This window comes from Schistocerca nitens, chromosome 6, assembly GCF_023898315.1.
Source record: "Schistocerca nitens isolate TAMUIC-IGC-003100 chromosome 6, iqSchNite1.1, whole genome shotgun sequence".
In the NCBI taxonomy this organism is placed as follows: domain Eukaryota; kingdom Metazoa; phylum Arthropoda; class Insecta; order Orthoptera; family Acrididae; genus Schistocerca; species Schistocerca nitens.
In genome coordinates, this window is record NC_064619.1 from 462367790 (window position 1) to 462511968 (window position 144179).

Genomic DNA, 144179 nt, shown 5'->3' on the forward strand with positions numbered 1-144179 from the left:
TGAAATTTATTGTCCCCAACTGAGACGTCTTGAGACTCAATCCAAGAACAACGACCAGGAAGACTACATGAAGTGATGCTAATCCACGATAACGTTCGTCCGCATTCTAATATACTGATGGAAAACGCCTTACAGTAGTCTGGGAAGTCATTCCGCGCCCACCTTATTTAACTGAACTTGCGCCCTCAGATTTTTACCTCTTCCTCTCTCTATCGAATAATGGTGCTACTTACCGGATGGAAACACGCTCCCAACATAGGTCGACGAGTGCCTCGGCTCAGAACAACGTGGTGTCTATAATTGCAGAAACATTAAGTTACCCCAGCGTTAGCAGACTGTTGTAAATAGTGAAGGATAATGTAATATATTTATGGCCGTCTATTTGCTTCTTTCTGCACAAGCCCTAAATGATCAGATGTTAAAATTATGATGCCCACAAGGCATATACGATGGCGGCAGCATAATTGTCCCCACACTCTTCTTAGAACATAGAGTTTCTGCCAGGACTACGGCCACTGTAATTCAATTATCCCCATTTAAATTTAAGTTATTTGTTCGGTAGCTGGTGGAGTACAGAGGTAAATGTACATACATTCATTTAATTATCATCCTATCAGAAAAATTTCCTATTTGTTAGAGCGTGTATATAATTCTTTACATAATTTTGAGAGATACCCCAATTTCTGGAATCCAGGACCACTCTGAAAGATAGACAGGTTAGAAAAGTTCCCATGGAAACTAAATTTTGCTATGATTAGTACACTGCATGACACTACAGCCAAGCTGACGGCACGTTGGTTGAAAGCACAAGGCATTCTGGTCAAATATTTCTTAGTTTCTTATGTATTATGAAGAATATCTTATTACTGTGTTGTGTTTTACTATTTGAGCTATTTCAAAAACGAACCAGTCGAGACGTCGAAGTTCTGTTATTTGTTTTGTATCTGTTATCACTGTAGTATGCTTCAGTTGATTTCTATTACTTGCTGCAGTGTGTTGCAACGATGAAAGTATATGGTATTATTTGATTCAACCATGATGTTCGGCCTACTTAATCTGCTGGAAATAAGTAAAGAAAAAGGGGCCCGAAACCAGTAGATCGTGAGTAAGTATCTAGAAATATGTAGGAGATACGAAATTACTAAGTCAGTTTCAGGTAGCTGCAAAAACAAAGGGGGAGGGAGGGGATGATAGTCGGAATCAATAACTACCACACGTGCTCGATCGTTATGGCATGTAATGAAATTTGGTTATTACAAACTTTCCACTTGTACGTCGTAAGGACGACGTAAGAAGTGAAGAATGGGAATTAGAGTAAAATGGAAATACTGGAGCAGGTCCAGATGCTACAAATCATAAACTGCATTGACCTGCTGTTTGAGGAGAAGGACGTGTACAGGTGTGTCGGTTAGCAAAGAATTTTGGAAAGTCAGCTGAAAGAGACGAAGAATATGAGAAAAATTAGCAGTAACTGGTAACATTGACCAACACAGATGAAGTAAGGAGGAGTGTGCGGTTATCTTGATACATGCAAACGAAGCAAATACTATAAGACTGAAATTTACGAATGTGAAAGAATAATACACAAGTCAATAAGTTTAGAAAACTGCTCATCTTGTTTACTTTACTATACGTCACTGAAATATAGACAGTGATTATCTCGAAGGGACGGAGCCGGCCGGAGTGGCCGAGCGGTTCTAGGCGCTACAGTCTGGAGCCGCGCGACCCCTGCGGTCACAGGTTCGAATCCTGCCTCGGGCATGGATGTGTGTGATGTCCTTAGGTTAGTTAGGTTTAAGTAGTTCTAAGTTCCAGGGTACTGATGACCTCAGAAGTCCCATAGTGCGCAGAGTAATTTGATACATTTTTTCAAGGAACGGAGAAAAGAACCAAATGGAAAAGTTTAACGTCACTATGATGATGTCCGCAGATGGTATTTGTGACTAACGATTTCACCGACAGTAAAAGATGAGACTAAAGAGTAATAATTAACTGTTTTGGCTTTCTAAATGGAACCTACCTTCCATCTTTGGAAAGTTTTACCATCCCCGTGTGCTTATGGTGGAAACAAATTATGTCATTGTGAAGTCACCTATGAATGGGAAAGTGAAGAAATTTTGTGTTCGGCTCTGGTTTCTTCATTTCCTTGATTATACCAATTGCGCATCTCCAGAAGAGTTATGAGATTTTGATGTATCATCTTGATATTAAAGAACGATTCAGCAGGAAGAATGAGAATGACTAAAACATATTCAGATCCATCGCTGAGGAAACATCGGGATAAAATCGTTACTACGCGCATGTGCTTGAAATCAGAGGTAGAGGCAGAACACTGGGTAGTACACAACATAGAACGATTATTATAGTGGATGTGTAATGCAGTAGTGATTTTATCAAAACCAGTCGAAAGACTGATCACATTCAATAAAATATCCAGCGAGAAATTTGTACAACTGTAGAAACGAATGGTGTGTTCGAGTTAAAACTGTACTCGAAGTAAAATGCAGCTGATACATTTTAGCTTCAAACGTTAATCGTGGTCCTCAGAAAAGAGAAAATTTCAGAAGGTGTGATATGTTTCGCAAACGCCCAGTTATTTAAGAGAAAGTTAGATGTATCGACATAAGAGATCAGTGCGGACCGCATTATTATTTGTACTGAAGTGGGATTAAGTTGGTAGCAGGTATGTTCCTTCCCCGCCGATCTCATTTCAGTCGCCGTGCACTCGAACAGCACAACACGCGTCTCGCCTTGGGCGGAGCTGATAGCTCGTGCTTGAATGCGCTGCCTTATAATGCAGCCACGCTGACAAAAAGAGACATTCGGCCTTGCAATTGACGTAAAACCTTAAAACGCTCTTCGTAATCAAACGGTGGTGCGTAACTCATCCACCGGCCGCGGAGCAAGGATTAGCCCACTTATCACAAAAACCTTAATGTAAAACATGTAATCTCACTTTTCGGTGAACATAGATTATCTCGGCTAAGTGGCAGCGCAATTTTCCCCGTGCGCTCGCCAGGGCGCTTCCGCCTAATGGACTCAATTTCGTCAAAAAGATTGAATTAAGAGATAAGCGTGCGCCATGGTGGGTGCTTCCGTTAAGTGCACCTCTGCCGTGCCGCCTCCTCCGCTGCACGCGCCGCGCAATTCCTGAGCTATGTCTCGCGAATGCTGTGTGCTCGCCGCCAAGGTCTCCAACACCACTGCAGGCAGAGTGGAGGTTGAAAATACCGCTTCACTTGTAAGGTTCTTTTTATTTTTCGATACTTAAACCACTCTCTACTGTAGTTGGTGGTACATTGCATCCTATACTCGTCCTTGACGGCGGTCGGGGTCCCAGCACTAAGTTATCACAGCTGATGATCGGCATGTAAGAGCCAGAAACCGGTCGTGGTTTACCAGGTGTACCGGTATGAAATGAGCGTTTTTTTGTGAAAATGAAACACTAATTTTGAATTTAAAAGTAAAAACATTTTATTGCTTTCTATACATTTTGACCACCTTTCTGGCAATTTGTTGACACCACGCCAATAGAAATGTTTGTCTTTTGAAGCAAACCATTCAGAGACCCAGTTTTCGACTTCTTCGTAGGAATCGAAGTGTTCCTCAGCCAATGCTTGTCCCATTGATGAAAACAAATGGTAGCCGGAGGGGGCCAAGTCTGGTGAATACGGCGGGTGGGGTAGCAGCTACCAGGTAAGTGTTTTGATTGTATCCTGAACCAGTATTGCTTTGTGGGCAGGTGTATTTCGTGTAAAAAATCTACTTTGCCATGTCTTCTGGCCCATTCTGGTCTTTTTTCGATCAATGCATAGTTCAAATTGATAATTTGTTGTCTGTAGCGATTAGTATTCACAGTTTCACCGGGTTTTAGAAGCTCACGATACACCACACCTTTCTGATTCCACCAAACACAGAGCATTGTCTTCTTGCTGAATAGATCTGGTTTTGCAGTCGATGTTGATGGTGGTCCCGGATTATCCCATGATTTTTCCCGTTTAGGATTCTTAAAATAAATGCATTTTTCATCGCTCGTAGCAATTCCATGCCAAATTGATTTTCCTTCATGTCTTTGAAGCAAAATTTGGCAAATGGTTTTTCGGTTTTCCATCTGACTTTCATTCAATTCATGTGGCACCCATTTTCCACACTTTTGCATCTTTCCCATAGCTTTCAAACGGTCAGAAATTGTTGGTTGTGCAACACTTAGCATTGCTGCCATTTGCTTCTGACTCAAGGTATCATCTTCATCCAATATTGCTTGCAATTCGGCGTCTTCGAAACTTTTTGGTGGTCTTCCACGTTCTTCATTTCTTACATCAAAAACATTATTTCTGAACCGTTGAAACCATCTTTTGCATGTTGCTTCTGATAGAGTATGATCACCATATGCCTCGACAAGCATTCGATGCGACTCTGCAGCACTCTTTTTCAAATGAAAACAAAAAATCTGCCAGGAAGTTTCAAAAAATTAATGCTTTCCGCAAATCATCACTTTCTGGTACAAAATTCTACATTGTTAACACGATGGAAACATATGATGTTGTTTGTTCCATGACTTGATGTATACTAAATATCTTTGAAAGATGTCATACCAACCAAACAAACAAAAATTAAGGCTCGTTCACAACAAATGTTCTCTATCCACATTTTGTATCTTAACGGTCATTCCATACCGGTACACTTGGTAAGTATTGAAAACTTAAAAAAAAATACCTTACAACTGAATCGGTATTTTCAGCCTCTACTATAATCTACAGTTGCGGATTTTCCTCCTGCAGGACTGTTTGCAGCTAGAGGCACAGTTCAAACATAATAGGACAGGTCAGTGGCATAAAAAACACCCTAATACTTTATGACTTCAGGAAAAAATTGTCACTTAAACGAAGAATGATACCCTGAACATAAGGAACCTACAAATGGTACACCTTAGAGCTCTATATCAGGCCTTTTATTCCTTTGTAGTTATAATTTGCCAGCGGACGCTGTGTTTTTTTTGTTTTTTTTTAAGATAGTATCAAGTTCTTTAAGGATCTCAGTGCACACACTTTTATAACTTGAACGAATACAGCACGCAGTTGCTTTCTACATAACTTTATTTTTACCAAGGCGTTATGGTCCACCCAAAGGCTCTGAATGAGGCCGCCTTGTTCTTCATTTTTACACAGTCTGCCAGACAGATGAGAGCTTTCGCTAAAAGACTCAGTTAACGTACTTTTATTAGTTGAACACATACGGCAACAAATGTGGCCACTGCAAAGCTAAACAGCCAAAGGCCACACCCGTGCCCTGCAATTCGCTGGCTTAAGTGCTTTGTTTCGCCCGTCTCACAGCTATGTTGTTAATTACACTGTTAGCATTGCAGTAATTCAGCGCCCGCTACACTTCCTCTTTCCATGCGTTACCACATCTTCAGTTATGATTTCAGTCTTCCATGGAACGGTTCATTGACTTGTATTTGGTAGTAGCGAAACACAGCAGCAATGGCCCACGTGAAGCGCTACTCCATTCAGTGTCTATAGAGGGCGAAAAGACATTCGAAAACAACCTGAAATTATTGAATCGAATCCAAAGCAGTTTTTTTTATTGATTTGGACAACCGTGGAAAAGCATCAATAACATAAATATTTAAACAAGTTCATTAAGTGAGAACTCACGGAATTTGACGATTGGTACAGATTATATACACCAACCACATTCATAGTAGTTGACGCATATCGTGTTGTTTGACGATTGGTACAGATTATATACACCAACCACGTTCATAGTAGTTGACACACATCGTTTTGTTTCACACTATGCAACATTAGCCCCTGAGAATTGACATATTCGCAGACATGAAATAATATGACTGCGAGAATAATAAACTCTGCCAAAGCGATGCTGCTCTTTGCCCATATAAAATCCTTGACACTGGATTAATAATACTTGTTTCGACGACCTGAGATATTGTTGTCGGAGTGTGTCTAATTGTATTGTTGTTGGGTACCCATTACGGAAATAGTTACAGAATTAGGTCTAATTAAACGCTCAGGCGTAATATGTTGTGAACAGAAATACGCAAGTGGTAGTTTTGTTAAAGAGAACTATCTTATAAACAAATATTTATTCAAAGGTGGGCCACATCTTCATCTGAACAACTTTCGAAACTTGTGCCTCACGTTAACATGTATCACAATTAGACATTCATTTCCTGCGCTTTATGAGTGTTAGTTCGAGCGAGCATGGGGGCCGGTTCCGCCTCAGTAGGCCATCTTTGTAATTTAAACGGTAATTTATTAATATTTTCTCCCCCAAAAGCTGAGGCGACGACACTCATACATCCCATATTGTGCTCAGAGTGTAAGTGACTACTTATGTCTACCGCGAGAACTAAATTTAAGTAAGCTTTTCTGGAGAGTGATGTGCAAAAGCAGCCGTACGGAGGGCAGAGGCTACAGCTTCGAATGGCTATCATTTGAGCCTTACGGCGACTGTACGGACCTACAGTACACAAGTAAACTTATTAAAATTGGTATAGGTGAGCAGTCCTGAAACCTTTTATGAATTTAAAATCACCCTGAATGAAGGGGAAGTTTTTTGTCATGTACATTAACATTTAATTTAACATTCAAGCAACATTCATTCCCAATCTAACATTTCAAGTTTAATATTCACTAAAGTTCTCTCCTTTTACTTTCCTGTCGCTGTATAAAAAGTAGCGGCATGGTACAAGAGTGTCACTAGAGATTTAAGCGAAAGATTGTGCGCTCCACAACTTCTACAGTTTGTAACTTTGTTTCGTGCGCACTCTAGAGCTTGGTCTAATCGCGGTAGCTGAGTAGCGTGGTCCATCACAGACGAACTTCTAGGCTCAGCCGCGACCCATGCATATGCCAATGTAAACGCCGCGACATCGGCAACTACGAGTGGAATGGGCACGTGACCTTCGACGCCGAACGTTGGCGCAGCAGCAGAGCGTTGCATGCTCTGTTGAATCCCGATACCATCTTCATCATGCCGATGGGCGGGCGCGAATCCGTCGTCCTCGATAACAGCTCCTTGACACAAGTACTGCAGCACGATGACAAGCTGGCGGCGGCTCCATTATGCTCTAGGGAACATTCACATGGGCGGGCATCCATGGATCCCGGAATTTGCGGGAATTAGGTGACGTATGTCTGGAGATGTGGTATCAACTCTCTCCGGCGACCTACTAGGCCTCATTGCTTCCATCCCACGAAGTGTTGCTGCAGTTAGTTGTGCCAAACGTGGACGTGCCGGCTGTTAGGCAGGTGGTCACAATTTCTGGCTAATTAGTGTACGTCTATCATATTTGAGTTTTGTGTGCTGTAAATTCAGTGTGAGGACAGATCAGTTGCTAGATTTGTTTATTGTTACTGGGTTATGATATGGTATCGTCCACAGTTTTACAAGATGCAGAGTGAACAACAGTCGAATGTTCAGCGAGCTACTGAGGCTCCTGCAGATCAGACAATAGCTGCGTCTAGGTCGAACATGGATATTTTAAAAGAAATATTGAGCAGATTAAGTCTTTTGGCCACTAAAGAAGTCAAAATAGATTAGAGGACTATTAAAGTAGGCAAAACAGATGGGATCAGTATGAAGCTAGATGAAATAGACGAACTAGTTTCAACAGTATCTACGTCAACGGTTCCTGTGAATGAAATAAGTACTACTAAGGCTGGCGTAAGTATTAAGGTAGAAAATAGCGCGACTAAGCAGGACATGAACAGCTTACGTCACTTGTGACAGAGATAGCCTCACAGTAGGCAAGTACGCCATCGAAATCGCATCTTTGCAGGAATATCAAGGTACAGTTCAGTCTACAGTAGAGCAACTGACTACACAGGTTAATACCATGTCGCCAGATTACGAAGAGTTAATTGTAGAGAAGTCTGATGTTAATCGAAAACTTTTTCTAGCAAACTTCTATAGTGGACTGGAATTAAAGACAAGCAAACGGAGACTAGTGTGCAACAAACCATACACGCAACGGTAGCTAATTTATCAACCGTTAGTTCACCCTAGAGTACCGAATACACAGTATTGTTAGAACTAGTAAAGGAACAAATAGGTCCTGACTTGGTCCAGTGGGGGGAACAGATTTACGAGTCAGTGAAGAAATTTTCACGAGATATAGAAGAGGTCCGAAGGGCGCTGCAACCACCAGTGGTATAGAAATGTGGTGCGCAAATTCCAGAGGCCTCGATCCCAGAATCATGTACAAATACGAGTAATAGGCGAGAGTATCAAGTATTGAAGAATTGCAATGCAGATAATCCTAGAGGTGTATTGTCACCAACAAACCAATATGCCACTATGTCCATGAGAATACAGGCAGTTCCAACCATTCACTGACAAGAAAAACATCTGTAAATCCGGTTGTTTTCATACGAGGATAAAGTGCATTTTTCCCAAGAGCATGGACTGAAGCTCAGAAAATTAGCTACGTGGCAGGCTATTTCCAAGGAGACCATGCATTGTGGACTACTGATATGGGTGAGCAGTGCAATACATAGTAAGAGTTTGAAAGAGTTTTTCTAGCGAAGTATCGGTCTAGCGAAGTATCGGTCATGTGGCAAACAAGATAGACTTAAAAAACAGGTGTCTAGCCCGGTAGTCTTTTTTACAAAAACAGAAATTTAAGACGGTATTTCAGAAGTATATGACTATAGCGAGCCATTGGGATGACGCAATTGCCCATACATATTTGCTGCCAATAGTAAAATCTAAATTACCAATCGAAATCTGGAACAAACTCGTCCATGTTAATGAGGACAGTGTCTAAGACTTCTTGTCAGTACCAGATCCAATTGATCTAATTCTAAAGGAAATTAAAGCTAAACAAGGACCAGTGGGTAATAATACGTCCGGTCCTAGCCAGAACAATGGCTGTCGATGTAATTATTACTAAATGAGTAGTGAAATGGTCTTGGTAGTAACAATTATTAGCCATAAAATCACCAGCACGTTAACCGAGCAAATGGAAATGGTTCTGGATTTAGACCGAATAAGTATAATCGGCGAGACGGTAGATTCAGTCCAATGTATGGGAACAACAATAATACGAACCTTAACCACCAGTGGAATTAGACAAACAATTAGATCCCACAACCACAAACAATGGTAGCAAACTGGCGGGAGCAGACGCCAATAATCACGGATGTGACTTGTGACTGAAGACAGTGCTCCACAACACACCTCTATTCTTTTAAACTAAACATGGTCGCATCGTGCCCTAGAAGAGCGGCGGTGAGGGCTATAGAGGCTGTCAGAAGAAGTTTAAATTCTTCCGATACAATGAAGGTGTTGGATTGAAAGAAGAGCTCTCTGCGGATATTAACCAATCTAGTGGAGGACATCCAACATCACGAATCTGCGGGGTGAAAGCGGCTGTGGAATGAATACGAGTTAACTGTTGTATTGTGTTGGGGGAGGGGAAGAGGGCGTCAGTTACTGCGATCTCTTGCAGTTTGTTCGATAAACTGTCGCTGAAGAAAAGATTGCCTACGCTTACAGTACGCAATTATAGGATAGTTGGTGCTGTTGGCAGCCACTCACAACTAATTATAGTACAACCATGTTGGTGGTTGAACTTGGAGATATAGCGATGAAATGTACATCCCTAGTGATAAATAAGTTATTAGTGGATTGCATCGTTGGCTGGGGAACCATTTGTGAGAAGAATGGGTGTATCGACTTCTCGGCAGCAAATTTGTGGTTAAAGAAGACGGCGCCGAAGTCCAATTAGACCTTCTCAGGCAGAAGAGCAGAAACGAGTGACACTGCAGAGGAGTACATATGAAACTGATTTTGGACAGCCACCGTAATTATTCTACATGTATTAACAAAGGTATGACGCATCTCAGTTTCGAGGAACATGTCTATAACAAGTTAGAAGAGCCAACACACATTTATGAAGGTCAGACGGTTCAGTTAGCCAGTTTAAATAACTATGAAGTCCATGAGGAAAGGCTTGGCCTGTAAAGGGATATACGTGCCACCTTGAAGTTTACCCACATAACACCTTCTGCCACAATTTCTATCCAATCACCTGGAAACTCAAATCTACGATAGAGTAAGAGGTCAACCGAATGGTTTCGTGCGACTTCACTAAGACTTCGTACAGCCCCTACTGAAGCCCGCTCCTCATTGTACTGAAAGTGACGGCATAGTTCGCCTAGTAGTCGATGCCAGTGTGATTAATATAATAACCGCTCCAGTATGTACACAGTCAGAGAATACTGATGAATTAATAAAATAATTTCATTGTATACAGTACTTGACTAGTATATATATGCGTACGTCGTACTGTCAGATTAATGTTAATCTTCTTTTACGAAGGTATACAGCATTCTAATATGCAAGAAGAAGCTGACATTGTAAGTTTCTTCAACACTGCATTAATCTAAGCACCGGAGTATTCATCCATGCTTTGGCTTGTGTACTGGAACCCTCACTGGGAAGTCGCTTGACACACTTTGTGGCCGATCTGTTAATAGCAACAGCCACCTGGGAGGAACGCCAAGAGCTATTAAACAGAATACTAGTGCGATTTAGAAAAGCTGGAGAGAAAGTAAATTAGCTATAGTCGTACTTTACCTCGGGAAAAACGAAGTTTCTTGGCCATCTTAATGAGGCTAAAGGAATTTTGCCCGCTTCCGAGAAGATTCGCGCTATTAGTAACGTCCCATCCCATAAATGAAAAAAAAAAAAAATAACTTCAGTGGTTTCAGGAACCCGTGGGGCTCTGTCGAAGATTTGTGTCAGATCAATCGCTTAACGCAGAAGCATTGTTGAATATGTTACGGAAGAATACGGCCTGGCACTGGAAGATGCATTTATTGCTATCAGAAAGACATTGGTAATATCCAAGCTGTTGTACCACCCAGACATGTCGCTATATTTTGGTCTGCTGGCAGGACTTAAGAGTCGGATAAGGAGCCACCCTTTCCAGACGAGGATGATAAACGGAAAACCAAGGTTTTGTCCAATAGTTGGCAGCAAAACATTGTCGCCTTGCGAAATGTCGTACACTACGAAACAACAGGAAGTGCTGCCAATTGTCCAGGCTTTGCCCAAGTTAAGTTACTGTCTGGAACCAACTTAACGGTGTATTGTCACCACCAAGTTCTAACGTTCTTGCAAACTTGCAAATTAATACTTTCCAGGCTGTCAAGATGAAATTTGGCACTGAAGAATACAATTTTAAAATCGTATATATAACAGTTAAGGAAAATATAGTAGCGGATGTCCTATCGAGACTTCCTGAAGGGTTAAATCCGGCAAGAGCTGTGAATGAACAAATTGGTGATACCAATATCTTGTTGATGCAGGATTACGTAAACAGGAGATACTACCTGGAACTTTTTCGGAATGTGGCTATACCGTGAGAATAAGACGCCGTTGGTCAGAGGTCAGGCAGTCGCTGCAACACCAACAAGAGCACAGACTGCACAAGTTTTATAAGATCGTAAATCAAGTATTATTCCATCTTAAGAGTGAGAATTTACAAGATTGGTGTGTATGTGTTCCTCAAGACTACACAAAACAACTCATTTGGTATACTCACCACGTTTGATTCCATTTCGGTGTACGCAAGAGTGCCGATAAATTATAACATATTGCTACTTTCCTGATACCAGATGGAAAGAGTTGAAAGAAATCAAATCTTGTCAAATATGTCAGGAAACGAAACCAAACAATCGACGAAGTAAAGGACCATTACATCCTACAATAACAGACAAGCCTCTGGCCACCGTATGTGTTGACGCCTGTGGGTCAGTACCCAGCCCAGAGGTGGATGTAGCTATATCGTAGCATTTTTTGATACATTTGCAAAGTATTTCTAGGTGCACCCGTTGAAAACTGCTACTTTTGGTTTTATTGTTGGACGCCTTCGTGCCGCACTTCTGTACTTTCGGGAAATGCAGCAATTTTCACGATTTGCTTGGAGGTATGCACTCGCAGGAGCAGATACCAAGCAGGTACTAACGTCCAGGTACCACACCGAAGGGAACCCTTTTGTGAGGGTCTTTCGGGAATTAAACAGATTTAAGAGTACATATTGCTACAATAGGCAGACAAAATGGATTGACTACTTTGCAAAACTCGAAGAAAATTCTTCTGAAAATAAAAAAGAACATTAAAATACACGATAAAAAAACAGGAGGTCTTAGGTCACAGCAGTAGAATGGAAATTTGAGTGATTTGTAACTAATTTCCAGGTAGAACTTTTTCTGTTTTACGATAGCTTTTGCAAAACACACAAGCAGGTAAGCCACCTGAAAAAGAAAAAGAGGTCTGGTTTGTTTCTACACTTCGTACATTAATCCGTAATTATAGTATGCAATAGAGAAATTTTTCTTCTAAAATAAAGAACATTTAAAGAGACTTACCAAAAAGAAAGAGGTAGTATGAAGTCGGAAGAATATGGAAATTTGAGACACTTGTAACTCCCTTCCAAGTAAAACGTTTTCTATGTTACAATAAATTTTAGCTAACACACATCGCTATAATCCGCTGAAAAAGAAGTGGAGGACATATCTGTTACTACACTTCGTACATTTATCTGTAACTAGTTTTGAAACAGAAAACATTTCTTCTGAAAAAGAAACCTAACATCACGTTTACCTAAAGAAAGAGGAGGCTTGAGGTTGCCACAGCACAATGGAAATTTGCGTGATTTGTAACTCCTTTGCAGGTAGAACTTTGTCGATTTTCCAGTAACTATTTTCAAACAGCCGTGCACGTTAAAATTCTGAAAAGGGAGAGGAGGTTAGTTACTTCACTTTTTACATTATATTGTAATATAATTTGAACTAGAAAAACTTTCCTTCTGAAAATAGAAAACTTTAAAAGAGGCTAACCTGGTCGCTGTAGTAGCAGGGAAATTTGAGTGAGTTAATCTCTATTTCCTGGATTAAATTAGTCTATTTTACGATGACTTTTAGCAAACAGAAATGCTCATCAACCTGCTGAAAATGAAGAGGGGACATGTTTGTTACTACACTTCGTGCATTAATCTGTAATGGAATTATAAAACAGAGAATATTCGCTTCTGGAAATAAAGAACTTTAAAAGAAACTTACAAAAAAAAAAAAAGAGGTTTGAAGTCGCCACAGTAATATGAAAATTAGAATGACTTGTAACTGCTTTCCAGGTTAAACGTCCATTTTACAATAACTTTTAGCTAACATGTATGCGCGTTTACCTGCAGAAAAAGAAGTGGAGGACATATCTGCTACTACACCTCGTACATTTATCAGTAACTATCATTTGAAATAGAAAACTCTTCATCAGAAAAAAATAAAGACGTAAAAAACCCTTACCTAAAGAAAGAGGAGGCTTGAGGTCGCCGAGGTAGTATGTATTTCCTTTAAAAGTAGAATTTTGTCTATTTTACGATAACTTTTAGCAAACGCAAATGCAGGTAAACCTGCTGAAAAAGAGGAGTATTAGTTTCTAACTACATTTCGTACATTTATCTTGTAACTACCATTTGAAACAGATCATTTTCATTGGAAAAAATAAACATTAAAAGATCCTTAACTAAAGAAGGGTAGGCATGATGTCGCTGCAGTAGTAAGCAAACTTGAGTCACTTGTAACTCCTTTTGAGGTAGAGCTTTGTCTATTTTACAATAACAATTTTCAAACACCCATGCACGTTAACATGCTGAAAAGGGAAAGGAGGTCATGTTAGTTACTACAATTTTTACATTCATTTGTAACTGTGATTTGAAATAGAAAAACTTTACTTCTTAAAATAAAAAAAATTTAACAGACACACACCAATAGAAAACAATAGTTACGAGGTCTGCAGTAGTACGTAAATTTGAGGGAGTTATCCTCTCATTCCAGAAACACTTCGTCTATTTTACAAGAACTTTTTTCAAACACAGATGCTTGGCAACCTGATGAAAACAGGAGTGGGATATGTGTGTTCCTACACCTCGTTCGATAATCCTTAATTATCATTTTAAATAAAAAATCTTTTTTCTGAAAGAAGAAGAGTAGATTAGTGGCCGCCGCAGTAGTAGGGAAATTTCAGTAACTTGTATTTTATTTCCAAGCAGAACAGTGTCCATTTTAAGATAACTTTTAGCAAACACAATTGCAGGTGAAACTGCTGAAATTGAAGAGGAGTACTATTTTTTTACTATCTTTCGTACATTAACTGTAACTAGCATTTGAAAAATAAAATTTTATTCTGAAAAAATAAACACTAAATATCCATACCTAAAGAAACAGGAGGCATGAGGACGCCGCAGTAGTATGGAAATTTGAGTGATTTGTAACGTCTTAGCAGTTAGAACTTTGTCTATTTTACATAACTATTTTCAAACAGTCGTGCCCGTTAAAATGCTGAAACGGGAGAGGAGTTTACGTTAGTTACTACACTTTTTACGTTAATTTGTAACTCCCATTTTAAACAAGAAAAGTTTCATTCTTAAAAAAAGTTTTAAAATGCACCCACAAAAAAAATACAGGATTTATGTGGTGGCTGTCTATTTTACAATACATTTTTTCAAACACGGATCCTTGTCAACCTGCAGAAAAAGAGGAGGCGGACATGTTTGTTACCAAACTCTGTACATTAATGTGTAATTACTATTTTAAATAGAAAAACAGTTTTGCTGAAATTAAAGAACTTTAAATGACAATAATCAAAAGAGGTGAGGAGATTAGTGCCTGACGCAAGAGTACGGATATTTGAGTGGCTTGAATTTCCTTTCCAAGTAGAACTTTGTCTATTTAATGGCGGCTGAAAAAGAAGAGGAGCACTAGTTGGTTATTACATTTTGTACATTTATCTGTAACTATCATTTGAAATAGAAAATTTTCTTCTGAAAAGATAAACATTAAAGACCCTTACCTAAAGAAAGAGGAGGCATGAGGTCGCTGCAGTAGTATGTAAATTTGAGTGACTTATATTTCCTTTCCAAACAGAACTTTCTCTATAACATGATAACTTCTAGCAAACACAAATGAACGTGAATTTGTTGAAAAAGAAGAAGAGTACTAGTTTGGTACTACATTTGGACATTAAGCTGTAACTATCATTTGAAATAGAAAATTTTCTTCTGAAAAAATTAACATAAATTGACACTTAGCTAAAGAAAGAGGTGGCATGGGGTCCCCGCAGTAGTATGGTAATTTGAGAGATGTGTAACGCCTTTTCCGGTAGAACTTCGTCTATTTTGCAATGACTGTTTTCAAACAGCCATGCTCTTTAAAATGATGAAATGGGAGAGGAGGTCATGCTACTTACTACACATTTTACATTAACTTGTAACTCTCATTCGAAATAGAAAAAAATTGTCTTCTGATAATAAAAAAAAATTAAAGGTCTATCATCAAATGAAAACAGGAGGTACGTGGTCGCTGCAGTAGTAGGTAAATTAAGTCACTTAACCTCTCTTTCACGAAACAGCTTTGTCTATTTTACAAAAATTTTTTCAAACACAGATGCTCGTCAACCAGCTGAAAAGAGGAGGGGGCAACTTTGTTATTACAATTCGTATATTAATCTCTAAAATAAAAGACATTAAACACACTAATCAAAAAAGAAGAGGAGATTCGTGGTCGCCAGACTAGTATGGAAATTTAAGAACTTTTATTTCCTTTCGAAATAGAACTTTGTCTACTTTACGATAACTTTTACCAAACACAAATGCAGGTGAACCTGCTGTAGAAGAAGAGAAGTACTAGTTTGTAACTACACTTCGTACATTTAGCTGCAATTGTAAGATGAAACAGAGTATTTTTCTTCTGCAAATAAAAAACAATAAAATACACTTACAAAAAGAAAATGATGGTTGAAGTCGTCACTGTAGTGTGGAAAATTGTGAGATTTGTAATTGCTTTCATTGTAGAACTTTGTCTATTTTTCGACAACTTTTACCAAACACATAAGCAGGATATACAGCTGAAAAAAAGGAACCCATGTTTTTTTACTACACTTCGTACATTTATCAGTAACTACCATATGAAATAGAAACTTTTCTTCTGAAAAAAAAAAGAAAATCTTAAATGACCCATACCTAAAGAAAGACTAGGCTTGAGGTAGACGCAATAGTATGGAAATTTGTGTGAGCTGTTACTCCTTGAACTATAATTATCATTTGAAATAGGAAATATTTATCCACATAAAAAAAAATTGAATTATCATAAAATTCCAGGAGATCCGTGGCCGCCGCAGTATAATGTTAATTTCAGTGTCTTGTATTTCCTTTCCCAGTAGAACTTTGTCTATTTTCTAATAACTTTTAGCGAACACAAAGGCAGGAACCTGCTGAGAAAGAAGAGCAATACTTTTTGTTACTACATTTCGTACGTATATCTGTAACTGTCATTTGAAACAGAAAATTTTCTTCTGAAAAAATAAACATTAAAAGACACTTACCTAAAGAATGAGAGTTCACGAGGTCCCCGTAGTAGTATGGAAATTTGAGTGAATTGTTACTCCTTTTGGAGTAGAACTTTATCTATTTTACAATGACTTTTAGCTAGGACACATGCCCGTTAACCTGCTGAAATAGAAGAGGGGGACATGTATGTTATTACACTTCGTACTTTTATCTGTACTTAGCATTTTATGTAGCAAAATTTTTTTCTGAAAACGAAAAACATTAAATACACTTACAAAAAGGAAAGAGGAGATCCGTCGTCGCCGCAATTGTATGGAAATTTGTGTGACTTCTATTTCATTTTCCAGCAGAACTTTGCTTTTTTACGATAACTTTTACGAAATACAAATCAAGGTGAACATGGTGAATAAGAAGACGAGGACTAGTTTGTTACTACGCTTCCTAAATTTCTCTGCAATTGTACTATGAAGGAAAGTATTCTTCTTTACAAATAAAAAAACATTAAAATACACTGAAAAAACAAAAGCATGTTTGCAGTCGCCGCTGTCGTGTGGAAAATTGTGCGACTTATAACTCCTTTCCAGGTAGAACTTCGTCTATTTTACAATAAGTTCTGGCTAAGACACATTACCGTTAACCTGTTGAAAAAGAAGAAATGACGTGTTTGTTAATACCCTTCGTACATTTATCTGTACTTATAATTTTAAACAGAATTTTTTTTCTGAAAATAAAGAACATTAAATACACTTAGCAAAGAAGGAGATTCTTGGTTAATGCAGTAGTGTGGAAATTTGAGGGACTTGTATTTCCTTTCCAAGTACAACTATGTCTAATAACCACAAATGTAGGTGAACCTGCTGAAGAAAAAGAGGAGGACAAGTTTGTTATTACACTTCGTACATTCAGCTGCAATTGTTCTATGAAACAGTATATTTTTCTCCTGCAAATAAAGAACAATAAATTGACTTACAAAAAGAAGGGGATGGTAAATGTCGCCTCTGTATTGTGTAACATTGTGCGACATGTGACTCTTTTCCAGGTAGAGCTTTGACTGTTTTACGACAACTTTTGGCAAACACACAAGCAGGTGAGCTAGCTGAAAAAAAAAGGATGAGGACTTGTTTGTTACTACACTTCGTACATTTATCCGCAAATATCATTTGAAATACGAAACTTTTCTTCTGAATAAAGGAATATCTTAAATGAAACTTACCTAAAGAAAGACTAGGCTTAAGGTCGACGCAGTATTATGGAAATTTGTGTGAGCTGTTTCTCCTTAACAGGTATAAATATGTCTTTATTACAATAATACATTTCAAATAACCGTGCACGTTAACCTGCTGAAAATGAAGAGCACGACATGTTTGTTAATACAGCTCATACATTAAATAGCAATTATCATTTGAAAGAGAAATTCAGGAAATGAAAAAAAATTAATGACAGTTATCAAAAATGTTGAGATTCGTGGCCGCCGCAGTAGAATGTTAATTTTAGTGACTTGTATTTCCTTTCCTAGTAGAAATTTGTCTATTTTATGATAATTTTTGGCGAACACAAATGCAGATGAATATGTTGAAAAAGAAAAGGAGGACTAGTTTGTTAGTTCCTGTCGTACATTTATCTGTAACTATCATTAGAAATAGAATATTTGCTTCTGAAACAATGAACATTAAGAGACACTTACTTCAAGAAAGAGGATTCATGTGGTCGCCTTCAGTAGTATGGAAAATTGTGAGATTTGTAACAAGTTCATGAGGTTGTCTTCAGTTCTATGGAAATTTGTGAGATTTGTAACAAGTTTTCAGGTATAACTTTTTCTATTTTATAACTTTTAGCAAAGAGACATTCCCGTTGACTTGCTGAAAAAGAATAGGGGTACATGTTTGTTACTACACTTCGTTCATTTATCTTTACTTATGATTTTAAATTAATTTTTTTTTTCAAAATAAAAAGCATTAAATACACATACCAAAAAAGAAGGGGAGATCCGTGGTCGCCGCAGTAGGATGGAACATTGAATGACTTTATTTTCCTTTCGAAGTCGAACTTTGTCTATTTTACGAAAATCATGACCAAACAAAATTGTAGGTAAACCTGCTGAAAAAGAAGAGAAGGACTAGATTCTTTCTACCGTTTGTACATGTCCCTGCAATTGTACTATGAAACAGAGTTTTTTCTTTCTACCCATTGAAAACATTAAAATACGCTTACAAAAAGAAGAGAATGGTTGAAGTCAGCCCTGTAGTGTGGAAAATTGTGCGTCTTGTAACTTGTTTCCAGGTAGAACTTTGTTTATATTACGACAACTTTTGGAAACACACAAGCAGGAGAGCTAGCTAAAAAAAAAGAGGAGGACCTGTTTGTTATTACACTTCATACATTTATCTGTAACTACCATTTCAAATAGAAATCTTTTCTTCTGAGAAAAAAGAGAAAACCTTAAATGCCCCTTACCTAAATAATGTCTAGGCTTGAGGTCGAAGCAGTAGTATGGAAATTTGGGTGACCTGTTACTCCTTTCAAGGTAGAACTTTGTCTAATTTACAATAATACATTTCAAAAAACAGTGTACGTTAACCTGCTGAAAATGAAGACCAGGATATGTTAGTTACTACACTTCGTACATTAAACTATAATTATCATTTGAAATAGAAACGTTTTTTCCGGAAAATAACAAACATAAACGACACTTATCTAAAGAGATGAGGAGATTCGTGGTCGCCGCAATAGAATGTTAATTTGAGTGATTTGTATTTCCTTTCCCAGTAGAACTTTTCTATTTTATAATAACTTTTAGCGAACATAAATGCAGGTGAACCTGCTGAAAAAGAAGAAGTATACTTGTTTGTTACTACATTACTACATTAATCTGTAACTATCATTTGAAACAGAAAATTTCCTTCTGAAAAACAACATTAAAAATCACTTACCTAAAGAAAGAGGAGGCATGAGGTCTCCAATGTAGTAAGGAAATTTGACTGCTTTGTAACTGCTTTTCGTGTAGAACTTCGTCTATTTTACAATAACTTTAAACTAACACACATTCCTGTTAACCTGCTGAAAAAGAAGAGGGGGACACGTTTGTTGCTACACTTCGTAAATTAATCTGTACTTATTATTTTAAATAGCAAACTTTTTTCTGAAAATAATAATCATTAAATAGACTTACTAAAAAAGAAGTGGGGATTCTTGGTCGCTTTAGTAGTATGGAAATTTGAGTGACTTGTATTCCCTTTCCAAGTAGATCTTTGTCTATTTTACGATAACTTTTACCAAACACAAATGCAGGTGAACCAGCTGAAAAAAAAGAGGAGGAGTTGTTTGTAACTACACTTCGTACATTTAGCTGCAATTGTACAGTGAAACGGAGTATCATGCTTCTGCAAATAAAAAACATTAAAATACACTTACAAAAAAGAGAATGGTTGAAGTTGCCGCAGCAGTGTGGAAAATTGTGCGACTTATATTTCTTTTCCAGCTAGAACTCTGTCTATTTGACAAAAATTTTTGGCAAACACACAAGCAGGTGAACCAGCTGAAAAGAAGAGGAGGACATATATGTTAATAGCCTTTGTACATTTATCTGTAACTACCATTTGAAACAGAAAATTTTCTTGTGAAAGAACAAGAAAACCTTAAATAACCCTTACCTAAAGAAAGGCTAGACTTAAGGTCGCCCCAGTAGTACGGAAATTTGTGTTACCTGTTTCTCCTTCCATGTAGAACATTCCCTATTTAACAATAATACATTTCAATCAACAGTGCACGTTAATCTGCTGAAAATGAAGATCGGGAATGTTTGTTACTACAATTCGTACACTAAACTGTAACCATCATTTGAAATAGCAAAATGTTTCCCGAAAATAAAAAAAATTAAACACACTTACCGAAAAAGAAAATGAGATTCGTGGTAGCAGCAGTAGTATGGAAAATACAGTGACTTGTAACTCTTTTCCAGATAGAACTTTGTCTATTTTACAATTACTTGCCCGTTAACCTGCTGAAAAAGAAGAGAGGGACATGTTTGTTACTACACTTCGTACATTTATCTGTACTTATTATTTTAAATAGAAAATAATTATTCAAAAAACATTAAATACACTTACCAAACAAGAGGAGGTGATTCGTGGTCGCCGCAGTAGTATGGAAAATTGAGTGATTTGTATTTCCTTTCCAAGTATATCTTTGTCTATTTTATTATAACTTTTAGCGAACAAAAATGCAGGTGAACCTGTTGAAAGAGAAGAGGAACTCTTGTTTCTTACTGCATTTCCTACATTTGTGTAAAACTACCATTTGAAAGAGAAAACTTTTCTTCTGAATAAAAAGGAAACCTTAAATGAACCTTAGCTAAAGAAAAAATGTTGAGGAGATTCGTGGTCGCCGTAATAGAATATTAATTTGAGTGACTTGTATATAAAAAAAATGGGTCAAATGGCTCTGAGCAGTATGGGACTTAACTTCTGAGGTCATTAGTCCCCTAGACCTTAGAACTACTTAAACCTAACTAACCTAAGGACATCACACATATCCATGCCCTAGGCAGGATTCGAACCTGCGACAGTAGCGGTCGCGCGGTTCCACACTCAAGCGCCTAGAACCGCTCGGCCACTCAGGCCGGCACTTGTATTTCCTTTCCCAGTAGATATTTGTCTATTTATGGTAGCTTTTACCAAACACAAATGTAGGTGAACGTGCGGAAGGAGAGGAGGAGGTCTAGCTTGTTACTACACTTCGTACATTTAGCTGCAATCTTCTGCAAATAAAAATCATTAAAATACTCTAAGAAAAAGAAGAGGGTCGCCAAAGTCGCCGCTGTAGTGTGTAAAATTGTGCGACTGGTAACTCCTTTCGAGGTAGAGCTTTGACTGTTTTACAACTTTTGGCAAACACACCAGCTGGTGAGCCAGCGGAAAAAAAAGGATGGGGACGTGTTTGTTACTTCACTTCGTACACTTATCCGTAACTACCATTTGAAATAGAAAACTTTTCTTCTGAATAAAGAGAACACCTTAAATGACACCTAAAGAAAGACTAGGCTTGAGGTCTACGCAGTAGTATGGAAATTTGTGTGGCGTATTACGCCTTTCCAGGTAGAACTTTGTCTATTTTATGAAAACTTTTAGCGAACACAAATGCAGGCGAACCTGCTGAAAGAAAAGAGGAATACTTGTTTGTTACTAAATTAATACATTTGTCTGGAACTATCATTTGAAACAGAAAAGTTTCTTCTGAAAAAATGAACATTAAAAAACCCTTATATAAATCAAATGGGAGGCATGAGGTCTAAAAAGTAGTATGGAAATTTGAGTGCTTTGTAACTCCTTTACATGTAGAACTTCGTCTATTTTACAATAACTTTTAGCTAACACACATGCCAGTTAACCTCATGAAAAAGTAGACCAGGACATGTTTGTTACTACACTTAGTACATTAAGACACTTGCCCAAATAAATGAAGAGTTAGGTGGTCGTCGCAGTAGTAGTGAAATTTTAATGACTTTTTATTCCTTTGCAGGTAGAATTCTGTCTGTTTTACAAGCAAACATATATGCACGTTGTCGTGCTGAAAAAGAATTGGAGAACACGTCTGTTACTAAGGTTCGTTAATGCTTCCGTAACTATCAGATGAAATAAGCGAACTTATGAAACAGAAAATCATAATTAAAAAACATTGTTAGCGACATACGAATTAAAAGCGTACCTGATGAGGTCGCCGCAAGGGTACGGGAATTACAGTGTGTTACCCTTCCCTCAGTCTCTTAACTTTGTCGTTTTGACAGCAATTCTTTTCAAACACCCATGCACGTTAATATGCTGAAAAAGATGTGGAGGACATGTTTATCACCACGCTTTTTACATTAATTTGTAATTAGCAATTGTTATAGAAATGTCTTTCTACTTAAAATAACAAACATAAAATGACGCTTACCAAAAGAAAGGAGTAGGTATGTGGTCCCCGCACTAGTAAGGAAATTTGAGGGAGCTCTCCTTTTTTACAGATTGTTGTTGTTTTAGTCTTCAGTTCAGAGAATCTTTGAAGCAGCTCTCCGTCCTACACTATCCTGTGCAAGGTTCTTCATTTCTGAGTACCTATTGCCACCTACATCCTTCTGAATTTGTTTAGTGTATTCATCCCTTGGTCTCCCCAAGCCATTTTTACTCTACACACTTCGCTCCAGTACTAAATTTTTGATCCCTTGATGCCTCAGAACGTGTCCTACTAACCGATCCCATCTTCTTGTCAAGTTGTGCCACAAATTATTGTTCTCCCCTATTCTTTTCACTACCTCGTCACTAATTACGTGTTCTACACATCTGATATTCATCATTCTTCTGTAGCACCACATTGCGAGAACTTTTATTCCCTTCTTTTCTAAACAATGTATCGTCCATGTTTCACTTCATAAATGGCGACACTCCATACAAATAATTTCAGAAAGGCCTTTCTGACACATTAATTTATGCTTTCTTCTTCAGAAACGCTTTCCTTGCCATTGCCAGGCCACATTTTATATCCTTCTACTTCGATCATCTTCAGTTATTTTGCTTCCTAAGTAGCAAAACTCGTCTAATACTTTAAGTGTCTCAGTTCTTAATCTAATTTTCTCAGCATCGCTTGATTTAATGCCAATAAATTCCATTATTCTCTTATTATTTTTGTTGATATTCACCACATCTCCTCCTTTCAAGACAGTGTACATTTCGTTCAGCTGCTCTTCCAGGTCCTTTGCTGTCTCTGACGGAAATACAATGTCATAGTGAAACCTCAAAGTTTTTATTTCTTCTCCATGAATTTTAATTCCTACTCCGAATTTTTCGTTTGTTTTCTTCACTGCTTGCTCAATATACCGATTTAACAACATCCGGGATAGGCTACAACCCTATGCCACTCCCTTCACAACCACTGGTTCCCTTTCACGCCGTTAGACTCTTATAATTGCCATCTGTTTTCTGTAAAAATTTTAAATAGCTTTTCGCTCCTTGTATTTGACCCCTGCACCTTGAGAATTTGAAACAGATTATTCCAGTCAACATTGTCAAAAGCTTTCAATAAGTCTACAAATGCTAGAAAAGTAGGTTTGACTTCCATTAATCCATCTTCTAAGATAAGTCATACGGGCAGTATTGCCTTGTGTGTTCCAACATTTCTACGGAATCCAAACTGATCTTCCCCAATGTCGGCTTCTACCAGTTTTTCCAGTAATCCGTACTGAATTCGTGTCAGTATTTTACAGCCGTGACTTATTAAACTGACAGTTCTGTAATTTTCACACCTGTCAACACCTGCTTTCTTTTGGGGTGGAATTATTATATTTTTCTTGAAGTGTGAGGGTATTTCGCCTGTCTCATACATCCTGCTCACTAAATGGTAGAGTTTTGTCATGGTTGTCTCTCCCAAGGCTATCAATAGTTATAATGGAATGTTGTCTACTCCCAGGGCCTTTTTTCGACTTCGATCTTTCAGTGCTCTGTAAAATGCTTCACGCAGTATCGTATCTCCATTTCATATTCATCAATGTCCTCATCCATTTCCATAATATTATCCTCAAGTATGAAACTCCCTGGCAGATTAAAACTGTGTGCCGCACCGAGACTCGAGTCTCGAGTTCGAGTCTCGGTCCGGCACACAGTTTTAATCTGCCAGGAAGTTTCATATCAGCGCACACTCCGCTGCAGAGTGAAAATCTCATCCTGGAAACATCCCCCAGGCTGTGGCTAAGCCATGTCTCCGCAATATCCTTTCTTTCAGGAGCGCTAGTTCTGCAAGGTTCCCAGGAGAGCTTCTGTAAAGTTTGGAAGTTAGGAGACGAGGTATTGGCAGAAGTAAAGCTGTGAGGACGGGGCGTGAGATGTGCTTGGGTAGCTCAGCTGGTAGAGCACTTGCCCGCGAAAGGCAAAGGTCGCGAGTTCGAGTCTCGGTCCGGCACACAGTTTTAATCTGCCAGGAAGTTTCATATCAGCGCACACTCCGCTGCAGAGTGAAAATCTCATTCTGGATCTATCCTCAAGTACATCGCCCTTGTATAGACCATCTATACACTCTTTCCATCTTTCTGTTTTCCCTTTTTTGCTTTGATCCGGTTTTCCGCAAGAGCCCATGATATTCACACATGTAGTTCTCTTTTCTCAAAATGTCTCTTTAATTTTCCCCTAGGCTGTATCTATCCTACCCCTCATGATATTTGCCTCTACATCCTTACATTCGTCCTCTAGCCAGCCCTGCTTCGCCATTTTGCACTTCCTGTCGATCTCATTTTTGAGACGTTTGTATTAATTCATGCCTGTGTCATTTACTGCATATTTAAATTTTCTCCTTTTATCGATTAAATTCAGTATCTCTTCCGTTACCCAAGGATTCATACTGGCAGTCGTCTTTTTACCTACTTAATCCTCTGCTGCTTTCACTGTTCCATTCTCAAAGCTACCCATTCTTCTTCTACTGTATTTCTTTCCTCCGTTCGTGTCAATCTTTCCCTAACGCTCTCACTTAAGTTCTCTGCAATCTCTGGTTCTATCAATTTATCCACGTCCCATCTCCTTAAAATGCCACCTTTTTGCAGTATCATAAGTTTTAATCTACAGTTCATAACCAATAAATTGTGGTCAGAGTCTACATATGTCCCTCGATATGTCTTACAATTTAAAACCTGGCTCCTAAATCTGTGTCTAACTATTATCTTCCATTGTCTCCAGGTCTCTTCCACATATACAAACTTCTGTCATGATTCTTAAACCAAGTGTTAGCTATGATTAAGTTATGATCATTGCAAAACTCTACTAGGTGACTCCCTCTTTCATTCCTTACCATCACTTCATATTCACCTGCTACTTTTCCTTCTCTTCCTTTTCTTACTATCGAATTTCAGTGGCCCATAACTATTTCTCCCTTACTATATGAATTTCTTTTGTCGCATCATAGATTTCTTCAATTCTTCATCAACTGCGAGGCCAGTGGCATAGAAATTGTTAGTACTGTGGTAGGCGTGGGCTTCGAATCTATCTTGGTTGCTATAATGCGTTCACTATACTGTTCGTAGTAGCTTTCCCGTACTCCTATGTTTTATTCATTATTGAACCTACTCCTGCATTACCCCTATTCGATTTTGTATTTATAACCTTGTATTCACCTGACCAGAAGTCTTGCTCCTCCTGCCACCGAAGTTCACTAATTCCCACTGTACGTAACTTTAACCTATCCATTTCCCTTTTTAGTTTTCTAACCTACCTGTCCGATTAAGGGATCTGACATTCCGCACTCCCATTCGTAGAACGCCAGCTTTCTTTCTCCTGATAATGACGTCCTCCTGAGTGGTCCCCACTTGGAGATCCGAATGGGCGACTATTTTACATCCGGAATATTTTGACCAAGAGGATGCCATCATCACTTAACCGTACAGTAAAGCGGCATGCCCTCGGGAACAATTACGTCTGTAGTTTCCCTTACTTTCAGCCGTTCTTTCTAGATGTAACGTTGTATATTTTACGATAACTTTTAGCAAACACACATGCACGTTAACCAGCTGAAATAGAAGAGGGGGACATGACTGTTACTGCAATTCGTACATGAATTTGCAATTATCACGTAAAATACCAAAATAAATTTCTGAAAATAAAAAAAGAACGTTAAGCAATCATTTACAAAAATAAAGTAAAATATGAGATTTCTGGATGAGTAGAGGAATTTCAGTGAGTTACCTTTCGATCGGAAACATAGCTTTCTCAATTTAACAGATTTTTTAGCAAAAAGGAAGATACTACACCTGCTATATGAATCTGTGATTATTATGTGAAATTTAAAAATTTCTCTTCTGGAAGGAAGAAACATAAATAGACGCTTACCATAAGAAAATATGACTTCCTTTAAAGATAAAACGCGGTTCATTGTAGATTAATTGGTTGAAACTACACCCTATTCACAACCCGCTGATTAGGAACAGAAAGAAATGTCTGTTACCGTACTTCGTACATTAATCTGTAATTATCATGACAAATACAAAAACTTTACACCTGAAAATAATAGAAACGTAAATAGTCACTTACCAAAAGAAACGAAGTATTGTGCTTGGCGTCGAATGTACAGGGCTTTTCCGTCAGTGACTACACAATGAAACGCGGTCCATTGGAGAGTAATTGGTTGCAAGCACTTACGATTTTTAGCCTGCATATAAAGAAGAGGAAGACGTCACTGTTACTACACGTCGTTCATAAATTTGTAATTCTCGTGCGAACTACCAAAATTTCAGCTTGCCAAAATAAAAAAATAAAAACATAAATGGTCACTTACTGAAGCAAAAGAAGACATATGAGATAGCCGCAGGTGTAGGGGAATTTCAGTGAGTTATCCAGCCTTTGAAGATAAAGCTTTGTCTGTTGGGCAGTAATTGGTTGCAAACTCACATGCAAGTTAGCCTAGTCATAAAGGAGGTAAAGACATGTCTGTTACTGCACTTCCAATATTATTGTGTAATCATCATTTCAGAAACCAGATCTTATCTTCTGAAAGTAAAAAACATATTTGACCTCTTACCAAAGAAGAGAAGATGTTTGCAGTTCGATGCAGATGTAGGCGAATGTCGGTGAGTCATCCTTCCTTTCCAGATACAACTTTGTCGATATAACGGTGATTTTTGGCAAACACCTCTGCAAGTTAACCCGCTGACTGAGGAGAGGAGGTCATATACGTTACTGTATTTCTTATAAGAATCTCTAAATCTCGTGTAAAACACGAATATGTAATTTCTAAAGGGCATAAACCATACGTATTCAATATACCAAAAGAAAGAAGACGGATATAACCCCTCTGTCCTCCCCCCCCCCCCCCCAAAGGTAAATGTTACCTGCAGATAAACCGCTGTCGACCGGAGATTAAGTGGTTTTAACCACAGATGGACTTTACCTACTAATGAAGAAGAGTATATTAGTTTGAATGTATGCTTTCCCGACGTTTACAGCTGACGAAGAGTTCTCGGGCTTCCAGCCGGGTGGCAGTGTCTTCAAACTGCGACTTTTCGACGAGTGACATACTCGTCATCTTCTGGCTAAGTGCCGAGACTTTGCGGCTGCTGCTTTCATCTATTACTTTCCCCTCTTTGGGGAAGTGTGAGGGGGAGTTTGTAGCCTTTCGGCTTTTACTCCCCTGTGTACGTGTGTGTGTGATTTTTCTATAGCTTTTGGTGTCTGTGATATGTGATGATTGTTGTGAATGTGTCTGGTACTTGCCTGAGGTAGGCGAGATTATTGGTGTTATATGGGAAGGAGCAGGATTGGGGATAGGGTATTGGGATTTTCTCTTCGACTTAATCGTCGAAGATCGTCATAGGGCGCTTGTGCTTATCGCGGGACATGTCATACCGACCTAGGGAGTGGATGAGTGTGGTTCCGGATCTGGAAAAACCCTCATAGAAGGCCCATGCCAGATCCCGGAAACGCTCTCTCAGAAGTGGGATTTCGGCTGCGGCGTCCATGTCGTCTGTGGGGAATCCAAGAGGTAGAGGCAGTGCCCTCCTGAGGGCGCGGTTCTGCAGCCTCTGGAGTTTGTCCAGGTACTGCTTTGCCGCGTATCCCCAGACAGGGCACGCATATTCCATTACTGGCCGGATCAGGGCAGGGAAGGGAGCTGGTTGTGTTCAGGATAGGGTATAGGATGGACATTCTGGCGCAGATCTTCCTGTGGACCTCGTCTGTGTGGGGTTTCCACGTAAGACGAGAGTCCAAAGTTACGCCAAGGTACTTGGCGGTTCTGCGCCAGGAGAGCTGAGTTGCATTTAGGTGAAGGTGTGAGGAGGTTCACGCCTTCCGAGCCTGCGGGTAATCAGCATTGCCTGCGTCTTCTCAGAGTTGATGGTGATGCGCCAGCGACGGGCCCAAGTTTCTGTGTCATCTAACACCTTTTGTAGCCTACGGATGACCAGGTCCTTGTTCGCATTTCTCGTGTAGGAGGCTGTATCGTCAGCGTACTGTGCAGTGTGCACCAGGGGGGCCGTTGGAGTATCCGCAGTGTACAGACTGTACAAAACGGGCCCCATGACCGATCCCTGTGGCACCCCGGCACGAATACGCCTTTTGGTGGAGGTGGCAGTTTCTACTTTGACAGAGAAAGTCATATTCGTGAGATAGCTTTTGATCAGCTTAACTATGCTCCCGGGGAACCCTTGCATGTACAACTTGCAGAGTAGCCCTCTATGCCATACTAACTCAAAGGCTTTGGCTACTTCTAGTAGCACTATCCCGCAGTAGCCTCTGTGGTTGAAGCTTTCTGTGGCCGCTTCAACCACTCTCATGACCTGTTGTGGGGCAGAGTGGTTCTACCGGAACCCAAATTGGAAATCCGGCAGGAGCTGCTCTCTGGTAACACGTTCCTGTATGGGTTTTAGCAGCAGGCGCTCATTGATCTTGCTGAGAGTTGGCAAGAGGCTAATCGGCTTGTAGTGCTGCGGTAATAGAGGGTCTTTCCCTGGTTTGTGTATCGCGACCACTTCCGCATGTTTCCAGCAAGCTGGGAACTCACGGGATCAAGTAATCTCGTTGAGGACGTTCGCGAGGTGTGTGATTGCTGAGGGTGGGAGATTTTTGACTAAGTGATTAGTGACACTGTCGTGCCCTGGTGCCTTTTTTGTAGGGAGGGACCTAATTACTCTTGCCACGTCCTCGGGGGCAAAAAGTATGGGCTCGTGCTCTGGGTCCTCCTCGGCATTGAGGGAGACAGTCAGTTGACGACTGACTACCTCTTCATGCTCTTCATCCTGGGGTTCTGCCACTTGGAACTGCTTCTCGAAGGAGTCGGCGAGGGCGTTGGCCTTTCCAGCTTGGCTGTAGACCAGTCCCCGCTCGCCATGCAGTGGCGGCATCCTAGCGCGTCTTTTTGTAAACTGTTTGGTTGCTTGCCATAGTGTATGATCGTCAACTTTGAGAGCTGTGAGGCGGTTTTGCCATTGCTGGTTTCTGTGCTCATTGAGCGCTACCTTCAGATCTCTCTGTAGACGATTGAGCAGCCTCCTGGTGGCCTGATTTCTGGTGATCTTCCACTCTTTTGCCACTCTGTTCTTATTACGAATTTGAGATAGCAAGTGGTCCGGGAGCTGTATTTGCGGCAGTGGGCCATCTCTTTGTGGACGGGTGGCTTCTTCCGCTGCCTGCAAGATGGTGCCTGTTAGGTCTTGTAGCTCTTGTTCTTCTGTTTCGGCAGTAGGTGGCGGAGCGCGAGCGATATCAGAGGCGACAGTTTCTTGGTATCGCTCACAGTCTGTACGTTTGTACGACGTCTGGTACCGTCGGAGTGCTACCCATTCTCCCACATCGACCTCCAGAATCACTGGGTTGTGGTCGGAGGACATTCTGTTAATTGTCCTTGCGGCCACAAACACTGCGATCCTCCTAGTGAGAGCTATGTCTAACACGTCTGGCCTGCCTCCATTTTTTGGAAAATGTGTGGGCTCGACTGGACCCCATGTTTCAAAGTGGTGGGTGCGCGCTAGTTGTTGCAGTTTGGCGCCTGCTCTGGAGGGTACTCAAGAATTCCAATCAGGGTGTTTGGCATTGAAGTCTCCCCCTATTATGAGTTTGCCTTCAATTTGCCCTAGAGCAGCTATGTCTCCCTCATCTATATGGTCACGTGGGGGTCGGTAGACTGCAACAATTGTTAGGGGTCCAGTGGCAGTGGTTACTTCCACTGCTAATGCTTCGATTTTGTTGGTAGCTGGTAAGAATACCTGGTGGTGGGGGATCCCTCTTTTTACATATAAGGCCACTCCTCCGCCTTGGGTTGGCGTGTCTTTACGGTAGCTAGACTTTGCGGATGCCGGTCCCTTTTATACCTGCGGCGTGCCCCCCACCACCTGCCCGCGGGAGGCTGGATCCAGAGGAGTCGGCGGGCGGGGTGGAGGGGGAAGCGGGTGCGCCGTTCGTGTCTCCGTCAGAGCATTCCGGTCGCGTCTCGTGAGCTGGACGGTTCTTGGTGCGTTCCTGGCGTATTGCGGCTAATGCTGGATTCCAGGCCGCGCTCAGTTGTTAACCTTCGTCCCTGTTCACAAGATTCTCGTGGACCCGTATTTCTATTGATTCTTTAATAACGCTGTCCCAATAGCTCCCGGCTCGGCACAGCACCCTGGTGTTCTCGAAATCAAAGGTGTGGTTTTCTTTGATGCTATGTTTAGCTATAGCGGATTTCTCTATCTGTCCAAGTCGGACATGCCTGGTGTGTTCCTCGCACCTTTTCGAGATGCAGCGCTGCGTTTGTCCAACGTACTGTACACCACATTCGCAGGCAATGCTGTATATACCAGGTGTGTTGAGTTTGAGTGGGTCTTTACCTTAGCCTAGCAACTCTTTCGTCTTCGGCGGTGGTCGGAAGACGGTATTTATGTTTGAGTTTCTCAGTAGCCTCCAGATTTTGGCTGATATGGGCCCCAAATATGGAAGAAAGGCGAGTCTATTGTTAACTTCCTCTTCCTCTTCTTTCTCTTCCTGAAATTTGTCAGCCTGTCTCCTCTTGAAGGCTCTACCAATCTGTGTTCCACTGTACCCGTTTTTCCGAAATACCTCTCTTAGGTGGTGTAATTCGTCTGAGAGGCTTTCTTTGTCACAAATGAAGCGCGCCCTATGTACCAAGGTGGTCAGTACTGACTGACGTTGCGCCGGATGGTGGCAGCTGGTTGCATGGAGGTACAGGTCTGTGTGCGTCTTCTTTCTATATACTGCATGGCCCAGCGTGCCATTCGCTTTCTACCTGATCAGTATATCCAGGAGTGGAATACAGCCATTCTCTTCTACTTCCATCGTGAAAGTGATATTCTCATGTATGCCGTTTAGGTGCTCCATATACTCCTCCAGTGCCTGCCTGCCATGCTGCCAAATCACGAAAGTGTCGTCCACAATAGCGGAAGAAGTATATTAGTTACTACATTTGTATGTGAACCAGTAATTACCATTCGGAATACAAAATTTATCTTTAAAACAATAAAAGTTGTGTAACTTCTTATCAAAAGAGAGGAAAATGTACGAAGTTCTCCGCAGGTGAACGTCAACTTCGGTGGAGTCTCCTGGTTTCCAGATGAAATGACTAAGATACGATAGTAAGTGGTTGCAACCACAGAGGGACGTTGACCTGCTGATAAAGAAGAGGAGGACATATCTGGCACTAAAGCTCTATATAAATCTATATTTGCCATTCGAAATGCCAAAATATACCTTTAAAATTATTTTTCTTCAGCGTAAATCGGTTCCGCATTCATTTATCTACCCGTTTCGCTGCTATTCGATAACTACAGCATACACTGAATGTGTATGAGTAGCTGCACTGTAATTATAAGCAACTGCTCCAAATCATTATACACTGAAGAGCTAAAGGAACTCGTACACCTGCTTAATATTGTGTAGGGCCCCAGTGAGCACGCGAATTTCCGCAACACGACGTGGTGTGGGCTCGACTAGTGTCTGACGTAGTGCTGGAGGGAACTGTCGCTAAGAATCCTGCCTGTCCATAAATTCGCAAGAGCACGAGGGAGTGAAGATCTCATCTGAACAGCATGTTTCAAGGCATCCAGATATGCTCAATAATGTTCATGTCTGGTGAGTTCGGTAGCTAGGGGCAGTGTTTAAACTCAGACGAGTGTTCCTAGAGGCTCTCAGTAGCAATTCTGGATGTGTGGGGTGTCGTACTGTCCTGCTGGAAGTACCCAAATCCGTCGGAATGCATAATGGACATGACTGGATGCAGGTGATCAGACAGGATGCTTACGAACACGACATCTATCAGAGTCATATCTAGACGTATCAGGTGTCCCATATCACTCCAACTGCACACTCCCAAAACCATTACAGAGCCACCACCAGCTTGAATAGTCCACTGTTGACATGCAGGACCCATACTCCAACTTCAAACTCCCCACAACGTTGCAGAGCTACCACCAGGGAAACTAGTCCACTGTTCACATGCAGGATCCCTAGGTTCATGATGTTTTCTCCATACCGTACAAGTCCACGACCAGGCAACATGTTCCAGTCATCAACAGTCCAATATTGTTGTTGACGGGCCCAGGAGAGGAGTAAAGTTTTGTGTCATGCAGTCATGAAGCGTACACGAATGGGCCTTCGGTCCCGAAAGCCCATATTGATGATGTTTCGTTGAATGGTTCACTCGTTGACACTTGTTGATAGCCCAGCATTGAAATATGCAGCAATTTACGGAAGGGTTGCACTTCTGTGACGTTAAACGACTCTCTTCCATCGTCATTGGTATCGCTCTCGCAGGATCTTTTCCCGGTCGCAGCGATGTCGAGATTTTATGTTTTACTGTATTCCTGATATTCACTGTACACTCGTGAAATGGTCGTACGGGAAAATCCTCACTTCATCGTTACCTCGGAGATGCTGTGTCTCATCGCTCGTTCGCCGACTATAACACCAGTTTCAAACTAAAATCTTGATAACCTGCCATTGTAGCAGCAGTACAGGATCTAAGAACTGCGCCAGGCACTTGTTGTCTTACATAGGTGTCGCCGACTGCAGCGCGTGGGGTGCCGTTGGTTACACGTCTCGGTCACCTCTTGTTCGCATTGACGGCACTTTGAACAGTGGAAGTTACATTTCAGATGTGTTACGACCCGTTGCTCTACACTTCATTCGATTGACAATTCTGAAGTCATTGGTCAAAGCCGACTTTTTGTATCCCCTACTTCACTAGACCCAATATTTATATTAGTACATCTATTAAATTTTATTTTTAACCAATGCTGCAGTGCAGCTAGAAACTAGATATTAAACAAAATGAGCAATCTTTCAACTAGAAAGACAATAGATGGAAAATGTTTCTCATCATTTCATTAGGCATTTTAGTAAATATCATAAATTAAGTCAACTATATTTTTCGTCTCTCGTATTCCTTTGGTTTTGAACATTCTTGTCAGCTCTTTCATCTGTGTAATATATGATCTCTGGCCAATTCTGGCGAGGGAACCAAGTGGCAGTCGTAAAAAAAAAATTGTTCTCATAGTTGATATATATCAAGGAGTCAAACAGAGCTTGGATGGCGTGTACAGGTACAGCTACCCAAGCAGCTTCAATACGATACCACAGTTCATCAAGAGTAGTCACTGGCGTATTGTCACGAGCCAGTTGCTCGGCCACCATTGACCAGACGTTTTCAATTGGGATCGAATTGGTGAGAGATCTGGAGATGTGCTGGCCAGGGCAGCAGTCAAACATATTCTGTATCCAGAAAGGCCCGTACATGACCTGCAACATGCTGTTGTGCATTATCCTGCTGAAATGTAAGGTTTCGCAGCGCTGTATTCTGCCACTTTCCTTATATCTGTATTTGAATGTGCGTGTCTGCACTAGTGTTTGGTGATTCGGTATATATCATTATGTACCACTGTAGTGGACGCTATTAGGGAAGTAGTATTTTCACGTTAAGGATATCGTGTGTTTGTACCGTATTATTTCTGTTGGAAAATGAAGGGGGAAAAATGGATGGAAATATTGGTAGCGTAGAATACTCAGGTCACATACGTCGTATACCGGTATATGGATTGTATCTCGAACCTCATTCGAACTGTATTGGTCAACTGCAGTACGGGATACAAGTTTAGCTTACGTGGATTTCTTCGTTTTCGTTAGCATTAATATCCTGCAGCACGGGATACAAATTTTACATGTGTTGTTTCTTTCCCCTCCGCTAACACTAATAGTCTCTTCTTATGTAAATAGTAGTACTACCGATGGCAGAAGGAGCTACGTACATAATATGTGTATCCCATACAGTAGAAACCCTCTAATCCGTCCTTGGAGCCCGCATCTCGTGGTCGTGCGGTAGCGTTCTCGCTTCCCACGCCCGGGTTCCCGGGTTCGATTCCCGGCGGGGTCAGGGATTTTCTCTGCCTCGTGATGGCTGGGTGTTGTGTGCTGTCCTTAGGTTAGTTAGGTTTAAGTAGTTCTAAGTTCTAGGGGACTTATGACCACAGCAGTTGAGTCCCATAGCGCTCAGAGCCATTTGAGCCGTCCTTGGAGGTCCGTCACTCCGGTTAGTCCGACCATGCTCAGCTCGCGAGCCTGTGCCGACTTGTCACTGACTGGACGCCTGTCGGGCCATTGTTGCGGTGTTCATAGCTGTGTATATTGTTATACTATACATTATTGTGCAGTTTTATCCTTTGTTGGGATTAAAAAACGTCGTTGCTGGCTTTATTCCGTATTCTCTACAGTACTTATTACTGTAGATTCATTGTGTTTACAGTTTGTTTTTCATCATGTCTGGATTCAAACGTAAACACGTAACACTTTCACAAAATGGAAAATCAGCAGTGCTACAAAGACTGGACGAAGGAGAATCGCTTCATAAAACTGCAAAGCCACTGAATGTAGTTGTTGCGACAATAAAGGTTTAGAGGAAGAATCGGAAAGACATTGAATCCTATACAGATACGATTGATGGTGAAAACACTGTGAAGAATCGCAAAACATTAAAAAAGCCTAAACTTGAACTGCTTGATAACGCGTTGTGGATGTGGTTTTGTCAAGAAAGAAGGAAAAGCACTCCAATATCCGGGCCAATTTCCAAAGAAAAAGCGATAGTTTAGCACAAAAAACTGGAAACAGAAAGTAAATTTGCTGTCAGTGAAGGCTGGATTGATCATTGGAAAATTCGTCATGGTGTCCGATTTGCTTCTATTTCCGGTGAAAAACTGTCTGCCGATGCCGCAGATGCTAAGGAGTTTTCTGTCAGGTTTCAAGAAATTGTAGAAGAAAATGAACTTTTACCCTGCCAAGTGTACAACATCGACGAGACAGGGCTGAACTTTAAAATGTTGCCTACAAAAACGAACGCAGCTTCAGATGAATCCATGGTGGAAACGAAACTTAAAAAAGAATGACAGCTATTCCTTGTAGCAACGCAGATGGTACCCACAAGCTCTCTTTGTTCGTCATTGGCAAATCTATGAAGCCAAGGGCATTCAAAAATAAAAACTTATCTTCCTTGCCGGTTTATTATCGCAATAAAAAATCTGCTTACATGGACTGCAACCTTTTTAAATCCTGGTTTTTCAACAAATTAGCGCCATTCGTTGAAGAAGACCTGAAGCAACAAAATCTGCCTGTTCGTGCTCTACTGCTGTTGGATAACGCACCATCATATCCATCTGAGGACGATTAGGTGAAAGGGGACATAAAAGGTCTCTTTCTGCCTCCAACGGTGACTTCACTCATCCAACCAATGGATCGGGGCGTCGTCCAATGGTTAAAAAGGCGATATCGCAGAAAGTACATCAGCTCAATCTTGGAAAAATCTGGAGGTCATAACTTATCTGAGGCAACGAAGTCCCTGAACATCAAATATCCTATCTACACAATCATGCAGCATGGGATGAATTGAAACCTGAAACACGGCGGAGATCGTGGCGTAAGCTTTGGCTACAAGTTATGACTGCAAATGAGCATACCGAAGATGAACAAAACAACGACGCACTGGAAATTGTTAAATATCTACAAACTCTGGAGCCGAACGTCCTTGCCAATTAAGTTGAAGACTTGATCAAAATGACAAAGACTGTGACACTTTTGAAGAGCTCAATGGCTACCAGATTGTTGCCGCTGTTATCCAGAAAACTGTGACTGAGGACTCAGACGGCGAAGACGAACCCCCCCTCCCCGGATTTCACACAACGACGCAAAAACCGCTTTTGACATCACCCTTCAATACACTACTGGCCATTAAAATTTCTACACCACGAAGATGACGTGCTACAGACGCGAAATATAACCGACAGGAAGAAGATGCTGTGATATGCAAAGGATTAGCTTTTCAGAGCATTGACACAAAGTTGGCGCCGGTGGCGACACCTTTAACGTGCTGACAAGAGGACTGTTTCCAACCGATTTCTCATACACAAACAGCAGTTGCCCGGCGTTGCCTGGTGAAACGTTGCTGTGATGCCTTGTGTAAGAAGGAGAAATGCGTACCATCACGTTTCCGACATTGATAAAGGTTGGCTGTAGCCTATCGCGATTGCGGTTTATCGTATCGCGACATTGCTGCTCGTGTTGGTCGAGATCCAATGACTGTTACCAGAATATGAAATCGGTGGGTTCAGGAGGGTAACGCCGTGCTGGATCCCAACGGCCTCGTATCACTAGCAGCCGAGATGACAGGCATCTTATCCGCATGGCAGCAACGGATCGTGTAGCCACGTCTCGATCCCTGAGTCAACAGATGGGGACGTTTGCAAGACAACAACCATCTGCACACACAGTTCCACGACGTTTGCAGCGTCATGGACTATCAGCTCGGAGACCGTGGCTGCGGTTACCCTTGACGCTGCATCACAGACAGGAACGCCTCCGATGGTGCACTCAACGACGAACCTGGGTGCACGAATGGCAAAACGTCATTTTTTCGGATGAATCCAAGTTCTGTTTACAGCATCATGATGGTCGCATCCATGTTTGGCGACATCGCGGTGAACGCACATTGGAAGCATGTATCCGTCATCGCTATATTGGCGTATCACCCGGCGTGATGGCGTGGGGTGCCGTTGGTTACACGTCTCGGTCACCTCTTGTTCGCATTGACGGCACTTTGAACAGTGGAAGTTACATTTCAGATGTGTTACGACCCGTTGCTCTACACTTCATTCGATCCCTGCGAAACCTTACATTTCAGCAGGATAATGCACAGCATGTTGCAGGTCCTGTACGGGCCTTTCTGGATACAGAATATGTTTGACTGCTGCCCTGGCCAGCACATATCCAGATCTCTCACCAATTGAAAACGTCTGGTCAATGGTGGCCGAGCAACTGGCTCGTGACAATACGCCAGTCACTACTCTTGATGAACTGTGGTATCGTGTTGAAGCTGCTTGGGCAGCTGTACCTGTACACGCCATCCAAGCTCTGTTTGACTCAATGCCCAGGCGTATCAAGGCCGTTATTACGGCCAGAGGTAGTTGTTATGGGTACTGATTTCGCAGGATCTATGCACCCAACTTGCGTGAAAATGTAATCACATGTCAGTTCTAGTATGATATATTTGTCCAGTGAATACCCGTTTATCATCTGCATTTCTTCTTGGTGTAGCAATTTTAATGTCCAGTAGTGTACATCGTGCAGAATCCAACTTCAACTCCAATGGACGTTTTGTGGATAAAAAATGGAGGACACTGCAGCTAAATCTAGAATAACATCTGCTATACAAAAATGTGTCACTGACTTTTTTCCCCTAGTAATTTGTTTTCGTTTTTACTGTAAAAACAATGCCTACTGTATAATCATTTCTTAGTTTATACATGCAGTAGCTTATTTCTTTGTAATTTTTTTATATACAGTGCTATAAACATTTTTTAGTTTACAGTATATATCGTTTATACGTTATTAAGTACAGTGCAATACTGTAATTTGTTTGTCTTGTTCGTTTTAAAGCCAATACGTATTACAGTGTGTGTAGACGTTTTTTAGTTAATATATTGTTTAACACTGTGTAAAAAAACATCTTTTTATATTACTGTAGACGTCTTTTAGTCCTTAAATCGTTTAATTTTTTGTACTAAATGTCTTTTTATATTTTTTGCAATAAATATTAGATTTTTCGGTTAGGCGACCCTTTTTTTTTCGTTCCGACCATGGTCCCGGTCCCGAAGATGACGGATTAGAGGGGTTCTACTGTACTTCAGTTGACCTATATACAAGTACACTGCTAACGAAAATGTGGAAATGGACGTACGTTACTTTTGCAACCTGTACCTCAGTTGAACTACGCGAAGAGGCAATAAGACGACACATATACAAATTGTATCCCGTACTTCACTATGGGGTACAGTTTTTTTTCGCCTTCGATGCTAACAGTAGCGACTGAAAGTTATCGTTTTTATCACAACAGTGAGAATAGTATCCCATTCTTTAGTTGAGCTGTATAGCTATACACAACATTTGTATACTGGTCTCAAGTTGACATATATAACTTGATGTTACATATGTCGTTCTTTTCGAATAGGTAGTGTCAGTTTAAAGGGCAACTGAAGGACGGGATGAAAAATTTTGTGGTGTCGGGCGTTTCGCCTTTAGTATGGTTAGTACAGATTCGAAAAATTCGTACTGGTGTTAGTTGTGCGAAACTAAAGAAGAACGACAGCTGCGAAATTTCTATTACGTACTGGAGTACACGAAAACGTACGTATTGGTGTAATACAACAATGAAATACGTCAAAATAGTCAAATGCAGTAAAAGAAAAAAAAATTGAAACCTGAACTTACAACGTGGGAACTTCTAAAAAGAACCAAAGCTCGCCTAGAAAGACATCAACAAAAATCAATACCCACATACACAACAAACAAAACATCACGACAACACACCCAAACACACACATTCATCACTTCACCCCCCCTCCCCCATCCTAATGTGAAATTAGCTAACATATTTCGGACGGTACATTTGCCCAACACGTTTAACAAAACATTTAACGGGCAATATGTTTGAGGAAGACTACGCCTCCATGAATATTCGTCTAAGTGACGTTGAAGTGTTGAAATCTGGCGTTTCCCCTTCCCTACAAGAGATTTCACAGCTGACCAATAACCCTCTATGCTATTTGTGCAAGCCCATGTGGATAATGATCTGAACTCAATATTGTGATTAACTACGAGATGCTGATAACCCCTTCCCCTAAATCCTCCCCGCTGTTGTACTTCCTTTGGCCAAAATGCGACTCTTCAATTTCGACCATAACACCCCCCCCCCCACCTCCAACGGCCCCCTATATTTCATGTATTTCCTACAAACGTCGCTACAAAGAGAGTACCAATCCACAACTGCACTCTTACTCACACGACATTCATTGACACGCAGCCACCCAGGATATCTCAAACACCAACATTACGAATAAGTCGTAGGTACGGTGACAAAATACACTTGTGAGGCGCATATGTTCACCGCACTCACGACATCGGACATACTCAGCAACGAGACCACACATTTGTAAAAAACAAATCGTTGTCAACATGTCTACGCCCATAGCCTCTCTCAAAGAATCCAGATTAATCGGAACAGATAAATCCACAACTACAACGAAAATAAGATACTAAAAATTGTCCAAATTACCCCAGTATCACTGAGAATGAAATCAAGTACCGAATGAATTGGAAACAATCAATTATTTAAATAAATGCATACGAAGAATATTTTGAGCAATATGTAGCGATCTCTTTTAAAATCACATTCAGTTATTATCTATGAGTAATGTATGACATCATTGGTCAAAGCCGACGGGTTGTATCCCTGCTTCCCTAGATCCCAGAAATTGAAACTGTGCTTAAGATTCCTATCTAACCACACCCTCTAAAATCGCGACACATTTGTAACAAATAACATAGTTTACGTAAGTTACTATGACAGCCACATATGACATTTAATAAAAAGCCCACTTACATCCTCGGAGAACGTGTGTTTCAAGACACCATAGTGATGTACTAACGTTGTCGAGAGTTACTTAATCAGCAAGCACTTGGCATGGCAGCTTTGTAAGAGCATTTATATTTAACAGTATTCCGATCATCCTGTAATTACAAGATTCATGAAATTAATGTTTCTGCAACACAAAACACCTTAGACAAACCGTAATAAACAGTCTGAACGACTGGTCTGTAAAATTAAATTGCCCTGTATACAACTTCTGTGGCGAAGATCTGCATATTCATTAAACATACATGAATGTGAGTGTTAATGTAATACATCTGCTGAAAGGTACAGACCATTCAACGCCTTTGTTTTGGCAGAAATCATTTGCAGGTTGATGGATTACCAGAGACTGCAATCATAACTCTTAGCGCATTTCACGGATTTGTAAGATATTGCTTCATGTCTGCGGAAACATTCGTGTTGCTCGCCATTCGATCGTTCCAGACTGTTGCTAAGCTACGGCATGAGGCGTTAAAGTTACCCCCTGTATTGTTGTCAACTGCATCATGTCGCGGTTCGTATTGTTTACTCCGAGAGGGTATGTGTACAATCATTACCGCACAATTAAAGAAAGTATCCACCTGTTATAACAGGACGTAAATAGGCTGTGGCATCCGGGTCAATGCTGCTGGGAATAAGGTGACTTGGTGCCCTAAGGAAAGAAATAAGGAAACATTAAAACAGGAAGAAAAATGGATAAAAACAGTAATATTCGTTCAGTAAAGGCAGATCTTCGGTCATGTGAAAGTAATCAGTGTTGTTTATTTTTATTTTTCTTTCACATCTACTTCTAAAGGATGAAACTGAGAAGCAAATATCCACGGTCATGAAAATAGTCGTCACATGAAATTAACATCAGAAATTCTAATAACAGATAAAATTTACGTCAGTCGTATGCAGATGACAAGCTGCTGAGTGAAAACCTTCATGTTAAACAATAAACCACATGAATTTTCTTAATTTTTTTCCATGAACTCCCTGACAAAATAGATGGAGTGAGCCATGAGGAAATTCTCAGTTTGGATAGGAAAGTGCCTGGATTACTGCTACGGTTTTTTTAAATTCTTGTGATAGTTTATTGAAAATGGAGAATACTGCACGCCGTTCTGCACAAGAGTCAAGAAGGTGCGATCCAAATGCAGACTGGATTTCTGCCTAGTGGTAACTGAATTATGGCTCTTAATGCTTGGGAATGTGCCATGTAGTTAACCACAAACGACATCAAGCAAAATACCTTGAGAGACAAATGCCAGAATTCCCAGGCTCCTGAACGGAGATCGATAAGAATTTCGCGAACGTAACACCACATTTTGCTAAATTGCCCTTCTCTTTTTATCCCACTAACCAAAGATTTTTTCTATGAACTAATGTAATTTTTAAGGGTTTTCGATAGCTGGTGAAACGTGAAATGCAATGGGTTTTGGAACAACAAAGTGAAGGCATTACAAAAATGGTTCAAATGTCTCGCGCGGTTCCAGACTGTAGCGCCTAGAACCCCTCGGCCACCCCGGCCGGCGAAGGCATTACACTTTAATTTTGTGCAGCGGATGTGCTTTTTCATAAAATACTGGCACTTTTCCACGGTTCCTCACTCAATAAACATGACACACCACTGTTTCAGTATTCTCTCGCAGTTACGTCTGCACATCATGTTAGTGAGGTGAGATTGTGTGAACTCCACAGTGTTTTGGCAAACGCATTAAATTTGAAAGTGGCAACAGGAGAAATGTGTAGGTTTCACTCAAAATTTGCCACTCGTGACACTTCTTTGAAATTAACAAATGGTTAAGAAAACAGGCGAGAATAAATCGCCTCATTTTCCGCAGAATTCTCTTTAGATCCTAACCAAAGCAAAGATGACAGACTTTCTGAATGGCCACCATGAAAATGTGGGTGTCGAGGGTCCTACGTAATATTTACAAAGAAATTGAGGATAGGCTTCAGTTTAGAATGGCACTTCTCATCCAGCACTCAGCATTTCCGCCACAGCGCCTGCCCGTGGCCCCACTGCTACCGCTCTCTCCACGTGCGCCCTGGCGTCTGCACATCTGCCGGCCACGGCATTCTGCACGGACTCTAGCTATGGATTTTACAACCCTAGAAACTGTCTTTGGAATACTGTGAAAGTTACATGATTTTTACAGCTCTATCCACACTATAATGTTCGATAAAGTTCGCATCACTGACCACAACACTCAATTCTGCACTTAGCAGGCTACTGGTTGGTATGTGGGGGTTGAAGGGACCGGACTACAAAGGCCATCGGTCAGCAGGCTACTACGAGACCCACTATTTGTCCATCTCCATACATATCTTACTCCAATGGTATGGACCACCAGCATAATGTGTCATCGGACAAAAGGAGAACGAGGTATCACATATTTAGGAATCTTAAATGGTTTCAGCGTACCTGACATTTCACGTTGTGATGCAACACCACCACGCTGTTGCAGAAAGAAGACACAAATATGATGATAGATCTCTGTTCTTCATAAAGATGTTACACCCGGGTATAAAACGCATCTTTCCATCTGGAGGCACTTCGTCCACTTGAGGCAGTGATCATCACTGGAAGGGAGTGACAGCGTGTCAAAATCGGTTAAGATTATTTTCTGTAGAAAATTACCTCTGTTTGGATTTATCCTTTACATTACAAGCTTCTAACAATTTCGAGCTTTTGTGATCAAAACTGTATTGTTTTATCTAAACTGCAAGACTCGCAATGACTAATACTGGTGAAGTAATAGCTTTCAGTTCTTCCTAAACAGCAATAACAGCCGCTTTTCGGTTCATGGGCAAACCGTTTCCTAAAATCAGTAGCTTGTGTTATCAGCTTTTAAATCATCTCTCCTAAAAATTTTCAATGGTTTATAAGGGCAAAAGAAAGAATTTTTACGAATATTGTCGGTTTTGCATTAATAATAGCGCACAGATTTTTTAACCACGCGATAATTACAGCGAAATTCGCTCTAGAGTAATGGTGTCAGCTACGAAATGTGGACAAAAATATGGAGACACAAAAATGAACAACACATTTCCATGTCTCATACGGCGTAGGAAAACAGTTAACATTCAAAACAGCTTTAACTCGTTCCGAAATGTATCATTTCCAAAGGAATCTGAAACAGTTGTTCTTGCAAAGTAGAGGCAACTGCAGGTAGCGATAATGGACAGCGATCACGCACCCTTCTATCCGTAGTAGACAAGAAAAAGGCTCAATAACGTTGAAATCTGGTTACTTCCTTGTCAGAGGGAGATTGGAAACTTCAGTCTTGTGCTCACAAAAGCAGTCCTGGACAATGCTAGGTGTATGAGCAGGGTCCCTGTGGTCTTGGTCTTGGAACACTACATCAGCACTGCGGAACTAACATAGGCCGAAATGATCACATAATCCTTGACAGTAGTGCGACCATGCAGAGTACCTATGGAGCCCATGCAACACCCCGATATGGCAACCCAAATCACCATCAAACCCCCGCTATGAATCACTCTTGGGACGTGACGTAAACTTGGCCAGAAGTTAGAAATTGTGTGAAAAATGACATAGCCGACCAGATGACTTTTTCCATTGCTCAACAGTCCTCATTTTTTGGCTTCGGAACCACGTTTTCCGGTTAAGGGTATCACTTGCGAGAGGTTTTGGAATTCCAGCTCGCTCTGTAATCCCCTTCCATTGGAGATCCCTTTGAGATTTTTTTTCTTGTTTCTGACGGAATATGCGAGTACGACATTCAGTTCCTCTGTGGCTTTTCTAGCTGTTGTCCTCTTATTCTTGTTTCAGTCCTCTTCAGTGAACGTTTGTCTCTTGAAACACCAAGAACCTCGGCTACGTTCATTGCGGAAGTGCCCACCGTACGAGTACCAAGAATTCTCCCTCGTTGGAATTCACTCAACTACGACATAATGCACCCACAACTACACAGAACATTGTTTTTACCTGTACTGAGAGTTGCAACGGATTGAGGACGTTGCACAGGTGCTGTTCGTGATCAAATACGAAAGTACAACGTGCCCTTACGTTCTACCATGCATTTCGCTCGGTGTTTACATATTTCTATCCAACCCCTCCATTAAGAGCTGTACTTTACGCTCATGGGACAAAGGCATGGAAGTTATCAAACCCAAATCGGCGTATTCTAATGGCTGACAGGAAACCCTCCTTTAGAAACACAGGTCACTTAGCTTCGGCCGAATAAGCATCGGTGGACCAACTGAGACAAAAAGGGAATCGGTGAGTGGCGTCTACTGCTAGAAAGGAACATTACGAAAAACAAAGGAACAGAACGATCGTCTGTAAGGCTTACAACCGTAACTCTAAGAAAGAACTGAAGAATCTGTCCACCAAAACATACTGTGAAATGGTGATAAGTACGGTGGAAACAGTTTCAAGAAGGACTACACAACGTGGTAACAGGAAACAGGAATGTATCGTCGCTTTACGAGGCGCGTACAAAATACGAAAGTACAACGTGCCCTTACGTTCTACCATGCATTTCGCTCGGTGTTTACATATTTCTATCCAACCCCTCCATTAAGAGCTGTACTTTACGCTCATGGGACAAAGGCATGGAAGTTATCAAACCCAAATCGGCGTATTCTAATGGCTGACAGGAAACCCTCCTTTAGAAACACAGGTCACTTAGCTTCGGCCGAATAAGCATCGGTGGACCAACTGAGACAAAAAGGGAATCGGTGAGTGGCGTCTACTGCTAGAAAGGAACATTACGAAAAACAAAGGAACAGAACGATCGTCTGTAAGGCTTACAACCGTAACTCTAAGAAAGAACTGAAGAATCTGTCCACCAAAACATACTGTGAAATGGTGATAAGTACGGTGGAAACAGTTTCAAGAAGGACTACACAACGTGGTAACAGGAAACAGGAATGTATCGTCGCTTTACGAGGCGCGTACAAAATTTCGGGTTATCAGGAACCTGCATAGAAATGTAAGACGAAGAGAGACCCATTTTGAAAATCATTCAACCAATAGAAATCGAGCTAACGAACTCTTCAGAGCAACCAGGGGTAATCTGCGAGCCACGAAGGATCACTATCATGGGGCAATCAATTTACGAACTCTACATCAAACTGGGAAAATAAAACGAACCTTAGCCGAGATGAAAACCGGAAAATTCTGGTACCTGCGTTTCAGGAGACAAGATTCTTAGATTCGAACATCTTTGATTCAGTGAATTGTAGAATATTCAACGGGAAACCTGAGCGTAAGATAAGTAGTAATGTATAGCAATTCAGCACAGAACTATGTACACACACACAAATGACTGATTCCATAGTAGATTTCAGCTCCTGCTCAGATAGGCTCTCGACTCACAGATAAAATGTGAAAATAAATATAGAGTAATTAAACTGTGGAATACACCAGTCTAGGTAACATGTTAAAGTGAATAACATTACAAGATAACAGTTTAAAGTAAGCGCGAGCTAAGCCATTGCCAATGTGAAATGCTGGTACGATAATAACCGGTGTCAACGTCTGAATGTTGCATGCAGTTATATAAACGTGCATGCATTGTGTTGAACAGGCGCCGGATATCAGTCTATGGGCTACAGTTCCATGCTTTTTACACTTGGTCGGCCAATAAAGGGACGGCTAAGGGTGATTTTTCATTACGCTGGAGTTGTCGTCAGATGACGTTCCGTATGTGCTCGATTGGAGACAGTTCTGGTGATCTAGCAAGCCAAGGCAGTATGTGGACACTCTGTAGCGCATGTCAGGTTACAACAGCAGTATGTGAACGAGTGTTGTCCTGTTGGAGAACACCCACTGGAGTTCTGTCCATGAAGGGCAGCACAACAGCTCGAATCACTAGACTGATGCACAAATTTTCAGTCAGGATGTGTGGAATAACCGCGAGATTGCTCCCACTGTCGAGTGAGCCGGTCACCTTGTAATCAACACACGGCCATCAATGGCACCGAGGCAGAACCACCTTTCATCACGAAACACAACAGACCTCAACCCTACCTCCTAATTAGCTCTTGCTTGGCACGGCTGAAGTCAGAAATAGCCGTGGTTTGGGATCAATGGAATGCACGCTACAGGGCTACTGGCTCTGAGCCAGTAACCGATTTGTAAGACTTCGTTGTGTCACTGTGTTGTCAATTGCCACTCAGAATGCTGCTGCAGGTTCCGTGCGATGCTTCAGAGCCATACACTGAACACGATGGTCTTGCCTCTCGGTAGTGCCAAATGGCAGCCCGGAACCCAGTCTACTGGCGACTACATTCCCGTGACACCGGTGCAAGCAGTCATGTACAGTGACTACATTCCTGCTAAGTCTTTCTGCAACAACACTGAAGGAACATTCAGCTTCTCGTAGCTCTAATATACGACCACGTTCTACGTCAGTGAAGTTCATTAAAGCGTGTTAGTTGTCTCAAAGGCATTCTTGGCAAACATCAACTCACCACGACCAATCTTAAAGGTAAGTAACGCTCGTGACCATTTCAGTGTATATTTAGAGCAAACCTGATTTGCATCTTCGTACTGACGTTACTAGGGCCATTCTTATGTGTCTGGAACGAAATATGAACAGACATCATATTTAAGACGTGGAAACACCCCTAACTTTCTTTTATGTCGCACTACTACCTCTTGGTGTTGCGATTTTTTTCCATCAGTGTAATTCTGTGCCCACTCACGCAGAAACGAAGACAGCAGAAGAACCCCCAAAAAGGTATACATGTTCTGGGACCAGATAGGGAGCTCTGTAATTTCAAAGAGCCTCGACGGCTAATGCCAAAATTCTAATGGTCGATTTCAACGCTCAAGATGGGAGGGTGCTAGAGTTTTGAAATATCGCTGGTAGCTATCCTTCCCATGGAAAAACAGAACTGGTTCAAGACTCACTGACGAGTGTGATGCCTTTGATCTTATACATATGTGTCTTATTTCAAAAGACATCCAAAGAGAGAAAGAAAACAAGACACTTCGTGATCTCCACTAGAAGAATTTGGTGAATTCCAGATGGAACACGTTGCATACGCAAGTGGAATACTTGGGAAGAGCAGCACGTTTCGGTACAAGTTCATATGCTGTACGTAAAAGGGTCACCGAGATGCTAAGTCAGATCCAGTGGGAGAAGCTGCAAGAGTCACTCTGCATCACGCTATAGTCTACTTTTAGAATTGTCAGATTTTAAGTTATTAGAAGAATCAACCACTATAATCACTCCTCCATCCTACATATATCTCGCAAAAAAGATAAAATTAGAGGGATTTAAACTTGTACGGAGGCTTATCAGCAATGGTTTTTGCCACGAACTGTGTACAATTAGAATAAGGAACGAGGGAAATACTACTGGAATACAAAATACTCTCCGTGGCGTACCGTAATGTGGCATCGGAGTGTAGATGTAAATGTAGTAGATTACGTATGTTGAAGTGTTACTGATTGGTTTGGGTTTGCTTGGTTGTTTGTTATACTTCACTTCATATACAAAACATTTCAATGAATTTGGCACCTGAATACTTGTTTTATATGCAATAAATTTTGCTCATTGAATATTCGGTAGCCTTTAAGATTTATTAATCGGGATCCAGCAAGTGTCTGCCCTGTATCTGTGTGCCTTCTTCCTCCAACTTGGGTCACACTTCGCCTCCTTGCAGGCTGCGGATAAAACTGCTGAAAATTAACTTCTAGTTATCATATACTCCACCACACAAATAACAAGTGAAGTTAATTCACCTTCTTATATTATCTTCAAAATTACAACTCAATACATGATAAATGAGGACAGTTACCAACTCGTATACTCCCTCTCTGTACTACGTACATGACAGATTTGATATCCAACTTCATAAGTTACAGTTACAACACATTTATAATCTTTGAAATTTCGCGTTCTTAGATTTCATAGAGCTCTTACTTCCGCACCATAAGCTCCGTGAAACTCCTATCTCCACCTTGGCAGGTAGGGTCGCCTACTCCCCGCCACGAACATCTTATCTGTGACATATGTATTTAAGGACGTATAATCTCTCCTTCAAGGAGTGGGACGTATCACTACAATGTAGAACTGAAGAAATGAGACAATCTTAACTTAGTTCACATTATGGCCCGCGTAAAGGGTAGAGCTTTCCCATTAAATAAAAAAAAGAAAAGCTGCATCACTGCAACAGTATAAGCTGTAAGAATCGACAAGCGCCAACAAAGCTAATTTTCAAGAGTTTTCCAACAAAGAAACGCGGAAACTAGCTGGATATGCGAAAAAAACGGCACGTCTTGTGTTACTACGAAGGTAATTCAATTATTATCCGCATAGTAGTTCCAAAATTTTATTGTAATCAAATAGGAAAGTTACAGGAACATTTTTCGACATAGTCTCCTTGCATTTCAACGCACTTGGTCCATCGTTGTACAAGCTTCCTGATGTCCTCATAAAAGAGGGTTCTCGGCTGAGCTGCGAGCGAGGAATACACCGCTTCTTTCACTGCTTTGTCCGAGGCAAATCGACGGCCCCTTAATGCCTGTTTGAGTAGACCAAACAAGTGATAGTCAGAAGGGGAAGATCGGAACTATATGGAGGAAGATTTGGATGTTTCCATTCCATACTCTCTGGCTCGTAATGATGGATCCATGTATCGTCACCAGTAATGATCCTGTCTAAGAACTTTTCCCCTTCGTTATCATAGTGATCGAAATGTTTTTTGCACCTGTCCAAGCGCGTTTGTTTATGCAACTGTGAGAGTTGTTTTGGGATCCAACTTGCACGAACTTTATGAATCCCAAGTCTGTTGTGGATGATTTCGTAGGCAGAACCGTAAGTAATTTGCAGACGATGTGCCACTTAATCAATAGTTAATCGTCTCTCTATTAGAATCATTTCACGTGAACGCTCAATGGTTTCTTCATTTGTGGCGGTAGACGGTCGTCAGGCTCCTTCATCGAGCGCAAACTTGTGCGACCATTTAGAAGTTTTTCATCCATTCGTAGACACTCCGTTGTGGCAAAACACTGTTTCCGTACTGCACCGAAAGTTTCCGATGAATGTTGGCCCCTGATACGCCTTCCGACCACAAAAAATGGATCACTGAACGTTGCTCTTCTTTGGTGCAAATAGACAGCGGAGCAGCCATGATTAACAGCACGGCAAGGATACCGAAACTAACCTAGCAGCTTGAAAATTGCAAAGATATAACAACAAGTAAACAAAGCATGCGTCATAAACGTAAAATGACAGTACTACCAAAATAAACAAAAATATAACTAAATTGTGGATAACAAATGACAAATGACCTACCCTCGTATTAACTCCTTTAGCAGGAGGCGTAAACAGTCATCGTGGACTAAATACTTTGAGAAGGCAATCGACTTAATAGCAGCGACATGTAAAATATGCCACACAGACAAAAGAGAAGATAAAATCTCAGAGTACTACAAAGAACGGAAACAATTCCAAAGGCGATCTGTGGATCTCCAAGAAGCAAATTCAGAAGGAACAACCGGAGGAACCTTTACAGCGCCTTCAAGGAGTTTGAGCTTCAAGAGAGACGATGGGAACTGTCAATGGAGAATAAAGAAAAGTGAGGTTGTAGCCAAGTACTCTGTGCAACTGCGTAAGTGCGAAGAATTGCCGAAAACAATCTCAGAGAAAATAGACAACGATTAATCTCTTACGACTGCTAATAAACCAAGGTGGATAGCAGGTAAAATTAAGAGCAACAAAGACACCGGGGGTGACTCAGTCACATCTTACAATCAATTCCACAATAAATAGCGATTTTAGGATTCTTTTGATAATATAGTGAACATACGTCGTTACTGCCTTGTACCTGAATGAAATGTAAATACTACACAAGCGAGTTCAGTATCTCTAGTTGTACTGTTCTTGTTATTTCATTAGTGTATAAAAATGATCTATGAAATACAATGTTTGTGTTAGTTATCATTACGTATTGCTGCAAGATGTTTCATATATCAATAATTTTTATAGGAACATATATCAACGCAGTGGTGTTTGGTGGTGGTTTTTTCAACTTCTGGAATGCGCTCACAGCAGCATTAAGAGACATGACATTCATTACAAGACTTGTGGCGCTAACTTACCAAATTCCTGATATGTTATTTGTCATACTCTGGCTTAAACATATTTGTGGTTCACTGGAACTATTGTTCCTGTAAACAGAACATCTGAGTCTAAATTTGTGTGGAACAGTGCAGCAATGTAGTGCGTCGGTACGTCGAGCAACTAAAAATATTTAACGAGTTGATGTTTGTTATATCATAATTCTCTAATCTCGATCATGTGTTCACTGAGTATCCGGATATTAAAAAAGCAGCACAGGAAAGAATATTATGGTTTGTGCGTTTTCAGGTGTACAAGGGGGTACCCAAAAGAAACCGTACTTTTTTCTACCTCATTTATTCATATTTTAAGCATAAATTATCAACCCCCTTCAAAGTACTCTTCACTTGCGCTAATACACTTGCTAATCTTTTATTTAATTTTTCAAAACACCATTTAAATTCATCTTTTGCGATGCCTGACAGCGCCTCCGTCGTGTTTTTTTTTTTCTTTAATCATTTCAGCGACATCGGCAAAACGATTTCCTTCCATATTTCTTGTCGTTCTACGAACCAAAAAAAAAAAGGTCGCATGGGGAAAGGCCGGGTAAGTGTGGTGGAGGAATAGGGGGGAGGGGTAGGAGCAGGGGTCATACCATTTTTGATCAAGAACTGTCGTACGGACAAGGCTGTGTGAGTAGGGGCACACTGCCATAAATCAGGCCGCTTCCGCTGCGCGCTGTTTAACCTGTTAATAGTCTGACCGTGTGGAACAAACTCTGAATGGTCGATCCTCCCCAAATGAAAAACCAAATCAACATTGTCTTGACGGGCGAAGTGGCCGTGCGGTTAAAGGCGCTGCAGTCTGGAACCGCAAGACCGCTGCGGTCGCAGGTTCGAATCCTGCCTTGGGCATGGATGTTTGTGCTGTCCTTAGGTTAGTTAGGTTTAACTAGTTCTGAGTTCTAGGGGACTAATGACCTCAGAAGTTGAGTCCCATAGTGCTCAGAGCAATTAAAAAAAAAAAAAAAACATTGTCTTAATGTTTGATTTCTCCTGACGAGGTTTCTTGGGGAGATGCGAACTTCGAGTTTTCCAGTAGCTTGATTGTTGCTTTGATTCAGTATCGTAAGCATAGCACCAAGTTTCGTCTCCTCTGGTAACCTCTGGAAGATAAAGTCTGGATCATTTCAGGGTTCTTCTTTCATAGCACAGCGTGCTTCCACGCGACCTTAATTTTGTTCAGCCTTCAGCAGTCGTGGCATGAATTTTTTTGCCACCCTTTTCATTCCCAAATCGGCAACCAAAATTCGCTGCACTGAACACCAAGTCGTTCCCGATGGCTTCACAATTTCTTCAGTGGCCCAGCGCCGAACTTCGTTGATGACTGGATGAATGTTTTCAACATTTCATATGTTCAGGCAGGGGAAGGACATCTAGAACGAGGTCTGTCATCATTTGACATTTCTCCACAGGAAAACTACGGGAAAACAACTCAAACAATTGAGTTTTCCCCATAGCATCGTCCTTGTGCACCGTTTTTAACATTTCAAGAGCTTCTGTTCCTCTTTTTTAGAGAAAATAGAAGCATGTAACCTCCGCAGGCTGTTCACAAAAACAGCCGTTGCAAAACCGATAATCAGACAAATCAGTACTCACCATAAACTCTGCCGAAACTAGTCCTGACATTGTTCAGCTATGACACTCGGCTTACTGACTCTGGGATGTTCACTATATGCGCTCGTAGAGGCAAAAAGTGGTTCTAAAAAAGCTCTGCACAGTAAAAAAAAAATCTGTTTCGTTTGTTTACTCCCTCAAGGAATGATGTTTCAGTATTATTAATGAATTCTAATTAATGGATAAATACGTCTCACTTTCGTCTGAAATTCTGTTGTCCCTGTCATAAATTTTCTCTTTATCAGTAGATCGATGACAGTTTTTAGTGCTCTCTGATGTCCCTCGTATTAAATGATCCTGACCGAATGACTAAATGTGTCTACACAATGCTATGGGTTCTGGTACTCAACCTTCTGTCTTGCCTTAATTGAGGAGATGACAAGTATAAAACATGTAGGTGTGAAGTCAGAGATATTGTGATTTGCCCCATGGCGAACGTTGTAACAGATATACACTATAGGTCGGGTATTTCATAACGACTTACACTGCAAAGGCGTTCGTTTAGGAAACGAAGTTCTGTCACCGAAGGCGTCGCAGCTCTTTTCTTCATAGCCAACAGAAGCGGCCTCCAGAAGCTGCCGATTCCTCAGCGTCTTCATCGCCAGCAGAGACGGACGAGACCAGCGTAACGCAGGTGGCGTCCGTTTCCTCAAAGGTGCTTACTCGCCCTTAGGACATTGACGCGTCGGTCTCCGGGACGGCTAACGCAGCCTTGCATCAAACAATTAACCCTAAACAGTAAGCTAGGTTTCACAATTGCATAGGGTTGTGTAGCGGAAGGTGTTTGATTTTAAGGTGTAATACCTACAATACACATCTGCTCCAAACGGAAGAGCAGCTGACGCCAACATATGTTTTGGCAATTTAACTGCTTTGTGTTATAACTTGCGGTATGCCGTTTCAAGGTAACGCCAAGTAGATGGCATACTCTTCAGCCGTATCATTAAATGTCAGTCGATGACGCATCAACGATATAAGTCTTCAAGCGACACTATGATACCCAAGATAAAAGAACGACGTCATATAGCTACGAAGTGGTGTAATGGACAATGTGGTGGATTACGGTGCCCAAGGAATTAGGTTCGTAGGCTAGCTTTCCGCTATGTGCTTATAAACGTGTGCGTTGTCAACACATTATGGGACCATCTTACAAATGTAATAGAGGTATATTCTGCGATACACAATGTTATTTACTGATGCACGTGATTAGAAAATAAAACATGAAACAGATATTTGGCTGTTTATTTCCGAATATGTAGCGATTTCTAAGAGTTTGTTCAGGTAAGAACCTAAGAGGACAGCTTAAATTGCTGCGAGTGATATGAGCACCAGGGACGCGTATATTCTTCATTGTCACAAATATTTAACTGTTTGAGAATAGGAGGAGAGAGCAATCTTTGCGCATGCGGAAGGTGTGGTACTTCTTACGTCACTTCCTTTTGAAGCAGATGAATCTTTTAGGGTTAACGATTTGCTTCTTGCCTAGTTATCACAGAACCTGCTGCATCTGCTGCAAAGACGGGAGTCACCATGTTTTCTGGTAACCTACAGAATAGAATTATAATGAAGAAGCTCTTCTACGTATAACGGATCACGTAACATGAGATTCGCTATGTTTGTAATCGACAAATAATACGAAGGAACATCTTGTAGTTTTTTGTAACAGTCACCTAACAGACGAGAGCTCTCCAAATTAAGAACTATTGAATTTTCTCAAAGCTGAGATTTTGACTCTTCTGTATCTGTATTAAAACGTTCCATTTGGCATTCAACAAAGGTCACATATTTTTTAATGTCTTCCAAGAATGTATGTTAGGAACGGTGGATAACTGCTACGGAAAAACGATAACGAAATCAGAATGACTGAACAGATCTGGCGCACTGGCAGTTTGCATTGAGATAAAGCAAAATTTGGGAACCAATGATTCTTACAATTCAGTCTACAAATCGAAGTAAAAATCACAACTGCAACCACTCATTAAACTCATTAACATATGCCGTCAAGAAATCTTCAACACATAGACACACAATACCGGCACACTTACAAACACACGCCGGGCACACTCATACACGCTGGAAATGATGCTCCCATGAAACTCTTATGCAAGCTACGAACAAATGTTTTAGGTGTGTTGCAGATAATGATACAGGTTGGAGGTTATTAATACCGGGAAAATATTTTCCAGTTTTCAGTGACATGCTAGTATTACCGACAACAGTTGAAAGGTGGCTACACTGAGCCACAGCGCCAGAGATCGCTAGAGAGCATTGTTCCGCCGCCTCCACTGGCACAGTGATTATTGAGATGTCGTAGTGGTCAGTGCTTGTCGAGGACTCGTGGTAGTCAGTTCGTGTTCAGATGTGCTAGTGGGGAGTGCTTGCTGAGATGTGATGCTGAAAGGTTCTTGTTGAGATGTGGTAATAGCGAGTCGGTGTGGAGATATATTGTAATTATGAGAGTGATTTTGGTCAATATATGAAGGTAACGAAACTTGATTTATTTTTCATTATTTCCATGTTTTAAATAATGTGTCATTACAGGTTCAGTCAACAAAGCATCTGGCTTGTGTTCTTGGATTAGAGTGTAATTGTGGTTCTCTTGAGTAATTATGGTATTTGTATTTTCTTTAATTAATTCAGTATAAATGGTATTTGAAATTCTTGTCTTTTGAAGAAGAACCGTGCCAGATGTGTATGTTGAGTCACACTCCCACACACAGAACAGTGATACTTGTGCTTTGGTTTCGTAGGTTTTATAGTTGCTGGGGACTTAATTAATTAATTAATTAATTGTGTTAATGAAAATTTCCATTTCATTCCTTGTTGTTGTTCTATGCAGTCAGATAGCGTAATAATACTAGTCAGGGCCAACCGTTACGAGACTTCGTAAACGGACAGACAGCTACTAAAGCAAAAAAAAAATTAAAAATTATTTGCATTGTATAATAATTAAGCCCCCATGCACGTGGCGACCCTACCAGGATCGTCCCTTGGAATTCTTCTGATTGTAGAAATAGTAGACAGTAGGATTGTTGTAGTAATTTGTAGTTTAGTAATTGTAGTCTATTTTGCATGTGTAGATTTGGTAATTGTCATTCTTCTAATGGTATTTTTTTTCAGAATTTGATTTGTTGTCTTGTATACGCGTTTGACGATTTAGTGCAATTATTTCAATTGTTCGTTAATCGTGTTTGAGGGAAACATTTCGAGTGAATGGTATTGTTGATGATAAAGAGTCATTGTGTGTAATTTTCGTAGAGTGACGAGTTTTGTTTGTTTTGTAAATGATTACGCGATCAATGAAAAAGGCAAAAATGATGAATAGTGAGAATGATGAAATTGTTGATATGGCGAACTCGCCAACACAAGAGAACAGTATGTTGAATAATGAAGTGGAAAACAATGTAATAAGTCGGGAAAATAGTCCGGAACCAATTCAAAACTTTTCACAATTAGAAAATTTTCAGAATTCGAGACTAACGACAGAAGATTCTGGAATAGTATCGAACACAGATGGCTATACAGCTATGACGAAGGAAACTGGTTTTGCGAGAAATGATAGGGGCGAAAAGAATTTCGAACCAGATCAAATGGAGCAGTTGATGGGTATAATATTAAATTTGGGATCTGAATTAAAAACACAGATGGGAACAATGGAAACACGAATGGAAACACGGATGGGAACTTTGGGATCTGAATTAAAAAATGATATGGGAACAATGGAAACACAGTTTAGATCTGAATTAAAAACACAGATGGAAACAATGGAAACACGGTTAGATTCACGAATAGGGACTTGTTTTAAAAATATGAAAGATGAATTAAAGAAAGAAATTAGAGAAGAAGTACAACCGATTTTGAATGCTCACAATAATAGATTAATTGCAGTAGAGATTAGACAAAGGGAACAGGATAGAGAACAGGAGGAAAGAGATCGCGTGATAGTGCAGAAATTTTCAGAGTTAAATTTACAACGTGCACACGATAAGGAAGAAATATTTGAGAGAATCGAGGAATCCGTTCCAAATGACAGAATAAATAACTTAACGCAACAGTGTGAACAGTTAACTACTAAATGTGACAATACTGAAACCCGAGTCGCGACACTTACGGAAGACGTAAATAAACAGAAAGAACAAATAGGTGATTTATCGGAAAGAGTTGAGGAGATTTCAGATAAATTGACAAGTCTTGGTTTAAATGGGGACAGAGATTCGGATGATACAGCTCCATTACCGTTTGCAGAAACCGGAGAGTACCAGAACATAAATAAGCATGTTGAAAAACAGGGAAAATTTAATGAACGCGTGAAAAGGGAATTTGAGGCATTACAAAAGCAAGACAAATATATTAAAAGCGAAATCGTAGGAAAAGACAGCAGACGAATTTTAGTATCACAGATAGCAGAAGGGTTTGAAGAAAGTAATTTGTTTCATTTACGGGATGCAACAAGAGAGCGCCAGGCGCGCGAACTTGACAATAATCGACATTGGGACTGGGACAGACGCGGTAGGTCTTTGTCGCCACGAGGCGGAAGCTTTGACTGTGAACACTTCTTGACTGTTCGGAAATTTAAGATCTTTTGCAATTCTAGGAATGACAGACGTCCATGTTCATGGTTGGATCGATTTACGTGCGCACTTCCGCCAGATTGGCCACTACGTCACAAACTGAAATTTATGAGCAGCTATTAATGTCCTCATGGGATTCACTACACTAAGTGAATATGTGCAGTAGCGATCACAGGGCCCCGAGCTGTAGTGGTGCTATTTCCCTTTTAGTTTTCTGCACCGCTGCCTACTCTTTCACTATTCTTTGCATCTATAAAAACAACTCTTTTACTATCCATCTATCTAGACAGTAGGTAAAGAATAAGCGGATTTGACTGTTTTACCCAAAAGTGACTTTGAAAATTACCGTTTGGACTTACAATATTTTCTGCAGCATTCATTCGTAGTTTAAACGAAATCTTACCTGTTTATCTTCGTGACAATATTACTTCATATGTTGACGACATTCTTATTGCTAAACGTTCTTGGAGTGAGCATAACAAAATTTTGGATTCATTATTACGTATTTTTACAAGAGTTGGCATTACAGTGAACTTGGAAAAATCTGAATTAGGTCGTTCTCAGGTGAAATTTCTCGGTCACATTATTTCTACAGAAGGTATTCTCCCTGATCCAGAGAAACTAGACGCTATTCGTAATTATGCTGTTCCTTCCACAAAACGTGATGTTCGTAGTTTCCTTGGTGTCTGTAATTTTCTTAGACGCTTTGTTAGATTGGATGATTTGGACACACCTCATTTACACATTTCAGTTATGCGCACTTTGGTCCCAGAAAATGCTTTCATAAATTACGAGAAAATTGCTACTTCAGTAATATGGAAAAACGTATTCGATCTGTTCTTGCCAAATGCAAATTATGTCAACAGGCTAAGCCGCCAACTGTTTCTCACAGAGCACCGTTGTTTCCTATCATTCCAGCGAAATTAAAGGACATGGCTGCAGTCGATTTGTTCGGTCCAGTGGTTCGTTCTACTAATGGTTTTGCGTACATTTTCGTAGCAGTGGAATTGACATCAAAATATGTGTGTTTTACACCTTTACGCAAAGCAACAGCTCGTTCAGTATCTAATGCTTTCATCAAATATTTTCTTAAAGAAGTTGGTCATGTTGATAAGGTCATATAAGATAATGGATCACAGTTTCGCTCTAAAATTTGGCTTCGTACTCTACGGCGTCGTAAGATTAAACCAATTTTTATTTCACTTTTTCACCCTCAATCTAATGCTTCAGAGAGATGGATGAAGGAAATCAATAAATTGTGCCGTCTTTATTGTCATCAGAATCACAGAACGTGGGATCAGTATCTTCATATTTTTCAAAATATTCTGAATGAACTCCCTAATGATTCAACTTCTTTACCGCCTCTATTGATATTAAAAAATAAAGTACCAACAAATCGCATTTCTGAAATCGTTCCTTTTCCGCCTTCACGGAAACTGCGGCATTCTGAAGTTGTCAACCTGCCTCTACAAAATATTGCATCTGCAGCTGCTAGAAGAGAGAAATCAGCTAAGCGTCCTGGTCGTTTAAAAACTTTGTCAGTTGGTCAAAAGGTGTTAATTAAATCTCATCGTTTGTCTCATAAAGGAAAAGGCTTATGTCGCAAATTTTTTCTGCTTTATAACGGTCCATATAGAGTTCGCAAAATTATTCATGATAACACTGTTGAAGTAGAAACTCTTAAAACTCGGCGCTCTAAGGGAATACATCACATATCTAACGTAAAAATTTTTGTGGATGACATACTTGTGAGAAACCAACAGTTTACGTAAACGTGGAGAGAGTACAAGGATACCGCGCTGTGTTTGGCGGCGGCACATACTCAAAGCAACAGTCAGTCTGCGCGCCGCACAAGGCAGTCGTTGACCGCAAACAATTACCTTCCTACGTCACGCGCCTACAGCTGATCGAGCGCTCAGTGCGAATGCACTGACAGACGTAAATAAATACACAGTTTAATTTCTCCGAATAAATTCTGTATAAAGCTATAATGACTTCAAAAATTATGTTATTAACGTTCAGTATTTTTCAGGATACGGTGTGTAAAATATTTAAGACCTTCAGGTAAATTCTGTGTGTGTCCGACGTTAAGAGGACTTACTATCGAGAAAATTTCAGGAAGAATGTCATTTCGAAGAAGAAAGTAATAAACAAAAAAAGGGTAACTATTAATTGAGTTTATTTTTCAGGTAACATATTTCCACTTGGTATGTACTTTAGACGTAATTTGCTGCTTGCGATTACGTGACTCATACTTTGTGCTAATTTCATGTTCTATGAATTTACTTGTGAAGCGACGTGCTTGCGCACATTAACTGATTTTGACAATGATTGACTAATGAACAGGGTTGTTATTTGTATATATTATGCATCGCTTGGCTGCTATGCTTTTTCACTGATGATATATTTTTTTATTATGTGCCTGCTGTGCTTATTTATTTAAATTATAATTGTCACCTGATTAATTGTGCTGATGTGGTTAGATATGTAAGTTATACTTTGTGATTTATCTGCTTGCGCCTTCATGTTTACTTATTAAGATTACATATAAACATTTATTTGCTTATGCTGATATGATGCTAATGACCTGTTTATTATGATAGATAACATATTTGCTGCCTTGCTTATGGATTGCATAATTACACATTTCTGTTTTGTTGTCATAACTACTCTTCAATTTAGTATACAGAAATGCTGATATACTGTGTACAAACATAGAGACTAGGTTACACTATGGTATTAATTGTAGATTGTTCGCTTGGCAGAGCCTTGTTATAGGGATTGTGCTGCATCCACTTGTTGACATTCTGTTCTCTACTGGTATATTTACTCGCTATTGCATGTTTTGCTTACGCTCAGTGCCTTATATTTTTAAGATACGAAAATGAACTGCTATAATTCGACGAACGACATTAGTACAAGAAAGTCATAGAAGTCACATGAGCTGAGGTTTTATGGAAGCTGTATAAATTTATGTTACTAGGAAGGAAGCTAACGACATGACATACCAAAACTAGGTTTAGACCATTGACAGTATTACACTGCATTTTCGTGAGCAATTGAAATAGGAAGTGACACTTGACACAAAAAATACTCCACATGCTTGTTTCTGCCATGATTCTTGAAGTGGTGTACACACTGTGAAATATTATGATCATTCACACTCCGTAATCGTACTTAATTACTGAGAGTTATTCGAACTAAAGTCTGTTAGAGGTCATGTATGCATTTCTTTTATTTAATGATGGACAAGGAACCAAAATGTATCTTACAATTTATAATGAGTAGAAAATTTGGGTCAGATGGATTACACAGAGGTTGTGTGTGGACACTGTGTCTTCGGATTACATGGGATGCTGAATTGAAGTTGCACTAGGATTTTGTCTGTACTTGTTCGAGGAGACTGACTAGAGGAAAGAGTTGTTATGGAAGGTAAATGATATTGGTGCTGAGGTTTATATGTATCAACGTATTGAAGAGGTATGATTATTGGATTGGAGTTTGGTGGATAAGAGGTAAAGTAAATGAGGACCATATTGTTTTTTTTGGTTTATATGGAACAAGGAGGATGAAGATGGCAGACTAGAACACTAAAGTGGAAGGAAGATTGTCTACACACACACTTTGTCAAATCACTAAGCAGTATATACATTTTTTTTGAAGAGAGGAAGTATTTGCATATCTTGGCTCACTGACAGTTGTTCAGCAACAGTACAATGTGATCTGGCTTGGCAAACATTGGTCTTGACATGATGACTATGACGTTGACTTAACTATTATTGACTGTTATACATTGCTGCCACTACTACTTGATACACATGATGAACATAAAATTTTGACAGAATTGCATTTACACAGTTAACACTATTCAATTACACAGTAGCACTAATGTGGATGAAAGATGAGTGAGTGTGTTATGTGTGTTTTCCTTTTATAATACCAGAGAAGTGATCCCAACCTATCTCCTAAATATTATTTCACTTGTTTGTTGTGGCTTGCACTGACACCCATAAATATTATAGGTTAACTGTTATTGTGTACTGTAATAGTTAATGTGACAATTACCTGATATCATTTGTGTGTTTATTATGATTTGTATGTTTAGTGTAAGAGCATTGATAATAATTTGTTAAAGAAATTGTATGTGCATTCAAACTATTGTTCATGACTGAACTGTCTCAGTAGTTATGGTGAATAGTATGGACTGTTACTTGCACTTTTTCTACATGATTGGTGCCACAAGGATATGTTTAATTTCTGCTGATGAACTGTGTGATCAGTGATTGTAAAAAAAAAATTAATGACTGTTACTTGTACTTTTTCTACAATATTGGTGCCACTAGGACATGTTTAATTTCTGCTTATAAACTCTGATGAACAGTGTGATCAGTGACAGTGTATTTTATGGAACTGCTTCTGCTGAGAAATGTGACTTGTTGCTGTGTGTACCTGCTCAGCTTTGCTGGTGCCACTAATGGACTGCTTCTACTGAAATGGTGTTACCTGTTGGTGTCTGCACCTACTCAACATTGCGGGTGCCACTGATGGACTGCTTCTACCGAAATGATGTCACCTGTTGATGTCTGCACCTACTCAACATTGCTGGGTGCCACTGATGGACTGCTTCTACTGAAAAGATGTCACCTGTTGATGTCTGCACCTGCTCAACATTGCTGGGTGCCACTGATGGATTGCTTCTACTGAAATGAAGTCACCTGTTGCTGTGTGCACCTGATCAACATTTCTGGTGCCACTAATGGACTGCTTCTACTGAAATGGTGTTACTTGTTGGTGTCCGCACCTGCTCAACATTGCGGGTGCCACTAATGGACTGCTTCTATTGAAAAAATGTTACTTATTGGTATTTGCACCTGTTGACCATTGCTGGGTGCTACTGCTGGAACTGTCAACTGCTTATTCATGGGCTATGGAAAGCGTTTATGTGAATATTTGTATAAACTGATTTTTTTGTGTATTACTGTTTGTGGAAAGCTATGAGACTCTTACCTGCACATATTCGTCATTGCTGACGCTATTGATTGAATTGTTTAACCACATAATACTTGTGTAAACTATTATGTAAAGTCACATGTATGAAAGAATTTGTATTGCTTACTGTATTCTATATAATAGGTTATTGAAAGGTCAGTGCAAAGCCAAAATTTTATCTAGTTATATGATATTTACGTATTAATATTATCTTTTATTTTTGTCTGTATTTTTTTGACGAATTTGGTGGTATTTTCACCACCAATGCTGGCAAAAATACCATCAAATTCTAGCCGTGGAGGAAGGGCATATGAAAGGTGGCTACACTGAGCCACAGCGCCAGAGATCGCTAGAGAGCATTGTTCCGCCGCCTCCACTGGCACAGTGATTATTGAGATGTCGTAGTGGTCAGTGCTTGTCGAGGACTCGTGGTAGTCAGTTCGTGTTCAGATGTGCTAGTGGGGAGTGCTTGCTGAGATGTGATGCTGAAAGGTTCTTGTTGAGATGTGGTAATAGCGAGTCGGTGTGGAGATATATTGTAATTATGAGAGTGATTTTGGTCAATATATGAAGGTAACGAAACTTGATTTATTTTTCATTATTTCCATGTTTTAAATAATGTGTCATTACAGGTTCAGTCAACAAAGCATCTGGCTTGTGTTCTTGGATTAGAGTGTAATTGTGGTTCTCTTGAGTAATTATGGTATTTGTATTTTCTTTAATTAATTCAGTATAAATGGTATTTGAAATTCTTGTCTTTTGAAGAAGAACCGTGCCAGATGTGTACGTTGAGTCACACTCCCACACACAGAACAGTGATACTTGTGCTTTGGTTTCGTAGGTTTTATAGTTGCTGGGGACTTAATTAATTAATTAATTAATTGTGTTAATGAAAATTTCCATTTCATTCCTTGTTGTTGTTCTATGCAGTCAGATAGCGTAATAATACTAGTCAGGGCCAACCGTTACGAGACTTCGTAAACGGACAGACAGCTACTAAAGCAAAAAAAAAAAAATTAAAAATTATTTGCATTGTATAATAATTAAGCCCCCATGCACAGTATGTTCAAAGCGTAAAATCCCTAACGCAAATACCAATCGTACTGACTGAACGCATTTCATAGGAAACGGTTCACGGAACTACTGCAACGTGTATGTGTTACTAAACGGATACAAGGCTGTCATTCCATCAACGAGATGTTTTATAAATACGACCATAAGCTTGTCACACAGTAAACTGCCAACGTAAAACTGACCACAAACTTATTACCGCGTTATCGTATTAAAGATACACGAACCTAGTTTGTTGTCTGTTCCAACCACTGACAACCAACAGAAGTACAATTTCAGTTACATATGGGTTCTGCCCATAGGGACTGTGAAGGTAACGACTGCCTTGGCAGCGACAGAGCACAAAAATCGCATGCACCATGAGCACATTTGTTTTCATTATGTATTGACTTGTCTAATAAAAACGCAAGTATCTTAGCGTAAGCCTTTCTTCACATTCCCACTGAACACACATCACAAATTTTCGCAACCTGCTCTGAGCGCAATCACTACTGACTGGGTCAGTCTCATACTGCGCTACAGAAGTTGAGGTTCTCTTCCCTTCACGCCGAGAAGACTTTCTGCTAGACACTGGGAAGCAGAAACAGAATGTTCTGTTACAGAATTATGTTATAGAAAACTAGAAGTTTTGAATTTGACTGGTATACAACTCTCGAAAACGGAGCTAATTATGACAAAATCACAACTGTTCGGTTATATACGAGGGCTATTCCGAAAGTAAGGTCCGATCGGTCACGAAATGGAAACGACTATGAAAATCCGATAAAGCTTTGCACATATGTGTTGGGTAGTGTCTCTAGTATAACCCCAGTTAGCATCACGTCGCTCTTCTCATTTCTGAGCTCGCAGTGAGTGCGTAAAGATGTCTAGAAAATAGTGTCTGCCGCCAAGTACGGGGGCCTGGTGAGAAATTTCCCCTGAAGCTATGCAGCTAACATTACATAACTGTCGTGCTGTTTCGTCTTCAAGACAATTCTCAGCCGCATTCTGCAGGGGCAATGAAGATGCTCCTGCATCGTTTTCAAATGGAAATGTGAGATTACCCACAATACAGCCCGTAATTGTCTCCCTCTGAGTTTCAGCTCAGGTCACATGAACCGCTGGTTATGAAGACAACATTTCGGCACAAGACAACGAGCCGTAGGCCAGCGTAGAGAATTGGCGGAGAGCACTGGCGGCTGCCTTCTATAGCGAGGGTATGGGAAAGTTGGTACAACGCTACGATACACTTCTAAGTCGGGTCGGCGACTATGGAGATAAGTAGCTGCAAGGTGTATCTAACTGTTGCAAATAAAACATTTTTGATTTTTACCGTGGTTTCCATTTCGCGACCTATCGGACCTTACTTTCGGAATAGCCCTCGTACATCATTCAACAGCAGTTGTTTGTCGCAGGAAAGCGATCAAAGAGTAAATAATACGAGGCGACAAAACAATCAGAGAGTAAATATTTAGTGGCGGGAAAACCAATCTCGTAGCGATCTTTTTGTGCAAACATCCACGGCACATGTGAACCGATGTGAGCTTCCCTTATAACATGAACGAAGGATATATAGCGCTTACACCCTGACGGACTGAAGAAAGACTTGCAGATCAAAATAAGGCGCACCAGATGCTGGAACAAAGTGTCGCATCCCACTGCTAAATGAAACGTCGCTCTATACCGAGAAGAACCGAGCGATGCCGAAACGTAACGAGTACTACCGACATGAAACGAGACTCGGTCATAGTGCCAGCGTTAAGTTTTGGAGGCCGCGGCAGACAATAACGCTCGTTTCACAGCACTTCCCACAAACCTGATGTCGTTTTGACGCACAAGCTATATCGACGACCGCAAGATCGTCTGTCGATTTTGTGACAAGGAAGAATATGAATATTATTGCTCCTCGATTCACTCGCAGCAATTTAAACTGTCCTCTTAGGTTCCTGTCTAACCACACACTCGGAAGGCGCTTAATATTCGGAAATAAAGAACATAATATTTGTGTAAAGGCAGAACATGAATATTATTGCTTTTCGATTCACCCGCTGCAATTTAAGCTGTTGACTTAGGTTCCTGCCTAACCACACACAAGGAAATTTGTTGTCAAATCAAACGGAATGGAAATAACATCGAATATTGTAGAAAAAACTTATATTACATTCATAAGAAAGTCCCAAAATGACTTAACAACATTAACACGACAAAAAAGCATTTGCTTGTGATGAGGTGCGGGCCCACTCCAAAAACCACGACGTTATCCATTACGTAGCACTTCACCATGTGACGTTTTGTCTCCTGTTTTGGTTAACATATTGTCTCTTGATCGCTTCTATCGTTCAATCCTTATTAAGGGAAATTTAGTAATAGTGGTGAAGTGTTTGTGATAAATTTTCAACGCTTCGTTACATTGAAACGGCGTATTACAAATTATGCAAAAAGTTTGTTTCCTGCTTAATTTGTAAACTGTTGACCATAATAGAGAGAGCACTCTTATATGAAGGCATTAACCGTCGATAAATCATTATCTGCGATTTTATTATAGCAATAATTATAAGTCATTCCAAGAATGACGTAGTTTTGTAAATCTCCGGTACGCATGCATGATGTCTTGTGAGGGCCCGTATCGAACGCTAACGAAAAATCGATAGCCAATTATATGGTCGTTGACATCAAAATGGCGTCACGTTTGCGAGAAGCTGTGTGAAACGAGCGTTTCCCGTGGCAGAATGTACGATGACGTATTCTGCTCCCTTTTTCAGTAGCCTATTGGTCTTGTACTGGTGGACTAAGGGCTTCTGAGGCCTGGGGAAGGGAAACTAAATGAATCCCCTATTCTGCTTGCAAATTCATGTATTTGGAGTTTAAATTTCCTAAAAGAGGGTAATGTAGATGTAATGGCTGATAAAAATGTCAGTTATTTGTAATGCATATACTTAAAGATATGTGTGACAAACTTTGCGTACGAACAGCATTTAGCACAGCAGCCGTCTGGCAGAGTACAAAGCAATAATAAAGAACAGAATAAGAAAATTGTGCTTTTAATTTATATGTCGGGAAACAAATCTTGCTGAATAAACGAGTAATATCAGTTGTTTTAGTGACAGTAGTAGGTGCTGCAATTATGATTAGTATTTTTACAGTGACTTTTTTAGTTTTCGTGCCTTTATTTTACTGAAATTCTCAGTAACATTGTTGAAATCTATCTCATTAGAAACGTTTCTTTTATTCGATGATTTGGACAGACTGACTAGTCGTTCTTGATTCATCGTAGAGGAAGATAACGTTTATTAGTTCCGGTTTAGAAAAACTTCTCTCACATGTGGCGAATAATACACAAACGGTCAAGAAGTAGTGAATTATAAGTGACGTACAGTGTAATGGTTCAATGTAGTCCAATTTAATTATAAACTTAATTATATATTGAAGGATATCTTTGGCTGTCCACGTAGTAGCAATGCCCACACTGTAACTCTTCAGGCTTTCCCGGCGATCTAATTACATCTTGGGTTGTCAGGTGTTCTGCCGGATATCAGCGTTGTACTTGCACGATATTTCGGTCACGTAGCTCGTAACCTTCATCAGGTGCGACGTGAGACTGCTCCTCGAGTGGACCTGGTCCAGTATTTATGCCTATGGCCTTCCCCCTCCACCAACGGCTGCAGGCGCTTCCTCTGTGGTCCGCGCCCATTCCCTGCGACCTGCTGGAGCGTTGCTGCTCCGTTTTCCGTCCGCTGCGGTTCTAGGTGTTCCCTCTGCGGTCCGCGCCCACCAACCCCGCTCCTGGGGGTTTCATCTACGGTCTGGGGTACCAAGCGTTCCCCCTGCGGTCCGCGCCCGCTCACCACGACCTGTTGGAGCGTTGCCGCTCCGTTTTTCGTCCACTGCGGCTCTGGATGTTCCCTCTGCGGTCCGCGCCCACCAGTCCCACTTCTGGGTGTTCCATCTTCGGTCTGGTGCTCCTGGCAGTCCGTCAGGGGCTCGTTTTCCATCTCCATGTCTCTGGTTCTTCTGTTTGTGCAGTGTTGCAGCTGGCCCTGTTGCTCCTTTAACAATTCCAGAGCCGGATCCCAGGCTCTGCTTAGCTGGTACCCTGTGTCACGGTTCATAAGATCGTCAGCCATTTTAATTTCTATCGATTCTCTTATAACACTGTCCCAAAATCTGGGTGTTTGTGCTAGAATCCTGGTATCCTCATACTTCATGGCATGATCTAGTTCTAGACAGTGTTCAGCAATGGCTGACTTAGTCACCTGTCTTAATCTAGTGTGCCTCTGATGTTCTTTGCACCTGATCTCCACAGTTCTTGTCGTCTGGCCAATGTAGGACCTGCCACATTGACAAGGTATATTGTAAATCCCTGGTTTTCGTAACCCCAGGTCGTCTTTGACACTCCCCAGCAGTCCGCCAATCTTGTTGGATGGACAGAAAGCACACTTGATATTGTGTTTACGGAGGATCCTACTGATTCTGGCAGAAATAGAGCTAGCATAGGGCAGATATGCCACCTTCTTTGTTTCATCTTGGTCTTCTTCAGGAACCTGTGGTATGGTGGCTGGTTGGAGTGCCCTCTCAATTTGTCTGTCCGTGTATCCATTCTTGGAGAAAACTGTTTTGAGACGTTCTATCTCTATAGGTAGATTCTCTTGGTCTGACAGGGCATGTGCTCTGTGGACCAAAGTCTTCAGAACCCCCTTCTTCTGTGCAGGGTGGTGACAGCTGCTGGCCTGCAGATATAAATCAGTGTGTGTTGGTTTTCGGTACACACTGTGGCCAATTGATCCATCTGCTTTCCTCTGGACTAGTACATCCAGAAATGGCAGCTGGCCATTCTTCTCCAGTTCCATGGTGAACTTGATATTAGGGTGGCATGAGTTAAGATGTTCAAGAAACTCATTGAGCCTGTCCATCCCATGTGGCCAGATCACGAAGGTGTCATCCACATACCTAAAGAAGCATGTGGGTTTAAATGTGGCTGTCTCCAATGCCCTCTCCTCAAAACTCTCCATAAACATGTTGGCAACCACGGGGGACAGTGGGCTGCCCATAGCTACACCTTCAGTTTGCTCGTAATATTGGTTTCTGTACAGGAAATACGTGGATGTCAGTGTATGACTGAACAGGTCCAACAGAGCACCGTCAAATTTCTCTGCAATCAGTTCTAGTGAGTCCTTCAGTGGGACCCTGGTGAACAGCGATACCACATCAAAACTGACCGAAGGTACCGTTCCGAAGGTAGCGAGGCGGCCGCGGCCGCACCGACGCAGCGGAAGAAGAGAAGACGACGTCGGCATTGACGTAGGGCGCAGACCAGCCTGGTGCAGCTGAGGGACAGCGCAGAAGCAGCTCCACCTGCCAGGTGCGAGGACGGGCAGTCTGCAGTCGGAATGCAGCTCGCGCCCCCGAGAAGAACTGTGGCCTCGAAATCGGCGCCCTCATGAAGGAGACCACTGCAGCCCTCAAATCGGTCATGGAGGCAGAGAGGGCTGCCTTCGCAGCGGCCCTGGCTGCAGAGAAGGAAGAGGCCTTGATGCAACTGCGTGCAGTTTTCGCCCAAGGCCTCCGTGCAGTAGTACCTACGAACACTCCTGCCACCTCACAGAAGGACGTTCGCGCGCCTGTCCAAGCGGCTGCCCCAGCAGCATCGCAGGTGAGAGGTGCAAAGAAGACAACTGCAGCCCCAGCGGTTTCAGCGAGTGGCCTGCATTTCTCCGACGCTGAAGCGGCGTAGCTCTCCGAACAAGCGGAATTGCTCGAGGCCCAGGTGCGGCAGAGCTGCGCCATGCAGTATAGGAGGTCGCCGCTGTTCTGCACCAGCCTGATGAAGCAGTGCCAAGACACTGACGACACAGCGCAGCAGAGGGCGCAATGGCAACGCATGCGTTACCGCACTGAATTAATTTGTTACAGGGACGAAGCCACTGCAGCAGGCCCAGGAGAATCCACACGAGCCCAGCTGCCGCATCGGACTGACCCAGCTATAATGAACACGCAGCGACATTGGTAACGATGCACGATACCTCATACTAACACTACCTCACCTTGCATGCGCTGTCGCAGCTAGCAAGCTGCTACTGCCCTTATTACCCGTCCTACTGTCGCAGGTTTTTTTTCCCCTTGGCGTTTGCCTTGGCGCTGTTTTTCCTCTGCCCTGACAACCGCTACCTTTCGATCACTTTCATCCACTTTCGATCTCCTATTGGACCATGTAAATGAGTAATCTTACCCAGGCACATGGACAACATCACAGCCGCATCCTGTGACTCCTGATTCAAAAACAAACATGTTATACATAGGTGACAGGAGAAAGTTTGCTTTGGTCACCACGTTGGTGTGGGCGTGGAGGGGCCCCATCCTTTTAGAAAAAAATGCTCCTTCTCATACATATCGTGAATTTATACCTGAGACTCCTCTCCAACAGCCAGAGCATCATCGGATACTTCAAGCATAAATTATGTTCCAAAAATCTGGAAAATCTAGTTTATTTTCTTTACAGCCGTGTAGTATTGTTGCGTTCAGACATTGATCGATGATCTCTTTCTTGAATCGATAATTAAAAGTAATGAGCTAGTTCACCCAGCATATTTAACTCATGCGCCTTCTTCCTCGACTGTCAATATTAATGTCCAGATTCTTGTATTTTTAGTGCCAAAAGTAGCGACGTAGCCTACGAATGAATGTATTTGTTCCGTCACTAAAAACTCATTCACGAGTTTTAATTTGATGAGTCCCATATCTATAGTCATTTCTTGAGTCTTTAGATACTTTAGGCCGAAATTTGCTTCTCCAGTATCGTGTACCATAGCCTGATTTAGGTGAAAAAGATAAAATAACATATAACTGGAAGGAGCAAGGTTGCTGCAGATCTTGCAACAAGGTTTGTCTCGGCTACATCTCGCACATCATCTGCAGTGCTCACAGTTGTTTCCATGTCTTCTTTTATGACTTTAATTGAATTGTAATGAGTACGCCAGAGAGTAGTTTCTAATTTCTTTTTGTTTTTCTGCAAGTAATTCCCACCTAGACTGAATTCGAATGTTACTTCTCTACGGCTCCAAGACAGGTGACGCCAGAGGGAACACATGAGGAGGCATGAACTCCGCAAAGATACAAGGAATGATAAGCACAGGGATTGAACACAAATTTTGGATTCACGTCTAGAATTTTTCTTTGCGCTACACCACGTACACTTGACACTGACGCGCCTTTGTCATAATTTTGAGCTCTCCACAACGCTTTGCCGAGCATCTTTCGCCATCAGTTGCACCATTTCTAAGAGATTTCCTCTGTTTTCAGATTAAACGTCTTCACAGTTGCTGCCAAAAGCAAGACTTTTCCGGGATGAAAATAGTGTAATATCTAAGACGAAATTTAAAACATTTCTCCGTTTCTTGGTCCCATCATTAGCTTATGAGCCTATTTTAACACTGTAGTGATAGTACACCTGTGTAGATAGAAAATGTATTGACTGTTCCGAGATGTCACAAAACCCGGAAAAAGACGTAAACAACCATGCATGAGCACCACCTACTAGACAGAGATGGTCCGACAACTGATCAGTTCCAGTCATTCCACCAGGAAGGAGATACACAGTTCGTGTTGTCTGTAGTTCTACCATGCCTAGACGCTCAATACCACGGTTCGATCGCTTCCGCATTGTTACTTTGTGCCAGGAAGGACTCTCAAAAACGGAAGTGTCCAGGTGTCTTGGTGTGAACCAGAACGATGTTATTCGGACATGGAGGAGAGACAGAGAGACGGGAACTGTCGATGACATGCCTCCCTCAGGCCGCCCAAGGGCTACTACAGCAGTGGATGACCGCTAACTACAGATTGTGGCTGACAGCAGATTAGGGCTGACAGCAACGCCACCACGTTGAATAATGCTTTTAGTGCAGCCACAGGATGTCGTGTTACGACTCAAACTGTGCGCAATAGGCTGCATGATGCGCAACTTCACTCTCGACGTCCATGGCGAGGTCCATTTTTGCAGCTACGACATCATGAAGAGCGGTACAGATGTGCCCAACAACATGCCGAATGCACCGCTCAGGATTCGTATCTTGTTCTCTTCACTGATGAGTGTCGCATATGCCTGTTTGGAGGCAACACGGTTAGGCTGAACGCCATAGACAGACTGTCCAGCGAGTGCAGCAAGGGAGAGGTTCCCTGCTGTTTTGGGGTGGCATTGCGTGGGGCGGACGTACGCCGCCGTTGGCCATGATAGGCGCCGTAATGGCTGTACGATACGTGAAAGCCATCCTCCGACCGATAGTGCAACCATATCGGCAGCATATTGGCGAGGCATTCGTCTTCACGGTCTAAAATACGCGCCCCCATCGTGAACATCTTGTGAATGACTTCCTTCAGGATAATGACATCTTTCGACTAGAGTGACCAGCATGTTCTCCAGACATGAACCCTATCGAACATGCCTGGAATAGACTGAAAAAGGCTGTTTATGGACTACATGACTCACCAAACACCCTGGGGGATCTATGCCGAATCGCCATTGAGGAGTGGGAAAATCTGGACCAACAGTGCCTTGATGAACTTGTGGATAGTATGCCATGACGAATACATCGATGCATCAATGCAAGAGGATGTGCTGTTGGGTATTAAAGGTACCAGTGTGTACAGCAGCCTCGACCACAACCTTTGAAGGTCTCGCCATATGGTGGTACAACATGCAATGTGTGGTTTTCATGTGCAACAAAAATCTCTATTCCAGTTTTCTGTACACATTCAAGAACTGTCGGAACCGAGGTAATGCAAAACTTTTTTGGTGTGTGTATTTAGGATACGTATGGGGCCTTTAACCATAAACCCCCTCTTAACTAGTGAATATGTTTTGGAATTGCTTGGGATTTTATTACCAATGATCTGGTCATGGGGCCTCCTAAATCTCAAGTGCCTAATGATTTTCTGTGCTAGCCCAGGACTATTTGCCCAGAGCTGGCCATCCGATCCCTGCCCTGTTGGTCCACCACTGGGTCGAAGTGTTGTGGTGTAGTGCTTTGGTTCTCATAGACAGTGGCATATATGTACTTCCCTTCAGACAAATGGGTCGAACATGAGCCTATCTGGGCCCATTGTAAGTACCATGATGACATCGGAATTTGATTTGGAACACAACTTCATCTTTGCCAGTTAGGGTAAGTTTTCATTACTGCTAGCATGTCCATGTGCTTGGATAAACAATGTTCAGGAGGACACGAGGCTGGAAGTGGAAGGCGGTGGGCATTATGGAAAGAGCAGGACAAAGTTTGTTTTGTGAGGCCATTGTCTGACATAAGCTACGCTGTACAGAATACATGGCCGGGCAAAGAGAGGTGAGCGTGAGCCAGAAGGTAAAGTATGGCGAAGGTAGGTGTCTGCGGAAACTAAGCCCACAGTGCCGCAGCACCGAGAAAAGCGGGAAGATCTACACTGCTACAGGGCACGCGTCTGACTCGCAGGAGAACAAGAAAACATGAGAGCAGGCCCATTGACGGGTGGCCAGGTATATTCAACGCACCACACAGCTTCCTCCGACCTGATTGGTTGGGATAGAGTAAACCATGCAGGTGGCATGGAACTTTCCAGAGCGTCGCCTGCTCAACGACACCTCCGCATAGCGTACCCTCGTCAGCACACGAGGGAGGCGCATGGTCAATGTGCCCTTCCTTGGTGCTGACTTCCTCTTGCTAGACCGTGTAGCAAAAGAATTTACCGGCAGTCCACAATGCTGGCCGTGGCTTGGCTGTAATGGAAAAATGAAGTTACCTCTGGGAGCTAATAAAATAAATTAAAATTTTCCTACTAACTGGATCATCTTTTACAATAATTACATTTTTAACGTTAATGTAATTTCGTGCTTTTACTGTGTTCACAGGTTCTTGATGCCTGATTGCACTCTAACTTAGTTAGTTGTCAAACAGCTCACTTAAGGGGGTGGGGGAGGGACGCTGACATGGCAAAAATCGACTGATTAAAACCGATACCTGTGTTTGAGTTCTGAATAACTGGAATGTGTTCGGTCTGTGTTTCATCAGGTGTTCTTTTTTATTTTTTGCTAATACCCAGGTAAAAAAATCGGGAACATCAATTAGCCGTAGCAGCAGTGCTAAAATTAGGGAATTAAATAAACCTTTTTCGAAAACGAGTAATTTCTCTCGTAATAATTTCATAGCTTTGAAATATTGTAATGCGTTATTATAGAAAATGGGAAAAGCGTTCATTGCAATTTTAATAACAATTCCGAAAGAAACGAGCAACGTATACATTGCATAAGAATAGGACAGTGTTGCTGATACAATAATGTACCTGATTCCATGTGGTGTGGCTTACTGTATGATACAGATGTGCATGCAGTGTCAGACACTTGCCCCATTCTCGTGGTTAGACAACAGCTGTATCACAGAATGGCACCTTTCCCAGTCTGGAAATATTCTGCAAAGTGCGGTGTCAATGAAGTGCAACCCTCCATTTCCTTTAACAGATTAAGAATGGGAGTAGCCACAACAAACTTGAGACATCATATAAAGAGAAAATTTATAACTTAATAATTAATTTGTTATTTACAATACAAATAGAAAGTAGCTGATCTGCTTCCTGTGTCTGCATAAAACGGACAAATTGGCACGAAAAATAGAGCTCTTCTCAGCTTTCAACCCTTAACATGGACTATTCCTAATGCCCAGATAGTGGTATGATCTTCGCTTACAACATCATTTTTGAACATAGTTTCAAAAAATTTGTATCAATAAGGGAATACCGAGAGTTTTTGTGTAGTAATGAACCACTTATTACTTTTCGAGAAAAGATGCAAAATGTGGGCGAATAATTTTTTTTTATATGTCTATTTCATTTTGATACTATATATCCTGAAACTGAAGGAGTCAACTTTTTTCAATCTTCGTTCGATTTCTAAGTTTATAACAGGGAATAACAGGAACAAAAAAGTGTAAAGCTTTTATTTCAGAAACTGGTTATTTTGAGCAGTTTTAACGGTCAGGTTAACAGAAAGCCATTTGTTTGAATGATAACCACTATCCCTAGGGTTGGCTGGAGGCACGATGCAACAGATCTTCAGGGAAGCACCTGTACGTAGTACGATTTCCAGGGAGGAGGCTAGCAAATCATGTCACGTTTCAGTCACCTGATGGCCCTCTTCGCCAAACAGGATACCTTATACCAGACAGACTGGAAACCGTTCGACGTTGCAGAGTGCGAACTGTTCAGTTTGAGAAAGATGTGTCACAGGGAAATGGGAACGACACAATCACACGACCCGAAGCCAAGGGACTAAATGCAGGAGTTGGAGAAAAATCTGGAAGCACCGCAAGGAAGGTAAGTGCAGATGATAAACGCTACCTCTACGTTATGCTGTAATATTTTGCGAATAACGGCGTCTATGCACTTTGCAAGTGTCAGGCGTGGTCAGATCAGTGCATTATGTAGCTGTGAGTGCCTTATGTCAGAGCTAAGAAAATCCAAACATCAGCAAATTATTGGTGCTCGTATGGTGGTAACGAAGGTAGCCAAAGTGTTTGGTGTTTCAACAGACACCTTATTCAAGATATGTGCCTCTTACAGGGAAAGGGGATAAACATCTTACGGTAATTCACAATGCGGATGGAAGTGTGTTGAATGATCATGACAGACGGTCACTGAAGAGAATTTTGGCGAAAAATAAGAGCACGACAGCAGCAGAAATCACTGCAGAACTGAATGCTGCATTATCGAACCCTGTCGGCACCAAAATAACACGAAGGGAGAATCACAAGCAAGGGATTGGAGAGAGAGATCGATTTCCAAATCCAATCGTCAGTGATACAAATGTCCATAACGGGAAAACGTGGTGCCGAGGGCACAAAAACAGTGCCATGGAGCAAAGGAAGAAAGTAGTTTAGTTGAATGACTCTTGTTTCAGACTGTTTCCAACTTCTGGCCGGGTTTACGTTCCAATAGCGTAATGGGTTTCCGGTGAAGATCTGGCAGCCATATCGTGTTAAGTCATGGCTCCTTAATTACTTTACAACGTCGTATTACTGCCAAGGATTATGTGACCACAGGGTCATGGAGACTTCATGCCAGGAATTCGCTAACATCAGCATCAACAATCCCGGAATTTTTACATCATCGCATCCAGATAATTGCACTAAGGCCTTGATATCATGTTTCTGTAATTATGACACTTGCGCTATTCCACCTTACCCATGACATTATCATGTTAGATCCCTGTGAAAGCAACCCCCTCCTGGGTAACCCCGTCCCACATGCTCTGTCCCCCACCCCTCCCAGGCACGCTTCCTGAGCTGCAACGCCCTCATTCCTCGACGTCATTGTGCACTTTGCCAATGGCGTGAATACTCGGCTCCCTACCTGTCGAACAATTTCTGTTTTTATAATGCTTTGTCTAACATGAAGGGCCGCCAGCAGCAGCAGTGATCTGCCAGACAGAAGAAGTCTGCCGGTGAGTTTTTTGTTAATTCCATCAGTCGTAAAAATTACATTTGGCATGAGGGCTGCAGATAACGTTAAACTGCTTCCAAGCTAAACACAGAGCATTACTGCACATGTATCTTACAAATTCTCGACTCGTTCTGATTAATTAATAACGTCATGGCATGCTCTGTATGAATTATATATATCGAATGGGTTTGTACATAGGTTTTGTCGTTGTTACAGATCCTGACCAGGTGGTGGTAGAGTCACAACAGCCTTTTGAATTTAAACGCAATATGGGAGAGGTTAACAGTGGCCTGTATGCTATAACGTGTAAGTGATGTATTTTGATCGCTCACCGTGCCCAGGACAGCCACCATATATGATGGGAACAGTTTGGCGATATGTAGGAGGCAAGGTCTCCTGGCTTGCAGCTGCGATGAATGTATGTGGCTGTCTCTATGGAGAAGAAAGAAGTAACAGCTAGAAGCAGTCTGTGATGTGTGTATATTTATATGTGTACGTAGCTAAACATAAACTGTATTTTTTGTCATTTTCAAGACTATCAATCAACGGTAACACGCATACACCCACCCACCCACCCACACACACACACACACACACACACACACACACACACACACACACACACACACACACATGCCGTTTGTAAAATCCCAGCAGCTACAGTTGCAGCCCCCAGATCTTCTAACAGTCTGCTGTATCGCAGGATGTGCCCACCCTCATACACCCAGCGTCATGGGTTTGAGTTTTCTAAGTTAAACGGAAAGAATACACACTAATTCGTTGTTGCTGTGGTCGATCTACACTTGTGAAGACATGAAGCAAGAATCGATTTGATGCACCCACCCAACTCAAGACAATCATCATGTGAGTGTTCAGAATGCTGAATGTGTATTCTGACCAGTCTAATTTTGAGATGTTAGCACTCCTCTACCTAGAGTATACACTTTTCACATGTATATTGAATGAGTTAACAAACTGACACAGGAAGCTATAACATGCCGAGTCGCTGTTTAAATACACAGATTGAAATGCAAATGTGTACCTGCCTGATATTAAGTGAGCAAGCTAATTTTGACCCTTCCAAGACAGTGAGCTACAATAGCTGTTACCAAGTATTCACCCATCCCTGACTATTGTTATGTGTGTAGTCCACACACAAACGTACACCCCACAGCAATACCATTAATCAATGTCTTTTTACCTCAAGACATTAGAGTTTTCTTGGGCAGCCAAGCAATTAATGGGAATATCACTCAGTACATTGCCTTCTACCTACATGCGTAAGACGAGTAGGCCTGAGTGCTAGAAGACACAGCACAATCAGTTTACATCAAACCCCTATCCAACTGCACCTTCGAAAGTGGTGTATAGTAATTTTGTAACGTAAATGGGTAGAAAAACCCTGATTCGTTGTTGTTGCAATCGTTTTTTATATTTAATGCAATTATGGTACGAAGCAAACAGATATAATACACAACTGCCGATATATATCGTTCTTTGAAGTTCAGACCTGTGTCTACTAGCAGTAATAATAGTTATTTGAACTTACAAAACCGTCATGGCCATCTGGCTGCCAGTTTCAGACACTGGTAGAATGCAGTCTTGTTACAGTGGTATCAAGTTAACACACAATGTATTCACCCTCATTGATCTGAACGCCAGAAGAAGACAAGTACACAGTCAGTTCACGACATAGTTTACAACTTGTGACGATGCAGTAAATTGACTGTAACTGTTAACACTTACCAAAAAAGAAAAAAAAGAGTCAGTGTACCAGCTCTCTGGCAACGTCGCAAGAATCATGTTGCAGCCTTGCTCCAACATTTCAAGAATAAGCTATAATGACTGTTAATTTTTTTTTTATTTCGTGTGTGAAGTTCTTTGCGAGTTGGCCTTAAGCGTTTCTAGACAAGAACAGACAAAGTATGTGCTGCATACAGTGGAGGAATGGTGATACATGGAATAAAGGTGGAGATTTCTTTTCACATTTCATTTTCTTTGCTTACCTTCGACATCATCATCGTCATGATTGATTATTATTGCTTCACATATAAAGATGACACTATCATCGACATATAATCACTGTTGTATTCACTGTCATTACTGACGTCATCTATCTCAAGTGGCTCTGCATTCAGCGGTGTTGGTGGCGTTAATTCGCATTGCAATGCTAGTAATGCCTGGCACACAACCTCCTCCATTGGCAGGATGGATCACTGGAATTGTTGTAGCCACAATTTTAGGGCTACGTGGCATAATTCATTGACAATATGTGTAAATTCCTAGTGACGTGGCAGCAGCACATCTGGTGTTGGCAGTAGTAATGGTGGTGGCGGCTGTGTCTGCGATTCATTGAGCAGCACTACTGCAATATTAATAAAACAAAAAATGACATTAATTGGTTATGGATGCACACACACACACACACACACACACACTCTCTCACACACACACACACACACACACACACACACACACCAGTTTTAGAATAAAGAGAAATGTTATTCTCATCACATACATCTTTACATACTCTTGAGGCATACACACTTACTTTCGCCCACAGAACAATCTTTGGCTACGGGGGGCCATTGCATTTCATCATCCTTGTCGCAATAAACTGAGATACCAACAAAGTTGTTTCACTTAAATCTTCTGTGAGATGTGCGGCTCCTGTCGATCTGCATCTGAGAAAACCAGACAGCACCAGCAGGGGAAAATGGGAGTCATATGCACACTGTTGCTGTCAGGGCACACAAAGCAAAACATCGTACACGCCATTTTCTACGTCATGTGTGATATGCAATGCCGGCAATATAACCTCACATAACAACAACATTTTACAGTTATTGTTAACACGGTATCTACATGCCACTGAACGCAGTTACCATAATGACATTTCTTACGAATGTTAGTTGTCTGTTAAAGCCACAGAAAATGTGAGGAAAAACCTAAAGCCCTTTTTTCTTTCGGCATGAATGGAAAAACAGGAACCACCTCACCTGCTTTGATCTACGATGTCGTCGATTTTGACTCATACAAACCGCTCATCGAAATTCAGTATAGTAAAAGGTACACTCAGTGACGTAGGAAAGTTATCAATGTTACAACGCAATTGTAAGTGTCATTAGCTTACAGCAACACTTTCAACCTGAAACGTACCGTAGCCCTACACTACATAACATACAGAAGCGAAATATATATTGTTGACGTCTTTAGGAGTGTTTTGCTTAATGTGGCGAAAAATTACGTCGATATGGTTTTACAATGTTTTTTTAAAATCGATTACACTCAGGCAGATAGTGAAACGTGTTGCACTACTCTACTACAATGTAATCATAGGATAGGGAGGAAATATTGTACGATATATCCGTTACAGTATCAGCCTAGCCGCTATTGTAACGTTAGGTGTCTATCGCGTACGTCATTCGCCGTTGTGCATTGCTGCGACATCACATCAAAAATGTCCTCGAGTCGTGAAGCTATAAACTGTAGACGTTAATCCACACCTTAGGGCTGTGTCATGTTGCAGATGTGTAACTCAACTTCTCTAATAATCTACATACGACTGCTGTCTTTGTAAATATATGAATAATGCGTATGAAAAACTTGATACTTCCCTATTCGGACAAATTCTGTCTGATCTGGGTACACCACTGAAATATTGTCAACTGGTCGCAGCATTTCCTACACGCCTACACTGCAAGATTTCACTATTGAGCACAACAGATTCACACCTGACTTCCAGATGAGTCTATAAAGGTTTCTCACAATGATATGTCTCACGTCCATGGCAATAACACTGTAACTGCGATAAGAATGGATGTGGTGCCTGCCACAGGGTAAACAAAGATACCAAAAAAAAAAAAAAAAAATGGTTCTGAGCACTATGGGACTTAACATCTGTGGTCATCAGTCCCCTAGAACTTAGAACTACTTAAACCTAACTAACCTAAGGACATCACACACACCCATGCCCGAGGCAGGATTCGAACCTGCGACCGTAGCAGTCGCGCGGTTCCTGACTGCGCGCCTAGAACCGCTAGACCACCGCGGTCGGCCAAACAAAGATACCGTTTCCTTCGCTAATTGAGTAATAACCGTCGTTGTTCAGAACCAATTTCTGCTTGTAATATATTCCACTACTTTGGAAAATGTACACTGATGAAACAAATATAGTTATTCACTGAGCTAACGACATGTGACAGCAGTTATGCTGCTGAACGTTTATATCTAAGACTTCCTGCCTGACTACGTGTTTTACGTTGCACTAATAACATCAATGGTTTCCGTATGATTTCTAAATGGATGCAGTCGACATGCGTATTACATCGAAATATCTGAAATTTATTCCTATCGCAGAGAATTTTGCATCAGACCTAGTCCGTATCATTACTCTTTCGTCTGAGCTATACATAACTGTTATGATTCTAACAGGCTGTCTACATATGAAATCATTGTGCAGTGGATCTAAATGTGCGAATGCAGATCCAGCATTCGACAGAAACTATGATGCAGTATTTGAACTAGAGAACGATTGATGTTTTCTTTGGTGATAGAGTGCAGTATAGGTGATATGAATGGACGTATCTGTGCAGTCTGTGGAACTGCATTAAAATTTGGTCCATCCTATGCCGCTACTGTCACTTCCATGTTTGGAAGGAAGGTATCAACCACCGATATGCATAGAGAAGCGATTTTGTATGCTGTATATTAGTTGTCACGACAGACAGAATTAGAGCTGTCGTTTGTATGTCAAAGGTGCGTACTACGGCTTCGTGAGCTATATTTAAGTGAGCATAGTGCATATATGAGGCAATTAGAATAATGTGTAAATGAGTGTATCCATCCAGCGCTGCAGTCTATCAATTCTGAACAAATAAGTATACAGTCCATTGAAGGTGAATATTTTGTCGTCATACTCTCAAGCCTGTCATACTCTCAAGCAATTGAAAGTCTTGTAATTTTTCAGTACTCGTTCACGCCGATAGCTACAGAAAGGTATGATGACATTGTTCTATAACAATCGACGGCACTTGTGCAGTGAAAACGTACACTGCAGGAAGATAATATTTGCTGGACGTTATTACGGAAATGTGTGACACATTGTCTCACTAGAACGACGTTCCACACGTGTACAAGTGATTGTGGAAAAGCGTGACACGAATGGGTTACCAGAATCGCTTTCCACAAGTGGACATATGGTCTTGGGAGTGTATGATAAAGACTTTCGATCACACCAGAATCGGCGACATACCGGGTGATCAAAAAGTCAGTATAAATTTGAAAACTGAATAAATCACGAAATAATGTAGGTAGAGAGGTACAAATTGACACACATTCTTGGAATGACATGGGGTTTTATTACAACCAAAAAAATACAAAAGTTCAAAAAATGTCCGACAGATGGCGCTTCGTCCGATCAGAAGAGCAATAATTAGCATAACAAAGTAAGACAAGGCAAAGATGATGTTCTTTACAGGAAGTGCTCAATATGTCCACCATCATTCCTCAACAATAGCTGTAGTCGAGGAATAATGTTGTGAACAGCACTGTAAAGCATGTCCGGAGTTATGGTGAGGCATTGGCGTCGGATGTTGTCTTTCAGCATCCCTAGAGATGTCGGTCGATCACGATACACTTGCGACTTCAGGTAACCCCAAAGCCAATAATCGCACAGACTGAGGTCTGGGGACCTGGGAGGCCAAGCATGACGAAAGTGGCGGCTGAGCACACGATCGTCACCAAACGAAGCGCGCAAGAGAACTTTCACGCGTCTAGCAAAACTTTTTTTTGTTCTAATAAAACCCCATGTCGTTCCAAGCATGTGTGTCAATTTTTACCGTTCTATCTACGTTATTCCGTGGTTTATTCAGTTTTCAAATTTATGCTGACGTTTAGATCACCCGGTATATACTCGCCGACAGTCGCAAGCTGCAGACATGCGTAAGTGAAACGCCGGCGACATGTGTGCAGAAGAAATTTAAAGCAAAATTTATCTGAAGCACCGCTCAGTGATTTCCATTGAAATTCACTGCACGAGTGCAGGAAAAACCATTTTAGATGCAATGTAACATCTCACAGTGCGCAGATAATACGACTAATGCGTTCTGTAGATAATTATGTTTTTGCTGACCAGCTCAGTGATTTTCTCACGCGGAGAGGTAGCATTCATGGAATTAGCGTCCTATAATTAGGAGAGCATCTCGACAGCATGATTAATGGACAAGTGCGTAGCTACAGAAGCGTGCTGACATGTGAGTACAAACACATCTATTTTTTCAGTGTAGTTAAGTACCATTAACACTTCAGTGGGGGATATATGTAATTTATACTTCAAACTAGGAACCCATCATCATTTTTACTGAAGCCTAACACTATTCACCATTATAAAGATGATAAAGTTATGATGCCTTAGAGAAAAAGGTTTTTCTCCTGAAACGTTTCTCAAGCATGAGTGAAGAAGAAATGCAATTCATAATTGTTTAATGTAACGTTTTGCTATAGCGACACTTTAAATGGAATGCACATCATGTTTATCACCAGCGACAGATTTTTTTTTTTTTTTTTTTTTTTTTTTTTTTTTTTTTTGTGGTCGATGTACGTACCCTTAACAGAACTCATCTCATTTCAAACAGTGGTTTTCAATATACTCTTTACATACACGTGTATGTTTCACTAGAACGGACTAAGTACATTACCTTTTTCTCCAGATACGGACACCATCTGCAATGTCTAACAGACGAAGGTGCAGATACCATTACATTTACATAAGCATATATATTGGTTGGGCAGGGACGTATACACGAATGTGGTAATGAAGACGCTGATGTGTCCAGTAGGCGACAAAGCCATAATTCATAGGAATGGGGTATGCCACTCCGTTTTCTGCCAAGGTACCCACTTGATGTTGACAGATCATTCACGCTGGAGCTCCATGATCACACTGAAAAATGGAGTTTTTGAAGACATTATATCATATAAAACAGTAAATGCTCAGACAACATGTGCATGTAACCACAGTAGCTTGAAAATATCTTTCATTAGTATCAATATATTTTTGTTCAATTATACTAGTACATTCCACGATCTCAGTTAAAAATATATTTCTAATGAAATTCACATCACGAAAAACATTAAATGATTCTGTGCCGTACCAAACAATGTTAAATAGAAACTTTCCATTTCTCTCTGTGCTCTAATTTTTCTCCTACATCACATCCATTCTACAACAAGCACGCAGCTTCCTAACACCACCATGCATTAGAATGTTGAATGAAGAATTTTTGTTAATGTTGGAAGGCATTAACTCTTAACTTTCGAATTGTGCTCTCTAAGACAGCGCAAAGATTTTCGCACTCACTCTCCAAGGCCATTTCTAGCGGAATGTTCCTACACCCCACTCTATCCTCATTAAATCCCCAACTCTTATGTTTTCTAGAACGTAAAACCACTGAAGGTACATTAATGATTAGATTTTGTGTTTGTTTACCAATCTATAATTACTTATTCTTAATAAGTGTCAATGTGCATACCAGATGACATTCGCGTATGTTATCTTCAGACTTGTCTTTAATATTATGAATTATTAAGTTGTCTTCATTTAACTTATGACGTATTACCATAGGAACTCTGCCCAATTTCCTTCAATGCTAACGATTGCAGATGAAGGCAAATCCTCGTCGAAAACGACCACAATGAAAGTAGTGGCTTGGGGATAGGCGAATAGTGGTATTTTGAGACTTCTGGTTCATCACTAGGGATGAAGTCATTGCTGATAACTCACATTCCCTTTCAGTACGTTATTGCTAGTCGGACACTCGGACCGCTGTAATAATTACTGAGCGAGTCACTAGTGCACATACCTCCACCATCTACGGCAGATATTAATTATTACTTTGCTAATAGCCCAAATGAGACGCCATAATAATGCATTAGCGAAACTAGGTTAGCAACAGCGTAAGTACGCTGCCTGTGATCCTGGAAGATCCTACATTTGATGCCCATCTTAAATTTCAACAATTACACACAACACCTCTCAACCCCCCCCCCCCCCACCACCACCACCACCACCACATACACACACAGAAAAGCTTTAACACAAAGTACAGCGGATTAAACTTAGGATATACTGAGACATATGCATCTGACAGTTATGTAACTCCATTTACACTGTCTTTTGGTTTGAGTCTGTAAAACAATTAATGTGATGATTTCACAAACTACTGTATTACATAACAGCGTACAAAACTTCCGCTACCACCGTTACCCTTGCACGGCTTCGGCACAGTTGTTGGGTTCAAACTGGTTGTTCTCCAGATTCCAGGAGGGGGGAAAGTGCCTCTCTCGCATCTCTTACTATGGCTCTCTTGACCGCAGCAGAATTAAAGGCCAAATTCAACAAAGCTATTGACTTACTTCACTTAGTCTGAGAGCGAGCATGGAAAACGCAAAGGGCACATTTAAGATTAGGGGTAATCGAATCCACAGAATAGGGCTGTCTATAAAAAAGAATGGTGGTAATTGTGTTGCCATGTTTCCAAAGCAAAAGTAACTTTGTAGACACTAAGCCGGGGCGTTATTGACAACTGAGATCCTAGGTGACCAAAAAGATAGAAAAAAGCGCTACCTAAATGATGAATAGTTAATTCAGGTGCCACTCCTTTGTTAGTTATTACTCACACAGAAAGGGACAATGCATCGGCAATAACAAATATATTCCTGTTCCCTATTTTATTACGAGAAAGGGCCCCATATAATCAACAGAAACCTCTTCCGGGGACTGTCCTTCGTGGGTAATGTGAAGAAGATTTCAAGGAGTATTGAGATTAAGCTTAATGACCTTACAGGTCTCGTACTCAGTAACCAAGCATCTGACATCCCTATTTAATGTGGGCCATGTGAGGTGCTCCTTAATTTTCATTAGTACTTTATAGATTTCTAAATTCCTCCAAGCAAAAATCATGAACATACCAAAACCCAGCAGGGACTAGTTCGTTCATGAGACAATTTTTTGATTTACTTATTCTTAATAAGTGTCAATGTGCATATCAGATGACATTCGCGTATGTTATCTTCAGACTTGTCTTTAATATTATGAATTATTAAGTTGTCTTCATTTAACTTACGACGTATTACCATAGGAACTCTGCGTGATATCAGCGTCGTTCATAAAGGATATTTCGTCATCGTGACCCGCTATCTTCATCTTGTGGTACCTGAGACTGTCCGTCGAGCGAAACAGGTGCAATATATGTACGGCCTTTTTTCTCCATGGTCAGTTTCAGTTGGTCTGTCTGAATTTCACTCTCACCAGAAGCGTCCTCAGATTTTCACTATCAGGTCTGGCGCGACTGTCCTCATGCTGGCGTACCGTGTTTGGTACGATGAGGTTCTAGGTGTCCACTCTCTGGTCTGCTGTCTCTAGAGGTGCCCTGCGACGTTCAGTTTCCAGTGTGTTGCACCTAGTTCTCTCTCTGGGGTTCATTTTCCGTTTCCACACTCTCACTGTTTCTTTTTGTGTTCTGCTGCCGCGACTATTGCATTTTTAGAAACTCCAGTGCAAGGTCCCAGACTCCACTGAGTTGGTACACAGTGTCAGGATCTTTCACTGTGTCCTGGAACATATCCAAAACAGTCCGATCGATTTCAAAGATACGACGCAAGGTGTCTGCGATCAGATTATCCAATCCCCTTCCACGCTCCACTGAAATGCGAAAGGCAGAGATGCGGACAGCGCAGTGCGTGAGCCTATCTTTTTCTATAAGGTCAGGCAAGTGCCCACCTTAAAGACTATTTATCAGTCTTTAAGAAGTATTCCTTATATTCAAGACTGAATTCTAATTTTACAATCCGAAAAGGACTGCTAGCACTTCCCACTCGTACCGGAAATATTTTAATTAAACAACAGACACTACTCTAGGATTCTACGAAGCTCGTGTCCTGTCGCCTTCATGCTCCTGAAGGAGTGCAGCTGCACTTTCAGAATTGGAGACATCGATTGAGACTTTAATCAGACATTCTGAATCTGGCATCCTCAACATAGGAGCACTTCTTAAGGCAATTATGAGTTAATCAAAAGCATCCATCTGAAAATCGTTTGACTGAAAGCCTTCCCCTTCTGTCACAGCTGGTTCGAAGGCGCAGGTAACTGGGTAAAATTAAGTATGAATTTTCTGAAGGAAAAAAAATCACACCGAGAAACTGAACCACGCATTCTTATGTTTCGATGCAGAAAAATTCTGATTAACTTTTGTACACTCTTGATCATTTTTGACACTTGAGGCAGAAACTAAATGCCTTACAAGCAAAATCTCTTGATGGGCGAGATTAACATTGGATAGTTTAACATTTAGGCCTTCTCTTCTCAAATAAACCGCAACTTGGTTAACTGTTTTAAGTGCTAATGAAAGGTCTTACTATCTATCACTGTGTCATCCAGGTAAAGTTACACTAACAAATAAAGAGCTTCTCGCCAAGTTGTAAAGGCCCAAGGGATGTCTGCCGGCCGCCGTGTCATACTCTCCCTTGCGACAAAATGGGGATGTGATACGGAGTGCATGTTTTCAGCGCACTGCTCTCCTGGCCGTTTCTTAGACTTTCCAGACCGTGGAGCCGCTAGTGTTCGTTGAGGTAACTCCTGACAAGGGAACCTCCCCATCGCACACGCCTCAGATTTAGTTATAAGTTGGCACAGTGGATAGACCTTGAAAAACTGAACACAGATCAATCGAGAAAACAGGAAGAAGTTGTGTGGAACTGTCAAAAAATATTAGCAAAATATACAAACTGAGTAGTCCATGCGCAGCATAGGCAACATCAAGGGTAATAAGAGCTCAGGAACACCGTAGTCCCGTGGTTAGCGTGAGCACCTGCGGAACGAGAGGTCCTTGGTTCAAATCTACCCTCGAGTGAGAAGTTTAAGTTTTTGTTTTCAGACAATTATCAAAGTTCAGGCACTCACACATAATCAACTTCGCTCTCCAAAATTCCAGGACATGTTCAGATTTGCTTGGACATATGCAGGATTTGACGGTCTACACACGGAAAAATTTGAAAACGTTAAAAACATTTGTTTTGACAGAGCACAGGGAAAACTATGCGACTGTGAATCTGTTGCATTCATTTGTTGCAGTTTATGTGACAAACTCTTATGTTTTCATCACTTTTTTGGGAGTGATTATCACATCCACAAGAAAACCTAAATCAGGCAAGGTGGAAGAATCTTTTTACCCATTCGCCAACTGTACAAGTTAGATGGGTCGACAACATATTCCTGTCATGTGAAGCACATTCCGCCACCAGTGTCGTATAGAATATATCAGACGTGTTTTCCTGTGGTGGAATCGGTTGACCTATGACCTTGCGATCAAATGTTTTCGGTTCCCATTGGAGAGGCACGTCCTTTCGTCTACTAATCGCACGGTTTTGCGGTGCGGTCACAAAACACAGACACTAAACTTATTACAGTGAACAGAGACGTCAATGAACGAAAGGACAGGTCATAACTTTGCGAAAATAAAGAAATTAAAATTTCCACTCGACGGAATACTTGAACCAATGACCTCTCGTTCCGCAGATGCTTACGCTAACCACGGGACCACGGCGTTCCTGAGCTGAAACTATCCTTGATGTTTCCTAACTTGCGCATGGACTACTCAGTGTCTATATTTTGCTTATTTTTTTCATAGTTCCACACAACTTCTTCCTGTTTCCTCGATCGATCTGTGTTCAGTTTTTCAAGGCCTATCCACTGTGCCAAGTTATAACTAAATCTGAGGGGGGTGCGATGGGGAGGTTCCCTTGTGAGTAGGCGTCATGAGACTGACTACACCACGTACCAGTGCTTCCACCAAGGAAAAATTCTTGGTAGCACAGGGAATCAAACCTGGGTCCTCCACATGGTAGCCATCTACGCCGGTCACTCGCCAGTAGGGGCGGACACACTAAGGCTTAAGCTCGCCCGAAACTCACAAAGGTAGGTCACGACGTTCCGAACGCGGATATACTGCAGCCTTCGTACACTCCTAATACTCCACGAGGACAACAAAATGCATAAGCAGTAGCTTCTCAAGCGTTATTGAGAAAATCGCAAGATAATTTCGGTCGTCAATTACACGCCTGCGAGTGGCCATTTTGGCTTCGAAGCGCCGGCAGCCGAAGAGAGAGAGAAAAAAAAAAAAGGTGGTTAGCGTTCAAGCCCCGTCATCGCTGGGTCGCTGGATCGAGTCCCGCACGTTAGTTATTTTTTTATTTCTAATACAGTAATTTTCTTTATTATTTATACTACAACTGATGTAATGGGAAAAATACGTGTAATCGGATGAACTTTTTTTTAAAATTTACTATGTTATTTTGCAGTCTACAAATTTTTATTATCACAAATAATATAATATTCGTAACTACCAACTATTAAACGGCCAAACGCGTAAAGTGATACTGAAAATGTATGCTTGCCCGTGATTTGAGAAATCCCTTAACTTGGAAGGAGCCCGAAACGACTTGTCACCTCAAAGTTTTGACCAGCACAGACGGGTTTCGAAAGATACACAATTAATCGTCCCTTTCGACATTACGAGTTCAAGTTTCCAGATGGTATTTTTCGTAAAAACATGAAAAACCAAGTTAAACGGCACCAGCTGCATTGAATAAATACTATGTTTCCGCACACGCAAGGTCTTTTGAGGTTTTTCGTGGGCAAACAAACCTCGTTAACATTTTCAAAAACCTATCTTTCAGCCGATAATTTGGAAGCAAACCATGCATATCGCAGCATTTCCTTAAACATCGGCGCTGATCATTGGTCATACAGTATCGAGTGTATTTTAATAGCGTCTTCACGAGAAGCAATTTCTCGTTCTCTTTTGATTAAATACGAACAATTTTGAAGACACGGACAAGCATACATTTTCAGTATCACTTTATGCGTTTGGTCGTTTACTAGTCTGTAGTTATGAATATTATACTCGTAATATTTGTGCCTCGAACATTCCATCTACAAGGCGGGCTGTGAAAGGCACTCCATAGGTAGTTTGCGAAGCATTGTCGATTTCTGGTATGGCCGGCAATAGCATGATGACTTTCTTGCAAATAGAACCAGAAGTCAAGTAAATTCTTGTGTCCGTCACGATAGAGGTAATGGACCGCATGTCCACGTATCCAGGTGACGGAGTTGGTCCGAGTCTCATCCGGAAACAATAACGTGCGTGCAGATAATTGCTCCGGCGTAACTCGCAAGGGATAAGCCAGCATCTGCCGCACTAGGTGCCAAACCGGTTCCGCCTCTCTACAGCTGAGGCGGTGCTCGTCAGAATCTACTGTATTACAACCCACACAATTGGGAGAATCTGCCATGTGGATATTGTAGAGTCGTTCTTGCGCCACCAGCTTCCCATTAACGACTACGTACCATTGGGAAACAACATCGGAATCAAGAATTGCATCGTGTTGAAAGGTGGCTACACTGAGCCACAGCGCCAGAGAGTGCGCCAAAGAGTATTATTCAGCCGCCTCCACTGGCAGTGCTTGTTGAGATGTGGTAGTGGAGAGTGCTTATTGAGAAGTAGCAGTAGGCAGTGCTTGTTGAGATGTAGCAGTGGTGAGTCGTTGTTGAGAAGTTCCCATGGAGAGTGCTTGTTCAGATGTTGTCATATTGTTTTGATGGGCTACACACCAGATATTGTTGGATTGGGGATGCTGTAATGATCAGAGTGTGCTTTTCGTCAATATATATATAAAGGTAAAAAATTCCTTTTTTTTATTATTTCAATGTCTTAAACAATAATGCCTCTTGGTCACAGGTTCAGTCAACCAAGCATCTAGCTCGTGTTCTTGTATTAGATTGTATTTCTGGTTTCTATGTGCAGTTATAGTATTTCTGTTTTTTTTAATTACTTCAGTATAAATGGTGTTTAAAATATCTTGTCTTATTGAGGAAGAACCGTGCCAGATGTGTACGTTGAATCACACTTCCACACGCAGAACAGTTACACTTGTGCTTTGTTGTTGTGTAGGTTTTATAGTTGCTGGGGACTTAATTAATTAATTGTGTTAATGGAAGTTTCCTTTCATTTCTTGTTGTTATTCTATGCAGTCAGATTGCGTACTAATACCAGTTAGGGCCAACCGTTTACGAGACCTCGTAATCGGACATACAGCGACTAAAATTAAAATTATTTGCATTCTATGTAATTAAGCCCCCATGCACGTGGCGACCCTGCCGGGATCGTCCCTTGGAATCTTCTGATTGTAAAAATAGCAGACAGTAGTATTGTTGAAGTAATTTGTAGTTTAGTAATTGTAGTCTATATTGCATGTGTAGATTTGGTAATTGTCATTCTTCTAATGGTATTTTTGCAGAATTTAATTTTTGATGTCTTGTATACGCGATTGACAATTTTGTGCAATTATGAAAATTTCAATTGTTCGTTAGGCGTGTTTGTCGGGAAGCATTTCGTGTGAATGGTATTGTTGGAGATAAAGTCTCATTGTGTGTAATTTTCGTATTTTTGACGAATTTTGTATGTTTTGTAAATGATTACGCGATCGATGAAAAAGGCAAAAATGATGGACAGTCAGAATGACGAAATTGTTGACATGGCGAACTCGCCAACACAGGAGAACAGTATGATGAATAATGAAGTGGGGAACAATTTAATAAGTCGGGAAAATAGTCCGGAACCATTTCAAAATGTTTCTCAATCAGAAAATTCACAGAATACGAGATTAACGATAGAAGATTCTGAAATAGTATCGAACATAGATAGCTTTACAGCTATGACGAAAGAAGTTGGTTTTGCGGGAAATGTTAGAGGTGAAAAGAATTTCGAACCAATTAACATGGAGCAGTTGGGATCACATTTGGGAACAATGGAAACACGGTTAGACTCACTGGGATCACAGTTAAGATCTGAATTAAAAACAGTGGGATCACAAATAGGAATAATTAAAACTGATATGGGAACAATGGAAACACGGTTAGGATCTGAATTAAAAACAGTGGCCACACGTTTAGAAACAGAGATGGAAACAATGGAAACACGGTTAGATTCACGAATAGGGACATGTTTCAAAAACATGAAAGATGAATTAGAGAGAGAAATTAGAGAAGAAGTACAACCGATTTTGAATGCTCACAATAATAGATTAATTTCAATAGAAATCAGACAAAAGAAACAGAATAGAGAACAGGAAGAAAGAGATCGCGTGACAGTACAAAAATTTTCAGAGTTAAATTTACAACGTGCACACGATAAGAAAGAAATATTTGAGAGAATCAAGGAATCCGTACCAAATGACAGAATAAATAACCTAACACAACAGTATGAACAGTTAACTACTAAATGTGTCAATACTGAAACCCGAGTCGCGACACTTACGGAAGACGTAAATAAACAGAAAGAACAAATAGGTGACTTATCGGAAAGAGTTGAGGAGATTTCAGATAAATTGACAAGTCTTAGTTTAAATGGGGACAGAGATTCAGATGATACAGCTCCATTGCCATATGCAGAAACAGAAGAGTACCAGAACATAAATAAACATGTTGAAAATCAGGGAAAATTTAATGAACGTATTAAAAGGGAATATGAGGCATTAGGAAAGCAAGTCAAACAAATTGAAAGCGAAATCGCAGGAAAAGACAGCAGAAGAAATTTAGAATCACAGATAGCAGAGGGGTTTGAAGAAAGTAATTTATTTCATTTATGAGAAGCAACAAGAGAGCGCCAGGCGCACGAACTTGACAATAATCGACATTCGGACTGGGACAGACGCGGTAGGTCTTTGTCGCCACGAGGAGAAAACTTTGACTATAAACACTTCTTAACTGTTCGGAAATTTAAGATCTTTCGCAATTCTAAGAATGACATACATCCATGTTCATGGTTAGATCAATTTATGTAGGCACTTCCACCAAATTGGCCACTAAGTCACAAACTGGAATTTATGTGTGGATATTTAGAAAACGAACCGGCGACGCGGATGCGCGCACTTATTAGAGATAGTAATAATGTAAATGATTTTTATCATGCATTTGTATAGGCATATTGGTCCGAAAACATGCAAGACAGAGTCAAACATAGTCTTATTATGCAGCGTAATTTTAAACAGTCTAAGTTCCGCACGCCAGTAGAATACTTTGAAGACATGATTCGAAAGAATCAATTCCTGTCCAACCCTTATAGCCCGACTGAATTAATTCGAATTTGTTTAACTAAGCTGCCACAATTGATAAGACAAATTGCTTTAGCCGGAAGATGTAAAGACGACATTGAGACTTTTAAGACGTTGCTACAAGAACTTGAGTATGACAACGACGACGGGACTTCTTGTAATTTTTTCAGTAACAGTAATTACAATAGATTTTCAGAGAAAATGGATAGTGATCGGAACGGACGTTATATGGGTAATTTTGAGAATGACAGACGAAACAGACAGGACAATAGATACCAGCCTTATGACAATAACAGACGTTCTAACAGAAATTACACAGACAATTATAATAATGGTAATTCCTACCGGAATGATCAATCATACGGAAACAGTAATCGGTATCATCAAAACAGAAATTATTCATACAATAATAGAAATTCTTACTACAGAAATAACCAGGGTAGTAGATCTAACAGTAATTTCAGAAGTGACAGTCGAAATTACACAAGAAGTAGTTATGCAGACAGACAGGAAAATAGAAATTTTAATAACAGACACAACCAATAATTTGCATCCAGCAGACAGGAAGGACCTAATTGGCATCCTCTACGTGACAGAACTTCAGAGAGACAAGTGCAAATCGTAGAAATTGATCCGTGAAATAACGCGAATAATCAAAGACGTGTCGCAGGCAATCGACAATGACTTGTAGCTTCGGCTTCTGGCAGCAATATAGACGGTTCAGAAAGTAATGACACTACGACTTTACACTACGTACGCCTGGAAGACATGAGAGACATTTTGCTAGACGAAAAGGAAAATAATGTAGACGCATTTTTACATCCTGTTATTGAAGTATGTGTGGGTAAGAATAAGTTCACTGCAGTTTTAGATTCTGGGAGCCCATTGAATGTCATTAGTGAATCAGTTTTTCGTATATGTGTAAGAACTATTGCTTGTCCTGTGTTACCTGTATCTAAAACTACAATTCGAGGCGCTATTTCTGGAAAAAGTGTGGAAGTCAAACAACAGACCAACTTAAAATTTATTTGTCAAAGATACGAATTTTCTGCTAATTTTATTACTGTTCCATTACTCAGTACACAAATTATATTAGGTATGGAGTTTCTTAACGCACATAAGGCAATTTTGAACTTTAAAGAAGGAAGTGTGAATTTGACTGTTGCCGGAATGCCGAAATGTTTGAAATTTTTCGAGTGTTTAACAAAATCTGAATCAGACACAAAATGTTTAAGGTTTCTTACTTCTGACGTTTTCGCTGAGTATTATGACGACAATGTGTTCATTCATGACAACGACAATAGATACAGAGACGAGATGGATAATGTAATTAATAGCGAAGAATTAATTAATGAAAAGGTTAAGAAAGCTGAAGTGCCAGATGACGTTGCAAGAGAAGAACTGCACCAAATTTTGACTTCACATGCTACAGTATTTAGTCATCACACAGGAACTATACAAGGCTTACAATATTTATTTAAAGTAAAAGAACACACACCATTTCGGGGGAAAAAGTACGCCATTCCTTTGGCGTACAGAGACAAGGTTAAGAATGAACTTCAATACATGTTAGATCAAGGCATTATTGAGCCAGCAGTCAGTCCTTATACCAGCCCATTACACGTCGTTCTTAAAAAGGATGGGTCAATTCGTTTGGTTCTGGATTCCAGACAGATAAATAATATCATCATTCCTGAAACTGGCCGTCCACAAAATTTAGATGAACTTCTTCAACATTTCCATAGAATTAAAGCTTTATACACGATTGATATGGGCGCAAGTTTTTGGCAAATAGAACTCCACCCTTATTGTAGAAAATACACTGCCTTTTTAGCCTTTGGTAACTGTTATCAGTTTCGGAAATTACCGTTTGGACTTACTGTGTCTTCAGCAGCATTCATTCGTAGTTTAAACGAAATTTTACCTGTTCATCTTCGTGACAATATTACTTCATATGTTGACGATATTCTTATTGCTAAACGTTCTTGGAGTGAGCATAACAAAATTTTGGATTCATTATTACGTATTTTTGCAAGAGTTGGAATTACAGTGAACTTGGAAAAATCTGAATTTGGTCGTTCTCAGGTGAAATTTCTTGGTCATATTATCTCTACAGAAGGTATTCTTCCTGATCCAGAGAAACTAGATGCTATTCGTAATTATGCTGTTGCTACTACAAAACGTGATGTTCGTAGTTTCCTTGGTGTCTGTAATTTTCTTAGACGCTTTGTTAGATTGGACGATTTGGCCACACCTCGTATATGTGAACTATCTGGAAAGAATTCTAACTGGTTTTGGGATGAGGAAGCTCAATCAGAATTTGAACAACTTCGTGATGCTTTAGTTGCTGCTCCACTTCTTTCACATCCGGATTTATCTAAAGATTTTTGTTTGGCGACGGACTCATCACACAAAGGCCTAGGTGCGCACTTATTTCAAGAGATAGAAGAAGACGGCGTTGAAGTACAGAAAATTATTGCATTTGGAAGTCGTGTTCTCTCTAAATCAGAAAAGAATTATTCGATTACGGAACCTGAAGCCTTGGCTATTGTATGGGCTTTCACCAAATTTCGCATCTTTTTGTATGGCAGACATACCAAGGTTTACACTGATCATCGAGCTCTGGAATTTCTTATGTCAGCAAAATTAACACATGGAAGATTGTCACGATGGGCAATGTATCTACAGGGTTTTGATTTTAGTATTGTTTACATACAGAGTTCTTCAAATATTATTGTTGATGCTTTATCACGTGCACCTATGGGTTTGAAACAAGGTGCTGAAGAGGACTGCAAGGAAAACAATTATTGTTTGATGTATATTCAAGGTGTTGCGTTTGAGAATTTTATTTCGTCTTCGCTCCAGAACATCGCTAAGGAGCAAAATAAGGATCCAATCTGGAAGGACATTAAGGAGAAGTGGAGGAGAAAGGAAAGCGTAGCGATCAGACAGTATTATTTAGTTCGCAATGATATTCTTTTTAAACGAAAATCGGTCGACAACTCTGTTTGGTTAGTTTGCATTCCTGATGAGTGGGTTAATAAATTGATTTGGTACACACATTTCAGTTATGCACACTTTGGTCCCAGAAAATGCTTTCATAAATTGCGAGAAAATTGCTACTTCAGTAATATGGAAAAACGTATTCGATCTGTTCTTGCCAAATGCAAATTATGTCAAAAGGCTAAGCCGCCAACTATTTCTCACAGAGCACCGTTGTTTCCTATCATTCCAGCGAAACTAAAGGACATGGCTGCAGTCGATTTGTTTGGTCCAGTGGTTCGTTCTACTAATGGTTTTGCGTACATTTTGGTAGCAGTGGAATTGACATCAAAATATGTGTGTTTTACACCTTTACGCAAAGCAACAGCTCGTTCAGTATCTAACGCTTTCATCGAACATTTTCTTAAAGAAGTGGGTCATGTTGATAAGGTTATATCAGATAATGAATCACAGTTTCGCTCTAAAATTTGGCTTCGTACTCTACGGCGTCGTAAGATTAAACCAATTTTCATTTCACTTTTTCACCCTCAATCTAACGCTTCAGAGAGATGGATGAAGGAAATCAATAAATTGTGTCGACTTTATTGTCATCAGAATCACAGAACTTGGGATCAGTATCTTCGTATTTTTCAAAACATTCTGAATGAACTCCCTAATGATTCAACTTCTTTACCGCCTATATTGATATTAAAAAATAAAGCACCGACAAATCGCATTTCTGAAATCGTTCCTTTTCCGCCTTCACGCAAACTGCGGCATTCTGAAGTTGTGAATCTGGCTCTGCAAAATATTGCATCTGCGGCTGCTAAAAGAGAGAAATCAGCTAAACATCATGGTCGTTTAAAAATCTTGTCAGTTGGTCAAAAGGTGTTAATTAAATCTCACCGTTTGTCTCACAAAGGAAAAGGCTTGTATCGCAAATTTTTTCTGCTTTATAACGGCCCATATAGGGTTCGCAAAATTATTCACGATAACACTGTCGAAGTAGAAACTCTTAAATCTCGGCGCTCTAAGGGAGTACATCATATATCGAACGTTAAAATTTTTGTGGAATGACTTACTTTTGAGAAACTAACAGTTACACGTAAACACACGGAGAGTACAAGGATACCGCGTCGTGTTCCGGCGGCGGCACATATTCAAAGCAACAGTCAAGTCTGCGCGGCGCACAAGGCAGTCGTTGACCGCAAACAACTACTTCCTACGTCACGCGTACCTACAGCTGATCGAGCGCTCAGTGCGAATGCACTGACAGCCGTAAACAAATACACAGTCTAATTTCTCTGATTAAATTCAGTATAAAGCTATAGTGACTTGATAAATTATGTTATTAACGTTCAGTATTGTTCAGGATACGGTTGTATAAAATATTTAAGAACTTCAGGTAAATTCTGTGTGTGTCCGACGTTAAGAGGACTTGCTATCGAGAAATTTTCAGGAAGAATGTAATTTCGAAGAAGAAACTAATAAACTACAAAGGTAACTATTAATTGAGTTTATTTTTCAGGTAACATATTTCCACTTGGTATGTACTATAGACGTAATTTGCTGCTCGCGATTACGTGATTCTTACTTCGTGTTAACTGATATTAACAATGATTGATTAATGAACAGGGTTGTTATTTGTGTATATTATGCATCGCTTGGCTGCTATGCTTTTTCACTGATGTCACATTTCTTTTATCGTGTGCCTGTTGTGCTTATTTATTTAAATTAAAATTGTAACCTGATTAGTTGTGCCGATACGGTTATGTATGTAAGTTGTACTTTGTGATTTATCTGCTTGCGCCTTCATGTTTACTTATTAAGATTACATATGAACATTTATTTGCTTATGCTGATATGATGCTAATGACCTGTTTATTATGAAAGATACATATTTGCTGCTTTGCGTATGGATTGCATATTTACACTTTTTTTGTTGTTGTCATAACTACTCTTTAATTTGGTATATAGAAATGCTGATATGCGGTGTACGAACATGGAGTTTAGGTCACACTATGGTATTAATTATAGATTGTTCGCTTGGCAGAGCCTCGTTGTAAGAATTGTGCTGCATCCACTTGTTGACATTCTGTTCTCCACTGGTATATTTACTCGCTATTGCATGTTTTGCTTACGCTCAGTGCCTTATATTTTAAGATAAGAAAATGAACTACTATAATGCTACGAACGACATTGGTACAAGAAACTTCATCGAAGTCACATGAGCTGGAGGTTTTATGGAATCTGTATAAATTTATGTTACTAGGAATGAAGCTAACGACATGACACACCAACACTAGGTTTAGACCATTGACAGTTATTACACTGCATTCTTCGTGAGCAATTGAAATAGTAAGTGACACTTGACACAAGAACTACTCCACATGTTTGCTTCTGTTTTGCCATGATTCTTGAAGTGGTGTACACACTGTGAAATATTACGATTTATTCATTCAAAGTCTTATGTGATCTTTCATACTACGTACTTGCACCTACTTGCTGAAAATTATTCAAACTGAAGGCTGTTAGAGGTCATGTATGCATTTATTTTATTTTATGATGGACAAGGTAACCAAAATGTATTTTATAATTCATAATGAGTAGAAGATTTGCCTCAGGTGGACTACACAGAGGTTTTGTGTGGACATTGTGTCTTCGGATTGTATGGGATGATGAAGTGAAGTTTGCACTAGGATTTTATCTGTACTTGTTCGAGGAGACTGACTAGAGGAAAGAGTTGTTATGGAAGTGAAATGATATTGGTAATAAGGTTTATATGTATCGACGTATTGAAGAGGTATTATTGAGGTATTGAGATTGTGTGAAGTTGATGATTATTGGAGTTTTGGTGGACAAGAGGTAAGGTAAATGATATTGATGATAAGGTTTATATGGATCGACGTAAGAGGTATTATTGAAGTATTAAGATTATGTGATGATAATGATTATTGGAGTTTTGGTGGATAAGAGGTGAAGTAAGTGAGGAGCATTTTTGTTTGTTTGTTGGTCTATATGGAACAAGTAGGATGAAGATAGCAGACTAGAACACTCAAGTGGAAAGAAGATTGTCTACACATACACTTTGTTAAATCAATAAGCAGTATATACTTTTTTTGGAGAGAGGAAGTAATTGCATATCTTGGCACACTGACAGATGTTCAGCAACTGTACATTTTGATTTGGCTTGGCAAACATTGGTCTTGACATGATGACTATGACGTTGACTAACTATTATTGACTGTTATACATTGCTGCCACTACTACTTGATACACATGTTGAACATCAAATTTTGACAGAATTGCATTTACACAGTTAACACTATTCAATTACACAGTAGTACTTAAATGTGGATGAAAGATGAGTGAGTGTGTTTTGTGTGTTTTCCTTTCCTAATCACAAATAATTGGTACCGACCTATCTCCTAAATATTATCTTACTTGTTTGATGTGGCCTGCACTGACACCCATAAATATTATAGGTTAACTGATATTTGTGTATTTGTAATATTTAATATGACAATTATCTGATATCATTTGTGTATTTATTATTATTTTTATGTTTAGTGTAAGAGCATTGATAATAATTTTGTAAAAGCAAGTGTGTGTGCATTCAAACTGTTTTTCGTGCTTGCACCTATTCAACATTGCTGGGTGCCACTTGGAAATGTTCAATTTCTGCTGATAAACTCTGATGAACTGTTTAATTAGTGATAGTGAATATTACGGATTGTTACATGCACTTGTTCAATATGATGGGTGCCGCGATGTTTAATTTGTGCTGATGAGCTCTGATGAACTGGCTAATTAGTGATAGTGAATATTATGGACTGTTACCTGCACCTGTTCAACATTGCTGGGTGCCACTGATGGAACTGCTTCTACTGAAATAATGTCACTTGTTGCTGTCTGCACTTGTCAACATTACTGGGTGTCACTAAGGGAACTGCTTCTACTGAAATGATGTCACTTGTTGGTGTCTGAACCTGTTCAACATTACTAGATGCCACGGGTGGAACTGTTTTACTGACATAATGTCACTTGTTGGTGTCTACACCTGTTCAACATTTCTGGGTGCCACTGATGGACCGCTTCTACTGAGATAATGTCACTTGTTGGTGTCTGCACCTGCTCAACATTACTGGGTGCCACTGATGGACTGCTTCTACTGAGATAATGTCACTTGTTGGTGTCTGCACCTGCTCAACATTACTGGGTGCCACTGATGGACTGCTTCTGCTGAAATGATGTCACTTGTTGGTGTCTGCACCTGTTCCACAATGCTGGGTGCCACTGATGGACTGCTTCTACTGAAATGATGTCACTTGTTGGTGTCTGCACCTGCTCAACATTACTGGGTGCCACTGATGCAACTGCTTATACTGAAATGATGTCACTTGTTGCTGTCTGCACCTGCTGGGTGCCACTGATGGACTACTTCTACTGAAATGAGGTCACTTGGTGTCTGCGCTTGCTCGCCATTTTTGGGTGCCACTGCTGAAGCTGTTTAAATACTGCTGATGAAATGTTATGAGACTGCTATTTGCACCTGTTGATCATTGCGGGGTGCTACTGTTGGAACTGTCAACTACTCTGAGGGGTTCTACTTGTTTATTGAACTATTGACAAGAGTTTATGTGAATATTTGTATCAACTGATTTTTTGTATATTTACTGTTTGTGAAATGTTATGACACTCTTACCTACATCTATTTGACATTGCTGGTGCCATTGATTGAATGATACTTGTGTAAACTATAATGTAAAACCACATGTATGCAAGCATTTGTATTCCTTACTGTATCTTATATATTAGGTTATTGAAGGGTCAGTGCAAAGCCAAAATTTTATCTAGTTATGTGATATTTAATTATTAATATTATCTTTTATTTTTTTCTGTAATTTTTTTTCTTCTTTGGACGAATTTGGTGGTATTTTCACCACCAATGCTGGCAAAAATACCATCATATTCTGGCCCGTGGAGGAGGGGCATATGAAAGGTGGCTACACTGAGCCACAGCGCCAGAGAGTGCGTCAAAGAGTATTATTCAGCCGCCTCCACTGGCAGTGCTTGTTGAGATGTGGTAGTGGAGTGTGCGTATTGAGAAGTAGCAGTAGGCAGTGCTTTTTGAGATGTAGCAGTGGTGAGTCGTTGTTGAGAAGTTCCCATGGAGAGTGCTTGTTCAGATGTTGTCATATTGTTTTGATGGGCTAGACACCAGATATTGTTAGATTGGGGATGCTGTAATGATCAGAGTGTGCTTTTCGTCAATATGTATGAAGGTAAAAAATTCCTTTTTTTTTATTATTTCAATGTCTTAAACAATAATGCCTCTTGGTCACAGGTTCAGTCAACAAAGAATCTGGCTCGTGTTCTTGTATTAGACTGTATTTCTGGTTTCTATGTGCAGTTATAGTATTTCTGTTTTTTTTAATTACTTCAGTATAAATGGTGTTTAAAATATCTTGTCTTATTGAGGAAGAACCGTGCCAGATGTGTACGTTGAATCACACTTCCACACACAGAACAGTTACTCTTGTGCTTTTTTGTTGTGTAGGTTTTATAGTTGCTGGGGACTTAATTAATTAATTGTGTTAACGGAAGTTTTCTTTCATTTCTTGTTGTTATTCTATGCAGTCAGATTGCGTACTAATACCAGTCAGGGCCAACCGTTTACGAGACCTCGTAATCGGACATACAGCGACTAAAATTAAAATTATTTGCATTCTATATAATTAAGCCCCCATGCAGTGTACAGTCGTCCACACCACGCGCCACCGTACATCAGGATATTTTAGTTCGAGCATATTTAGGGGTCGGCGTTGCGGCATGTCGTGATATAGTCGTCGAGTTGTGGCCATTCGTGGTGTCGTGGATGCTACACTGGAATAACTTTTTTCTAAATAGAAACGTCGTATATAAAAGTGGGGCGCTGGAATGTCCTGTAGCGGCACTGGTGCTCTTAGTGAAGCAGGTCGTAGCGCCGTCAAAACAAACTCGTGAGGCTTGTAGGACAATGGCGCAACAGACATAAATGCGAACTAACCTAATGGGCCTTGGCCCCGTCATGGACGTTAACTAGGCCGAAACCACCTTTTTCCTTGGGGAGGGTAAGAGATACGTATCTGATCTTCAGTAACATACCAGCGCTGACGAAGTATCCCAGCGCTGCCATAATGCTACGCGCCAAGGGGTTCGGAATGGGCAGCGTTTGGGCGACATGCGGCATGCGGGACGCAAGGTATACATTGACATAATGCGCCCGCTGAACGATGTTGAGGCATCGCAAGCGCTGATTTGCAATTCCGGCCAGAATTTGGTTAAGAAGGCGTCGATAATTGAGCGTCGTCGCGCGTCGCATGTCGTTCGTGAAATCTAAGCCCAAGCAGCGGACAGTATCACTGAAGCCTAAGGGGACAATGTGTTCCTGCGGTAGCCCAATTCCGATGCTTAGGGTGACGGACTTGTCAACGTTGATTTGGCTACCAGAAGATGTACCGTAGTTGGCAATCCAGCCCAAAGCAGCCGGCCCGCATCTCGTGGTCGTGCGGTAGCGTTCTCGCTTCCCACGCCCGGGTTCCCGGGTTCGATTCCCGGCGGGGTCAGGGATTTTCTCTGCCTCGTGATGGCTGGGTGTTGTGTGCTGTCCTTACGTTAGTTAGGTTTAAGTAGTTCTAAGTTCTAGGGGACTGATGACCATAGATGTTAAGTCCCATAGTGCTCAGAGCCATTTTTGAACCAAAGCAGCCGCCATATCGTCAGCTCCACGTATGACGATCATCAAATCATCCGCATATGCGGTGCTGCGATAGATGGAGCCGCCAAACTGTATCCCAGTGAGCCTGTCTCGGAGACCACACAACAAAAGTTCTAAGGCCAAAGCAAATAACAATGCAGATAATGGACATCCTTGTCGTACTCGGCGGATCGGCATGGGTGCCGTCAGTCTTCCATTAACAACAAGAACTCGAGAAGTAGCACCATCCAGAAGGCGTGTCAACACTGTGATAAAGGGGTCAGGGTATTCCATGCACCGTAAAACGGCCGTGAGGAAAGTGTGGCCCACACGGTCAAAAGCCTGGTTAAAGTCGATAGACGCCAGGGCTGCCGGCAAACGTCTCACCCGTGCAAGGAAGATGAGATCTCTGTAACGACATAACGCAGTTCTGATGTTGTTGGGTCCCCCCAAGGACGTCTGATCGCTGGACAGGACGTGCAATAGTGTGCTGGGAATACGTTCTGATAGCAGCCTCGAAAAGATCTTGAAGTCGCTGTTCAGTAACGTTAAGGGACGATAATCGCGGACATGATTCCATCCCTTCTGATTATGAATGGGTACAATAAGTCCTTCCAAGAACGATGTAGGCAACGGTATACCCGGGGACATCAATTCCTGACAAATTTCAACCCAACACGGTAGCAACAGTTGTTTAAAGGTTCTATAGAACTCTAATGGTAATCTGTCGATTCCTGGTGATTTATGGGGAGCACCTTTGCCAATGGCGTCGAGCGCTTCCTCTTCTGTCACTTCTCCCAATAAAGTCGGCACCATGTCTGGTTGAACTGTACCGTGGACATGTGCTGAAACGGTGTCTGCCGTCGCCATATCAGGGAGCACTGCTGAATAAAGGTGAGCGTAATGCCCATAGAAGGCTTCTGCTATATCTGCTTGTTCTGCCACTTGTCGACCGTCGTCCGTCATCATGTCGATTACCAGCGCAGTACAGCGCCTCCTGTGCTCTAGGAGCACGTGGTGAATAGATGGCTCTTCTGATGGTATCATGTCGGGAGCACGCGACCGTATAACAGCGCCTTGTGAATGATGGTGTGCTAAGGAGACGAGCTGCGCTTTCGCGCGATTGACTGTGATCTGCCTGTCAGGTGAGGGCTCAGTAGCAAGACATTCCCGTAGGACGGTGTAATAAAAGCTTTCCGTGCTCCTTCTCCATGCCGCCGCTTCCCGGCCGTAAGCCATGAAGGGGCGCCTAAGAGCAGGCTTCGCACATTCAACCCACCAACTGAGGGTCGATCGGTAACGACCACGACGCTGTAAGGACGCTTTCCACGACTCTTCGATAGCACCTTTACATGCCGCCTCGTCCAGATGGGCGACGTTCAGTTTCCAGGGGGGCCTAATGCGCCACACACGTGCAGGTTGGTGGGCAATGGTGCAAATATAGGCTGTGTGGTCGGTGAATGCAGTGAACCAGAGCTCTGTTCCTCTCGTCCCCGTCGAAAGGGTGCTTGTGACGTAAATCCTGTTAACCGACTTGACGAATGACTTGTATAATGGGTGTAACCAGGAGCTGGGCCATGGATGTGGCGCCACGTTTCGAGCAGGTGGACGTCACGCACTAGCATTTCCAATTCAGCACACGGGACGTGATTTGGCTGCTGATCAGATGGAGATAAAGAACAGTTAAAATCTCATCCGATTACCATATCGTCTATGCGGCCCCTAAAGAGACGCGTAATATCTTCCGAAAAGAAGCGGGCTCAAACTCTCCGTCTCCCTGATCCTGAAGGGGCATATACGTTGACACGTCCGTGACTCTTGCGCTCGGTAGGTACAGTACGTCCGTAGCCGCCAAGCATTCCCGTAGCAGGACTGCCACACCACAATCGGTAGAAGAGGGGTGTGAGATGTGGGCGGTATATCCGTAGAAGTTAGGGGAAACTAGTGACACATACTTCCTGTAAGACAGCCACGTCGATGTCCGCCGCAAAGAGCACGTGTTGTAGCATTGTCAGTTTGTGTAGTGCCCTTATCGCATTGATATTCATTGTGGCTAGGCGAAAGGTGTGCTGCCTAGCCTCTTCAACTAGGATAGACGCCATGACAATGGAAGATAACCGCAAGAGACGCCGGCCCCACCGAACCCATTACAGATTATGAATCTTTCTCGCTAGGAGTGCCATCCGCAATGCCACCCCCTCCCCTGTCACATGTTCCCTCTCCATGAAGTTCCTCAACATCGTCCGACCACAGTGGGTGCAACACGATGCTGTGTAGCTGATCGACACCTATATCTCTCTCACCCACGTCGTCTTTGGAAAAGGTGGATGGAGCGCCATCCATCGACGCGACCTGCTGCATCTGTGGTGCAAGAAGTAACTGGGACCTCGTAGTATGGGCAAGCGAACCGTATAACCACTTAGATCCCCAGCAGCCGTAGCATCCATGCCGTCTGACGAGATGTCATCTCCTTGACCGGCCGTGTGTGGGAGGCAATAGTCAGAAGCGGTCCGCCGACGTAGCTTGCGTCGTCGAGGCAAACGTTGCTTTCGAGCGTGGACATCCGTATCTGAATGTGGGAGGCAATCCAGCGTCGGATCACCCTCCGCTAGGAAAGCCGCGGTCAGGACAATGTTCGCGTCCACGTCCATCTCGTCCTGAATGTTATGTTGCTGCTGTTGTTGCTGTGGATGGGGCGACATCTGGGTTGGCGTCGGGGGTCCTTCCTCTTCCTCCCTTGGTCCTTGTGACGTTGATGGATGTGCCGGATCGCGCGTGTCGTCCTCATCTGTGGTGCGCATCGTCGTCTGAGCGTACGTGAGGGGCGGGATTGTCGTCCTCGTCGGGGAAACGGAGTCTCCCACTGGTGTCTGCGTAATTCTACGTTGTAAGTAGCTCGATCGAACATGGCCTTCCTGCCCACATCCGGAACAGGTACGAGGCTGACTTTCGTGCATTATGATTGCACGACAGCCACCGAAAGAGTTTTATCCATAGACTTCACAGACAAGAGACTTTCCAAGATATTCATCAAGCTCGACGTTGTCTTCTTCAGCGTTGCTCGCCTGCCGGGGTGGCCGAGCGGTTCTAGGCGCTACAGTCTGGAACCGCTCGACCGCTACGGTCGGAGGTTCGAGTCCTGCCTCGGGCATGGGTGTATGTAATGTCCTTCGGTTAGTTAGGTTTAAGTAGTTCTAAGTTCTAGGGGACTGATGACCTCAGAATTTAAGTCCCATAGTGCTCAGAGCCATTTGAACCAGCATTGCTCGTTAGGATACAAGGAATCATCTGGCTGTCGTATTGGTTGGAGCTGCAGTTAGCAACTAGGTCTGTCTGCACTTGGTGTTACGTTACAACATCTGATGCTGAGTCCCAACACTGCCTGTAGCCCAACGATACCCCAAACAGAAGGTGCACAAAACTAAAGATGAATACCTACAACACGTAAGTCAAATATGAAAACGCTGAATAGCATCATACAACATGAATGAACAGCTGAATAAAGCTATAAAGCTACACGTTTACTCTTTGACAAACCACATCAAGGGAGCAGAAAGTTTAGCTTGATACGTTAGCGAGTATTTCAGGTCTTTTAAGTCTCAAAATTTCTGCGCTCTTTCACTGCCCTTCTCTGTGGACGTTCAATATGCACTATTAGTCCCATTTGAAATGGGTCGTACAATCTAGGATGGGTCGCATGCCTAATGTGCCATGAATCTACTTTGTACCCTGACTGTATTTCGCCAGTACTCTATTCATTAACCGAAATCTGTCACCTTTACCCACGACTGAGTTGATGTGGTAATTCCATTTCATATCCCTAAAAGATATTACACCTAGTTATATGTATGAGTAAAAGAGGTTCCAATCCATGCAAGACGGTTAGACCGTCAGTGAAAGAGCACCTCGAGCTCCCGCTGCTAATTAGGCGAGTACACCATTCGTTTATTATATATTTTTACGAGCTTCAAACAAGAGCGACTTATTTTCAATTATTTGTGTAGTTACTACTTTATTTTTCTAATTTCTTGCTTGTTTCAGTACTTACTAGGCACAACATTTTATTTTAATAACAGTGTAGTGTAGAGTACCGCCGTTGATATCAGCGCTTGCATCGACCCTCGTATCGTACAGGCTTTTGTTTGTTTTGTATAGTGTAGCTTCGCGTCAATTAGACTGTCAGTGAGAGAACACCTCGAGTTCCTGCTGCTAATAAGGTGAGTATATCCTTCGTTTGTCACATATTTTTACGAGCTTCAAACGGGAGCCACTTCAGTAATACATAGGAACTATGATTGCTGTGTACTGATGCGAACTGAGTTGGTGACTCTTTGCTCACAGCTCCAGGTGGTGTTGGCTTCCATCACACAGCTTGAGCCTGCTGCGAAGGTGCACCATTGTGGGGGGTCTGACTCGGGGGTGCGAGGGATGTCGAGTACGTCCCGCGTGTCCCCCGATCGGCCCACTGCTGTAGCGGCCCCAGGTAATGCCTGCATTGAGGTTGACCCCTCAGCTGTAGCCGAGCGGGAGATCATTCCAAAGTGTGGCAGGCAGCGAAAGACTTTCCTAGGGGCTGATCGTAGGCCTCCTTGGTTGGTTTGACGAACAGATATCAGGGCGTCATCTGTGGCTGACGAAACTTCAAAGCCAGATGCAGTCGTCCATCCTGTTCCAGAGGAAGCTTCTCGGCCCACAAGGTCTGGGTATTCCCAGAGGGTGAATATGATGGAAGTTGGGACCTCTAACGCAGGGCACGTAATGGGGCCCCTTAGGAGCACATCTGCCTTGGAGGGGAAGGAAGCCAGTGTGCACTCCGTGTGCATACTGGGAGGCATCATTCCTTATGTGAAAAGGGTACTTCCGGATGCCATGAAGAGTAGAGGGTGCAGCCAACTGCAGGTGGTGACTCACGTCGGTACCAATGACGTGTGTCGTTTTGGATCAGAGGAGATTCTCTTTGATTTCGGGTGGCTAGCTGAAATGTTACAAACTGCCCGTCTTACTTGCGAGATTAAGGCAGAGCTCACCATCTGCAGCATAAATTAAGGCAGAGCTCACCATCTGCAGCATCATGGATAGAACTGACTGTGGTCCTTTGGTTCAGAGCCGAGTGGAGGGTCTGGATACAAGACTCAGGCGATTCTGTGACAATGAAGGCTACAGATTCCTTGACTTGCGCCATCAGGTGGTGGTTTTCCGGGTTCCGCTTAATAGGTCAGAAGGCCACTACACACACGAAGCTCGTACACGAGTAGCAGGTGCTTGTGGGAGGGACTGTACCGTTTTTTAGGATAGAGGGCCCCAGGAAACCACAGAAATGGCGTCCGTTTAAAAGGAGGCAGAAAAAGCGCAGTAAGGTAGTTGTAGAAACGATCGGTATTGTTTTTGTAAATTGTCGTAGCTGTGTTAGGAAAGAACCAGAGCTCCAAGGCCTTATAGAAAGCAATGAAGCTCAAATAGTTACAGGCATGGAAAGCTAGCTAAATCCGGAAATAAATTCAACAGAAATTTATTCAAGCGACCTAACAGTGTGTTGAAAGGATCGATTTAATACAGTTGGTGGTGGAGTATTTATTGCTGACGGAAGTAGTTTACCTTGTAGTGAAATTGAAGTCGATAGTTCCTGCGAAATAGTATGGGTAGAGCTTATACTTGACAATCGGACTAAACTATTATTTGGATCGTTTTACCGACCCTCCGACTAAGAAGATATAGTTGCCGAACAGTTCAAAGAATACTCGAGTCTTATATCAAATAGGTACCCCACCCATACAATTATAGTCGGTGGTGACTTCAATCTACTCTCGGTATGCTGGAAAAGTTATATGTTTGAGGCCCGTGGCAGACATAGAACGTCATCCGAAATTGTACTGAATGTTTTCTTAGAAAATTAATTTGAACAATTAGTTCATGAGCCCACTCGAAGCGTAAATGGTGGCGCAAGCATGCTGGACCTCTTAGCAACAAATAATCCTGGACAAATAGGGATTATCATGATGGATACAGGGATCAGGGATCACAGAGCAATTGCTGCTAGGCTGAATACAGTAACACCCATAACCATCAAAAAAGAGAAACATATTACATCTATTTAAAAAAGCTAATAAAAATGAACGTCACTTTAAGAGACAGTCTCCACTGCTTTCGATCTGATCACGTAAGCGTAGAAAATATGGAGAATGATTTCAGAGAAATAGTATCAACGATGTGGCTTAACGAGCATTTCGCTCTCATTTAAATATATGGCCGAAAGAGTCAGCCCTTAGGAATTGTGAAACGAACTCTGTCGTCCAGGATCGTGTGCCACAAAGAGTGCAGATTCGCTTCGAGATGGCACAGACGTCTATCATGCTGTGAAGCCTAACCGCTACAGTGTGCGAGTGAGACAGACGAGAACCTACGTCATAGGGAAGCCCTGTAGAAGCAGTTTGTGACCAATGAGGCGTAGCGGTGTTAAATATGGCAGAACGAAGATCGACCATAAAGGCAAAACTAATTCTGTTGTAATTCAGGGAATGAAGACACAGTAACTTTAATCTACCAAGCTTCATAAAGTTTCATGGTGATTCCAAGAAAACTTGAACATTGATCATATTTATAAAAGTTTAGGATTTACTGTTAAAGTGAAATTAACAAGCTTTGTAACTAAACCTGAATGCTAAAATCTGAAAGCTTTGGTCGATCTTAACGACATTTCATATAGAAGCGCATCATGAAAATGAGAAATGTTGCAAATATCAATTCTGTAAATTTATTTGTTTAAAAGATACAGGAAATTTAAATTATCAGTATTTTCAGTTAAGCATCTGATCATCATTTCCCCCACACAAAATACATTGAACGATGACAGCGTGGTACCTTATTGAATCATTAGGTAATAGAATATTTGTCGTAATATTTAATGCATAATAGTTCCTTTTATTCTTTATTTACTTACCAGGAAGCCCATTGGAGCAGGGCTACTGGCCGCGACATTCAAAGCTAAGAAGGAAATTGTGTTACTATTATGTAAAGGAATTTAACGTTTATTATGTAATGGATATTATTGTTCCTTTATTTAGAACGGAAATGTGGTCAAGCTTTGATTATTTAAATATGTTGAAATGTAAAATAATGTAGAATAAGCTGTAGCCAATCAGATGGGCGACTTCAGGGAAGGGAACTGCGCTAGTCAGATGAGAGACGATGTTGGACACGCGGGAGACGCTGCCAGGGACGGGCATAGGGACAATGCTGGTGCAGCCGCAAAAGCGGATGGACGGTCTTAGGTAGCTAGGACGTGAAATTACTTAGAAAATTTCGCGTTGTGTATATCACGGGACTTAGTCTCTAAGCAGTGAGCAGCCGCACGCCTGGTGTGAAGTCTAACGTTTAGCGTAGTTAACGAGGTGAAGTATTGGACTTGTAAATCGCGATGAGATTGTGAATGCTAGTTGTTGTTGTTGTGGTCTTCAGTCCTGAGACTGGTTTGATGCAGCTCTCCATGCTACTCTATCCCGTGCAAGCCTCTTCATCTCCCAGTACTTACTGCAACCTACATCCTTGTGAATCTGCTTAGTGTATTCATCTCTTGGTCGCCCTCTACGATTTTTACCCTCCACACTGCCCTCCAATGTTAAATTTGTTATCCCTTGATGCCTCAGAACATGTCCTACCAACCGGTCCCGTCTTCTTGTCAAGTCGTGCCACAAGCTCCTCTTCTCTCCAATCCTATTCAATACCTCCTCATTAGTTATATGATCTACCCATCTAATCTTCAGCATTCTTCTGTAGCACCACATTTCGAAATCTTCTATTCTCTTCTTGTCCAAACTATTTATCGTCCACGTTTCACTTCCATACATGGCTACACTCCATACAAATACGAGGGGCGTTCAGAAAGTAAGCTCCGATCGGTCGCGAAATGGAAACGACTATGAAAATCCGATAAAGCTTTGCACAGATGTGTTGGGTAGTGTCTCTAGTATAACCCCAGTTAGCATCACGTCGCTCTTCTCATTTCTGAGCTCGCAGTGAGTGCGTAAAGATGTCTAGAAAATAGTGTCTGCCGCCAAGTACGAGGGCCTGGTGAGAAATTTCGCCTGAAGCTATGCAGCTAACATTACATAACTGTCGTGCTGTTTCTTCTTCAAGACAATTCTCAGCCGCATTCTGCATGGGCAATGAAGATGTTCCTGCATCGTTTTCAAATGGAAATGTGAGATTACCCACAATACAGTCCGCAATTATCTCCCCCTGAGTTTCATCTCTGGTCACATGAACCGCTGTCTTTGAAGACAACATTTTGACACAGACAACGAGGTGTAGGCCAGAGTGGAGAATTGGCGGAAAGCACTGGCGGCTGCCTTCTATGATGAGGCTATTGAAAAGTTGGTACAACGCTATGACAAAAGTCTAAGTCAGAACGGCGACTACGTAGAGAAGTAGCTGAAAGGTGTAGCTAATTGTTACAACTAAAACATTTCTGATGTTCACTGTGGTTTCAATTTGGCAATCAATCGGAGCTTACTTTCTGAACAGGCCTCGTACTTTCAGAAACGACTTCCTGACACTTAAATCTATACTCGATGTTAACAAATTTCTCTTCTTCAGAAACGCTTTCCTTCCCATTGCCAGTCTACATTTTATATCCTCTCTACTTCGACCATCATCAGCTATTTTTCTCCCCAAATAGCAAAACTCCTTTACTACTTTAAGTGTCTCATTTCCTAATCTAATACCCTCAGCATCACCCGACTTGATTCGACTACATTCCATTATCCTCGTTTTAATTTTGTTGATGTTCATCTTTTATCCTCCTTTCAATCCTCCTTTCAAGACACTGTCCATTCCGTTCAGCTGCTCTTCCAAGTCCTTTGCTGTCTCTGACAGAATTACAATGTCATCGGCGAACCTCAAAGTTTTTATTTCTTCTCCATGGATTTTAATACTTACTCCGAATTTTTCTTTTGTTTCCTTTACTGCTTGCTCAATGTGAATGATAGAACTCTGTGAAATGGATATGCGCTCGAGTGTAACAGTAACTGTAAATACGACCACTTTCGCTATTAGTTTGCTTTCCGAATAAACACTATTCTAACCAAATCGCAACTGTGTGGCCTACGTCATTTACAGGTCGTTAAATGGGTTTCCGATATTATTGTTACTGTTATTATATTTTTTACATTAACTTTGTATTTCGTGAACTGCCATCAACCAGACAATTTAACCAACGGGTCACAAGAGTCTACTTTAGGGCGTGTAATGCGACACGCGCGGTTTAACCCCTAGACGAGTTTGAACCAAGACATTTCGACCAAGAGGAACCGCATGTGAGCCCCAAGATCTTTGGGATGTTAGCTCACAACTGCAATAGAGACATATATGCATCACAAATTAATAAATGACGTTACTGATCCACCATGCTACATAAAACGGTTCAGATCACTGTTGCAGAAGCAACGAAAAAAGCATGCCAAATTTAAAAGACAACAAAATGCCCAAGATTAGTAAAGTTTTGCAGAAGTTAGAAATATGGCGCGTGCTTCAATGCGAGATGCTTTTAACAATTTCCACAACGAAACTCTGATTCGAAAGCTGGCAGAAAACCCAAAGAGTTTCTGGTGACATATAAAGCACGCTATTGGCAAGACGGAATCAATACCTTCACTGGGCGATAACAGTGGTGAGGTCACTGATGACAGTGCCACTAAAGCAGAGTTATTAAACACGGTTTTCCGAAGCTCCTTCACCTGCGAAGACGAAGGAAATATTCCTGGATTCCTATTAAGAACAACTGCCAAGAAACATAGAAGTATATATCCTCGGTGTAGAAAATCAGATTAAATCATTAATTACAGACCATGTCAATAACATCGATTTGCAGTAGTGTTTTGGAACATATACTGTGTTCGAACATTTTGAATTACCTCGAAGGAAACGATTCATTGACACATAGTCGGCATGGATTCATAAAATATCGTTCTTGTGAAACACAATTAGCTCTTTACACTCATTAAGTAATAAGTGCTATCGACACGGGATGTCAAATTGATTCCATATTATTAGGTATCCAGATTCGTAATTCCCTGTCAGAAATGTCACGATTTCTAGTGATAAATGGTAAGTCATCGAGTAAAACAGAATTGATATCCGGCGTTCCCCAAGGAAGTGTTATAGGCCCTCTATTGTTCCTGATCTATACTAACGATATAGGAGAGAATCTGAGTAGCCGTCTTAGATTCTTTCCAGATGATGCTGTCATTTACTGTTTTGTAAGGTCCTCAGATGACCAAAACGATTTGCAAAATGATTTAGACAGGATTTCTGTATGGTGAGAAGAGTGGCAATTGAACGTGAATAAAGAAAAGTATGAAGTTATTCACATGACTAGTAAAAGAAATCCGCAAAATTTCGATTACCCGGTAAGTCACACAAATCTGAAGGATGTAAATTCAACTAAATGCTTAGGGATTACAATTACAAATAACCTATATTAGAACGATCACATAGATAATGTTGTGAATAGAGCAAACCAAAGACTGTGATTCAGTGGCAGAACATTTAGAAGGTGCAACTGGTCTATTAAAGAGACTTGTTACACCACGCTTGTCCGCCCTATCCTCGAGTACTGCAGAGCGGTGTGGGATCCGCATCAGGTGGGACTGACGGATGACTTCGAAAAAGTTCAAAGAAGGGCAACTCGTTTTGTATCATAGCGAAATAGGGGAGATGGTGCCACAGCCATGATAGGTGAATTGGTGTAGCAATCATAAAAACAAAGTCTTTTTTCGTTGCGACGGCATCTTCTCATGAAATTTCAATCACCAGTTTTGTCCTCCAATTGCGAAAAAAATTATGTTGGTATCCATCGACATAGGGATAAATGATCATCAGGATAAAATAAGAGACATCAGAGCTCACACAGAATAATTTAAGTGCTCGTTTTTCCCGCTCGACGTTCGAGAGAGGAACGGTAGAGAGACAGCTTGAAGGTAGTTCATTGAACCCTCCACCAGGCACATTATTGTGATAAGCAGAGTAATTACGTAGTTGCAGATGTAGATGTAGATATGGGTGCCTGGTGCAGCAACTGGTTATGAATTTCTTGAAATGAAACAGTCTCGGTTACGGAATTTTTTTTATGTAGAGGAAATGACACGCCTCGCCATTTTGGGGCATCATCAGATTAACCTGTGGTGAAAATGACAATATATGCAGATTACTTGGCGAAACAGAGCTAATATAGAACACAAAAGAGACAAAGTTTCAGGTTGTAGAGCCGTCTCTACAGCTAATCGCAACGTTAACTTACTCAAAAATGTATGTCGAAAAGCCGCGCGGGGTAGCCGTGCGGTCTGTGGTGCCTTGCCACCGTTCGCGCGGCTTCCCCCGTCGGGGTTCGAGTCCTCCATCGAGCATGGATGTGTGTCGTCCGTAGCGTAAGTTAGTTTACTTTAGATTAAGTAGTGTGTAAGCCTAGCGACCGATGACCTCATCACTTTGATCCCATAGAACTTGCCACAAATTTACAATTTACAATTTGTATGTGGAAAACCGACATTCGTCCATTAATGCCCACATATGGGATTAAGATAAAATTTGGTAAGAAACCACCGTCCTATCGTCATGAAATGAATACAAGCACTATGGAACCTGAAACTAGGAAAACAATGCCAAGTATAACTACAGTGTTTGTAGGACAGGAAAACTATGACAAACCAAAAATAAATTAAGAAATCTTACGTAACACGGAGCTAATAGCGTTCCGGTGTACACAATATGAGCCGTAGAGGCCAAATTATGCCACCGTAGTAGCAGACACTAAAGGCAGATGGCACTGATTAGGCAATGTGCTTACAGCATAGCTAAATTATGTTTGCGGAAGGCACATTAGGTAAAGCAGTGATTTAACAAAATCGAATTTAGTGCAAGAATATTAGTGAAATTTCCTGTAAATAAAAAAGTTTATGCAACAATGACTGTTCTACTTCAAGATATGTGTATGAGATTTGCCGATTCCAGTTGTGACTCACTAATATTTCAATCATAGAATACTACGTATCTTTGCTTTGTGAAGTGCAGTAGCCGGCCGTTGTGGCCGTGCGGTTCTAGGCGCTTCAGTCTGGAACCGCGTGACCGCTACGGTCGCAGGTTCGAATCCTGCCTCGAGCATGGATGTGTGTGCTGTCCTTAGGTTAGTTAGGTTTAAGTAGTTCTAAGTTCTAGGGGACTGATGACCACAGATGTTGAGTCCCATAGTGCTCAGAGCCATTTGAGCCATTTTTTTGAAGTGCAGTAATTTACATTAATGGACATTTAAAACAATTTGCCAACATTTGTACCACTCTGATACCTTATAAAAATATGACTGAATATTTATACATCTTCTTTACCTTACCTGCGAAAGTTTGAGGTTATTACTGATTTTGTCCCAGAGATAATTAATATACACTACTGGCCATTAAAATTGCTACACCACGAAGATGACGTGCTACAGACGCGAAATTTAACCGACAGGAAGAAGATGCTGTGATATGCAAATGATTAGCTTTTCAGAGCATTCACTCAATGTTGGTGCCGGTGGCGACACCCACAACGTGCTGACATGAGGAAAGATTCCTACCGATTTCTCACATACAGACAGCAGTTGACCGGCGTTGCCTGGTGAAACGTTGTTGTGATGCCTCGTCTGAGGAGGAGAAATACATGCCATCACGTTTCCGACTTGATGAAGGTCGCATTGTAGCCTATCGCTATTGCGGTTTATCGTATCGCGACATTGCTGCTCGCGTTGGTCGAGATACAATGACTGTTAGCAGAATATGGAATCGGTGGGTTCAGGAGGGTAATGCGGAACGCCGTGCAGGATACCAACGGCCTCGTATCACTAGCAGTCGAGATGACAGGCATCTTATCCGCATGGCTGTAACGGATCGTGCAGCCACGAGTCGATCCCTGAGTCAACAGATGGGGACGTTTGCAAGAAAACAACCATCTGCACGAACAGTTCGACGACCTTTGCAGCAGCATGGGCTACAGCTCGGAGACCATGGCTGCGGTTATCCTTGAAGCTGCATCACAGACAGGATCGCCTGCGATGGTGTACTCAACGACGAACATGGGTGCACGAATGACAAAACGTCATTTTTTCGGATGAATCCAGGTTCTGTTTACTGCATCATGATGGTCGCATCCGTGTTTTTCGACATCTCGGTGAACGCACATTGGAAGCGTGTATTCGTCATTGCCATACTGGCGTATGACCAGGCGTGATGGTATGGGGTGCCATTCGCTACACGTCTTGGTCACCTCTTGTTCGCATTGACGGCACTTCGAACAGTGGACGTTACATTTCAGATGTGTTACGACCCGTGGCTCTGCACTTCATTCGATCCACGCCAACCCTACATTTCAGTAGGATAATGCACGACTGCATGTTCCAGGCCCTGTACGATCCTTTCTGGATACAGAAAATGTTCGACTTCTGTCCTGGCCAGCACATTCTCCAGATCTCTCACCAATTGAAAACGTCTAGTCAGTCAATGGTGGCCGAGCAACTGGCTCGTCACAATACGCCAGTCACTACTCTTCATGAACTGTGGTATCGTGTTGAAGCTGCATGGGCAGCTGTACCTTTACACGCCATCCAAGCTCTGTTTGACTCAATGCTCAGGAGTACCAAGGCCGTTATTACGGCCAGAGGTGGTTGTTCTGGCTACTGACTTCACAGGATCTATGCACCCAAATTTCGTGAAAATGTAATCACATGTAAGTTCTAGTATAATAGATTTGTCTAATGAATACCCGATTATCATCTGCATTTCTTCTTGGTGTAGCAATTTTAATGGCCAGTAGTGTAATATGTTGTAGAATGAAGGTTTTCACGACCGGGTGACATGGCTGTTGATATACTTTCCGGGATGTGAGGTCGTGGTCCAAGAACTTTTCTGCTCCTTACGTTTCGTCCAGAACTGCGCTGGACTTCCTCAGAGGCAAGACTCAGCGGAGCAGCGCCTCTGAGGAAGTCCAGCGCAGTTCTGGACGAAACGTAAGGAGCAGAAAAGTTCTTGGACCACGACCTCACATCCCGGAAAGTATATCAACAGCCAGTGTAATATGTTCTCCCCCAAAACCCGAGACGACTACACTCATACATCCCATATTGTGCTACGAGTGTAGGCGACTACGCATGGACAGCAAGTACCCAACACACTTGCGTGGGTCACTCATAAAGTTAGTTCTACAACTACAGAATAAACGTATGATACATTAGCTGTGGCTGCAGTGTCCCATTTACACATTCAGTTCCGGAACCTGTGTCCTAAATACTAAGCTATCAGATCACTACGGAAAGAAAGATCTGGAAGGAAGTCGAGCGCAAAGGTAGCTTATCAACCGTTAGCAGTAAAGTAACGGACTGAGTGACGCTTGTAATGTTTCCTGCTCTCGCTACCTCTGAAGGCAGAGGGCATCACGTAGCGACAACGGAATGGGACATAGTGATATGAGCGACTCCCTTCGTCGACTGTCAACCTCGTTCTTCCCTCCTGGAGCGTGAGTAGCGTCACATATAGTCTCCTGTGACGTTTTGTAAGTTAAAATTCTTATCTGCACCTTATTTTCCTACATGTAATACCGTGTAGGTACAAAATTGCTCTTGGTGGAGGTGATCCTTTCCACCGAAAATAGTTCGCCTTACTCCAAAACGGTAATGCGGCAAAGAAAAGAAACAGAATAGTTTCTGCCGAAGGACGGTCTCATAATTACCAGGGGGCACTGTGGTCGAGGGGATGAAGTGTCGCCTTGCGCGTCGAGCGAGCAGGTCGTAGTTACGAGGTGTGGCTAGAAAAAAACCGGACTAGTACTGGTGAAACAATAAAACGAATGCAATAAGGCTGAAAGTCGGGTGGCCTGTCACGTGACTCTCGCTCCGCCTACTGCTCGAGTTTCATCTGCCTCCTGCACTCAGTCTGCCCGTGGCGTCTGTTTTAAGTAGTTGACGTTTTGTCTGTGCGTCGGAAAATGTCGAGTGTACAGAAAGAACAGCGTGTTAACATCAAATTTTGTTTAAAACTAGGAAAATCTGCAAGTGAAACGTTTGTAATGTTACAACAAGTGTACGGCGATTATTGTTTATCGCGAACACAAGTGTTTGAGTGGTTTAAACGATTTGAAGATGGCCGCGAAGACACCAGTGATGACACTCGCACTGGCAGACCATTGTCAGCAAAAACTGATGCAAACATTGAAAAAATCGGTAAACTTGTTCGACAAGATCGCCGTTTAACAATCAGAGCAGCGTCTGAGTTAACAGGAGTTGACAAGGAAAGTGTCGAACAAGTTTACCGATTTTTTCAATGTTTGCATCAGTGTTTGCTGACAATGGTATGCCAGTGCGAGTGTCATCACTGGTGTCTTCGCGGCCATCTTTAAATCGTTTAAACCACTCAAACACTTGTGTTCGCGATAAACAATAATCGCCGTACACTTGTTGTAACATTACAAACGTTTCACTTGCAGATTTTCCTAGTTTTAAACAAAATTTGATGTTAACACGCTGTTCTTTCTGTACACTCAACATTTTCCGACGCACAGACAAAACGTCAACTACTTAAAACAGACGCCACGGGCAGACTGAGTGCAGGAGGCAGATGAAACTCGAGCAGTAGGCGGAGCGAGAGTCACGTGACAGGCCACGCGACTTTCAGCCTTATTGCATTCGTTTTATTGTTTCACCAGTACTAGTCCGGTTTTTTTCTAGCCACACCTCGTAACTTCCGCCAGTGCCGCAGCGCCGCTTGCGTCGATGCCACTAAGTGTTGGTGTATCGGCCGGAGTCACATCGTAGTTGCGTAGCGGAGTTTGTTATCGTTTTTCTCTAGGCGGCGGTGTTTTCTGCCCGCGTCATGGCGTCTGTCGAGTCTAAGTCTGTTCCTCGTCGAGCTACTGTTCGTTTCAGTTTTGACAAGAGTACGCGTCGTGTTCAACGTGACTCTTTAGAAATTCACGACTGCTTGCTTGATGTTATCCGTGCTACACCTGATCAGGTAGATACTGCTCACTTGGATTCTGATTTGTATGCATTGTTTGTGAAGTTTTATAATCCCGTTCAAGTGGAACGGCTTGTCTCTCGGGTTGGTCCTAAAGTGTTGTTTACACATCGATATGATTCCGTTAGTCAAGTCCTCCTTGGAAATGCGGCACGCGAGTATACTCCGGTTAGAATTTATAACCTTCCTCCTGAAGTGGACGATTCATTTCTTAAAACAGCGTTGCTTCCGCTTGGAGTAATACGGCGCATCCGATGGGAACGCTGGTCAGTACAACATCTCTTCCAGTGTTATAATGGTATCCGGACTGTGGACATGTGTGTTGAAAAGAACAGTCCTTCCCACATAACTGTTTGTGGTTACCGGATCCAGGTTACGTAATCAGGGCAAGAAGGAACATGTTTTCTCTGTAACGAAAGCGGTCATGATCCCGGCGGAGGTTTGAGTCCTCCTTCGGACATGGGTGTGTGCGTTTGTCCTTAGGTTAATTTAGGTTAAGTAGTGTGGAAGCTTAGGGACTGATGACCTTAGCAGTTAAGTCCCATAAGATTTCACACACATTTGAACATTTTTTTGAAAGCGGTCATTTCAGATCCGATTGTCCGCGTCGTACTACTGCTCTGACGTCGTCTTATCACAAACGTCTTCCTTTAGCAATAGCAGACATAGTGTCATCTCAGTCTGCTGTAAGTCAATCTCCAGCTTTAAGCGATGTAGGGGCAACATTACGCCCTACTCCTCGAGAATTTCCACCGTTACCGGCGCGTCCCAGTGCGGCCTCTGTCCATGAGGGGACGACGGCTCCTGCAGCGCAAGTCAAAGGCCGGCGGACTCAGGACGACCCCAGTCTCGTTATTCTGATACGGCGTTGACAGAGGATGCACTTTCTGGCGGTAAAGAGTTGTCTACCGACGTTAAGTGTAATGTTAGCTTGTGTCTGGATTCAATCAAAGCTTATCTGTTGTAACTGCTTCTGTTGATGTTGAAATATGTGTTGAATCTGCTTCCCCCACTTCACCCGTAGACGCGACGGTTCCCGTGAGTTCAGATGTTCCCGCAGAGACGTTGCCTGCTGGCCAGTTTTTACAGTGAAATACCGCATCTCCTCCATGCTGAGACGGTGGAGCAACAGGATTCTACGGGTTCTCTTCCTGATGATCAGGTGATGCCATCCGACACCGGCACTGCATTACCTGTGTCTTCTGTACCTGACGTTGCTGTTAGTCGTTCTGAGTTGTGCTCCCCGATTTCCGATGAGTGCAGTGCCGATGGCTTCTCTATTAAATCGGAGCCTGACATGCCCCCTACCCTTCCACATCAAGAGAGTATGTTTTCACGGAGTGGTGTGAAACAGGGTTTTCAACCTGCACGTGCAGCGGCGCGTCGTAGAAAGAAAAACGAGGATTCCTCGGCTTACGGTAGGGAAGATTAGAATTATAACCTCTGTCCCCCACCCCCGGACGTTGAGGAGAGAAGGACGTGGTGAGTGCTCTTTCTTTCGTGTTGTTTCATTGACCTTACATGTGCTAACGGATACAGGCATATACATTTCTAACCCTCAATGTTAATATGCTATGTTCCACATTACGGTTTGCTGCGTTACGCCAATTTATTTACGATTCCCAAGCTGAGATCGTGTATTTAGAAGTATTATTTGATGCGTTTGGTCTTCCTGGATACTCTGTGTTTTTCAATGTCGCCTTACTGATCAAGAGAAATCTACTGGTTCCAAATGTAGGCCTCAGTTTGAGGAAGAAATTTCTGAGATTGTACGCTTGGAGGATAATAGTGCACGGTGGTGAATCATGGACAGAATAGCAGCAGAAACAGGAGAGAATCTACAGAATTGAGATGTGGTGCTGCAGAAGAATGTTAAAAATTACATGTTGTGATAGGTAAGGAGTGAGGAGGTTGTCCGCAGAATCGGCAAAGAAGGGGACATACGTGAAACACTGGCAAAAGAATGGACAGGATGATGAGATATCTGTTACGAAATCAGGGTTCCATGGTTCTACGGTGAGCTGTGAAGGGCAAAGATTGTACGGTAAGACTCAGATTGGAATACATCCAGCAAATAATTGTGAATGTACGTTGCGAGTGATACTCTGAAATGGAGAGGTTGGTGCAGGAGAGAATCTCGTGGCGGGCTGCGTAAGACGTGTAGGAAGACTGATGACTAAAAAAAGGGGCAGGCTAGGATGACGAGGAGCTTTGAGTCACATTGTTGCTGTAACGAGAACTGTGTTTCGCAAAGAAGTACAGGAACAAAGTGGCAGTCAGTGGACTGGCATCATTAACGATCACCAACAAAATCAAACAAAGAGACAAATTCACCCCACCAAAAAGGTTATGGGCCCCTTTATTTGGGATAGGACGGAAGTCACAGTGATCGACTTTATGCCGAGAGGACATTGGATAAATCCAACAGCCTACTGTTACAGCCCTCACCCACTACACAGCTCCGTTCAAAACTAGCGCTGTGGGTAGTTACTCAGCGGTATTGTGCTGCTTCACAATATCCGCAGACAAGAATCTCCAGCGGTATAAGTGGGCGGTTTCATAAACATCAGAAATTGGCCCCGAATGGTTACTATCTGTTTCCAAAATTGGTGTTTGGGCCGAAAGAGCTATGAGAATGACACGAACTATATGAGAACGTTAGTGATTTGATTAACAACTTGGCGGTAAATGTGCATGCAAAAGGTAGAGGAAACCTTGTTGCGCGCTACGATAAACGTTTAAATTTGAACGGCGCCTAACATATACACTCCTGGAAATTGAAATAAGAACACCGTGAATTCATTGTCCCAGGAAGGGGAAACTTTATTGACACATTCCTGGGGTCAGATACATCACATGATCACACTGACAGAACCACAGGCGCATAGACACTGGCAACAGAGCATGCACAATGTCGGCACTAGTACAGTGTATATCCACCTTTCGCAGCAATGCAGGCTGCTATTCTCCCATGGAGACGATCGTAGATGTGCTGGATGTAGTTCTGTGGAACGGCGTGCCATGCCATTTCCACCTGGCGCCTCAGTTGGACCAGCGTTCGTGCTGGACGTGCAGACCGCGTGAGACGACGCTTCATCCAGTCCCAAACATGCTCAATGGGGGACAGATCCGAAGATCTTGCTGGCCAGGGTAGTTGACTTACACCTTCTAGAGCACGTTGGGTGGCACGGGATACATGCGGACGTGCATTGTCCTGTTGGAACAGCAAGTTACCTTGCCGGACTAGGAATGGTAGAACGATGGGTTCGATGACGGTTTGGATGTACCGTGCACTATTCAGTGTCCCCTCGACGATCACCAGTGGTGTACGGCCAGTGTAGGAGATCGCTCCCCACACCATGATGCCGGGTGTTGGCCCTGTGTGCCTCGGTCGTATGCAGTCCTGATTGTGGCGCTCACCTGCACGGCGCCAAACACGCATACGACCATCATTGGCACCAAGGCAGAAGCGACTCTCATCGCTGAAGACGACACGTCTCCATTCGTCCCTCCATTCACGCCTGTCGCGACACCACTGGAGGCGGGCTGCACGATGTTGGGGCGTGAGCGGAAGACGGCCTAACGGTGTGCGGGACCGTAGCCCAGCTTCATGGAGACGGTTGCGAATGGTCCTCGCCGATACCCCAGGAGCAACAGTGTCCCTAATTTGCTGGGAAGTGGCGGTGCGGTCCCCTACGGCACTGCGTAGGATCCTACGGTCTTGGCGTGCATCCGTGCGTCGCGGCGGGCCGGTCCCAGGTCGACGGGCACGTGCACCTTCCGCCGACCACTGGCGACAACATCGATGTACTGTGGAGACCTCACGCCCCACGTGTTGAGCAATTCGGCGGTACGTCCACCCGGCCTCCCGCATGCCCACTATAGGCCCTCGCTCAAAGTCCGTCAACTGCACATACGGTTCACGTCCACGCTGTCGCGGCATGCTACCAGTGTTAAAGACTGCGATGGAGCTCCGTATGCCACGGCAAACTGGCTGACACTGACGGCGGCGGTGCACAAATGCTGCGCAGCTAGCGCCATTCGACGGCCAACACCGCGGTTCCTGGTGTGTCCGCTGTGCCGTGCGTGTGATCATTGCTTGTACAGCCCTCTCGCAGTGTCCGGAGCAAGTATGGTGGGTCTGACACACCGGTGTCGATGTGTTCTTTTTTCCATTTCCAGGAGTGTAGTATCAAAACTAACTATTGTTTGTGAAATCGATCTACAATTCACTCTTCTAATTACTTGAGTGTGATGTTAGGTTGTGTCTGCATTCAATCAAAGCTGATCTGTTGTAACATTATTAGAAAAGCGTACTCTGCAAAAAAAAAAAAAAAAAAAAAAAAAAAAAAAGAGGAAGTTCTATCACGAAATAATCTTCAAGAAATATTACAGACAAATTGCTATCTACTGCTGGCAAGTGTCAGGAAAGAACAAGGGGTGGCCTTGATGAAGGTTCAAATGGCTCTGAACACTATGGGACTTAACTGCTGAGGTCATCAGTCCCCTAAAACTTAGAACTACTTAAACCTACCTAACCTAAGGACATCACACACATCCATGCCCGAGGCAGGATTCGAACCTGCGACCGTAGCGGCCGCGCGGCTCCTGACTGTAGCGCGTAGAACCGCTCGGCCACTCATTTGATGAAGGGACAGTGCTGGATTGTGCCAAGCTGATTAACAGGAATCCCAAATATACTAAATATATCATGTAAGACTGATTATATCTGAATCTGATTACTGAACCTACAAAGCACGAGTTCTGTGTCATAATATCTGTCGCCAGGTTCTATACCAATAATTCTCTCGAATCTGGGCTACTATCTCTGTTGTTTAAGCGCACCGAAACGTATATCGCAATAGTGAAGGGGAAAAACACATTTTCAGCATATCATATGTCCGACACCGGTAGCTGAGTGCTACCTGCACGGTAGCTCAGCGTGTTCGGTCAGAGGGTTAGCTGCCGTCTGTAATAAAAAAAAAACTGAGTTAATCGATCAACAACGAACTTAAACGGATGTCTTAAGACGTCCGCCCCGAGCAGATGCAACGAACACAAGCGAACAAAATGAAATTTAAAAAAAGTGGTCACCGTGACAAATTATCAATCCCAAGGGCCCGGTTTCGATTCCCAGCTGGGTCGGAGGATTTCTCCGTTCATGGACTGGGTGTTGTGTTGTCCTAATCACCACCATTTCATCCCTATAGACGCGCAAGTCACAGAGGTGGCGTCAAATCGAAAGACTTGCACACGACTAACGGTCTACCCGACGGGAGGACCTAGTCACACAACATTTATTTTTTTAGTATACCCTATTTTTCTGTTACCTCAGGAGTCACCAATTGGTAGAGACACACACGTCGACACGCTACGAAAATGGAAATAACAATCACTAAGGCAAATCTCCCCCCCCCCCCCCCCCATGAACCATGGACCAAATCGTTGGTGGGGAGGCTTGCGTGCCTCAACGATACAGATAGCCGTACCGTAGGTGCAACCACAGTGGAGGGGTATCTGTTGAGAGGCCAGACAAACGTGTGGTTCTTGGAGAGGGGCAGCAGCCTTTTCAGTAGTTGCATTGGCAACAGTCTGGATGATTGACTGATCTGGCCTTGTAACACTAACCAAAATGGCCTTGCTGTTCTGGTACTGCGAACGGCTGAAAGCAAGGGGAAACTACAGCCGTAATTTTTCCCGAGGGCATGCAGCTTTACTGTATGATTAAATGATGATGGCGTCCTCTTTGGTAAAATATTACGGAGGTAAAATAGTCCCCCATTCGGATCTCCGGGCGGGGACTACTCAAGAGGACGTCGTTATCAGTTCTACGGATCGGAGCGTGGAATGTCAGATCCCTTAATCGGTCAGGTAGGTTAGAAAATCTAAAAAGGGAAATGGATAGGTTAAAGTTAGATATAGTGGGAATTAGTGAAGTTCGTTGGCAGGAGAAACAAGACTTTTGGTCAGGTGAATACATGGTTATAAATACAAAATCAAATAGGGGTAATGCAGGAGTAGTTTTAATAATGAATAAGAAAATAGGAGTACGGGTAAGCTACTACAAACAGCATAGTGAACGCATTATTGTGGCCAAGTACAGTAGTACAAGTTTATATGCCAACTAACTCTGCACGTGATGAAGAATTTGATGAAATGTATGATGAGATAAAAGATATTATTCAGGTAGTGAAGGGAGACGAAAATTTAATAGTCATGGGTGACTGGAATTTGAGTGTAGGAAAAGGGGGAGAAGGAAACATAGTAGGTTAATATGGATTGGGGGAGAGAAATGAAAGAGGAAGCCGCCTGGTAGAATTTTGCACAGAGCACAACTTAATCGTAGCTAACACTTGATTCAAGAATCATGAAAGAAGGTTGTATACATGGAAGAACCCTGGAGATACTAAAAGGTATCAGATAGATTATATAATGGTAGGACAGAGATTTAGGAACCAAGTTTTAAATTGGAAGACATTTCCAGGGGCAGATGTGGACTCTGACCACAATCTATTGGTTATAGACTGTAGATTAAAACTGAAGAAACTACAAAAAGGTGGGACTTTAAGGAGATGGGACCTCGATAAACTGAAAGAACCAGAGGTTGTACAGAGTTTCAGGGAGAGCATAAGGGAATAATTGACAGCAGTGGGGGAAAGAATTGCAGTAGAAGAAGAATGGGTGGCTCTGAGGGATGAAGTAGTGAAGGCAGCAGAGGATCAAGTAGGTAAAAAGATGAGGGCTAGTAGAAATCCTTGGGTAACAGAAGAAATATTCAATTTAATTGATGAAGGAGGAAACATAAAAACGCAGGAAATAAAGCAGGCGAAAAGGAATACAAACGTCTCAAAAATGATATCGACAGGAAGTGCACAATGGCTAAGCAGGCATGGCTAGAGGACAAATGTAAGGATGTAGGGGCTTATCTCACTAGGAGTAAGATAGGTACTGCCTACAGGAAAGTTAAAAAGACCTTTGGAGAAAGGAGAACCACTTGCGTGAATATCAAGAGCATTGATGAAAACCCAGTTCTAAGCAAAGAAGGGAAAGGAGAAACGTGGGATGAGTATATAGGGGGTCTATACAAGGGCGATGAACTTGAGGACAATATTATGGAAATGGAAGACGATGTAGATGAAGATGAAATGGGAGATATGATACTGCGTGAAGAGCTTGACAGAGGACTGAAAGACCTGAGTCGAAACAAGGCCCCCGGAGTAGACAACATTCCATTAGAACTACTGACAGCCTTGGGAGGGCCAGTCCTGACAAAACTCTACCATCTGGTGAGCAAGATGTATGTGACAGGCGAAATACCCTCAGACTTCAAGAATAATATAATAATTCCAATCCCAAAGAAAGCAGGTGTTGACAGATGTAAAAATTACCGAACTATCAGTTTAATAAGTCACAGCTCCAAAATACTAACGCGAATTCTTTACAGACGAATGGAAAAACTGATAGAAGCCAACCTCGGGGAAGATCAGTTTGGATTCCGTAGAAATGTTGGAACACGTGAGGGAATACTGACCTTACGACTTATCTTAGAAGAAAGATTAAGGAAAGACAAATATACGTTTGTAGCATTTGTAGACTTAGAGAAAGCTTTTGACAATGTTGATTGGAATACTCTCTTTCAAATTCTGAAGGTGGCAGGGGTAAAATACAGGGAGCGAAAGGCTATTTACAATTTGTACAGAAAGCAGATGGCAGTCATAAGAGTCGAGGGGTATGAAAGGGAAGCAGTGGTTGGGAAGGGAGTGAGACAGGGTTGTAGCCTATCCCCGATGTTATTCAATCTGTATATTGAGCAAGCAATAAAGGAAACAAAAGGAAAGTTTGGAGTAGGTATTAAAATCCATGGAGAAGAAATAAAAACTTTGAGGTTCGCCGATGACATTGTAATTCTGTCAGTCACAGCAAAGGACTTGGAAGAGCAGTTGAACGGAATGGACAGTGTCTTGAAAAGAGGGTATAAGATGAACATCAACAAAAGCAAAACGAGGATAATGGAAAGTAGTCGAATTAAGTCGGGTGATGCTGAGGGAATTAGATTAGGAAATGGGAAACTTAAAGTAGTAAAGGAGTTTTGCTATTTGGGGAGCAAAATAACTGATGATGGCCGAAGTAGAGAGGATATAAAATGTAGACTGGAATTGGGAAGGAAAGCGTTTCAGAAGAAGAAAAATTTGTTACCATCGAGTATGGATTTAAATGTAAGGAAGTCATTTCTGAAAGTATTTGTATGGAGTGTAGCCATGTATGGAAGTGAAACGTGGACGTTAAATAGTTTAGACAAGAAGACAATAGAAGCTTTCGAAATGTGGTGCTACAGAAGAATGCTGAAGATTAGATGGGTAGATCACATAACTAATGAGGAGGTATTGAATAGAATTGGGGAGAAGTGGAGCTTGTGGCACAACTTGACTAGACGAAGGGATCGGCTGGTAGGACATGTTCTGAGACATCGAGGGATCACCAATTTAGTATTGGCGGGCAGCGTGGAGGGTAAAAAAAGTAGAGGGAGACGAAGAGAAGAATACACTAAGCAGATTCAGAAGGATGTAGGCTGCAGTAGGTACTGGGAAATGAAGAAGCTTGCTCAGGATAGAGTAGCATGGAGAGCTGCATCAAACCAGTCTCAGGACTGAAGACCACAACAACAACAACAACAAGGCAAATCTAGCGAATTTACATGAATTCAGAAGTATCTGTATCGGAACAGTTGTTGCTGCATAATCTCTCTCATTTCCGGTCAGTCTAAAATTTTGAAGTCAATAGTTTTAAATTATCTTTCGTGATTTTATACATTACGCAAGGTAATAGAGCCCATATCTCAAATCTGATCGTACATCTTACATATTGAGAGAAAGTATTAATTGTTTATTATACTAAAAAGTAAATTGGCGTGTAGCGGACTTTAGTTTTCTGTGTGAACTATTAGTACTTATTCCTCCTGTGACAAGCTTCTTCGTTGTTCTGGCTTTTTTCTGTTCTGGCTTTTTTCAGTTCTTCATTTCTTTACCCTGTTATTTCTGTGACTATAACATTAAAGGACTTTGAGCTTATCTCCAGTTAACCGTGACAGAGAATGTTTTCTTTTGCGAGGTAGAGCCGGTCTGTCTTCTTTTTTTTTTTCTTTTCATGGTGAACTTATCTCCCCAGCAGCGAGATTTCCAGCGGAGTGGCACAGCTACTGCTGAATTGCTGCTTCCATGACTCCTGCTGGAGGTGCTTGTAATATGAAAGCAGCAGTGGTTCCCCTTCAGGCCGCTTCGTTCCGACTGCGCTGTAAGTGCCGTTTCCTCTAGACCCTTATCCACGATCTTAGGTCTCCATGAATATTTCTCTCATCGTCGATTGTATCTCAGGTATAGGGGAAGCGATTACCTAAACTTAATTTCACATAGTATTATATGCTGGGTGTACACATTACAATAGTTGTTCTGGCACAATCTCTTCTTGAGTCGAATAATAATAATTTTATTTCATCCGTTCTAGTTTTCCTGTACTTTCCAGTGTCATACAAGAAAAAAGCTCCCCGTTATGGCTCTGATGGACCAAACGGGACCGTCCGACTGTCGTGTCATCCTTTGGATAATGCGTCATTCGATGCGGTAAGGAGGGGGCTGGGTTAAGCTCACCGCTCTCCCGGGCGTTGCAGGTTTTATTTAAGTTGGGGCCACTGCTTCTTACTCGAGTAGCTCTTTATTTTGCATCACGAGGCTTAGTGCACTTCGTTCCAGTCCTCTCACCAACGAAATCATAGACATTACCTAGAATCGAACCTGAATCTTCCACAAAGCAGCTAGTTACGCTGACCACTGACACACGGAGGTGGACAATTTCATACAAGAATAACACAAAATATTTAAGTCCCTCATACAACACGACAGTGTTCGATTATTACGGAATTTGCATTTGTTCGCACTGACGTACACTCATGTGACAAAAGTCATGGGATACCTCCCAATATCCTTTCCGCCTCCTTTTTCCTGGCATACTGCAGCAACTCGACGTGGAATGAAGTCAACAAGTCGTTGGAAACCCCTGCAGAAATACTGAGCCATGCTGCCGCTCTTGCCGACCATAACTTAAGTGTTGCCGATGCAGAATTTTGTGCACAAACTGCCCTTCCTATTATGTGCCATAAATGTTTCATGGGATTCATGTCGGGAGATCTGGGTGGCCGAATCATTCTTTCTAATTGTCTAGAACGTTCTTCGAACCAGTTGCGAACAACTGTGGCCCGGTGAAATGGCGTATTGTCACCCACGAAAATTCCATCGCTGTTTCGCTGAAAATGGTCTCCAGGTAACCGAACATAACCATTTTCAGTCAAAGATCTGTTCAGTTGGACCAGAGAACCCCGTCCATTCCATGCAAACACAACTCATACCATTATGAAGCTGCCACTGGTTTGCACGATGCCTTGTTGACAACTTGGGTCCACAGGTTCGTGGGGTCTGCGCCACATGCGAACCCTGCCATCAGCTCTTTCCAACTGAGATCGGCACTCACCTTACAAAGCCACGGTTTACCAGTGATCTAGGGTCCAACCGATATGGTCACGAGCTTGTGAGAGGAGGTGCAGGGAATGCGGTGCATTTAGCAAGGCACTCGCGTCGGTTGTCTGCTGCCGTAGCACATTAACGCTAGATTTCGCCGCACTGTCCTAATGGACACGTTCATTTTACGATCCGCTTTGATTTGTGCCGTTATTTCATGCGTTGTTGTGTGTTTGTTACCATTGACAACTTTGCAGAAACGTCGCAGCCCTCAGTCATTCAGTGAAGGCAACCGAGTCGTCTCTATTGAGAGAAAATGTTTGGAATTTTGTATTTCGGTGCACTCTTGACACTGTGGATCATGGAATATTGATTTACTTAACGATTTCGCCGGCCGGCGTGGCCGAGCGATTCTAGGCAGTACAGTCTGGAACCACGCGACCTCTACGGTCGCAGGTTCGAATCCTGTCTCGGGCATGGATGTGTGTGATGTCCTTATATTAGTTAGGTTTAAGTAGTTCTAAGTTCTAGGGGATCGATGACCTCAGAAGTTTAGTCCCATAGTGCTCAGAGCCATGTGAACCATTTTGAACCTTAACGATTTCCGAAACGAAATGTCCGATGCGTCTAGCTCCAATTACCTTTCCAGATTCGAAGTCTGTTAATTCCTGCCATAGTCATGTCGGAAAAGTCTCTGCAGGAATCAACTGAGTATAAACGATAGACGCGCCTTTCTTTCCTTCATTGTTATTTCATGCCTCAACGCTGCTCTTCGGCCAAGAGATACAACATATAGACACAGAAGACAGAGAAAACATAAAAAGCATGGTAAACGTATGAGGAACACTGCACAATAAATTAGAAGTCGTTCGACGGAAGGCACAGTACATGAAAGGTGGCACCAGTTGAACACACGAAGACATCCAGATGGAGACGCAAACGTAGTAGAAAACACTGATGAAAACACTGTACACAAACGGAGAGATACTGACGCACAGAAAACACTAGCGAGGATCATTGGCGAAGCATTCACACTGACGACGGTGGGAGGGGGGGGGGGCTGCCTCACTGCCTCCAGGTCAAAGGGAAAGGTAAGAGGGCGGGAAGGAGGGGGATGGAACCAGTGGGAGAAAGAAGATAGAGCAGGGGGAGGGAGAGGGGAGGGGTGGGAAGCCTGGGGAGAGTTGTGGAAGCAGGAAACGTGGGAGAGAGAAGGGAGGAAAAAGGAAGGTGAGGAGCGAGCGAGGGAGCCCTGGGGGAAAGGGGGACGGCAGAGGAGAGTCAGAGATGGTAGGAGGGGTAGATGGACGGCACATCATCAGGGAGGGAGAGTTGGCGGAAGCCACCTTGGGAAAGGGTATGGAGGGTGTGAAGATGGAGAGCAGGTGGGATGCAAGAATACAGGCATGGCAGCAGGCTGGGATGGGTGAGGATGGGAGAGACAAACAGGTATGGTGGATCGAGCTTGCAGAAGGTGTAAAGGATCTGTATCTGTTCAAGGAAAAGGAGAAGGTGCAGGAAGGGAATCGAGTCGTATAGGATCTGTGTAGGGGATGGGAGACGGATGCGATAGGCGAGGCGGAGTGCATGGCATTCAAGGATTTTGAGGGACTTATAGCGGGTGGGAGGGGCGGAGATCCAGGTGGGATGGGAATAGCAGAGGATTGGATGGATGAGGGATTTATAAGTGTGGCGGATGGTGGAGAGTTCCAGACCCCGTTTTCGGCCAGAAAGGAGTTTGAGGAGGTGGAGTTGGGAACGTGACTTGGCTTGGATTGTTCAGAGATGGGAGTTCCAGGACAGGCGACGGTCAAGGGTGACTCCAAGGTACTTGAGGGAGGGGGTGAGGTGAATAGGACGCCCGTAGATGGTGACATAAAAATTAAGGAGGCGGAAGGAAGGGGTGGTTTTGCCTACAATGATTGCCTGAGTTTTCGAAGGATTGATCTTGAGCAGCCACTGGTTACACAAAGTGGTGAACCGGTCAAGATGGGATTGAAGAACGTGCTGGGAGCGTTGCAGGGTGGGGGCGAGGGCAAGGAAGGCAGTGTCATCAGCATACTGCAGAAGGTGGATGGGGCGTAAAGGCAGTGGAATGTCCGCCATATAGAGAAGGTAGAGAAGAGGGGAGAGGACAGAACCTTGGGCACACCAGCATAGTGGTAGAAGGTGTAGGAATCCGTGTTATGGATGGTGACATAGGAAGGATGGTGGGAAACAAAGGAGGCGATCAGACGGACATAGTTAATAGGAAGGGCGAAGGTTTGGAGCTTGAAGAGAAGACCAGAATGCCATACACGGTCGTAGGCTCGTTCAAGGTAGAGGGAGAGGAAGATGGATGAGCGATAGGAGTTGTTTGGAGAGGATATGAGTGAGGTGAAGGAGAAGGTCATCAGCAGGGAATGACAGCCAAAAGCCAAATTAGGTAGCAGGAAGGAGGCGGTGCTGGTGTAGATGCTGGTAGATGCGTTGGGTGAACATGGATTCCAGGACCTTGCTGAAGACTGAGGTAAGACTGATGGGAGGTGTTCCACAGGTCAGGGTAGAAGCTGTGGGACAATACCAAATTATAAAGTCTGGCTAGGGTGGAGAGGAAGGAGGCCGGAGCTTCACGGAGGTGAGTCAATCGTGCCAATGCACAGACCTTTTATACCTTGTGTACGAGATCTATCTGTATATGTGAATATCGCTATCTCATGACTTATGTCGCCACAGTGTAGTGTACAGTATCAAATAGCTACCCTATAAGTGAGACAATGTTTTAGTTGGCCCTTGACAGAGCATGACACAGTAAGATCTGTAGATGCAACAGTATGCAGTTCTTCTCGCAATGTTTGCTCGCCAACTCGTTGAGATGAACTTGTGTTTCCTGACTGCAGGAATTCCTCTCGGATATGAAACCGATTATAGCTGACAATGGTTGACATCTCTAGTTACAGGAAGTTATGATATTTTTATGATCACTGTTCTTAAGTGATATTACATGATTGCGAGTATACATTAGTGGCTGTACACGCATTGGATACCCCGCCTTCGTATGTCAACAAATCGAACAACTTCAGGTACAGTATGGTCAAAGACAAAACACATTAGGTACTTTCTGCCATTCTGTCCTATTAACAATGTAAATGTAACACGCAGTGGACAAGACATACATCAAGCAGCAGTATGCAGATTTATTACAACTCTACCACCTCTCGGAAGAGGCAGCATAACCTACACTGCCTTGGTCTGCTACAGTGACTAAACGTCTGCACTCTTCACCAAAACCAGCTATGTAAATAAACGATTCTCCACTTGAAGAAGATTGTGTGACCCATCGAAATGCATAGGGGTGGCAGCGACAAAATCCGCCGCTCTTCTGCCAACTGACATTACAGATAAATAAAAAGAGGAAACTATATATAACAATGGCAAAAAAGGGATGGATATAAACATAAGAAGTGGAGACCATGGGGGCAAAAATATAGACTGACACAGGGACATTTATTGTGGAATAGTTAAAAAATGGCGACATAAAGTTAAAAGAACAGAGCTGGTGATTCGTGGAGCACATAAAATACACTAGAGTGACAAACACTAGATAAAATTTGGCCATAGTGTAAGAACACTCCAGAACAAGAGACACTTAAAAAAACACTGTAAGCAATGGAACAAAAATGAAGCTGAAATTGACCTGCTGAAGAAGAGGAGACCTGAGAGGAGGGAAAAAAAGGGGAGAGGAAGGTCCAGGGAGTCAACCTGGAGGGGCTGGTGTGAAAAGAAAAAGGAAGGGTTGGGGGAACAGGAAAGAGAGACTGGCGGGGTGGGAGATGGAGAGGAAAAGCAAGTTAGGAGGGAGCACAGAGACACAGAAGGGGGCAGAGAAATGAGATGTGTATGAGGGAGGAAAACCGCTTAGAGGAAGGAAGGGAGGCCTGAGGAGTAGGTGGAGGAAAGGGAGGTTTAGAGTCAGTAGGAGGGTAGACATCAGGGCAAAGTTCATCAACCAGGAGGGGTAGGTGCTGGAAGTATCATTGGGAAAGGAGGTGGAGGGTGTGGAGATGGCAGGATACAACATAAAGGCGCAGCAATGGGCTGGGGGTAGAGAGGATAGAAGACAACAGGTGCTGGTGGGGATGTACATGGTGCAGATCCATTTGAGGAAAAGGAGGAGATGTGGGAGGAGGATGAGGCTGTAGAGTCTCCATGTGGGGGACAGGATGCGGAATTGGAAGGCGAGGCAGATTGCATTGTAGGGCTTTATAGAATCTGGGTGGGGTGAAATTCAAGTTATGCTGGCATAACAAAGGATGGGGCGGTTCAAAGATTTATAGGTGTGAAGGATGGTGGAAAGATGCAGCCCCCCTTGTCTGGACAGACAGGAATTTCAGGAGGTGGAGTCTGTTGTGGGCCTTGGGGAGCATAAGGAGATGGGGAGTCCAGGTGAGCTGACAGTCGAGGGTGAGGCCAAGGTATTTCAGGGTAGGAGTGAGGTAGACGGGATGACTATAAATGGCTAGGTCAAAATCGTGGAGCTGAAAGGAACAGGTGGTATGATCTATGATGAATGCAAAGGTCTTGCAATGGTTGATGTGAAGGTATTATTGGTGCACCAGGCTGTGAACTCGTTGAGGTGGGTTTGAAGAGTGCATTGAGACTATTGGAGGTTAGGATAAAGGCCTGGAAGGTGCTGTCATGAGCAAATTGGAGGAGGTGAACAGGCAGGGGAGGTTTGGGCATATCTGCAGTATACAGAAAATAGAGGAGAGGGGAACGGATGGAGCCATGAGGCACACTGGCTTTAGGATGGAAAGTGTGGGAGCTGGCATTGTGAATGGTGACATAAGAGGAACGATGGGAGAGAAGGGAAGCAACGAGATGGACGAAATTGATGGGAGGAACCTAGCTATGGCTCTTAAAGAGGAGCCCTGGATGCCAGATACAGTCGTAGGCATTCTGGAGGTCACGGGGAAACAAAGACAGCAGAGCAACATGAGTTAAGTTGGAAGGAAAGAAGATTGGTAAGGTTAAGGAGCTGGCCATCAGCTGAGAAGGAGGGAAAGAAGCCACACTAGGTAAGGGGAAGGAGGTGGTGCTGATTAAGGTGGTGATCAATATTGTGGCAGAGGATGGACTCAAAGACCTTACTGAACATGGAGGTGAGGTAGATGGGGCGACAAGTGTCAGAGGTGGTTTGTTGGGCTTAAGGAACAGGAGGACATGGAATGTCTTCAACAGCTCAGGGTAAAAAGCAGGGGAGAGGTAGATTCTACACAGGGTAGCAAGGGCATGTGACGGCTGTGGCATTTGTTACGTCATATACAAAAAAATTAGATTTATATTTTATATATTTTTATTTTTAATTTATCAGCATGATTCTTTCTCTCAGGGATATTGTCTTTTCTTATCACTTTTACTTACATGCATAAGTAAATATGAAACGGGTTCTTAAAGGGCCTCAGTTATTCATGTACCAACTTTAGATTTTGAACCTGATGACTAAAGTATAGTTGCCGCTAACTGAATTGAATGTAATTTTGTTAATTTCTATTTATTGATTGCAAAACAAGGTTCGAGAGAATTTTGATTGTTGCCGTGGAGCGGCCAAGATAAAACTTACTGAACTCATGGAATCTGTATAATTTAAAAATGAACCTAAACGTCAGTTAATTATCTGTTGCAATTTAAAAAGGTTCTTACAACGAAATCTCTCGCATTTACAGTTACTGTTAACACTGAAAAATAAATTAATATTTCGCCGTGTAATGGCCGACCAGAGGCTGCATCGGAAGATGAGCTTCTCGCAGCGCAAATTACTGAAATAATGCTTATTAAAAATAATTACAAAGAAATTCATGTTGTGATAATAACAACAATTTTATTTTAGCAGAAATACGAATAACTTACATAAAATATGTGTAGCCGCTCAATGGCTGCCTTCCGTACAGCGAAACAAAACAGTGTCTCCCACAAAATACGTCTTTCCTCCTCGGCCGTACAATCGCGTCTCTTTCGATCCTTTTTTATTTTCATAGACATTATATAAAGATGCTACTCTTAAATTATCGCTGCATATCAGTTGTTTCAAGAACATTAACTATATCTTTTACACTAATTATATTCATAAAGTACCTTAACTGCGGTTTACTACTGTTAAAAATGTCAATATTTATGTGACGTACCGTGACATGCGCCCCCAGTGAGGGTGTACATAATTAAGTCCACTGTTTATGTACAGACTCACTACGGTTTTATATTTAGTTCAGTTTTGTGGATGGCCAAAAGTTTATGTTCGGCCCACCTATTTCAATTCACTGTTCAATACTCTGTTCATTACACAATTATGGGAGTCATACATAATTCACAATTACAGGTGAGTGCGTCTATCAGTCCCATCTGTCTTTCTGTTTTATTATGAATAGGAACAATCCGGTATCTTACAGACCCAAGGCACTTTAACTTACGCTCCCCCATTCTGGTTACAGGCGTAAGGGAAAAAAACAGGCAAAAAAAAACCCGCCCGGAGCCTTCGGATAGTTGTTATTACGGTTAATTTTGATTTACATTGAATTTGTAGCACCTGCACACAAATTAACAGACAAATATATACATATACATTTACATTACCAAAAATCATCATTAATACATGAAATTACATAACGTACAACAGTCTTTTTTTTTCTTTTGTACAGATAGTTGTTTTAGTCTTTGTGTTTTGGCTGTTACAATTTTACATGGTGTATCAGTTCATCGTCAACTACATTTTTGGATCTCAACGAAGTAAACGTTCCGGACGGCGGTTTGTTGCTGGTCTGGCGGTGTGTCGCTGCTGGCGTAGATGGTAGCGAATGTAATCCCTTGTTGCAGCTGGCGCCGGTTCGTTGGCCCAAGCGGTGACGTAGGCGCGAACAGCTGCTGGTCGGTGGGCGTGGCGCCGCGTCCGCTGCACGGACAGGACAACCGCCGATCGCTTGCCGCGTCGCGCAACATGTAAACATTTCACCGAGTATCAGTTCATCAGCATAATAAGGTAAATATACCTGCTATAAGTGTTGGAAGAAAATTCATTAGTTTCCCAAACACTCCACAGTAACTCATGTTCACTGTTTACTGAATGCATTGTAAGAATGTACGAACTAACGAGTTCCAGGTCATTAAATAAGTTCTGGTACGAACTCACACATTTTACGCTGGTTTAACATAACTGTAGTTTTAAGCGAAGTGTTCACTTGGTCGCAGTGCGCACTGTCACTATGGTGAGTGTTCAGTTGAGTACGTCGCGGTGACACTTTTCGCTTCATACCTCTTGGCCTGCGTCACTTCTAGCGTCATCTGCCGGTCCGGAAACCACAGTTCGCTGTGCGCTGCCTATAGCGTATTTTCACAATCCACTGATATGGCTCCGTTTATCAGAAGTCTCACTTCATTGCCGAAACATTTATACACTGGGAATGTCTTTCATGTTTTGCATCTAAATTGTTTTCAGAAAAAGGCACACCATTTGAGCTATTAATTTTTATTCTTTTGTTCTAATGGTTCAAATGACTCTGAGCACTATGGGACTTAACATCTGAGGTCATCAGTCCCCTAGAACGTAGAACTACTGAAACCTAACTAACCTGAGGACATCACACACATCCATGCCAGAGGCAGGATTCGAACCTGCGACCGTAGCAGTCGCGCGGTTCCGCACTGCAGCGCCTAGACCCGCTCGGCCACACTGGACGGGTATTCTTTTGTTCACTATACTTTCAGGTCAGTCTTCCACTGTTAAACACAGGCGCACATGTTGTGTTCTTGTACAGTTAACTGTTCACAATTTTATGTCGTTCCAATTCGTAGTTCAGTTTATCCGTCTTTTCACTATTTGAGCATTCGGATAGTCACTTTATAAATTGGAACATGGGTTATTGCATTTTACTAGAATTACATAATAAATATGCTTTCCATTTTACATGTTAATATTGTATATACATAGATATGGTACAATTAGAGTTCCTTCTAGGTCCATTTATCACTTAGTATTTAGTGATTGATCTAGTTGTCACCTCTTATTTAAAGTGTTGACCAGTTGGTCATACTAGACCCGTGATTTCAGTAGGTTTTATGACATGTGTATTATTTATTCATTCAACACTGATTCAGAAACTTTTGTCATTGTTGCGTTTGCAGCTGCCTTGTTTGCGCGCAGGTGTACCTGCAAGCGCCTTCAAGCTGGAATCAGTGTGGAAGTTAAGCGATATTATTCTGTTTGAAATTTTTTATTACGCGAATTCTCGCATTTGTACAGCGATTCGCTGTTAATTTGCTCGTCCGACGACCATGCACAATGTCTGTTCCCTTTTCAAGGTTTATCTGTGCCTGCACCTGATTCTGTATTATCTGCACCTTGCCCGGTAGGGCACCTACTATCCTACAATTTTCTACTGGCAGGCTCGGTAACTTTTCCACACGATCCACGCACTTGAATAACTGTTCATCAATACAAGAAGCACTCGCCCCTGTATCCAATATTATTATTACTTCGACCCCATTTATCTTTGCCACAAAGGCAGCCTACACATGTTCTACTTCTTGTTGGTCCACAGGTCGCGGATCAACTGTCAGTTCATCTTTCATCTCGCATCCGTCATTGTAGCGGAGCAAATTCACCCCCACATTCTGTCTGCCCCCCTCTTTCATCTTCTTGGCCGTCTCGGAAGGGCCTACAGAGGTCGGCCAGAGTTTGACGGCCTGTCGCACCCTGCCGACACGTGATCAGACACATCGGTTATTCGAACATTGTCAGTCACAACTCGTGACGTGCTCTGCGGAGCATACACGTGTGACTGATTGTTCAGAGGCTAAGGTGGAGGCGGTGGCATCGGGATGACATTGATGTGATTAACAGGCACATGACCTGACGGCATGTTTTGATGTCCCTGCCAGTTTGCTGTCCCTGCCAGTTGCCACTGCTCGTTGTTAGTTCTCATATTTTTATTGCCGAAGTTGGAGTTACCCCCCCCCCCCCTTCGCCTCGTCCCTTCCGATTGTAGTTTTCTCCACCTCTTTTTGGTGAAGATGGGTTTGACTGGCCATGCTGGTACGTATTGTATCCAGTGCTGTGCCAGTGACCGTCCACGGGGGGCACACTATTCATAGCGTTTCCTTTCTTAGTTAACTTTTCCTATCGCGAATATTCGTCACTCTTTGAATACCCGTTCTTACGAGTGCTATTATTGGATTGGTTTTCTCCTTTGCCGTTCGCTTGTCCGTTGTTTGTACTCCCCTGATCTCCCTGCCTGGCATCCTCGTGAATTAAATCGAGGGAGTCTATGGTTGCCATAAACAACTCCAAGTCCGTGTCAGGAACGTGTACGAGTTTATCTCTTATCGTTATAGGCAGTTTACCCTTAGAACGTCCCTGGCAGTCATGGGTTCGTCCCATTATCATGTTTTGTTCAGGTATCTTTCAAAATATTTCCTTAGGTTACCTGAACGGGGATTGAATGGTTCCGAGTTATACACTTGTTTCCGGAGACGCTCCTGAACAGACCTGGACCAGTATCTGGCAAGAAATTTACTTTCGAATTCAGACAACGACGGACACTGCTCCGCGATTTCCATCGCCCACAGTGCCGCGTCGCCTGTGATGAAAGAGGTCACAAACTGAACCTTTTGGTGCTCAGTCCATGATGCCGGGAGTACATTCCGGAATCTTTTTATCAATATTACCGGACGGACTTTCTTTTTCTCATCATTAAACGTCTGGAACTGCCTGTGTTTTAATAGTGATTCCTCGTGCTTTACTTGCGCTACAGTTGGTAGCGCTACCTCTCCGTTCGCGGCGACACCTGAACAATTGACTGGCGAGTACGGTTGCACTTCCTCGCAGTCAGCTTTTTCCACTCGCCATACATTTCCGTACGGCGGTTAGTTATTTCATGACGCGTGGATCGATATTCTCTCGGCTCGCTCTAATCGAGTTACTGCCTGTGTTACGCAGTCGACGACTCGCTGCTCGAGCGAGTTACAAATTTTTTGAACGGTGTTGATGTGCCTACCAGTTTGCTGTCCCTGTCCGTTGCCACTGCTCGTTGTTAGGTCTCATATTTTTATTGCCGAAGTTGTTTTTCCAACACGCACTGAGCTTTGTCTAATTGATCTATGCGTTCGTTCTGATCTACCAACTCAGTCACTTGCTGATTTACTACATTGATCTCCTGTGACAAATATGACACCAGCGCCCTGTCACGCTGCTCAGACATTTCATTCATTATTGCCAGGAACTGAGCATCACGCTCCTTTTCCCTGCGTTCGCGTTCAAGGCGTTCCTGTCTTTCCTTTTCCTCACGTTCCTTCTCCCTTAGATCTAATTGTGCCATAAGTACAGTCAAGAAATCAGCTGTTGGCACAGGTACTTATACAACATTTGCTGTCGATGCAATAGCATCCTCCTTCCCTGTGCCAGTAATCGAGTGGATCTCTTTGCTCAATTGAGCTTTATAATGATCAGTGCCTAATATTTTGTCCGTTTCAGGTTGCTCAGCTTCCGGTTTTGGAAATTGAGAACCCGTCATTGTGGGTGGGTTCGTCACTGGAAACTCTTGTGTATTTTCGTCTGTGTCATAGCCTGACAGATCTTCCCCCTCTAACCGTTTGTCCTTGCGTGTCTTCACCATTTCGACTAGTATTAATCCTGACTGGTAAGACACGAGTACACACAAAATCTATTTTCCCCCAAAAAGATACACACACAAAATATACTAACAAGCTCATGCAAAACACTGAAATCAAGTAAAGCAAAGAAGCTACCTCTTACTATTACTACTGAAACTAACAGTAACACTTTCGCACTCGTAATATTTCCCTTGCACTGCGAAAAATTTTACTTCTGCTTAAACATTTCTTTGGCAATGACTGCACTAGCATTTATTTGATTCACACAGCTGATCGTGTGACCTAAAATCCAGAACACTAATCACTGTCTCAGAATTCTAACACTTATTTCTGTTCAGTAGTAGTAAATGAATCTGTTTCACTATCCGCTGATGTTAAAACAAATTGAATAAACACTTCTGACAAATTTTAACTCAAGGAGATAAACACAGTGCATTGCTCCCCGGATCCTTTCTTCCTTTAGTTTCCAGCCCAGAAGCGCATGCATATACACCTTTACCTTTATTAGTTATTGTTGCTTGGTGTTGTCTTTATCTCAGTCGAGACAATGGCACGCATCTTGTCAGCTTCTTGTCCATATATCTTCACTGGTTGGATCTCGTACAAGTTTTGTATTTTGTGGTACGTGGAAATAAATTACATATATGGCATTAATTTCACATTCATATAATTACATATATAAAAATTTTCTTATAAATATAGTTTTCTAGACGTACAACAATATCTCAGTCAATTTCTGTGTACTTAATATTGGTACATAAAATTTCGGGCCTTCACATTCTTTGCCGCCATTTGTGACGTCTGTGGCATTTTTACGTCATATACAAAAAAAATACATATATATTTTATATATTTTTATTTTTAATTTATCAGCATGATTCTTTCTCTCAGGGATATTGTCTTTTCCTATCACTTTTACTTACGTGCATAAGTAAATATGAAACGGGTTCTTAAAGGGCCTCAGTTATTCATGTACCAGCTTTAGATTTTGAACGTGATGACTAAAATATAGGTGCCGTTACCTGAATTGAATGTAATTTTGTTAATTTCTATTTATTGATTGCAAAGCAAGGTTCGAGGGAATTTTGATTGTTGCCGTGGAGCGGCCAAGATAAAACTTACTGAACTCATGGAATCTGTATAATTTAAAAATGAACTTTAACGTGAATTAATTATCTGTTGCAACTTAAAAAGGTTCATACAACGAAATCTCTCGCATTTACAGTTACCGTTAACACTAAAAAATAAATTAATATTTCGGCGCGTAATGGCCGACCAGACGCTGCATCGGAAGATGAGCTTCTCGCAACGCAAATTACTGAAAAAATGCTTATTAAAAATTATTTGCCACTGCGAGCATTTGAGGTGACAACTGTTACGAAGAAATTCATGTTGTGATAATAATAACAATTTTATTTTAGCAGAAATACGAATAACTTACATAAAACATTTTAACCACTCAATGGCTGCCTTTCGTAAAGCGAAACAAAACAGTGTGTCCCATAAAATACCTCCTTCCTCCTCGGCCGTGCAGTCGCTTCTCTTTCGATCCTTTTTTATTTTCATAGACATTAAATAAAGATACTACTCTTAAATTATCGCTGCATATCGGTTGTTTCGAGAACATTAACTGTATCTTTTACACTTATTATATTCATAAAATACTTTAACTGCGGTTTACTACCGATAAAAATGTCAATACTTATGTGACGTACCGTCACAGGCAGACAACAAGAAGTGGGGTTGGATTTCTTGAGGTAGTGGTAGGTGTCACTGACGTGACCAGGGGACAGTGTTCCATTTGGAGCAGAGGACGAGTTTGATGTCATATGTGGTAATGGGTTTATGTCTGAAGGGGGTAAGTGATCCAAGTACCAAAAACTAGGGGCAAGTGGTGGGATAGAGGTATCAATGTGATTAATGTCTGTTGAGAAGACAGAGAAATCAAAATGGGGACCATCAGGAATGGAGAAGACCTTGGAGAGGTGGGAAGAACATTGGTTAGCCTTACTGAGGTTTTCAGGGAAGGGGCAGTTGTCATGGAGAAGAGGATAATGTGGGGCAGGAAGCTACCAGTAAGGCAGTGGAAGGCAGATCAGTACTTGGATGAGTTGACAGGGATGGCGGAGTTGAGGTTTGTACATTTCTGGCGCCAATCGTGGCGTTTCTTCACTGTGAGGTCGTTTCGGATGTGTCATTGTAACTGCCAGTGGTGGAAGAATGTCTCCTTGTCGCAGTTGTGGAATTCATGGAGAAGAAGGACACCCTGTAGAGGAAGCATTAGGTCTTGATGTTGGATGAGTTTGGTAGAAATGTGGATCTTCACAGTGTAAGTGATGGTCTTTTGAAGAAGGGAAGAGGCAAGGGTGACGTCAGCAGGATCGTGAAAGGCAATGGGATGGCTTTCGTCCTGTGAGGCAATGGATTCCCAGCAGGCATCCCATTCAGTGTGGCAGTATTCATGGACAGACTTAGTAGGCCTATCAGGGTGGGGAAGGAGCTGCCAATGTGCTTAGGAGATGGTGAGAAGGGCTGGGAAGTGGTCACTACCAATGGTGTTTGAGGATATCGATAGCAATACTGCCAAGGCGGTTGTGGGAAGTTAGGATGATCTCAGGGATGGAGTTACTTTGAGGACAAGCGCGCTGTGGGAGGGTAATTACGTCACAGCGGAGGGTGGCAAGGAACCAATGCCACCACCAAAGGGTGGCTGGGTCATTGCCGTGGATGTTGTGGTTAGTGGCAATCACATAGTTGTAGATGGTGCCATAAATATGGGAGATGAAGTTGTGGGGGAGAGGAGCTGCGGTATGGACGTAGTGGCACAGCTGATGGTGAGGGAGGGGAAAAAGATACTGAGGAGAACGTGTTTGGTGGGGTAAATGAGCAGGGGCTGCGGCTGGACAGGGATATGCTTGAGGTGACTAATAGCGACATCGCCTCGTGCGAGGGGGAGGAGGTTGTCGGTGCAGTGAAACAGATGTGCAGACAACATGGTGAGATTGGAGGAGGCTTTGTTAAGGATGAAGGAGTCGACATGGTGCTGGAACAGGGTATGCATGAAGAGGTATTTGTTTGCATGGAGAGAGCGAATGTTTAGGTATAGGAGACAATACTGTTGGTGTGCCAGGAGGTAGGAGAGGGGGAGGGTTCAGAGGGAGTGGAAGTGAGAGGCTTAAACAAGGGAATCTAGGTGGGTGAAGGTAAAGTGGGCCTGGTTGTGGGAGTATGTGGTATAGGTATTCAAATGGAAGCTGGAGCAGGTGGTAAGGAAGATCTGCTGCACGGTATGGGTGGCGTTGGAATGGGTGGATATTCTGAAGGAAGATGATCATGAACCAGATCATATTTTCGGCCACAGGGGGTGGGGTGGAGGGAATTGTTGGGGTGGATGGGCTGGTCAATGGGGCAATGGGGACAGTGAGCTCAGCATTGGTGGGAGGGGGTTTGGCTTTGCATTTGGAGGAGTAGGTGGCGTTGGGTTCATTACAGGTGTTGCGGGAAAGAGGAGAGGTGAGTTTAGGGCACTGTTTGAGGAAGTTGGGAGGTTTTACACTGGGGTCAGATTGGGGGAGGGGGGGCAGTTTGCTGTTTTGGGTGAGGTGGTCATTGTAGAGGAGAGGGCATTGGCAGCAGTAGGATTGAGATGGGCAACAGGAGTGTCAACGAAGTGGTGACGATTGAAAATCCGGGCTCCTTGATGAGGAGATGATCGATGGAGAAGATGGACTGAGTAAACACACGCATCAGGAAGGTAGAGCCGCTATTATGGTAAATAGGTCAAGCGGATTTCGAGAGTGGGGGTGGGCATTCAGGTCCACCAACATCTTTCACCTTGTATACAATGTAATATATTTCAGACTAAAATATATAAAAAGAAACTAATTTGCTACAACTGATACAGCTAAAATTACTCTTCTTTTAGAATATTTGAAATTACGAGTTTGTGTCACACTTAACATTCATATAATTAATTGCACAATCTAACACTAATTATTAAATTTGTTTATGGACTCATTTATAAAATAATGTTATAACTTCATGATGATTCTTCTTTTGTTAAGAAAGTATGTAAACTCTTGTGCTTTGTAAACTCTTTTGCTTTGAAAAATCTTGGGAGTATTGTGAGTACAGCAGAATATTAGTAATAGTGGGCATTCATCTGATGAAGATAGACGTATTTATATGATCGACACTAACAATATAATTTTCAATACTAAGCGAAAATTGTAAAGAAGGTGTGATATTAAAAAATCTGACAAAGAATAAAGTTGAAGAAATATACAGGCAAATTTTCATGAGTTATTTAGTTAAATCCAAATTTCAGCCACAAGAATGTACCCCTAGATGCAAGAAGTAGAGCTAACAACAAGAAGAGAAAATGAATGTAAGTAAAAAGTTTCTCTTTTGTATATCTTATGCCACTTGAAGCTTTTGAAACTAATGAAAACACTAAGAAAAATTTAATGGTGATTTCTAGGAGAGTAAGGTTGCAGTGAACACAGGACTGAGTTTTGGGATCATGGTGGTGGGAACTGGCAGATGCCGAGGGTATTAGGGCTGATGGAGAGAAGAGGAGATATGGAAAGGTTTGAAGCAGACATGTGGGCCAAAGGTGATGTGGGGACATTTCCGAAGGAGGTCAGTGTGGAAAGAGGGAAGGGGGATTTGATGAGGAAACAGTCTCTGCTGGGGATAAGTTAAGCAGTTGGGGCACTGGGGTTACACTTATGGATTTCGAGGGTGAGGGTGCAGATATCAAGGAATTTAGGATTAGGGTTTGAAAGAATGAAGGTATACAGCATGGGGCTGGGGATGTGAGAAGAGGGGTGGTGTCCATGGGGGAAGAGGGACAGGTGGAGGTTTTTTTGGATGAGAGGGTGGAGGTGAGGTAACCATTTGGGCGCTTGGGGGGTTTTTGGTGGTGATGGCCCTGGAGAAGGGGTGAGGGACTGGTCGAATTGGGAGGTGGTCGGAGGCAGGCCTTTTTTGTGAGGTGCAGACATTTTGAACAGAGGGTGGGTGCTCTGTGGTGGCGACTGTGGTGCAGTTGGCAGTGAAGTAGGAACTGTTGTAACAGGGCAAGTGGGGAATGGGGGAACGCCTTCCTGATGGATGGCAGAAGTGGGAAGGGGACAGGAGTAGGAACAGGAGCAGGAGCAGGACTGGGGGGAGGAGGGGGAGGAGGAGGAGGAGGAAGAGGAGGAGCAGGAGCAGGGGCAGGAGCAGGAGCAGGCACAGTTCAAGCGTACAGGTGGGGATACTGGGGTGGGGAGGAGATGGAAGGAGAGGAGACTGTGAGGAGGGGATGCGAAGTAGACAGGGGAAGCCCGGAGAAGGCACTCCAGGTGCTAATAGTGGGTGCTGGAAAAGGGGAGATGTATATGATGGTCATAGTGGGGGTGTTCTTGGTGGACTGTTCTGTCTACCAGCGACCTAATTGGTAGGTGTGGGACTCCAACCCACAGGATCGTGAAAATTAAATATCTCCCAGAAATGTAATCATCACTCACGTCGAAAGACAGAACATTCTTCAGTCATACGAATACAGCTCCACAGTTGTTTGTCAAATACATAAAACTCGTTAAATAAAATACCAGTAGCACCAATAAGGAGCACAGTAGCAAAAACAGGTACGTCAACAAAGATGATGCTTCGATTACATCTCTGGAAGACTGAGTCAGAGAGCTTTGGAGCTCATGTTAGGTGGTTTCAGACTCAATCTCCAGGCGGCGTTGCTGCACTAAAGCAACGATTTGTCCACGGTCATTTCGAGGATTGAACTAACCATCTATATACTTATTTTTTTGGAAACCTTGTTACATAACAAAATTATAGAAAGGAACATAGTTCTAACTGGATAAGAAACACTAACATGGATCACAGCACAAAACGTCTAGATAACCGGACATAGGATCGCAGAGTTTAGATTTCTATGATATCTATATACATGAGTATTACATGTACATGACGGTGGGCTCATACCTAGTACAAAATAGAGTATTGCGTTATGTATTTGCCAGACAGTCAATGGAAGCATATAAACATAGCTTAGTACTGGGCACATCGTGTGATACCTTACTCTGGGCACATCGTGTGATACCTTATTCATGAGAAAAATTGTAAGCAGGGAATGGTACTTTCATAAGGCGCAAGCGGAAAGGGGAGACATGGTAAAGGATAGGAAGATGAGGGAAGGAGTGTGAAGAGGTGTATGAAAAAAATTTTTTTAAAGAACAGCTCATATAATAAAAGTACGGGCAGGAACAAAGGTTCAACAAAAAGATAAACGTTAACAAGCCTCAAAATGTAACAAGTAGTCCACAAACGGACAAAGTGTCATATAGGTTCAAACAAACGTAATGGTAGAATCACAACTCACACAAATTATTACGTTATGCAACTAACAACTAGTAAATCGAAACATTCGACCAGTGTTTACTACTGATTTCATAACATTAGATCCATGAGAACATTGTAAACAAAAAAATGTTCAAATTTGTGTGAAAACTTATGGG